Source organism: Schistocerca nitens, chromosome 6 (genome assembly GCF_023898315.1).
Source record: "Schistocerca nitens isolate TAMUIC-IGC-003100 chromosome 6, iqSchNite1.1, whole genome shotgun sequence".
Classification (NCBI taxonomy): domain Eukaryota; kingdom Metazoa; phylum Arthropoda; class Insecta; order Orthoptera; family Acrididae; genus Schistocerca; species Schistocerca nitens.
Window position 1 is genome coordinate 530,099,684 of NC_064619.1, and position 144,179 is coordinate 530,243,862.

Below are 144,179 nucleotides of genomic sequence, written 5' to 3' on the forward strand. Positions count from 1 at the left end.
AATTACTAGTTAAAAGGCCTCATCATCATCATCATCATCATCATCAGTGTTCTGCCAAAAGGCAGGTTTTCACATGGTAGTTCTCCAGGCTGTCCGGTCTTCTGCCATCCTCTTCAGGTCTGCATAATTTCCTCTTCCCTTTATGCCGTCTATCACCTTGTATCTCCTTCTCCCTCTCAGTCTTCTCCCATAAACCAATCCTTCCAAAGCATCTGCTAGCAAGCATTCACTTCTTAATGAATGTCCCAACAAATTCTATTTCCTTTCTCTTACAACCTTCAGCAGACATCTTCTCTCACCAACCCTTTCCAATACTCTTTCATTACTCACTCTTTCCATCCAGCTTATTCTCTCCATTCTCCACCACATCCACATCTCATTCTCTCGTCTCAGAGTCCATGTTTCTGCCCCAAATAGTGCCACACTCCAGACAAAACATTTGGCAAGCTTTTTCCTTAGTCCTTTATCTAATTTTCCACATAAGAGTTTCCTCTTTCTGTTGAACGCCTCCTTCGCTATGGCAATTCGAGTTTTCACCTCCTGGTGACATCTCAAGTCTTCAGTTATTGTGCTTCCGAGATATTTAAATTCACTTACTTGGCTAATGGTAGATTGTCCTATTTTAATACTGATGACCATACTCTTTGGTTTTGCTGTGTTTATTTGCATCCCATATTCCACACAAGCTTCATTCAGATTTTTGAGCATGTTATTCACTGTCCGCTCACTTTCTGCCACTAATACCATGTCATCAGCAAATCTTATACATTCTATTCTCTTTCCACCAATACATATTCCTCTTTTTCCATCTAAACTTTTCGCAATAATCTCTTCAAGGTATACGTTAAACAACAGTGGGGAAAGACAACAACCTTGTCTAACACCTCGTCCAATGCTGCTTCCTTCTGACATTTCATTTCCAATCCTTATCCTTACTTTCTGGTGTAAATATAGATTCTATATCAGTCGTCTCTCTTTCCAATCTACTCCTTTCCTCTTCAAGATATCCATCAGTTTGTTCCACTGAACTCTAAAAGGCCTCAAAGAACTATTTTACAGAAGTTACGAATTCAGTGCATGGAACTGCTGAGTGATCTGAATTCACTTGTTAACGACAGTCAGGATTTGGCAAACAACTTATACGACCGAACTATGACGTACCATACGTTCATGGTTACCTTTCAAACTCGGTATATCAAGTATCGAGGTGTGTGGTATCTCTGACAGGTTCATATCTAAAGTGAACATAGGTATTTAACAAAAAATGGTTCAAATGGCTCTGAGCACTATGGGACTCAACTGCTGAGGTCATTAGTCCCCTAGAACTTAGAACTAGTTAAACCTAACTAACCTAAGGAGATCACAAACATCCATGCCCGTGGCAGGATTCGAACCTGCGACCGTAGCGGTCTTGCGGTTCCAGACTGCAGCGCCTTTAACCGCACGGCCACTTCGGCCGGCGGTATTTAACATATATTAAGGAAGTTCAGATAATGATCTAAAATTGCGGGCCGTTGCTTAGACGCTTATGGATTGGGAAAAGGCTTCTAGGAAGAAATTTTCATTGTAAATGTACATGAAAGAAGACTTTGCCATCAGAGATTACCAAACAGTGTTAATGTCGATTACTGATACTTCCTTTGTTTCGTAAAATTACAAATTTCTTCTCACTAACGGAATTCGATATTCCATATGCAAAATGATTCTTGAGTCGTTAACGAAAAGGATCTGCTATTGAAGAATAGTATTTAATATAAGAACTTTTCAACTGGATGAGGATTGATGTTGGTTCGTCTACTTCCTGGTTAGACTATGATTTTCACCTGCCACTGGGCGATATACGGCCACTACAGCAGTTAACACTATAAATAACAGTCCTTATCCATTGAATAATTCGCCAAGGCATAATGTAATTGAGATCAGGAGACGCGGAACATTGTAACACAAAAGCGCGAATGAAGCGATTAGTAACGCAATTACAGGTTTCTCGTCTATGTACGGTAAAGAAAAATATGATATAATGTACGTAGAAATTGCAGTTGCAGTAGTAGTAGTGGTAATTTATCAACTACTACTTAAACCTAACTAACCTAAGGGCATCAAACACATCCATGCCCGAGGCAGGATTCGAACCTGCGACAGTAGCGGTCGCGCGGATCCAGACTGTAGGGCCCAGAACCGCTCGGCCACTCCGGCCGGCCGGTAATTTACCCATCACAGTAATAGTTTGCAAAGAGTAGCAGAAATCGGGAAATCCGACACTTTCTGCAGTCACTGTCGGTGAGTTGCCCACAGTGCAACGCTACATGTTTTGCTTGGAAAAAACGTGGGCATGTGACAGCAGTCTGTGACCACTGCCGACAGCATACGCTAGTGCTCAGTACCGTATTTCACATTGTGAGCCTATGCCTCAGTTTTACTCAAAGTGATGATCTCGCTGGTTATCAGGAATACGGGCTCGATTTCCAAATGGGTACAGGAGCTTCGATGTCCCTGATTAACGCTGAAACGTACTGGTGAACCAACTCACTGAGTTTGAGGGCAACTAAACGTCATTTGATCGAAAGCCTGTTGCTGATGCTACATATAAAACATATGTAGACGAATATCATTTTAATACCTTTTTATTAAGCACCTTTCTTGTCTGCCTGTGTTTTTGGTACAAATTTTCCAGTTGATATAAAACTGTCTTCTCGCCTAGCCAGAGACCTGAAATTTTAAACGTAGCTCAGAACTGGATGACAATAGAATAGTAACTTTACTGTCTGTCTGATCCACCTAGCTGGCATAGTGACGGGAGTGAAAAAGGTCGAATTCCTGCAAAGGGTAGTATGGGAATACGTTCCAGACAGCCTATGTGGAACCTGATGACAGTCGCTACACGGTACATCTGCTAGAGCCAGCATCGTCTCTTTAGTGCTGGTCTTCCGACCACTGCCGTCTTGCCGGCCTATTCACGCTCAGCTAGCCGCTATTGACGGTCCCTGGCTGGTCTCCCAGTCTCCACCTACTCTTCGAGTGGTTACCAGTCCTTGTTAGATCTTGGTCACAATAGTTTGCAAAAATGAAAGAAGACTAAATAGCGGAAAATAATTATGTGATTGCAAATAAATTTTTAGTGTAATATGTTTTTAAAGCAGACTAAAAAATACAAAATGATTTCTACTAGTCCCATACAGATAGTTCTGAAAATCTGTGATAGTGAATGTTCAACAGCTATGAAAATACTCGTAAGATTTGTAATGAAAAATGTGGGTGCACCACACGAGAGTTTGGGGATCAACTATTCACACATCAGTTACATGCGTCCCACATTTTCGGGAGGCTCCCCCCCCCCCCCTCCACCCCACCTACCCCTCCCGAAGCCGGGCTAAAGCGAGACGCCTCGAATGCTCTGGAAACTTGGCACAGGAATACTTCTGTGAAACCGCAAAGTGAGATGCAGCTTTAATGGGGAGACACCTCTTAGCCTCAGTCGGAGGGATTTGTCCCTGGTACCGAAGAGCTGGAGAAACTAAGCAGTCCCTCGATTAGAATAAGTTTTCTAGCGAACAGAACGATTATAAAATTGTTAAAAGACGGGTTCCGAGTGTGTTTCCGTATGAATTACGAGTGTGGAGCTCATATTAGGAGAAGTGATGTGTCCATTGTCAGAGTCTCTCAGAAAGTTAGGTGTGCTAGTTGAAGACCATCCTGTAGCTGATTCTTCAACCTCAGTGACGCAGTAGGGTTTTTTTTTTTGTTGTTTCACTTTCATAGAAAGTGACTTTGATTGGTATTTAATACTTATATTTTTGACTGTATCAATAACTAGGTAGGACAACGCTTGGTACCTTACTGCATATGTAGTGTTGTGGTAGGTGACAGATAATGGCAGATAGCCATTTGGTCACAGTTGCATATGGATGTTTAATAGTAGTAGAAACCTTTGGGGATCGAGGTACTAAGTGGTATCAGAACTATCCTGACGTTTTGCTTGTGAAGTCCTGTGAGGCAGCATATTTTCTTTGATATCCGACTGGTGTCGCTAGTTCATCAAAGGAAGACGGTTACTTGGAATTATCCTATGATTACTGCTGGGTTTTGCCTTTTTACCTGTTTGATTTTCTGCTGCTTTCACTATTTCGTGTATGAAAGCTGCCCAAGGTCTTTCACTTAATTCCTTTTCTCTATTTCCGTCAATCGATGCCTAATTCTCCATTTAAAGTTCTTAACAAAAATTTGGGAAATGGTACCAGAATAAATTGAATGTACCAGAACAAATTCTGGTTCTTTTGACTTTTCCTAATCCCGTCTCTTTAGTTTCTTACCTTCCTTCATTTTATTTAGTTTTAACGTGCTGTTCATAACCATTAAATTATGGTCGGTATCCATATCTACCCCTGGAGAAGTTTCGCACCGTAGAATCGCTTCAAAATTTTTGTCTTACCAATACATAAGCTGTCTGGAACCTTCCGTCATCTACCGGACTTTCCCATTGTATCCAACATTTGTTCATGATTCTTCAACCAAGAGTCAGCAATTTTTAAATTACAGTCTGTTAAAAGTCTACCGGATGTCTTCCCCTCTCCTTACTTCACCTCAGTTCATATTCTCCTACTATTTATCCTTCTCTTTCTTTTCCTACTGTTGAAATCATTCGACCATCACAAATTTCGTCCCCTTTACTCCCTGTAGAATTATGTCTGATCAAACATTCTTTCAGCTTCTTCATCATAGACATTTTTGCCACTCTGTTGGGTGTTGGTTTCATGTCTATTTTGGTCACTTTGCCTGCTATAATGCAGTCAACATGCTGTTCATAGTAGCTTTTCCCGCATTCTCATTTTCTGATTCATTATTAGACCCAATCCCGCAATTTCCCTATTTGATTTCGTATTTATGTCCCTCAACTCACCTGACTAGAGGTTCTGTTCTTCCCGACCCTAACTCGACTGATTCCAACTGTATCTATTTTCAACTTATCCAGTGCTCATTTTAAATTCTCTTCCATACCTATACGCTTAAGGATTCTATCGCTCACTATGCGATACATAGAATACAGTTTTTTTTTAAATCCTGATAACAAGATTCTCCTGAGTAGTTCCCACTGTTTACCTCCAGAATACTCTGTCCATGAAACCCGTGGTCTATGGGTGCCGGCACGGTAGCTCAGAGAGTTCGGTCAGAGGGTTTAGCTACCCTCTGTAATAAAAAAAAAAACTGAGTAAACGGATCAACGGACAACCTGAACGAGTATCATCAGCCGTCCGCCACGAATAAGTTCAACGAACAATATAGAACAAAATAAGATCAACGAAAAAAAGGGGTTGGGTCTTTGAACGTCTTCGGTCCCGGGTTCGAACCCCGTCACTGCTTAAATTTTGATTAATAATCAGCATTGGCGGCCGAAGACGTCAGGCATAAGAAGTCACCCTCAATCTGCCACGGCCTTCTCAAAGAGGCTGGAGGAGCGGACAGAGGTTCAAGGCACTCTCGTGTCCTAGGGGTGGAAAACTACCACTAAAAGCGAAAGAATCAGCAACGATCAACGGCATGAGGATGCAGAAGGCAATGGAAACCTCTGCATTAAAGACACTTAAAGTGTATCCACAGGACATGTGGCCTGTAATTGAAGTGTCATGTTTATCTTCCCATTGGCAAAAGATTCCGGAATAGTCCCCCATTCGGATCTCTCGGAGGGGATTGCCAAGGGGGAGGTTACCGTGAGAAAAAGAGTGAATAATCAACGAAAGGATACGAGTCGGGGCGTGAAATGTCAGAAGCTTGAACGTGATAGAGCAACTAGAAAATCTGAAAAAAGCTCAATCTACATATAGTAGGGGTCAGTGAAGTGAAGTGGATAGAAGACAAGCATTTCTGGTCAGATGAATATAACGTAATATCAACAGCAGCAAACAATGGTATAACGGGAGAAGGATTCTTTATGAGCAGGAAGGTAGGGCAGAGGGTGCGTTACTGTGAACAGTTCAGTGACAATGTTGTTCTTATCAGAATTGACAGCGAACCAACACCGACATCGATAGTTCAGGTATACAAGCCGACGTCGCAAGCTAAAGATGAAGAGAGAGGGTAAGTGTATGAGGATATTGAAAGGGTAATACAGTATGTAAAGGGGAATGAAAATCTAATAGTAATGGGGGACTGGAATGCAGTTATAGGGGAAGAAGAAAAGTTTACAGGAGAATATGGGCTTGGGACAAGGAATGAGAGAGGGGAAAGACTAATTGAGTTCTGTATCAAGTTTCAGCTAGTATAGCGAATACTCTGGTCAAGAATCACAAGAGGAAGAGGTATACTTGGAAAGATTTCAGTTAGACTACATCTCGGTCAGACAGTTATAAACAGACAGATATAGCAGCAGATATAGACTCAGATCACAATATAGTAGTGATGAAGAGTAGGCTGAAGTTTGAGACATTAGTCAGGAAGAATCAGTACGCAAACAAGTGAGATACCGAAGTACTAAGGAATGACGAGATACGGTTGAAGTTCTCTAAGGCTATAGATACAGCAATAAAGAATAGCTCAGTAGGCAGTACAGTTGAAGAGAAATGAACATCTCTAAAAAGGGCCATCATAGAACTTGGGAAGGAAAACATAGGTACAAAGAAGGTAATTGCGAAGAAACCATGGGTAACGCATGAAATACTTCAATTGATCGATGAAAGTAGGAAGTACAAAAATGTTCCAGGAAACTCAGGAATACAGAAATGCAAGTCGCTGAGAAATGAAATAAATAGAAAGTGCAGGGAAGCTAAGACGAAATGGCTGCTGCAGGAAAAATGTGAAGACGTCGAAAAAGAAATGATTGTTGGAAGGACAGACTCAGCATACAGGAAAGTCAAAACAACCTTTGGTGACATTAAAAGCAAGGGTGATAACATTAAGAGCGCAACGGGAATTCCACTGTTAAATGCAGAGGAGAGAGCGGATAGGTGGAAAGAATACATTGAAAGCCTCTATGAGGGGGAAGAATTGTCTGATGTGGCAGAAAAAGTAACAGGAGTCGATTTAGAAGAGATAGGGGATCCAGCATTAGAATCAGAATTTAAAAGAGCTTTGGAGGACTTAAAATCAAATAAGGCAGTAGGGATATATAACATTCCATCAGAATTTCTAAAATCACTGGGGCAAGTGGCAACAAAACGAATGTTCACGTTGGTGTGTAGAATGTATGAGTCTGGCGACATACCATCTGACTTTCGGAAAATCATCAGCCACCCAAGTCCGAAGACAGCAAGAGCTGACAAGTGCGAGAATTATCGCACAATCAGCTTAACAGGTTATGTATCAAAGTTGCTTACAAGAATAATGTACCGAAGAATGGAAAAGAAAATTGAAGATGCACTAAATGACGATCATTTTCGCTTTAGGAAAGGTAAAGGCACGAGTGAGGCAATTCTGACGTTGCGGTCAATAATGGAAGCAAGACTAAAGAAAAATCAAGACACGTTCATAGGGAAAGCGTTCGGCAACGTAAAATGGTGCAAGATGTTCGAAATTCTGAAAAAAGCAGGGGTAAGCTGTAGGGGGAGACGGATCATTTATGATATGTACAACAGCCAAGAGGGAATAATTAAAGTGGACGACCAAGAACGAAGTACTCGTATTAAAAAGGGTGTAAGACAATAATATAGCCTTTCGGCCCTACTGTTCAATCTGTACATCGAGGAAGCAATGATGGAAATAAAAGGAAGGTTGAGGAGTGGAATTAAAATTCAAGGTGAAAGGATATCAATGACACGATTCGATGATGACATTGCTATCCTGAGTGAAAGTGAAGAATAATTACGTGATCTGCTGAATGGAAGGAACAATCTAATGAGTACAGAATATGGATTGAGAGTAAATCGAAGAAAGACGATAGTAATGAGAAGTGGCAGAAACGAGAACAGCGAGAAACTTAACATCAGGATTGATGGTCACGAAGTAGATGAAGTTAAGGAATTCTGCTACCTAGGCAGTAAAATAACCAATGACAGACGGAGCAATGAGGACATCAAAAGCAGATTAGCAATGGAAAAAAGGGCATTCAGTGGCCAAGAGAAGTTTACTAATATGAAATATCGGCCTTTATTTGAGGGAGAAATTTTTGAGAATGTACATCTGGAGTACAGCATTGTATGGTGGTGAAACATGGACTGTGGGAAAACCAGAACAGAAGAGAATCGAAGCATTTGAAATGTGGTGCTACAGACGAATGTTGAAAATTAGGTGGATTGATAAGGTAATGAGGAAGTTCTGCACAGAATCAGAGAGGAAAGAAACACTGATAAGGAGAAGGGACAGGATGATAGAACATCTGTTAAGACATGAGAGAATGACTTCCATGGTGAGCTGTAGAGAGCAAAAAATTTAGAGGAAGACAGAGATTGGAATAATCCAGAAAATAATTGAGGACGTAGGTTGCATGTACTACTCTGAGATGGAGAAATTATCACAGGAGAGGAGTTCGTGGGGGACCGCATCAAACCAGTCAGAAGACTGACGAAAGAAAAAAAAGAAGTATACTATCAGCATTAAGCTATACAGTACAGCCAACTGTAATACCTATGTAGCATTGCTATGTAGGCTGATGCTAATGTTATAACGTCAGATCAGTGTTGTGTACATAGTTCCGCGTAGTCAGCGCATACACAACTTTCCCACTAGAGCGCGCCCCGCTAAACACAACAGCGCAGGCGCAGTGCTCGTCCGTCTCCGCACTACGAGATGGCGCTGCCTTAGAGACGGACCAAATTCTGCTTCCGCTGATCCGCGTATTAATATGTAACGCAGCCAATGAGACTGCTGCTAATGTAGAACCTTTTCTCCTCGTGGATCACACTCACGCAGTGATACCTGAACGTGTGAGGTATTATAACGAGTGTACAGACCTCCGATCAGTCAGTCTGCATTTGTCTGCACCAGTCTGTAACAGTCTGCATTAGTCTGTACCAGTCTATAGTCAAGTTTCAGTCTGCACCTAAGAAGATTATCATATTCCTGTACATAGCCATGAAGATAAATGTATAGACACTTTGTCAAGTATCAGAGATATGTGAGAATAAGATTAACGTACCCAGACCAAAGGAACTTCAGATTGTCAATTGTAAATAGCATCCAGAATCAAGTTACGTAATGTTTATGCTTGTTATTATTTTAATAAATGTGTGTGAAAACTAATCAAGTTCTGTTTAAAGTTGGTCACCGTCAATGTGCTACTCTAAGCGTGCAAGTGGCATTTCTATCGTCTGACCTAACGGCAGAAGATAAACACGCCACGATAAGACCACGAGACATATTGCTAACACTCGCCTACTTCGTTAGAGCGACAAGTCAAATAATCAGATGGTATGTGTACCGAAGGTCTTACAGTACGCACACCACAATGAGTCAGTCTTCTAAATCGTTGCTCCTACAGTTACTGAACAGGCTGTTGCTCCTTTTCAGGAACCACAGTCTGGTCTCTCCACAGTTATCCTCCATTGTGCTTACACCTGCGATAAGACTACCTGTATCTCAGAAACACGCAAGGTCCATGGGTCATGGCAGGTATGGTCATTGGGGGGTGGGGGGCGGCCTAGTGCTAATAGTACTCCTCGATTGTTCTATCTAAAATCAATTGCTTCTAGTCAGTGAGTGACACGCATTTTAGTGACTAGAAATCCGGATTTTTGATCATTTTAAAGCATTTATCAATGACGTACTGAAGTAGATGTTTATTCAGTTCCTCAGCCAGATGATTACTGAGTTTCATTTTTACATTTAGCTGACACTTGCCTGAAATTGTCCGTGCATGTAGAATTTAAAAGTTTCGTTGTAATCAGTATAACTGATTACCTTCTGGCGTTGCGACTGTTCTGGCAAAATTTTAAAAATACTTTGAACAGATTATACCGTGGGTAGTACAAACTGCGGGCTTTTTAGAGGTCTACTTGAGAGCAACACTTCATCAGTTCAGCTATTTAATCGTGTTTGTTGTTTAAAGTACGAATTCAGTAAGTGTAGCTTTTCCCTTAAGTGTTCAGTCCCTTGGCTTCGTACTGAGCCAAAATGATCTCAGGCCTGCGCACGAACACATCTGTGCAATTGACAATCTCCCTCGCGTACAGAAACTTGGAGCGCCGTTCGTTCTTAAGGAAGATCTGTCATTATGAGAAATTTATACGAATTTTGTGCAGATACCGTTGGCCTCAATCAATCCTAAAAAGGGGCGTCAAATTTCGGAGGTCAACTATTTATCACAATGTTTTCTTGAAGCTGAACTTATTTTTTATGTCTGCTCCCTGCCTGACCACCTTACTGTCCTGACGACAGGTACTTCATAACTGGTGACTGGTGCTGTTCTGTCACGTAAGTTGTTAAACAGCTCAGAACAACTGTTGCGTATCCGTCTAAAACACTGACAATGACAAACGTCCATTACAACTGGAGAAAAGGATGTATTGGCTATTATTTACAATACAAAATAAAAACATTTTTTATACTGGAAAACTCCACCTGATGACAGACACAAAGCCACTATTTTTTTGGGCTCCTAGTGCACCTATCAGATAAGATGACGCAGAGATTACAGGAATGGGTGCAGTTTTTGAGCAGTTACAAATATAAGGTCTACTACTGCTTGAACGCGTTAACGCTGGCATCATGTTTCATCTACTGATGGATCCAGATCATGACTCTATCATTCAAGAGATACTGTGTTTCCAAGATTTATGAAAATATATGGACACGCTAGTCAGATTCCTCGTGATGTACTGAGATTGTATTCACTCTAACATCAGAAACTGACACTACACAGAATAATACTACTGTACATTTTGGTTGCTCGGTGCTCCTGCCTAAAACTACTCGTATGTAAGCAGAACTAAGCGTTCAAGTCTCGATGAGCCAGACAATGTCAACCAGGGAGTACCTCTGCTGGTTACAGAAGAATCCAAATTCCAGCTGATGATCATAACTATGCTCAGGTCTCATATCCTCAAGCTATTACACGAATAGCACTGGTGGATGTCGAGGATGGGGGGGGGGGGGGCATTCGTGTGCCAAACTGACTACGACGTGACCTCGTGCAGTGTCTCTGAAAGGCACAATGTGAGGTGCGGTAACAAATTCCTGCACCACGCCATGTCCGATGTGACAATACAGGCAAAAGACTGTGGGGTGCCTGTGTAGGTGTGATCGCAGCCCCCAGCTATGTAAGCCCTATCTTCGCTGGTAGAGCAAGTCCCGGAGGCTCTCACGCCGCCACCGAGCTCTCGTGCTCCTGACGTCGCTTGTGCCATTTTCATCCCGTGCACTCTCCCTCCACTGGCCGGTAAAAGAGGAGAGGGATCTAGTAACCAGTCGCTGTATCGATATGGTAAGAAGCATAGGCAGTGGCGACAACGGTATATTTGCGAAGGAAAGTACGCTTGCTTCGTCCGCGATCCCAGAGATCGCCAACACATCACATGGGAATGATCGTTTCTTCAACTGGCTCGAATGTTCCTATGTCGCCACTCAAGTCTACGAATACAACTGTAAAACTCGGCTTCATGTCCTGGTCTTCGGTTTTGAACTCAAATGGTATGTTTTGTTGTTTAGGACTAGTCTGCCATTGGTAACTGACAGTGCTCATGCTCCCATTACTTGTAATCGTAAAGTACTCGGTCTACTGTGTTTTCGGCCATCAGCCTATGACATCAAATTAACCTTAAACAATTATTTCTACATCATGCTGCACTTTATTAACTGCATTACTCATTGTGTTAAAGCCTAATAATGTGTTTCCATCATACGAGGGCAGTTCAATAAGTAATGCAACACATTTTTTTTCTCGGCCAATTTTGGTTGAAAAAACCGGAAATTTCTTGCGGAATATTTTCAAACATTCCCGCTTCGTCTCGTATAGTTTCATTGACTTCCGACAGGTGGCAGCCCTGTACGGAGCTGTTAAAATGGCGTCTGTAACGGATGTGCGTTGCAAACAACGGGCAGTGACCGAGTTTCTTTTGGCGGAAAACCAGGGCATCTCAGATATTCATAGGCGCTTGCAGAATGTCTACGGTGATCTGGCAGTGGACAAAAGCACTGTGAGTCGTTGGGCAAAGCGTGTGTCATCATCGCCGCAAGGTCAAGCAAGACTGTCTGATCTCCCGCGTGCGGGCCGGCCGTGCACAGCTGTGACTCCTGCAATGGCGGAGCGTGCGAACACACTCGTTCGAGATGATCGACGGATCACCATCAAACAACTCAGTGCTCAACTTGACATCTCTGTTGGTAGTGCTGTCACAATTGTTCACCAGTTGGGATATTCAAAGGTTTGTTCCCGCTGGGTCCCTCGTTGTCTAACCGAACACCATAAAGAGCAAAGGAGAACCATCTGTGCGGAATTGCTTGCTCGTCATGTGGCTGAGGGTGACAATTTCTTGTCAAAGATTGTTACAGGCGATGAAACATGGGTTCATCACTTCGAACCTGAAACAAAACGGCAATCAATGGAGTGGCGCCACACCCACTCCCCTACCAAGAAAAAGTTTAAAGCCATACCCTCAGCCAGTAAAGTCATGGTTACAGTCTTCTGGGACGCTGAAGGGTTATTCTTTTCGATGTCCTTCCCCATGGTCAAACGATCAACTCTGAAGTGTATTGTGCTACTCTTCAGAAACTGAAGAAACGACTTCAGCGTGTTCGTAGGCACAAAAGTCAGAACGAACTTCTCCTTCTTCATGACAACGCAAGACCTCACACAAGTCTTCGCATCCGAGAGGAGCTCACAAAACTTCAGTGGACTGTTCTTCCTCATGCACCCTACAGCCCCGATCTCGCACCGTCGGATTTCCATATGTTTGGCCCAATGAAGGACGCAATCCGTGGGACGCACTACGCGGATGATGAAGAAGTTATTGATGCAGTACGACGTTGGCTCCGACATCGACCAGTGGAATGGTACCGTGCAGACATACAGGCCCTCATTTCAAGGTGGCGTAAGGCCGTAGCATTGAATGGAGATTACGTTGAAAAATAGTGTTGTGTAGCTAAAAGATTGGGGAATAACCTGGTGTATTTCAATGATGAATAAAACAACCCCTGTTTCAGAAAAAAATGTGTTGCATTACTTATTGAACTGCCCTCGTATTTTAGACGAGAGTGTGTAATTGTACTGGAGCTCCACTTTCCCATTATTTCGGGGAACCTCTCATAACTTCAAATTAAAGGGCATAGAGATTAGCATAGAAACAGAAACATCACAACTGAACTCCTCAAAGTTTAAGTTTTTACTTTGACTGATGACTTACCTCATGAGTTGGTACACATCGTTGGCAGGGCGTCGAAATCAGTGTCACAAAAGAACACGAGACCCATAGACTATGGGTGACTATATCTGTGGCGTTACCGCGGGAAGAGAAGACGCAATGTGTTCCCGAGTCCCGGCAAAGTAATAGAACTGCTGTTCTATCCAACAAGTTTCTCGGACATTGGTGTGTGGGCGTCAGATCGCATCGCTACCGCTGTGACTTCCGGCAGCTGATTCCCGCAGATGGGGTCTGTCCGCCAGGCGGCGCCATCCCTTCCACAGCGTGCGCCGCTACTGATCGCCGTCTACACCAGTAACCGCTTCACAAAAAGAATATTCCATTACACCACACACCGCCTGCAGACTGAGTTGCTTATCTTCACTTCTAGTTCTATCAACATCTTAAGCGTTTCTTACAGACTATGAACAGTGCTATTCCTCTTGGTTACGATTTTGAATACTTGGTCGTCGTCCGCTCTGCTGCCGACTGTTAAGTTCCTCCGCAGAGCTCACTGGTTTCTCGCTTTTGTATGGACGCGTTACCTGTTCGTAATGACCACTTCTGAAGTGATGTGACTTACAATTCCGCCATGTTTAATGTGGTCCGAAGTAAGCCGCAAATGTCATGAGTTTTACTAACTGAAGCTCCAGTATCATAAAAAAATGTTTGTTTTCACACGATTGGTTGCAGCCTTTATGCCATTATTAAGTGATTAATTAAGAATTTTTTGTCTGTTTTTGTTTCGTATTTTTTTTATTTTCCAGAGGGGGCTGTTTGACATTCAGTCTACTTCTTTCCAGTCAATATGCCACTAGGCTGGGAGTGTGGTAGATGGGATCCCAATTGGAAATATTTAGGAGTCGACTTGCAGTTGCGGAATTCGCCTGACCGGTTAGATAAAGTCTCTCGGTACAGTTAATCGGGACACGGTGTTCGAACTATATATTTTAACTTATTTGATCCACCATCTTAGCCAAAAATTAAGAGAGATTGTATGTATGTATGTATGTGCAAGGGTTGGACAGAAATGTGGAAACATCGCGACAAATGCGTCCTTGAACATAAATGTAGATGCCACCAATGTCTGCATATTCCGCTGCCGTATTTGATCGTGAGTTCCACCTGTGAACAATTCTCAGTATATGGTCAGAAGAGTGTTCTTTGTAATTGTGGGTGCATTGTGCCGGAGCTAAGTGGATTCAAACGCGGGCATGTTGTTAGTACTTTTATGATGGGTGCTTCCGCAACCAAGGTTAGCCCAAGTGCTAGGTGTTCCAAGGGGCATCGTATCGAATATTTGTGTTCCATACAGGAAAAGTGGAGGAACATCACCCACTAAGTCACAACGCGAACGAAAGCGTGTGTGGAGGGACAGTCTTTGAAGAGGACGACAGCTGCAAAAGTCGCTGCAGAACTGAACGTCGCACTTCCATACTGTACTAAAATTCTTACTCCTTCGAAATTACCTCTCCAATCTGCAAATGACTCAAATCATTATCAGCAAAGACTCCATGATTATAAAATCCACAAACCCTGAATCCCACTCCCACCTACTGGGCAAACTCTCTGCCATAACGTTTAGTCACCACGTGTCCTAGCTCTCTCTCTCGCACCATCACTTCCCAGAAAACATTAATTCCCTTCCGCCTCTCACTGTCTTGATCGAAGGCGTTCACCCAGAGATCACGACAGAGCAGGTTGACCGAGAACTGAATTCAAACCCCGACACCTCTATCAAAAAGCTCTCCGAATCCATAACATCTCTGGCACTACATTCCTTGTGCGTATTTTCTCGGAAATCCCCTCAACCTTCTGTCACCCATATCTTCCTCATTTTCCACTGCAGTAAAAACAAGAACATTCCCAACATCAAATCTATTCATACTACTGCCAGAATTACCTTATAGATAATCTGCACCTGATCAAAATTTAGAAACCAACCCATATGCCCCACTGAAACAATAACATAAACTATCTCCTTCAAAATGCAGTACCTGTGATCAATCCCATACAACGTATCCTTATAAATAAATATAAATAATATGACACTGTTCCCAGACAACTCTTTATAGCCGAATATTTCATCTGCTTTGTCACCACAGGTGTATAAAACGTCCAAACCTTTGAATATCCCCTAACCTGCAAGAAATCCAAGTGGCTGCCCATTCACTGTTCCACATAAATTCCACTATAACATTTTCTCGAAATCATTCCCAATTCGTTTTCACCAACCTGCATACCATCGTATAATCCCTCTTCCATTTTACCTTGCACGGAATGTCCCAGGCTACTGCAGCCAACCTCCAAGGAGAACAAATGCCATTCACGACAGTCACCAGATATCAATGTCATTGAGCCTTCGTGGTGTACGTTGGAGAGAAGGGAGCGCCAACAACGTTACCTGAACTTGTCAATATTCTTCAGGAATCATGGTTTAAGATTCACTAGAAAACCATACATGGCATGTATTTATTCATTTCGAGACGATTGGAAGTTGTTTTGAAGGGCAACGGGTCTTCTACACCGTATTAGGCATGATAGTATGTCGTATTTTTGATGTCATTATACACTCCTGGAAATTGAAATAAGAACACCGTGAATTCATTGTCCCAGGAAGGGGAAACTTTATTGACACATTCCTGGGGTCAGATACATCACATGATCACACTGACAGAACCACAGGCACATAGACACAGGCAACAGAGCATGCACAATGTCGGCACTAGTACAGTGTATATCCACCTTTCGCAGCAATGCAGGCTGCTATTCTCCCATGGAGACGATCGTAGAGATGCTGGATGTAGTCCTGTGGAACGGCTTGCCATGCCATTTCCACCTGGCGCCTCAGTTGGACCAGCGTTCGTGCTGGACGTGCAGACCGCGTGAGACGACGCTTCATCCAGTCCCAAACATGCTCAATGGGGGACAGATCCGGAGATCTTGCTGGCCAGGGTAGTTGACTTACACCTTCTAGAGCACGTTGGGTGGCGCGGGATACATGCGGACGTGCATTGTCCTGTTGGAACAGCAAGTTCCCTTGCCGGTCTAGGAATGGTAGAACGATGGGTTCGATGACGGTTTGGATGTACCGTGCACTATTCAGTGTCCCCTCGACGATCACCAGTGGTGTACGGCCAGTGTAGGAGATCGCTCCCCACACCATGATTCCGGGTGTTGGCCCTGTGTGCCTCGGTCGTATGCAGTCCTGATTGTGGCGCTCACCTGCACGGCGCCAAACACGCATACGACCATCATTGGCACCAAGGCAGTAGCGACTCTCATCGCTGAAGACGACACGTCTCCATTCGTCCCTCCATTCACGCCTGTCGCGACACCACTGGAGGCGGGCTGCACGATGTTGGGGCGTGAGCGGAAGACGGCCTAACGGTGTGCGGGACCGTAGCCCAGCTTCATGGAGACGGTTGCGAATGGTCCTCGCCGATACCCCAGGAGCAACAGTGTCCCTAATTTGCTGGGAAGTGGCGGTGCGGTCCCCTACGGCACTGCGTAGGATCCTACGGTCTTGGCGTGCATCCGTGCGTCGGTGCGGTCCGGTCCCAGGTCGACGGGCACGTGCACCTTCCGCCGACCACTGGCGACAACATCGATGTACTGTGGAGACCTCACGCCCCACGTGTTGAGCAATTCGGCGGTACGTCCACCCGGCCTCCCGCATGCCCACTATACGCCCTCGCTCAAAGTCCGTCAACTGCACATACGGTTCACGTCCACGCTGTCGCGGCATGCTACCAGTGTTAAAGACTGCGATGGAGCTCCGTATGCCACGGCAAACTGGCTGACACTGACGGCGGCGGTGCACAAATGCTGCGCAGCTAGCGCCATTCGACGGCCAACACCGCGGTTCCTGGTGTGTCCGCTGTGCCGTGCGTGTGATCATTGCTTGTACAGCCCTCTCGCAGTGTCCGGAGCAAGTATGGTGGGTCTGACACACCGGTGTCAATGTGTTCTTTTTTCCATTTCCAGGAGTGTATTTTTATTCGTTACGTAGTTTCGTGTATAGTCACCATCAGATCCAGACTCAGAACTTGCAAAACAAATTTCAGGGCCAGTTTCAATAAAACCTATGCAAACATGGGAGCATTGAGTTGACATGTCGTATTAGATGTAAATTTGTAAACGATATAGAGTAGCTTACAAGAAAAAATGCACAGTGCTCACCGAATTATTGTGCGAATTCATTTCCTTCACTAATAAAAGCTTCTATCACAAGGCTGAGTGTGTCCCATACCACTCCTCCCAACAAGGAAAACTGATTGAAATCACTGGGAGATCGGGAAATCGCTTCCTGGTCTCTCGCATGGCAGCCATCTGCAGTGACTACTCAGCTAGGGAGGCGGACAATCTCTGGTGGTAGGGGAACGTTAAACATCACTCAAAGTCCTTAACTCGTACCAGGGACGAAACGTTACGACTTTGTAACTGAGCACATAGTGGGTTGTAGCAATCGAGATTAGCTCGTAGTGGCCTGCGTAACTATGTAATTTTCCTCTGCAGCAGAAGGGGGACGGCCAAACGTGGTGTGCCACAACAACGTGCCGTTCACAACGTTTATCGGCCATCGTCACGAAGCGTTCAAAGCCGGAAAGAATACCGGATCCGCTTCCGGCCGCGACTGTATCTCTATCCGGTGCGTCTCCCGCTACCACAAAGCACTCTGCGTTCTGCCACCCGAGCTTCAAGTTCGGACGGAGGTCTCTCTTATCGCGAGGCTCATGACGCACGGCGGCCGTATAAATGAAGGAGGCTGGACAGGGGCTGTCAGACCCTGTGGGAGGCGTCAGCTTAGCCGGTGGCCGCAGCTGGAGTGGGCTGCGAGACGCGGGCATGGGGCGCTGGGCAGTCCTCGCTGTGGTGTTGGTCTGGACCTGTCTCGTCTCCGCTCAGGTGGACCAGCCGTACAAGGTACTGACCGCGATATGCCTGCCAAGTGTGCCATTAAGACATCGCGCCTTGCATCTGCGATAATGGGAGATGAAGAACAGTGAAAGGTGGAAACTACCACTTCGTTAATTATTATTAAGAAAGTGTCAAGTGCAATTTGAAAAATCTGTCCCATCATGTAAACGTGCAAGAAATATTCTGCTGGCCATTATAACTGCAACGCCAAGATGCATAATAAATAATAAAACTTTACTCATTGTATGTATAGGCAACGGCCTTGCCGCAATGGGTACACCGGTTCCCGTGAGATCACCGAAGTTAAGCGCTGTTGGGCGCGGCTGGCACTTGGTTGGGTGACCATCCAGCCGCCATGCGCTGTTGCCATTTTTCGGGGTGCACTCAGCCTCGTGATGCCAATTGAGGAGCTACTCGACCGAATAGTAGCGGTTTCGGTCAAGAATACCATCATAACGACCGGGAGACCGGTGTGATGACCCCATGCCCCTCCTATCCACATCCTCCACTGAGGATGACACGGCGGTCGGATGGTCCCGGTAGGCCACTCGTGGCCTGAAGTCGAAGTGCTAATTTCATTGCATATATACAATAGACTGCAAACACATACATCTACACATACATCTACATCATACTCTGTAAGCCCCCTAATGGTGTGTGGCGGAGGGTGCTTTCGGTACCACTATCTGATCCCTCCAAACCTGTTCCACTCGCGAATAGTGCGTGGGAAGAATGATTGTCGGTAAGCTTATGTGTTGCCTCTAATTTCTCGAATTTTCTCCTCGTGGTCAACATTCGAGATGTATATGGGGGGAAGTAATATGATGCCTGACTCCTCATGAAAAGTGCTGTCCCGAAGTTTCAATAGTAAATCTCTCCGTGATGCACAACGCCTCTCTTGTAACGTCTGCCAGTGGAGTTTGTTTAGCCTCTCCGTAACGCTCTGTCGCCAGCTAAACGAGCCCGTGACGACCCTCTTCGTTGGATCTTCTCTATCTCCTCCATCAATCCTACCTGATAGGGATCCCAGATAGTTGAACAATACCCAAGAATCGGGCGAACAAGAGTCTTATAATCCACTTCTTTCGTGGACGAGTTACATTTTTTCCAGATTCTGCTGATGAATCTTAGTCTGGTGTCTGTTTTTCCCACTATCTGTTTTATGTGGTCATTCAACTTAAGGTCGCTCTTGATGGTTACGCCTAGATATTTTACGTCAGACGCTCTCTCCACCTGATTGTCATCAATCGTGTAGCTGTACGTTAGTCGATATCTTTTCCTATGTAAGCGCAATGTGTTACATTTATTTACGTTCGGGGTCAACTGCCACAGCCTGCAGCATTCATCAGTTCTCTACAGATCGTTCTGCAAATTCTTACTATGTTCTGGCGTTGCTACTTTGGTATAGACAATTGCATCATCTAAAAATAGCGTTAAAGATTATCTGACGCTTTCTACTTGATCATTTATATATATTGTAAACTACAACGATCCTATCACACTTCCCTGTGGTATTCCGAATATTACCCTTACATCTATCGATTTAGTTCCATTAAGAGCGACCTGATGAGTACTATCTGCAACAAAGTCTTGAACCCAATCGAAAGTCTGCTCCGTTACTACATAAGCTCGTAATTTTTTCGTTAAACGGCAATGCGGTGTTTTTTTCCAAAATCAAGGAACACGGCATCAACCTGAGCGCCATTGTCCACTGCGATGTGGCTCTCATGTGGAAGAACAGAGCGAGCTGAGTTTCGCAGGATCTGTGTTTGCGGAATCCATGTTGATTTTTATAGAGGAGATGTTCATTTTCTAAAAACGTCAAAATTCTTGATCATAAAACATGTTCCATAATTCTACAACAGATTGACGTCAACGATATAGGTGTATGATTGTGTGGATCTGGCTTAGGGCCTTTCTTAAAAACGGGAATGACCTGCTCGTTTTCCCAGCCTTTAGGTACCTTTCGTTGCTCAAGCGATTTACGATAAGTTACTGCCAGAAGGGGAGCAAGTTCTTTCGCACAATCTTCATAGAATCTTATAGGTATCTCATCTGGTCCTGACGCCTTTTCCACTACTAAGCGATTGTAGCTGCTTTTGAATTCCGCGATCGGTTATCTCAGTATCTGGCATTTCGACGTTTGTACGACTTCTGAAAGGAGGGACAGTGCTACGATCTTCTGCGGTGAAACAACTTCGGAAGACCGAATTCAGTATTTCGGCCTTCTCTCTGCTATCTTCTGTACATATTATTAAAGGCACCCTGGTCTAGCATTTTTGATTCATAATCAAAACGTCTTCGGTCCCGGGTTCGATCCCCGTCACTGCCTAAATTTTGATAAATAATCGGCATTGGCGGCCGAAGACTTCCAGCATAAGAAGTCAGCCTCATTCTGCCAACGGCCTTGTCAAAGAGGGCGGAGGAGCGGATAGAGGTTCAGGGCACTCTCTTGTCCTAGGGGTGGGAAATTGCCCCCAAAGGCGGAAGAATCAGCAGTGATCAACGACATGAGGATGGAGAAGGCAATGGAAACCACTGCATTGAAGACACGTAACGTGTATCCACAGGACATGTGGCCTGTAATTGAAGAAGTGTCATGATGATCTCTCCATTGGCAAAAGATTCCGGAATAGTCCCCCATTCGGATCTCCGGGAGGGGACTGCCAAGGGGGAGATTACCATGAGAAAAAGATTGAATAATCAACGAAAGGATAACGTTCTACGAGTCGGGGCGTGGAATGTCAGAAGCTTGAACGTGGTAGGGAAACTAGAAAATCTGAAAAGGGAAATGCAAAGGCTCAATATAGATATAGCAGGGGTCAGTGAAGTGAAGTGGAAGGAAGACAAGGATTTCTTGTCAGATGAGTATCGGGTAATATCAACAGCAGAAGAAAATGGTATAACAGGTGTAGGATTCGTTATGAATAGGAAGGTAGGGCAGAGGGTGTGTTACTGTGAACAGTTCAGTGACCGGGTTGTTCTAATCAGAATTGACAGCAGACCAACACCGACAACGATAGTTCAGGTATACGTGCCGACGTCGCAAGCTGAAGATTAACAGATAGAGAAAGTGTATGAGGATATTGAAAGGGTAATGCAGTATGTAAAGGGGAACGAAAATCTAATAGTCATGGGCGACTGGAATGCAGTTGTAGGGGAAGGAGTAGAAGAAAAGGTTGCAGGAGAATATAGGCTTGGGACAAGGAACGAAAGAGGAGAAAGACTAATTGAGTTCTGTAACAAGTTTCAGCTAGTAATAGCGAATACCCTGTTCAAGAATCACAAGAGGAGGAGGTATACTTGGAAAAGGCCGGGAGATACGGGAAGATTTCAATTAGATTACATCATGGTGAGACAGAGATTCCGAAATTAGGTACTGGACTGTAAGGCGTACCCAGGAGCAGATATAGACTCAGATCACAATATAGTAGTGATGAAGAGTAGGCTGAAGTTCAAGACATTAGTCAGGAAGAATCAATACGCAAAGAAGTGGGATACGGAAGTACTAAGGAATGACGAGATACGTTTGAAGTTCTCTAACGCTATAGATACAGCAATAAGGAATAGCGCAGTAGGCAGTACAGTTGAAGAGGAATGGACATCTCTAGAAAGGGCCATCACAGAAGTTGGGAAGGAAAACATAGGTACAAAGAAGGTAGCTGCGAAGAAACCATGGGTAACAGAAGAAATAGTTCAGTTGATTGATGAAAGGAGGAAGTACAAACATGATCCGGGAAAATCAGGAATACAGAAATACAAGTCGCTGAGGAATGAAATAAATGGCCCTGAGTACTATGCGACTTAACTTCTGAGGTCACCAGTCACCTAGAACTTAGAACTAATGAAACCTAACTAACCTAGGGACATCACACATCCATGCCCGAGGCAGGATTCGAACCTGCGACCGTAGCGGTCGCTCGGCTCCAGACTGTAGCGCCCAGAACCGCACGGCCACTACGGCCGGCAATGGAATAAATAGGAAGTGCAGGGAAGCTAAGACGAAATGGCTGCAGGAAAAATGTGAAGACATCGAAAAAGAAATGATTGTCGGAAGGACAGACTCAGCATACAGGAAAGTCAAAACAACCTTTGGTGACATTAAAAGCAACGGAGGTAACATTAAGAGTGCAACGGGAATTCCACTGTTAAATGCAGAGGAGAGAGCAGATAGGTGGAAAGAATACATTGAAAGCCTCTATGAGGGTGAAGATTTGTCTGATGTGATAGAAGAAGAAACAGGAGTCGATTTAGAAGAGATAGGGGATCCAGTATTAGAATCGGAATTTAAAAGAGCTTTGGAGGACTTACGGTCAAATAAGGCAGAAGTGATAGATAATATTCCATCAGAATTTCTAAAATCATTGGGGGAAATGGCAACAAAACGACTACTCACGTTGGTGTGTAGAATATATGAGTCTGGCGATATAGCATCTGACTTTCGGAAAAGCATCATCCACATAATTCTGAAGACGGCAAGAGCTGACAAGTGCGAGAATTATCGCACAATCAGCTTAACAGCTCATGCATCGAAGCTGCTTACAAGAATAATTTACAGAAGAATGGAAAAGAAAATTGAGAATGCTCTAGGTGACGATCAGTTTGGCTTTAGGAAAAGTAAAGGGACGAGAGAGGCAATTCTGACGTTACGGCTAATAATGGAAGCAAGGCTAAAGAAAAATCAAGACACTTTCATAAGATTTGTCGACCCGGAAAAAGCGTTCGACAATATAAAATGGTGCAAGCTGTTCGAGATTCTGAAAAAAGTAGGGGTAAGCTATAGGGAGAGACGGGTAGTATACAATATGTACAACAACCAAGAGGGAATAAAAAGAGTGGACGATCAAGAATGAAGTGCTTGTATTAAGAAGGGTGTAAGACAAGGCTGTAGCCTTTCGCCCCTACTCTTCAATCTGTACATAGAGGAAGCAATGATGGAAATAAAAGAAAGGTTGAGGAGTGGAATTAAAATTCAAGGTGAAAGGATATCAATGATACGATTCGCTGATGACATTGCTATCCTGAGTGAAAGTGAAGAAGAATTAAATGATCTGCTGAACGGAATGAACAGTCTAATGAGTACACAGTATGGTTTGAGAGTAAATCGGAGAAAGACGAAGGTAATGAGAAGTAGTAGAAATGAGAACAGCGAGAAACTTAACATCAGGATTGATAGTCACGAAGTCAATGAAGTTAAGGAATTCTGCTACCTAGGTAGTAAAATAACCAATGACGGACGGAGCAAGGAGGACATCAAAAGCAGACTCGCTATGGCAAAAAGGCATTTCTGGCCAAGAGAAGTCTATTAATATCAAATACCGGCCTTAATTTGAGGAAGAAATTTCTGAGGATGTACGTCTGGAGTACAGCATTGTATGGTAGTGAAACATGGACTGTGGGAAAACCGGAACAGAAGAGAATCGAAGCATTTGAGATGTGGTGCTATAGACGAATGTTGAAAATTAGGTGGACTGATAAGGTAAGGAATGAGGAGGTTCTACGCAGAATCGGAGAGGAAAGGAATATGTGGAAAACACTGATAAGGAGAAGGGACAGGATGATAGGACATCTGCTAAGGCGTGAGGGAATGACTTCCATGGCACTAGAGGGAGCTGTAGAGGGCAGAAACTGTAGAGGAAGACAGAGATTGGAATACGTCAAGCAAATAATTGAGGACGTAGGTTGCAAGTGCTACTCTGAGATGAAGAGGTTAGCACAGGAATGGAATTCGTGGCGGGCCGCATCAAACCACTCAGTAGACTGATGACCAAAAAAAAAGAAAGATTAAAGTTTTAGGGGAAGTGGGAGTATATAGGCTGCAAAATTTAGTACACAGAGCTACCATATCTGGCGGCAACAACGGCTCTAAACCTGTTGGCTCTCGAATCGAACTGAGCGTGGATGACAGGTGCGGACACGTCATTCCATGTTGCTTCAAGGCCATGAGACAGTTCATCAATCATAGTACCTGGTGAGTGGTGACGTGCATCTTTCTAGGCGACCCACAACCAGAGGTTTTCGTAATCTGGGCAACGCTTTGCTCAGCGGAAGAGTATAACACTATTTCTCTGTGGTTTGCGAAAGTTAATAGAGATGAACGGTAACAAGAAACCGATAATGTTAGAACACAGTGTTAGATTGCGCTGCTTCACAAAGTCACGTCGAATAAACATATAGGTGTAACGTTGTAAAGCGATATGAAATGAAACGAGCACTTAAGGACGGTGTAGGGAAGACGAATGGTTGAAAATATTAGGAATCTGCATGGGAGATGCCGCGCAGTGCGACCCATTCTTCAGTACTTATCGAGGATTGGGATTCCCAGCCCGCTTCTGAATAACTTCGATGTCTTTCCTTGATTCGACCTGAATTAAAGAAAGACAGCGAAGTAATTCATAGGCGGGCTGCCATATTTGTAACCTCTAGGTTCGATCAACTCACAAGTATTTTGGAGATACTTGATGACCTCAGGTCGGTATCCCTGGAAGGAAGACAATGTTCTCTTCAAAGCATACTATTGAGAAAATTGACAGAAATGGCATTTGAAGCTGAATGCAGAACGATTTTACTGCCACCACTGTACATTTACGTACATTGTAAGAGAAATTAGGGCATCTATAGAGGCGAATAGATAGTCGACTTTCCCTCGCATTCTCTGGGAGTGGAACAGAAGTATAATTGGCAGAGTACGTGTGTAGGTGTAAATGGAGATGTATCGCGGTGGGAAAGACAGTATGGACAGCATGAGGTCTTCCGTTAAGTCGTTAAAATGCAAAGTCAGACAGACCTCAAAAATGGAGCACAGTCACTGGCCTTAACACTTCAGAAACAGAACGGCTGCTCCCAAATTTACCAGCTACGTGGACGCTAGGTGATCGTGTTGTGTATACATCGGCACTTAATTTCATCACCCCAAGATCATATGGTGATGAAGAATGCAAACTGGTTTAAAACTCCGTGGTGTCTGTAACATATAGTGCGCGTGTGTGTATGTGTATGTGTGTGTGTGTGTGTGTGTGTGGTTGCCCAGTTTTGTCTCCACACTAGAATCCTCACGCATACTAATAATTAAGACGACTCTGCCATTGACAATATACACCTAGAGATTTCCATAAAACGAAGTACTGTGTTGTGGTTTTACTTCATTTTAGTACACCAAACCAATGAATCCTATCGAAGTGCTACTAGAATCATAACTTGGATACCGTAAATGATTTATTCTGAAAAAACAAGTAGAGTGCAAGAATAAATAAATATGAAGTAAACAATCTCAGATTCTACACTATATCCAGTTTCGAGATTGGCAGAATGTGTGTTTGACTTTCTATAGACCCCCCCCCCCTTTCCTGTTATTAGACGGATATGAAATGGCTGATATTGATTTGTGGCGAGAAACAGAAGTCCTCGGCCCTGACTGGCTCTTTCAGAAAACGCTCAGTGGACAAGCAGATGGAGCTCAACACATTTACTGCGAGTTTCCCAGTCCGCCAAACAAGAGTGCGCATTTCACCTATTAAGGTATGGACTGCATTTGTACAGCATCAGCGGTCTGCTCTGCGGGGCGCTAGGCGTTGTACAGAAGACGTACGTGTGCCATTCTCTGCCTACACAATGGACGCACAATGCCGTCCGCAAAGCCGGCCGTTGTGCCCGAGTGCTTCTAGGCGCTTCAGTCCGGAACCGCGCTGCTGCTACGGTCGCAGGTTCGAATGCTGCCTCGGGCATGGATGTGTGTGATGTCCTTAGGTTAGTTAGGTTTAAGTAGTTTTAAGTCTATGGGACTGATGACCTCGGATGTTAAGTCCCATAGTGCTTAGAGCCATTTGAACCATTTTGAACCGTCCGCAAACTCACAGGGCCTAAATTTCCTCAGTAGCAGACGGAACATCAGTCAAGATATCTCTTAACACGTTAGCCAGAAAATTTGATTCAAGCATTCGCCCGCAATGAAGCACTTCAGTGTTTGTCAGACTCCACAGAGAGCTAAAGAATCACTACTCGAGTAAGCAGTATAACAACTCTGTTATTGAGAAACGAGTTAGCGCGCCCCGTGTGTCGTAAGCAACATTTCTCGAACTCTGACCGCCAGGTTCTCCACTGTGGCTCTAGTCAGAGAAGGCTCTAGATCGATCCAGCCAGGGAAGTGCTCTCGATCAGTCACTGGACGGGAGAGCCTCTCCATGCTATACCACACTCCCTGCTGGACACGCGGCACCTGCGTTTGCGCTCAGGCGACGAATTCCAGCGCCCTTTACAAAAACATTACCTCCCACTACATGGTCATGAATCCGCTAGCCAACCACCTGAAACTCATACTCCTTCCAGAAGATGCTCTGGAAAATTTAATTCCCCTTCTGCATCCTTAGCACTTTGCCAATCAAAAACGCGTCTCTGCTTTTCGGCGGGAAGCGTGCTCCGGCGCTTCTCTTGAGAAAATTCCTCATAAGCCAGCTCGCGATCACCGTCTGTGACAGCATGCATTCTTTCGCACTAAAAGGATATATTTTCGCCTTTTCCAACCCCGATGTTCTTTTACGAGATACGCTATTCTTAAATTTTCTTCATGCAACCAGAGGGTAACCTCCTGCCTAGTGTGTCCACATTGTGAAGGTTCTGCCGCCAGCCTACAGTATTGTAAACTGCCGTCTTCAAGCTCTGCTCATTCTCTGAGGGCAACAAATCTATTCACTGCCCCTTTTTAGCAAATAGTGGCTTCTGCGGAATGTGTGGCTCACTTTTCCATTGCTTTCAGAGCTCATCTCATCCGATTGTGCATCGTAAACAGTGATCTAACGTAAATGAAAATCTGAAAGAATATTAAATTTATGGTGGCAAACAACATTCATTCTTATCGATGCCTCCACATACTGTACACAGAACGACGACTCACCTGAAAAAAGGACGTGATACCACTCCTGTGTGCGCTGTTATCGTTGAGCGTAGCACTGTCAGCGCATCTTTCTCTGCTGCCTCATAAAAGGGACCCACCACAACGATCGCTGCTCCAACAGTCTGTGCTGCTCCAGACGCCATACCGTCTGTGTGGATCCTTCTCTGGTTCCAAAGAAGGACATTACCTCTCCCAAGGCACGTAACGTCGTTGTCAGATCTCGCTCGGCCTAGCAAATAGTGTCTGTCCTCTCATGCTACTGTAACCATCGATTAGTTGGATCCCGGCCAGCGCAAGCGGCAATGCCTCGGAACAACAGGCCACGTCCCTTCTGCTGGAGAATTCCGAGACGTGTAGGAAGTGTTTCTCCTTACACGATGCACAACACGATCATCTCACAAAATACCAAGATTGAAATGTAATATATGAATGAGAGCCTAGCAGTGAAAATCGATACATACACAGAATGTAGACAGCTTTACTCCATAAACGCTGATCAGTTGCTTATCTAAGCATATAATCACATCGCTCCAGTTTAACGTATGTCGCAAGTCACCTTCATTGTATTGCAATTTCAACAGTCAACAGTGTACATACATAATATCACGGTGGTGAGCGCAGTGAATTGCAGACTTTAGGTTCTTTGTGCGAGCAGTTTTATCTTTTTATTCAATTACTGTTGTATTTTGTTGTGATTCAATGTATAGTTCCCTTTGTTTCCTTAGTTGCTTATCAGGGTGTATACGCGAACAAGGAAAAAAAATTCTCGGATTTTTCCCGAATTTCCCGGTTGAAAATACACTTTCTCCCGGATGAAAATACACTTTTTCCGTGTTAAATGACAGTATACTTTTCCTCGGCACTGTAAAACTTATCAATCCTTAGAATGTTTATGGTTTTCTACACAGGCGTAGAATTTGCCGGCACTTTAGAAAACGAAACACAGGGGGGGAAAAAAACACGTTTTGGAAAGATCTTTGATGTGCAGCAACATGTACGCTGCATTTCTTCATTTTACGGAGGTATAAATTGGAATTCCACCAAACACTGAATGTTACTTTCCGAAGCAATGAAATCGAGATTGCGACGCGCTTTTGTAAGCCAGTCATAGCTCATGTCACGTGATCTCGGCAGCTGATGACAGCACAGTCAACCAATAGCAAGATCACTCTTAAGTAGCGCGAACACACAAAAAGAAAAGTTAATGGTTTAAATTAATATACATAGTTCACAAATAATATTGGTCTCGAAGATTAATAAGCTGCAAGAGAAGCTAAGCTTCCACATATAATGCTGGTCATTTTGCGCGTGTTACACATTAAGATACATCACACAAATGTCCCAGTAAAATTTTTAATAACGGCGTAAATGTCTGATCTTCTGGGCTCGAAATTCTTCTAGATGGTCGTCCTCAAAGAGTTGATTTTTAAATGAGGGTCAAACGCTCTGTGATTTAAGGAATTCATCGTACATTCTCGCACATAGTTCATCTTTGCTTGGAAACAAACAAATCAACATTGTGACCTACTTTGCATATTTTGACTCAATGTTTTGTTAATAATTTCCTTGGGTATGTCAAACTTAGAAAGTTTTGATCGCACAAAAGCGAGCAGTATGCATATATGCGATGTTCACCTGCAGTCAGCTGTTACGCAGCTCTTCAAGGAATTGGGTACTTTAGCTGTACCGTCATAGTAGTGATAATGAAATTGATCATAGATATCCATCACAATTTGAGAATTATATTAATTTCCATGGCTAAAAATCGAAAAAAGTACTTTATTACCTGTTATTAAAGTTGTCACTGACTCTAAAAGATGTTCAGTATGCATCAATAAAAGGTCTTGATACTTTGCCCAACAACATACAACGTCTGTCAGATGGCTTAGTAAATTTTAAATCTAGAATTACCTCTTTAGGACATCTCCTTTTATTCCATAGAGAAATTTTTATTTAAGAAATGATAGCCTGACTACTTTTAAGTATAGTTGCATAAGTACGACTGAATAGTAATATGTTCTTTAAGGTTAAAACTAATCATGATAGAACTATTCTTATATACATATCCTTGCGTAGCCTGTGAATTCACTCGTTCCACATCATTTCGATAAAAAACTCAAATATTCATTGGAACATGTAACTAACTAACCAACTCACAAAGTATAAATAAAAAGTCGCTTCACCCCCATTTCGTTTCCACAGTTAACTCTCATACATGGACTATATGAAGTTTTAGCTTTATTAACGACATACAGTTAAGTGCAATTGTTTAAATTAATAATATGAAGTTAAAAGTTTGATGGAAATTGTTACACTGGTAATTATGTATCGTTAAAAATTAGGAGATGCTATTTGGCTCTTTATTTATTTATATCTACTCGTTTTGATAACGTTCTTCTGCATGTCTGTAATGACACCCAGTGTGAAGCATGCGAACAGGTTCAAGAGGAGTTTCAGCGCATTTCGAGCCATTTACAATTAAAGTTACATTAAAGAATTAAACTTACTCAAGTTTTTAAGTTTTTAAGTTTTTAAGTTTTTGAATGACTTTTAGTGCCTAACGAAGAAAATTAGCTGAACTGTATGGTTTCAGACTCAAATAAAAGAACGCACGGCAGCAGGAACGAACATTCCAGTGTTTCAAAGGAAAAGGTGATTTAGTGTGTTACTCAGGTATTGATAGTCTGAGGCATGAATTTGAACATAAAAAGGAAAAATAGAGACTGTCTATGGAATCTTCGGAGATCAATTTAAAGACTGTTTTATTCGACATATGGTATATGTACACATGAATGAAAGTTACGAAAACCTTGATACAGTTTAAAATAAAAAACTTTTCCGCTCATGGTTGGAGTACATGTCATGATTTGAAAATGTCATGTGGCCTCACTGAATATCCCTGCTTGTGACATGAACTTTATGGCAAGGTAAAGGGATCAGCAATGGTGTAGAATAAACTGGTTATCAAGAAAAATATTGAATCCTACAGAGACTAACGTTTGATGTAAGAACTTTTGGATGCGAAAAAAATGTATCACGACTGCTTATTAATTAGAGCCTAATACACCCACAGCCACATGAAACACAGTTCTGACCACGACTGACAGTTGCAACTATCGAGCACTTTGCACAGGTGCGGTTTATGGCTAAAAACAACAGGGGAATGTGGCTTGTCTAGCATCCGCATTTATGTTCAAGCATGTATTTCTTGTTTTATTTCCATATTTTTGTCGAACCGCTGAAAATCAGCATTGCACACCCTTCTCAACACAACGTACTTATACTCAGGAACTGGTCTGTCGTATATGACGAATAAGTGTGACATAGTCATAATCACAGAGCGATCCATTGTACAAAATTTGTGGAATTTGACCCCAAAATATTTTTCTTTATTTTATGACCGGTTTCGACCTGTGACATTATTAGATGCGTCGAAAAAAATAGAATATCCAAACTTATAAGTAAGAGCACCAGAAAGCTTACAACATAATTCGTAGTAGTCTCGACGTAAATGATCTGAGAAGTAGCTAAAAGGGACGACATGCCGGTCTTTTCAAATAATAAACAAAACATAAACACTTTTAGCCATGCTCGGCAGTGTCTCGCAAGCAGGGTTTGTTGACAGTGACTCTACACAATGCGTCAATTGTGTTTCTTTTACTATTGTCACTACTGTTGTACGCTTTCGTAATTATCTTATTCATAAATTAGCACATTATTTTCCCCCTTTTAAACGCATCCTATTATAATCTCATAGATCAAAACCTATCATAAAAAGAAGAAAAATTATTGCGATGAAAGACTGTTTTCAGCTCCAGATATGATGATGTTCCCATGTACATCGATAGCATGTGTCTGTAGACCCAAAATTCTTAAATATCGCTGTCGTTGAATTCCTAATAACGTTCAGGGTGCTAATTAGACATCTACAGTTAAAGGTAGAAGTTTTCCTGCAGTCATGCTGGTAGTGTAAGTGGCGTACATACAAAGAAATAACAATAACATCGGACACATTAACATACTAACTGTGCAAAATGTTTCAGACATGTATGAGAGACGTTTCCTCATCTAGCAGAAAAGAAATTGGATCTGGTATTCGAAAAATGATGTTACATTACAATTTTGTATAAAAAATGACTGAGTTGGAAGCTTCGCTATCGTTCAAGGAGGTTGTTGCTAAGGTCTTAGCCAACGGAAATATCCAACATAATGCTTGTGACGTAGGCAGTGCGATGAAAAAGATCAAGAAATCAGTACCTTCTTTGATTCCCTGAAGCACAACGTATGCGCTTTCAACTTATCATAGCGACGGAAAAATGATATCACGGCTGCTGGAATACCAATATGATGGCAGACTATTGTTGGTAACTTCGCTATATTAGATGATTTATGAACAAGAGAGAAAGTGAATACAAACAATTAAGACATAATTACTGGTGTTTTCATTTCAATAAAACAATGTTGTTAGCGAAAAATTAAAATACTTTTTGATGCAGTTACGTGTTTTCATTAGTTTTCTAATTTATAAAGAAGTCACGTTTTGATAAAACCATACATTACAGAAAAAACTAGGATTAGAAATGTATTCAGTGTGCAAAGATCTTAAATTAAGCAATTACCTAACAAAAGTAATTAAAAAGTATTTTAGATATCGTACTCGCCTTTGACTGTAGAGCCGGCCGCGGTGGTCTCGCGGTTCTAGGCCCGCAGTCCGGAACCGTGCGACTGCTACGGTCGCAGGTTCGAATCCTGCCTCGGGCATGGATGTATGTGATGTCCTTAGGTTAGTTAGGTTTAAGTAGTTCTAAGTTCTAGGGGACTGATGACCACAGCAGTTGAGTCCCATAGTGCTCAGAGCCATTTGAACCATTTTTTGACTGTAGAAATCGTTTATTTTCAGTATTGCGATTTCAAGCTTAAGGCATTTATCTAGTGGTGCACTGAAGACAGTGCTTTAGCACATGTCAAACTTCAAAGGTCTTTTGCAGTCTACTACTTGATAACGGCCTTAAGGCCGAAATCGGAACAATGAAAGTAAACAATTTCTACAGTCAATGGTGATTATGATATCTTTTTAAAAATATTACAAGGTTGTGAACCCCAATAATGAGTTAATAAAAAAAGAAACATTATTTTGAAAGAGAAATACTGACATCAGCCGCATGAGAGCTTGAAATAATTCAGTGGCAACAGGCGAAAATTTGTGCCGGACTGAGACTCGAACCTGGATTTCCTGCTTTACGCGAGCTGTCGTCTTGACAACTTCGACTAATCAATCACACTTCGGCAAAATTCCCAACTCGTCACGCGGTGTCTTCCTAGTGTCCCCCTGTCCATTTTCCTCATTGTTCACACCATCTCGCTTGATTCCCGTAAGAGGTCGGACTTCTGGTGCTTGAACATTGAAGGTGTCATGAAAAGCCGTCAAGGCATGGATATTACTATTACACAGTGTGTGTGATGTCTCTTCTTTCGGACATGTCCGAAGAACAGACGCCATACATATAATAGTAAAAACAATGCTGCGTTGGCCTGTGAATTTAAGTATTTCCTAAGTAAAGTTGGAGCAGATGACGTTTGACACGCTTGTGTGCAAAACGTTAGGACGAAATTAAGCTTCGCATGCTGCCAAGTAACACATCTCGATGAATTTGGAGCATACGCAGAAAGAACGGCTGCAGTATAGCACAGAAAGCGACTGGAAGAAATGCAAAGTGAGACGAAAGGAAACGTCACATTTATTCAAAGAGAATAGTTAAACTGAAATAGCTAACCTGAAGTCACTGTGATTCATGATAGTCTATGGATATTACAAAGAGCGGGACATGGATCTTAGTAGGGTGTGCGACTACAACGGGCTGTCTTGCATGCTTTGCAACGTGTTACTATGGTGACGCACAAGGCCGGTAAGGAGTTCTTGTGACAGGGCGTGTCATTCCTCCTCAACGGCGACTTCCAACATCTGGATAGTCGTTGGTGCGTGTGGGCGTGTTATAGTACGTCTCCCAACGTTCCATGTGTGTTCGATGTGATTTAAGTTCCAAGCGTCTGTCCATCTGCGCTGTTCGAGGTGGTCGCGCACTATCATTCATAAAAATGATGTCGGGCCCAATACACCACTGAAAGAAGGACATTGGGAAGGAGTACAGTGTCAGTATAACTTTGACAGGTGACTATAGTGTGTTTAAAGATTTGGAGGTCAGAACGTCGATGCAACTTTATGCCTCCTTACACCCTAACACCAGGACCACCAGAACGATCATGTTCCTCAGTGTTCTTGGGTGTATGACGTACCCTACTATAGCGACAGGTCGGGTCACATGTTGCTCGAGTTTTATCGAGCTGTGTTACTTGGCAGTGACACATTATGCAAAAGTTGCTCTTTTCCTTAAGCTATGCACACCAGTGTACACTACTGGCCATTAAAATTGCTACACCACGAAGATGCCATGCTACAGACGCGAAATTTAGCCCACAGGAAGAAGATGCTGTGATATGCAAATGATTAGCTTTCCAGAGCATTGACACAAGGTTGGCGCCGGTGGCGACACCTACAACGTGCTGACATGAGGAAAGTTTCCAACCGATTTCTCATACACAAACAACATTTGACCGGCGTTGCCTGGTGAAACGTTGTTGTGATGCCTCGTGTAAGGAGGAGAAATGCGTACCATCACGTTTCCCACTTTGATAAAGGTCGGATTGTAGCCTATCGCGATTGCGATTTATCGTATCGCGACATTGCTGCTCGCGTTGGTCGAGATCCAATGACTGTTAGCAGAATATGGAATCGGAGGGTTCAGGAGGGTCATACGGTACCCCGTGCTGGATCCCAACGGTCTCGTATCACTAGCAGTCGAGATGACAGGCATCCACATGGTTGTAACGGATCGTGCAGCCATGTCTCGATCCCTGAGGCAACAGATGGGGACGTTTGCAAGACAACAACCATCTGCACGAACAGTTCGACGACGTTTGCAGCAGCATGGACTATCAGCTAGGAGACCATGGCTGCGGCTACCCTTGACGCTGCATCACAGACAGGAGCGCCTGCGCTGGTGTACTCAACGACGAACCTGGGTGCACGAATGGCAAAACGTCATTTTTTCGGATGAATCCAGGTTCTGTTTACAGCATCGTGATGGTCGCATCCGTGTTTGGCGACATCGCGGTGAACGCACATTGGAAGCGGGTATTCGTCATCGCCATACTGGCGTATCACCCAGCGTGATGGTATGGGGTGCCATTGGTTACACGTCTCGTTCACCTCTTGTTCGCATTGACGGCACTTCGAACAGTGGACGTAACATTTCAGATGTGTTACGACCCGTGGATCTACCCTTCATTCGATCTCTGCGAAACCCTATATTTCAGCAGGATAATGCACGATCGCATGTTGCAGGTCCTGTGCCGGCCTTTCTGGATACAGAAAATGTTCGACTGCCGCCCTAGCCAGCACATTCTCCAGGTCTCTCACCAATTCAAAACGTCTGGTCAATCATGGCCGATCAACTGGCTCGTCAAAATACGCCATTCACTACTCTTGATGAACTGTGGCATCGTGTTGAAGCCGCATGGGCAGCTGTACCTGTACACGCCATCCAAGCTCTGTTTGACTCAATGTCCAGGCGTATCAAGCCCGTATTACGGCCAGAGGTGGTTGTTATGGGTACTGATTTCTCAGGATCTATGCACCAAAATTGTGTGAAAATGTAATCACAAGTCAGTTCTAGTATAATATATTAGTCCAATGAATACCCGTTTATCATCTGCATTTCTTCTTGGTGTAGCAATTTTAATGGCCAATAGTGTACAATGTTCGTTTCGTAGCTAGCACGTTGTGTAGAATAGTGTGTGAGATGGTAATGTAAAGGGGTTGGGCCACAATATGGAAATACCGCTAAATGTGCATGCTCGAACATACATATAGATGCTAGCCAATTCTACAGATTTTGCTGGCTTCTGTCCACAAACGGCACCTGTAAAATGTCCTCAACACGTTGCAAATGTTAATCGTGGTCAGAGCAATGTTCTGTGTAGCTGTGATTGCATAATGTCTGAGCTAGTGAATTCGAACGTGAGTCAATTGTTTGTGCTTCCTTAACCAAGTGTCTGGTGTTTCAAGAGTTACCGTATCGAAAATTTATACCGCTTACTGAGAAAGCGGAAAAACATCTGGAATTCCAAGTCTCCCACTAGCGATGCTAGTGCTCTTTACAAGAAAACGTGGTGCTGAAGCCATAAAACCTGGGCTGCGGAGCAATGGAAGAAAGTTATTTAGTCGGATGTGCCTTGTTGTACGCTGTCTCCAACTTCTGGCCGAGTTTACGTCCCAAGATTGAGATATGGCGGTGGTTCGGTGAGGATTCGAGCAACCATATCGTGGAATTCCATAGGACGCATGGTAGCGGTGGGGTAAACCGACCAGTCAAAACTGACACCGGTATTTTAGTTCTGAATAACCGATCTCATTCGGTATTTCGTTCGTCTCCGTTATAAGATTCTTGTTTTGCTGTAAATCCAGTCATGGATCACAAAAATTTGACGAAGCGGTGATTAATTTCGGTCAGCTACGACCATCTTCAGACCTAAAAATAACATACAATGTCTCCAATGAACAGTGTCCCTAATTACATATTGTACAGGATCAGATATCATTATCAACAAAATGACGGCATTTACGTACTTGAGTGAATCTTGTACATTTTATAATTCGTTTCATTGCATATATAAATGGTACAGTCACATAGCCATGCACAAAAACTTGGACACAAAACGCAAAACTTTTTCTGAGTACCACGAACATTATCATACGAGACATGTTGACTCTTTATGGATATGAGGTATACCGCCCTGCAGCGAAGAGTAACCCGATTGCATTCCGGCAAGCTGGATGACGTTGCTGCACATCAGTTCACATGACTTCAAAGAAATACTGTTTTTAAGTAACTGTGCAGAATATTTTCCACTGAATTTAGCGCAAAAAAACGTAGATTATTACCCTTAGATGTTATGTAACAAAATGTAAGAAGGAAAGAGGCATTATTAAAAATACTAACTGCTTTACAAAATTACATGTCACTATACAATACTGTCGATCGTTGAAACAAACTCTGCAGCTTACTAATAAAACAGACCATAAAAACATCTGCCTCCAAGTCCACACATAGCGCTGGCACAATCCATCCGCCAAACTTGATCGTACGAACCGGCTTTCAACCACCATGCTTAGACACCAATAACATGTCACTCACAAGGGAACACGACAAGTTCTCGGGAACTTCGCTCAGTGGAAGAGAAAAGAAGCGTGGATACTCGACCGTTTATGAGGAAATGACGGACCAAGTTTGCGAAGTACTTTATGTCCCTTTTATCACGCCGTATTTTCTGATCGAAGAAACATTCGAAACACAGATATTCCTAACAACACGAGCATCGCACGAATGCAGATTTGCAACAGTGACATATCTTCGTATTAAAACTGCTGAAGATTTCACGCGTTGGCAGTAATTTAGCGGCAAACCACGCATAACGGATCAACTTTTCGGAAAATAGCGCTTGCAATTGGTTATGAATCATGATACACTACAGGAATTTCACTGAGAACAATTTCAAACAATTTTCTCATTTTTTTTCGATTCATTCATCTCACACAATTAGTACACGTATAAGGACAACGTTATATCAATATACACTGGAAAACGTTCGTGATGTAATCTTCTATAGACAAAGCTATATAAATGAAACACAAAAATAAAAATAACAGTCGGGTTTCGAAAATGGGGCGCAAAATTAAAAATCCCCGACTCTGATCACTGTCCCACCATTTCGTCTCATAATACTGCGAATTAAAAGATACATAAAGTACCTGGAAATTTTCCGGAAAACTTTAACCATCGTATTTTCAGAAACGGTCGAGTATCTACGGATAAGCAAAGACATGTGCTCGCTTATTTTGAGCGAAGTTTCTGGGAAATCGTGTTATGGCACTTACCTTGTTTTCTTCGTCAGCGCTATTATCCCACAGCATTTAATCATGAGCCACTGCTAATGCAAATCGTAACAAAGGAGGTTTTATTAAATACAACACTGTGTTACAAAAGATATGCACTACAATTATGCAATGCATTCGAATCATTAAAACAATAAGTGGCAGCTCACCAAATAACAAAAAAAAAAAAGAATTTTTTAATGGACAAACTGCCTTCGCACAATGTATCCACTATTAGCGTGCACATGAGCCGTTCAGTAATGTGGAAATATAAAAACAATAGTAATTGGACATAAACAGCGTATTTGTTACACCTACCATTTATTTCATATGAGCTACGGATAAAGCAAAGTGTTTTATGCAATTTGGACACATTGTAGATCAAGCTACCTTTGTATGTTATCTTTTAGGCCTGAAAAATGTTATAGCTGAACGAAATGAATTATCTAGTAGGTAAAATTTTTGTGATCCATGACTAGACTTGTAACAAAACAAATATTTCCTAAAACGCAGTGAAACCGTATTACGAATACGTCGTAATTCGTGAATCAGTTGTAAGATCTTTTATATCTTTTACTATTAACTTGGTATAAAAAAATAGCCGCTATATCAATTTGCCATAGCAGCGATGCTAAAAGTTTGTTTCCGAACGAAAACAATCTTCACTTTCAGAATGCTTTACTTCCCAGAAATAGTGGTCCTTTCGTTTTTTTGGGAGCAGAGTAAAAGGTGAATGTCAGGTTTTTCATTTATAGCCCAAATTCATTTGTCTTTGGCAGGAACTTCTGTGGCTTGTTGTACACGGGTATCGTCTTTGAGTACCACTTTTTGTGGCTGAAAGAGTCGACGTACAAATCAACACATTATAGAATAGACTGGACAATAAATACCTGCCAGTGGATTAATTAATTATTAAAATTTGAACTTTTGTCATTAATTACTGTCGGAAAATGGAAGGAAGATTTGGTTTAACGTCCCGTCGACATCGAGGTCATTAGAGACAGAGAACAAGCTCGGATTGTGTCAAGGATGGACATGGAAATCGGCGGCGTTCTTTCAAAGGAGCCATCCCGACATTTGCCTGGAGAGATTTAAGGAAATCACGGGAAACCTAAATCTGGATAGTCGGACGCGGGTTTGAACAGTAGTCCTCCCGAAAGCGAGACCAGTGTGCTAACCACTGCGCCACCTCGCTCGATGTACACATTGTCGGATAATGTTACATTTTTACTATTACCTAACTTGTTCATTTGAATTTTTTGAAATAGTGTTTTTAGTTTTGTCACCAAAAGATCAACTGTCTTCAAATTCCCGTTAAAAAATGAATAACTGTGTTTGACTACAAAGCAGGTATTCATTCGAAATGATTGAAGAACAAAAATTAGACAAAAGCTTATTATTTGTCTGCCATTTCTATGAATTAATAAAAGAAAGCTGAAATTATGGCAACAGTAATAAATTAAAAACTTAACGATTCATTCATGGTATATAACAAAAACAGAAAGTAGTTGATCTGCTTCCAGTGCCTACATAATACGCCTTAGACCTTAGAAACGGACAACTTAGCGCGAAAAATAGAGTTCTCCGAGCTTAGTTGTCACCATTTAGCGCTGTCTATTCGTAAGACCAAATAGTGGTATGGTCCGCAATTGAACATGATTTTTTAGCAGATTTAAAAAAAAATTAGAATTAATATGAGAACAAAGGTGACTTTTTCGTAGTACTTTTCGAGAAAAGCAATAAACAGTGGACAGAATAAGTTTGCTTTTATTACTATTTTATTTTATAACTTTATTATGGGGATCTTAATAAAAGTATAATGCAAAAGTCTTACGAAGTCTTAGAATCTTTCAGTCTTTGTTCGATGCTTGGAAATAATAAAAACCGAAAATGGCTCAGTTCAGAAACAGATCATTTTGAAGGGTTCTAACACACAGGTTAAACAGTAGATGACAAAACCGGTATAACAGAAACGCGTTAGCTTCAGCGATAAGCGCTGTTCCTACTCCATTGGTGATCCACGAGGTAGCATCACTGTCTAGGATTATGTGACCATTTTGGCTGATCAGATCCATCCCATGGTGCAATCGTTGTTCCCCAATGGTGATACTTGTTCCAAGGATACAGTGCCCCTGTTCACGCAGCTCGAATCGTTCTTGACTGATTTTGCGTGCACGAATCTGAAATGTCGCATTTCTCCGGGCCACAACAGTCACAACATCTCAATATTATTGAGCTTTTGTGGTCTACTTTGGAGTGAAGAATGTATAATCGCTGACCACCTTCGTCATCGTTACCTGAACTTGCCGCAATGTTGCAGGAAGAGTGATAGGAGATATCCTTGAAAACCACGAAGGGCCTTTATCTTTCCATTCTGAGACGTCTGGAAGCTATTGTGAACGGCATCGGGTTTGCCTACACCTTATTAGACATAGCAATGTGTTGCATTTTTCGTGTTTCCATTTTTTTTTTCGCGATCTGTAGGTCGTAAACGTCACACAATTGTCATATTTGAGTTGTAACTACACTCAGTGGTGGGAGGTTGTCTCCGGAAACGCAGTGCTTCATAGCTCAGTCATAAACCGGCTGAAGGCTAAGCTGTGTTGACGCAGAATGTTTGATGTGTTTTATCGTTTAAAGGACTGAGTTCTAGATGAACGCTTGAGACCGGATACCTGTCTATGATGGACACTACTCACCAGAGGTTGCCTGATTAGAGGACACCTTCAGAGAAGGCGCATGCCTTCAATGTGGCAGGAATGACCTCTTTCCGTTCCAAAACTTACGCTCCTGTAACGAAATTGCGACAGTGTGTCCTACAACCCAGAGTGCTGCTCTAATAGAGCTAACTGTGACGCTTCTTTTGTGGGAGTGGTATGAAACTGAACACGCACAACATATATAGATGTCTGAGCGGCAAAGAAGCGCAGGCGAAAGATAAACGTCTGGGAGTTTTTTACCAATGATTGTAGAGCGAGCTGTTCGAGCCATTGTTGGACTTTTCAGCTAAATGCCAGGTGAAGTGGCAGGGGGCAGAGGCGATTGCAGTTGAGAATATTTGGGAGGGGATTTCCAGTTTCCACAGTTTCCTTACAACCAATGGAAAATCTTGGTCGAAACCGGGGAATTGGAACTATATTAACATTTCTAGAGCAAAATGTCCTAGACTGAAATATGAAGACCTAGTGCACCTCTTAAATGTCTAAGTGTCCATTTATGTGTACACGTATATAAAACGATAAACTGGTAGAAATATGCAGTTCACCTACCGGCCGGTTGCTCGTGTCGACATTCGAATTATAATCTCTCATGCAGCGATCATAGTGACTTCCGAACGACTTAAAATCGGCTGGAAGAAAGAACTTACAACTTTAGTTCCAATTTAGCAATCATGTATAACAAAACGTAGAAATCTTGCGTGTGTTATGGAGTGTGTCCTACAAGAATGTATTTTTAAAAAAAATAACAATGAATGTAATATGCCATTTCACTAACAACAAAGTCCGCTCCCGGTGGCTGAGCGGTCAGCGCGACAGAATGTCAATCCTAAGGCCCCGGGTTCGATTCTCTGCTCAGGGACTAGGTGTTGTGTTGTCCTAATCATCATCATTTCATCCCCATCGACGCGCAAGTCACCGAAGTGGCGTCAAATCGAAAGACCTGCACCAGGCGAACGGTCTACCCGACGACAGGCCCTCGTCACACGACGAACAACAAATACACTCACATCACGGCAGTTCGTGTGTAATGTCCACAATCACCAACGTGGTTTGCCTGGTGTTTTAAAAATGTCTTAGTCGTGATCATTATGCTGGCGATGCCATTCGAAAAAAATTAGATGGAAGAAGCCCTCAAGCTGCACTTTGTCGCGGATATAATTAAAGCACAGTTGTGTAGTTCAGTCTGGAGACGGAAAATTATTTCCATCACCTGTATTTGTCGATAAAAGGACAGATTGCAGTCTGAAGTCCTTCATCGCACTGCAAGCCTCTCTAGCCTCCCCCGTGCCCCATGGAGTGAGGGCATGCGACAACCTCAGTGGTACTTTTGAGGGGAGGACGGTAGGTGTCGGAGAAGGTCCCAGCCCCTCCCTTACCGCTCATTAACATCACTGTTAAAAACCAAACACGACGCTAACTGCATACGGATCCATCTCCTCGCTAGTCGCCCAGGAGACGTCAACTAGAAAGGCCTGTAGCACGTGCTGAGCCGTACATGGAAATAAATAAACAGTTTCTGACAAATTCGTGTAGGTTATCTGAAGCAATAAGAGTATACAAGCCACTCTTACGCTTATTGCTAAAGCTAACCAACGCAAACCAATGAGAAACTGACACATCTGGCGATGTGGAGCATTACCAAGTAGCTCGATGCACGCCTTCCAGTGGAATGATATATGGACTGATATGCATTGTTGCTTGATAAAGAGTTTTTTGGGTTTAATGCAACATTATAGTTGTTTCTCGCATCGTAGCTTCCAGTCTCCTGTCTTTACAGCTTACGGCCTGCAAAATTTCTCCGACGTAGCTCTTCCGACTCTCTCTTCCTGCGTCGTTTATGATATGGTAGGACTGAGCCAAAGTCGGGAATGCACAAGAAATACATTCTTTTTTCATTTGCCAAGGCGCTTCCAACATTAAGCAATTAAGCAAAATATGGTTTTACACACAATCTCAGCAAACTCAGTTCAAAGCAGAGACTCAGAACAAATGTTTAGAAAAACTTTAATTAAAGCAAAATATTACTTGCTTTGAAATCTAAAAATACTAAAAAAAATTTCAGTGTAATAAAACTGAGAAAATTGTGATGCTAGAAAAAGATAGGTGTACACAAGATCGATAAGTTTACTTGGGATTCCCGACACATGGTAGTGTATGGTACATTTACAGTCCCAATCTTACGCTATTCAACTTGTTGCAGAATATGATTCCGATGTTTTTCAGCTACTTGTTCAATGATTAAATGGAAGAAAATTTTCTGACAATGTTAAGCACAATGCATGGTGCGGTGATCACGCATTGGTCTTCTTAACTGGATTAAGCACGGGGCTACGAGTGGAATAACTTCAGCAATATAACACAGACAGATTCAGTTCATCTAAATACATCAAACAGTAGTTAATACATCGTACTCTTACTTCTGCTAATCAACAAACTACTGTGAACCAAATGATGAAGACTTACGCTTAACCTTAACACAAAAAATAGCAAGAGTCCAAAAGGAAATGTTAAAGTTTACTTTAAGCCAATGTTTACTAAAGGGGACAAACTGAATCTCTTTTAAAGGATGATTTTAAATCTTTTCAAAACTTGAAACAGATGTTCATACAAGATAAAAATTATTTTAAACCTCCTTTAAAGGGTGGATTAAAATAGAGGAAAAACGTTATCCTGAGGTGCTTTCAAAGACAAATAAAAAATTTTTTTTGAAAGCCTAAATATTCACAATGGTAAAATTACGCTATACCCTCCTTTCAAGAGAGAATTACAACTTTCAAATTTTAAACAAATATTCACTGTTTGACAGTTAAGACTTTAAACAAAGTTCACAATAGTAAGGTTACACTGAGCCACCATCATACGATGAAGTCACAGTCTTCCAGATCGCCTTCTGTTCATGGGTAGAAGTTCCAGAATTACGGTTTCCAGCTATTAATTAGCAAGCAAGATGTTCCGTGGACCGTGACACGCTGGAGGGGACTAAGAACGCGGGCACGACCAAGCAAAATCAAATAACATCTACGCTGACGTGGTGTAGGAAAACACAGAACACTGTGGGGAGGGGAGCTTTAACACTAATCACTAATGGTGAGAACCGGAGAACACTTTCTAATCCAGTAACTTTCAGGTTAAGCGGTTCGCCAATGACGGTAGTAGCCAGTCGAGCAGCTCACACGGACTCAGTCCTGCAAGCAGTTCCGTGAGAAGCCACATATTGCTCCGATGAAACCCAGTTCCGCCATGCGACCCGCTGCTCCTGCGTAATGTTCCAACAGCATCTGGCCGCTCCCAAGTCACGACTGCGGCCCTTGCAGTCCTTGCCCACGACGCTCCACCGAACCCAACGGCTGCTTCACACACGTGGCTGTACCACTAGCAACCAGTCCTGCCCTCTGTGTGCCGCTCGTGAACACCGGCTGTCCACCAGCTCCCGCTCCAGACTCTCCTCACAACCCCACGATGGCTTCCACTTGAGACCCCACCAAACCATAGGAAGTCCACTGATAGACGTAAACCTGCGAGTTAAACCTATGGCAAATGATATGGGCGCTAAGTACCCGGAACACACGCATCATTTTATGGTTGTTCAAAATGGCTCTGAGCACTATGGGACTCAACTGCTGAGGTCATTAGTCCCCTAGAACTTAGAACTAGTTAAACCTAACTAACCTAAGGACATCACAAACAACCATGCCCGAGGCAGGATTCGAACCTGCGACCGTAGCGGTCTTGCGGTTCCAGACTGCAGCGCCTTTAACCGCACGGCCACTTCGGCCGGCTTTTATGGGTGTCATCATCATCAAAATCATCATCATCTTCTTCATCTTCATCTCCTTCTCCTTCTTCTTCATCTTCTTAGGCCCTCTGTCCTCACCCAAACGACTTACATGCTCACAGTATCACAATCGTTTTGTATCGATTGTATCCATCAGTGGTGTCAGAGTCCATTCTCTTGAACATATGTCTTCAGTTCTGATTTTATCCCGTAGCGTCAACCCTTCCACACTGACAATAAGTTTCTCCTAATTCTTTCGGTTATGTCCCAAGTTCCAGCTACATATGTTGCTGTACTTTCCAAAATCATTTTGAACATCCTAACCTTCGTTTCTGATCTGAGATATCAGTTCCATAAAACTCCATTTAGTTGCTTGGTTGCTTGTATACCTAGGTCAATGCGCTTCTTAGTTTCGCTTTTACTGGATTAGTCTTTGTTAATAACCTCTTCCAAATATTTATAAGAGTCCACAGATCTCACTACCCCAAAATGTAACGTCGTTCCACCAGTAACCAAATACTTCGTTTTCTTTACATTAATGGGTAAACCCAATTCCTGATACTCTCTGTGCAACTTACAAACCATGTAGTTTAGTCATACAATCTAAGCTTTCACGGCCGGTATTGTAGTTTAGTCTATATCATTTTCATCCTCTGCTAAAATGACTAATCATCCACAAAATGCAAAGTGAATAGCTTGTCATCATTTGTAGACACATCCTTTGTACGAAAGAAAGCTTTTGGTAACCTTAAGAAACTTTGTATGCAGCTGAAGAATTAAATTTGTTAAAAATACAGTACTGAAAAATAAGATATCCAATTTACACTGGATTTGTATTAAAAAATCTGTCAGCTCGAGCACAATCATCGGACTTGCATTTTCCATGAACCTGCGTTGCAGAAAATGAACTTCGTTCTCAGACTAAAATACTCGGTGAAGATTTTACGCCCTGTAGCTAACAACAAGTTCACATAGCTGCAACACTCAAGGTGGCTAAAAACCATGTTGTTGTTGTTGTTGTTGTGATCTTCAGCCCAAAGACTGGTTTGATGCAGCTCTCCATGCTACTCTATCCTCTGCAAGCCTCTTCATCTCCGAGTAACTGCTGCAACCTAGTTCCCTCTGAATCTGATTACTGCATTCATCTCTTGGTCTCCCTCTACGATTTTTACCCGTCACGCTTCCCTCCAGTACCAATTTAGTGACCCGGCTTCTGTGGCCGAGAGGTTCTATGCGCTTCAGTCCACCTCGAATCCTGCCTCGGGCATGGATGTGTGTAATGTCCTTAGGTTAGTTAGGTTTAATTAGTGGTAAGTCTTCGGGGCCTCAGATGTTAAGTCCCATAGTGCTTAGAGCCATTTGAACGATTTTTGAACTAATTTAATGATCCTTGATGCCTCAGAATGTGTCCTGCCAATCGATCCCTTTTTCTAGTCAAGCTGTGCAGTAAATTCCTCTTCTCCCCAATTCTATTCCGTACCTCCTCATCAGTTACGTGATCTACCCATCTAATCTTCAACATTCTTCTGTAGGACCACATTTCTAAAGCTTCTATTTTCTTCTTGTCCGTTTATCATCGTTGTTTCACTTCCACAAGTGGCTACATTCCATACAAATACTTTCAGAAAAGACTTCCTTTCAATTAAATCTATACTCGATGTTAACAAATTTCTCTTCTTCAGAAACCCTTTCCTAGCCATTGCCAGTCTACATTTTATATCCTTTCTACTTGACCATCATCAGTTATTTTGCTCCACAAATAGCAAAACTCATTTACTAATCTAATTTCCTCAGCATCACCTGATTTAATTAGACTACATTCCATTGCCCTCGTTTTGTTTTTGTTGATGTTCATCTTATATCCTCATTTCAAGGCACTGTCCATTCCTTTCAGCTGCTCTTCCAGGTCCTTTGCTGTCTCTGACAGAATTACAATGTCATCGGCAAACCTCAAAGTTTTTATATCTTCTCCCTGGATTTTAATTTCTGCTTCAAATTTTTCTATTGTTCCCTTTACTGCTTGCTCAATGTTCAGATTGAATAACATCGGGAATAGGCTACGGCCCTGTCTCACTCCCTTCTCAACCACTGCTTCCCTTTCGTGCACCTCGACTCTTATAACTGCCATCTGTACAACTTGTAAATTACCTCTCGTTCCCTGTAAATTTGAAAATTTGTGGTAAGATCTTATTGGACCAAACTGCTAAGGTCATTGGCCCCTAAGCCTACAAACTACTTAATCTAACTTAAACTAACTTACGCTATGGACAACACACCCACCCACGCCCGAGGGAGAACTCGAACCTCCGACGGGGAGTGAGGGGGGGGGGGAAGGGGGGGGAGCCACAACGACCGTGAAAAGGCGCCTCAGCCTCAGATCGCGCGGCTCTCACTCCCTGTATTTTACTCCTGCCACATTTAGAATTTGAAACAGAGTATTCCAGTCAACATTGTTAAAAGCTTTCTCCCAGTCTACAAATGCTATAAACATAGATTTGCCTTTCCTTAACCTATCTTCTAAGGGAAGTCGTAGGGTGAGTATTGCCTCGCGTGTTCCTACATTTCTCCGGAAGCCAAACTGATCTTCCCCGAGGTTCGGCTTGTTATACGAGTTTTTCCATTCTTCTGTAAAGGATTCGTACTAGTATTTTGCAGCCGTGACTTATTATAATGATATTTCGGTAATTTTCGCACCTGTCAGCACCTGCTTATTTTGGAATTTGAATTATTATATTTTCTTGAAGTCTGAGGGTATTTCGCCTGCCTCAAACATCTTACTTACCAGATGGAAGAGTTTTGTCATGGCTGGCGTTCCCAAGGCTATCAGAAGCTCTAACGGAATGTTGTCTACTCCCGGGGCCTTGTTTCGACTTAAGTATTTCAGTGCTTTGTCAAATTCTTCGCGCAGTGTCATATCTCCCTTCTCATCTTCCCCTACGTCCTCTTCCATTTCCATAATATTGTCCTCAAGTACATCTCGTATAGACCCTCGACATACTCCTTCCACTTTTCTGATTTCCCTTCTTTGCTTAGGACTGGTTTTCCATCTGAGCTCTTGATATTCATACAGGTGGTTTTCTTTTCCCTAAAGGTCTCTCTAATTTTCCTGTAAGCAATATCTATCTTTTCACCAATGATGTATGCTTCTAAATCCTTACATGTGTCCGGTAGCGTTTCCTGCTTAGCCATTTTGCACTTCCTGTCCATTTCCGTTTTTAGACGTTTGTATTCGCTTTCGCCCGCTTCATTTACTGCATTTTTATATTTTCTCCTTTCATTAATTAAACTCAGTATCACCTGTGTTGTCCAAGAACTTCTCTAGACCGTGTCTTTTTACCTATTTCATCACCTGCTGCCTTCACTATATCTTCTCTCAAAGCTATCCATTCTTCTTCTGCAGTATTCCTTCCTCCTCTTCCTGCCAATCGTTCCATTATGCTCACTATGAAACTCTCAGAAACTTTTGGTTCTTCCAATTTATTCATCTCCCTAATTACTGCCTCTTTGCAATTTCTTCAGTTTTAATCCATAATTCATAGCCAAATAAATTGTAGTCAGAATTCCCTGGAAATATGTTACATTTTAAAATCTGGTTCTGAAATCTCTGTCTTACCATTATATAATCAATCTGAAACCTTCTGTTGTCTTCATGTCCCTTCCACGTATACAGCCCTATTCCATCATTCTTAAACTAAGTGTTAGCGATGATTAAATTATGCTCAGTGCAAAGTTCTAATAGACAGGTTCGTCTTTCATTCCTTTCCTGCAGTTCATTATCACCTATTTTTCCTTCTCTTCCTACTATCGTGTTCCATATCCTACCACAGTTAAATTTTCGTCTGCTTTAACAATCTGGATAATTTCCTTTATGTCATCATACATTTCTTGTCTTCATCATCTGCGGAGCTACTTCGGATATAAAGTTGTAATACAGTGGTAGAAACGGCTACAATAATGCGTTCACTATGCTGTACCTATTTTCTTATTCATTATTAAACCTATTCCTGCGTTACCCCTACCAGATATACTGTTCCTCCTGCCAACCGAGACGTGGTACACCCGCTCAAGGATACTTCAACTCAATAAAGATAAGGCAATAATTACCAATCAAACAAAAACTCCGGCTTGTAATTTCCAATAGGTTCTATTTAACAATTGCATTATAATAACAAACTGCTGTTACCCCAGAGTAATATACATACAGTAATTGCCCTACAATTTGAAACATTACTAAACAGACAAAATGTCTACGGGCGTCAAAGTCCACCCCAAACAATAAATAATTTTAAAACCCTCATTACATAAATCTGAATAATCATACAACAATAAATGGTTTAGTGAGAAAAACTTCCACAGAAGCAGGACACATTTTAAGATATAACAGCAGAAAAAACTCACACTTTCAGATTTGAATAAAACATTAAAAACTCAGTACAACGAAAGGCATATTTCGGGTATTGCCAAATTTCAGTGACAAGTGATGGCACATCAAAGGTGCGCGGAAAATACAACTCAGATCGAGCATGAATGAAATTTGAAAGGAACGGTGGAGAAGGAAATACGGACGCCTCGGCGTCACAAGAAACAAATAATAAAATACTCAACGTAAATTCGTCGAAGAACTGGAGTCTACTGATAAACACAGCGACCGTGCTGTCGGTACCAATGCACTGGCTGCCGCCAAGATACAAAAGGACGACGCACACCGCTAATTATACCACTGAAGCAACGACATAAAACCACACAACAACTGGAGAGTATCCAAAGCAACGCAATTCTTAAAACATTAGAAAAATTTCCAAACAGGAATACAATTACTCTTTGTAGCTAACTTAAATCTCTTGCAATCACTATCTACAACAACAGTTCACACTGCCTTTGCACAGGAACCACGATACATAAACATTCACATGCGAACACTCCAGAATTTGTACAAATCACAACACATACTCTGTCTTAAAATCCTAAATAATAATTACGTACAGGACAAACAATGTCACAAATCTCTAAATTTTACAAAGAATACCATTCTAGGTGGATTACACTTAATAGCAAAAGGCAGAAAGAAGTGCCAGAAATTAAAACCTGCGGTTCTTTCGGAGTGCACAGGCACCCACTTAGGTAAACACTCACTGTCAGTATCTCAAGTGATACATCCATGGCCGAGGCAGGATTCGAACCTGCGACCGTAGCAGTCGCGCGGCTCCGGACTGAGCGCCTAGAACCGCTAGACCACAGGCAAACCACTTTTCAGTAAGTTGTGCACCAGTAGTCAACACAAAACAGATAATATGGGCGTCCAAACACTGGGAGAGCCGTTACTGCAAACAGCACGGAATTCAACATACACATATACAGCATGACATTAAGAAACTGAATAATTCCCACCGTTTGATTCTCTAGTGTATCCGGTTGCAGGCTGATACACTCCAAAGGCACTTTCACAGTTTGATATCGTTTAGCAGCACAGACGAGACCATCGCCCTCTCACTAGACGCAGTACATACTCCCGACCGCACGCACGTGTCCTTCCACAGCCCCATCGCCCACGTGAGAAAGAGGCAGAGCATGCGCAAAGAGCGAATGCCGACAACCAGACTGAAAACCGGAGCACCAACCAACCGACCAAAACCAGCCCTTTCCCCAGAGCGGCGTGCCCTTAATTATCCGAAAATCGACCAAAGAGGAAAACAGCGGCCACGCTATGCAGAGTCGATCGCAGAGATCTTACATCGTTACGAGAAGCGACTGGTGCCCTCGGCGCCACATATCTCCAACGAACTTCACTAATTCTCACTATAACTTCCTTTAATCTATCCATCTCCTTTTTTAAATTTTCTAACCTATCTGTCCGATTAAGAGATGTGACATTGCACGCTCCGATCCGTAGAACACCAGTTTTGTTTCTCCTGATAACACGTCTTCCTGAGTAGTCCCCGCTCGGAGATCCGAATGGGGGACTATTTTATCACCGGAATATTTTACCCAAGAGGACGGTTCAAATGGTTCAAATGGCACTGAGCACTATGGGGCTTAACATCTATGGTCATCAATCCCCTAGAACTTAGAACTACTTAAACCTAACTAACCTAAGGACATCACACACATCCATGCCCGAGGCAGGATTCGAACCTGCGACCGTAGCAGTCGCGCGGCTCCGGACTGAGCGCCTAGAACCGCTAGACCACCGCGGCCGGCCCCAAGAGGACGCCATCATCATTTAACCATACAGTAAAGCTGCATGCCCTCGGGAAAAATTGTGGCTGCTGTTTCCCCGTTGATTTCAGCCATTCGCAATACCAGCACAGCACGCCCGAAACCCAGTTTGTGTGCTGAGAATCGTGAACTGGCAGAGTCAACCCGGCGGGTACTAATGTCAGTGCGTCAGACATATAGGTTTTGACCTGATTTATAATGTCCAGTAATGCACGTGGCTGGAGGCCAACCAAGTGAAGAGATTCGCAAATTGACCAAGAATGACAGAGCCATTCGGGAGCCGCATGAAAGTGGGTCCAGTGGCGCCTGGAGCGGATTCCACTCTTTGCTGCAGCGTTGAGGTGGCTCCCACCCCAGACGTTGAAGAGCCACAGGGTTATTTTAGACATCTTGTGTTATGCTGTCCGATGACTGGTTTGATGCACCTCTCCCTGCTAGTATATCCTGTGCAAGCCTTTTCACCTTAGAAAATTACAACCTCGTGAACCAGCTTACTCCACACAAGGCTTGGTCGCGACGTTTATGACAAGATCGTGCGTAAATCGTGTAAGGAGGAGACGCGTCCAGGTGAAAGCATATGCCGTAATTCGACAGCAGCAGGATTGTGACCGTTCCGTGATATTACTGTTATTTTGGTCAGGAACCGACGTCTTTGAGGCTAATATATAATCGACGGGTTCAGAAAGGTCATCGGCTTCACGCCATTGCAGCCTTGAGGTCAGACGGTGGTTTTATAAGTCAGGTAAATTTTCAAGAAATAATGGATCGTTTCTATTGTTTCTTCATGGTTGGTAAGCGTGGTTATTCCAAAGATCGTATAAATACACTACTGGCCATTAAAATTGCTACACCACGAAGATAACATGCTACAGACGCGAAATTTAACCGACAGGAAGAAGATGCTGTGATATGCAAATGATTAGCTTTTCAGAGCATTCACACAAGGCTGGCGCCGGTGGCGACACCTACAACGTGCTGACATGAAAGTTTCCAACCGATTTCTCATACACAAACCGCAGTTGACCGGTGTTGCATGGTGAAACGCTGTTGAGATGCCTCGTGTAAGGAGGAGAAATGCGTACCATCACGTTTCCGACTTTCATAAAGGTCGGATTGTAGCCTATCGCGATTGCGGTTTATCGTATCGCGACACTGCTGCTCGCTTTGGTCGAGATCCAATGACTGTTAGCAGAATATGGAATCGGTGGGTTCAGGAGGGTAATACGGAACGCCGCGCTGGACCGCAACGGCCTCGTATCACTAGCAGTCGAGATGACAGGCATCTTATCCGCATGGCTGTAACGGATCGTGCAGCCACGTCTCGATACCTGAGTCACCAGATGGGGGACGCTTGCAAGACAACAACCATCTGCACAAACAGTTCGACGACGTTTGCAGTAGCATGGACTATCAGCTCGGAGACCATGGCCGAGGTTACCCTTGACGCTGCATGACAGACAGGAGCGCCTGCGGTGGTGTAGTCAACGACGAACCTGGGTGCACGAATGGAACAACGTCATTTTTTCGGATGAATCCAGGTTCAGTCTACACCATCATGATGGTCGCATCCGTGTTTGGTGACACCGCGGTGAACGCAGATTGGAAGCGTGTATTCGTCATCGCCATACTGGCGTATCACCCAGCGTGATGGTACGGGGTGCCACTGGTTACACGTCTCGGTCACCTCTTGTTCGCATTGACGGCTTTGAACAGTGGACGTTACATTTAAGATGTGTTACGACCCGTGGCTCTACCATTCATTCGATCTCTGCGAAACCCTATATTTCAGCAGGATAATGCACGACCGCATGTTGCAGGTCCTGTACGGGCCTTTCTGGATACAGAAAATGTTCGACTGCTTCCCTGGCCAGCACATTCTCCATATCTCTCATCAACTGAAAACGTCTGGTCAATGATGGACGAGCAACTGAATCGTCACAATACGCCAATCACTACTCTTGATGAACTGTTGCATCGTGTTGAAGCTGAATGGGCAGCTGTACCTGTACACGCCATCCAAGCTCTGTTTGACTCAATGCCCAGGCGTATCAAGGCCGTTATTACGGCCAGAGGTGGTTGTTATGGGTACTGATTTCTCAGGATCTATGAATCCAAATTGAGTGAAAATGTAATCACATGTCAAGTTCTAGTATAATATATTAGTCCAATGAATACCCGTTTATCATCTGCATTTCTTCTTGGTGTAGCAATTTTAATGACCAGTAGTGTAATTTCAGCAATGTACAGTGTAGAGTTCGTTGTTGACAGCCTTCTGAACTGGTCAATGTGTCCCCTGCGATTGAATACGGTTAAAACCGAATTTCGTGCAGTTATTAAACATTTTCATTTTAAAGGTTGGACAGCTGGATAAATAAAGACAGAATTGGATGAAGTTCACGCGGACTCTGCGCCATCACTGAAGAGCATTTACTTTTGGACTAATAAATTTCAACTTTGTCGGACAAGCACCGAAGACGAAATGCGCACCAGTCGTTGAATTGAGTTCACCACGAAAGAAACTATTGACAAAATTCATGATTTGTTAATACAAGATCGACGAATAATAGTTCTTTAGATTTCTGAGACTGTAGCCATTTCAACTGAGCGAGTGCGTAATATCTTGCACGGAGAACTGGTTATGAAGAAGCTGCGTGCCAGGTTGGTACCGCGATTGCTCAAAGTCGACAAAAAGGCTTCAGCCACAGCACTTCAACATTATGTTTGGCTGTGTATTGCAATAGACAAGACTTTTTGGGCAGAGTCGTGACTGTTGTAAAACCTGAATCCATCAGATCCAGACTCAAAACGGCAGTCAAAACATTAGACGAAGGCTGGTGAAAGTGCATCGGAGAAGGCAAAGACCATTTGGGCGGCTGGTAAGGTGATGGCTGCTGTTTTTTGGAGTCCCAAGAAGAATCCTCATAGATTACTTGGAAAAAGACAGATAACTGGATCCGATTGAGCTTCAATACTGAATCGCTCGCCACTTGTGTTGGCTGAAAAAAGACCAACGTTGGTACGCTATAAAATGTGCTCTTCCGCCAGAATATTGCACCATCCCACACATCAGCGATAACAATGGTGATAACAATGGCGAAAGTGCGTGAATTGGGCATTGAACTGGTTCCTCGTCCACCATATTCTCCAGACTTAGCTCCAAGTGGCTTCTACATGTTTCCTAACTTGAAACTTTGGCTTGCTGAAAATTATGGTTGCAGTCAACGAGTATTTTGCAGAGTTCGACAGAATCTATTTTTGGGATAGGATGAAAAAGCTAGTGGAGTGCTGAACCGAGTTTATATTCCTGAAAAGAGTAAGGGAGGCCTTTAGGGAACAAAAATTTTTCTTGCTTTTTTTATCACACTTATAAAATCACCCTCGTACTGAACAATACGGCGGTGATTTGATAGGTCTGGTAAAAAAGCAAGATAAATTTTTGTTTCGTAAAGACCGTGCAGGATATTAGAGACACGTCATGTGTGATGAGTTACGAAATGGTCCTGTCTGCAGCAAGACAAGTATCCACAAGTATAGCGGAACGATATCAGAAGCACCACAGAGGGTCAACACGGCGACCATTGTTGCAGCTTTCCTTAGGGAAAGAGAGAGGTATGCTGAAAGTGGGGCGCTCAACAACACCGAATACATGACTGATACCACGTCGTCCTTTTGTAGAATGATGGTCCTGAGTATAGCATCACGATGAATGTAACCGTGTCTGGAGCTTGCCAGGAAAACGAACGTTGCCGGATGGCAGCCGTCACTGTCATGTTGTTGTTATGGTCTTCAGCCCTGAGACTGGTTTGATGCAGCTCTCCATGCTACTCTATCCTGTGCAAGGTTCTTCATCTCCCAGTACTTACAGTAACCTACATCCTTCTGAATCTGCTTAGTGTATTCATTTCTTGGTCTCCCTCTACGATTTCTACCCTCCACGCTGCCCTCCAATGATAAATATGTGATCCCTTGATGCCTCAGATCATGTCCTACCAACCGATCCCTTCTTCTAGTCAAGTTGTGCCACAAACTTCTCTTCTCCCCAATCCTATTCAATACCTCCTCATTAGTTATCTGAACTACCCACCTAATCTTCAACATTCTTCTGTAGCACCACATTTCGAAAGCTTCTATTCTCTTCTTGTCCAAACTATTTATTGTCCACGTTTCACTTCCATACATGGCTACACTCCATACAAATACTTTCAGAAACGACTTCCTGACACTTAAATCTATACTCGATGTTAACAAATTTCTCTTCTTCAGAAACGCTTTCCTTGCCATTGCCAGTCTACATTTTATATCCTCTCTACTTCGACCATCATCAGTTATTTTGCTCCCCAAATAGCAAAACTCCTTTACTACTTTAAGTGCCTCATTTCCTAATCTAATTCCTTCAGCCTCGCCCTACTTAATTCGACTACATTCCATTATCCTTGTTTTGCTTTTGTTGATGTTCATCTTATATCCTCCTTTCAAGACACTGTCCATTCCGTTCAACTGCTCTTCCAAGTCCTTTGCTGTCTCTGACAGAATTACAATGTCGTCGGCGAACCTCCAAGTTTTTATTTCTTCTCCATGGATTTTAATACCTACTCCGAATTTTTCTTTTGTTTCCTTTACTGCTTGCTCAATATACAGATTGAATAACATCGGGGAGAGGCTACAACCCTGTCTCACTCCCTTCCCAACCACTGCTTCCCTTTCATGCCCCTCGACTCTTATAACTGCCATCTGATTTCTGTACAAATTGTAAATAGTCTATCACTCCCTGTATTTTACCCCTGCGTCCTTTAGAATTTGAAAGAGAGTATTCCAGTCAACATTGTCAAAAGCTTTCTCTAAGTCTACAAATGCTAGAAACGTAGGTTTGCCTTTGCTTAATCTTTCTTCTAAGGTAAGTCGTAAGGTTAGTATTGCCTCACGTGTTCCAACATTTCTACGGAATCCAAACTGATCTTTCCCGAGGTCGGCTTCTATCAGTTTTTCCATTCGTCTGTAAAGAATTCGCGTTAGTATTTTGCAGCTGTGACTTATTAACCTGATAGTTCGGTAATTTTCACATCTGTCAACACCTGCTTTCTTTGGGATTGGAATTATTATATTCTTCTTGAAGTCTGAGAGTATTTCTCCTGTCTCATACATCTTGCTCACCAGATGGTAGAGTTTTGTCATGACTGGCTCTCCCAAGGCCATCAGTAGTTCTAATGGAATGTTGTCTACTCCCGGGGCCTTGTTTCGACTCAGGTTTAGTAGTGCTCTGTCGAACTCTTCACGCAGTAGCGTATCTCCCATTTCATCTACATCCTCTTCCATTTCCATAATATTGTCCTCAAGTACATCGCCCTTGTATAGACCCTCTATATACTCCTTCCACCCTTCCGCTTTCCCTTCTTTGCTTAGAACTCGGTTTCCATCTGAGCTCTTGATATTCATACAAGTGGCTCTCTTTTCTCCAAAGGTCTCTTTAAATTTCCTGTAGGCAATATCTATCTTACCCCTAGTGAGATAATCTTACCCCAAGTCACTGTCATACGGATCCCGAAACTGGTGTGTTGACTGCGTAGTGCGACCCTCTCAGCGACCCAAGCGTGGACGATTAACGCAAGCCAGGTAGCACAGCACAGGTGAGTACATACAGAGAGCGGAAGTGGCACACCTGGCATACCATAAGTTATTAGGCGACGCCCAAGGAAGATCTCGCGTTAACTTCAGAGAAGGGTAGGGCAAATTTGAACTACAGCATAAATATTAAATTTTCATTAGCAAAACCTTGCACCAGGTCACTATTCTTTGCACTGACACAGATTTAGGCAAACGCCCGAAATACCTGGGCTTACTATCTTGAAACTTTAGTAACATGAATGAGCTCACAAACACAACAAAATGCAATTAAACTGCTGACTAGAAAGTACAAGCAATCTACAGAAATCTTGCAATATCGTGTTAACTACGGAACAAATTTATATCACAAAGACCTGCGATACTGCGCATATGCTGCGCGTAAAATTCCAGAACTTAAAACAAGGCAAATTAAGCTTCTGTATCTTACAGTTTACCACAGTTAGAGTAGTGAGCAAACGAGTAAATAACAGATCAGGTACACTCAGCAGAACAACCATCCTGTGACGTAACCGTAGTTCAAACTTAACAGTCCATGAGGGCAATATTAGAAAACACCAAGATAGCCACCAACTGAATTACAAATAAATATATGAATTACTCACATGCAAGCTCAAGTATTTAACTCTGTGCATAGCTGGAGTCAAAGCAGTTGAAGGCAGCCCTCAGCCACATGCAGCAGGAAGCAATTACAGTACTTGAATCCAGTGTTGGGGACAGTAATGCCTTCGCTTCAAAATGTCGCCTTTTTTCTCCCTAAATAAGTCTTGGGACATGAGTCTTTTCCTTTTTCTATTGTTTGTCTTGAACAGTTAGTCATCTTTTTGGGGCTGAAAACTTGCATTGCCAATTTTAGATGTCGAGAACTATACCTTCTGCAAAAGATTACGTTTTTCTTTAGTCTTTAGCAAACATATTTAGACACCTATGTGTCATCTTTAGCGGGTCTCGTTTTGTTTCTGTAACATTTAATACAAAGAATTTGGGTAGTTTCCGTTTTTAGGCCTAAAAACAATGTGTATTTATTTTTGTTGTGATTACTCTTCTGAAACTCCTTTAAAAGTAATCGCTCTCAGAACAACGAAACTCCACTGGGGATCGAACCACATAATAACCCTGGATTCGGTATGGGGCGGCGGTGGGGTGAGTAGACTGCTGTGCCTGTTATGGGGTTGTGAACCACTGAGGGCTACGGCGGGATGAAGCCTCTCCATTCTTTCTAGGTCCCCAGTTTAATATATACGTTCAAGATGACACATCGGTATCATAAATATTTGGATACAGAATAAAAAGATAAATATAGATTTTTGAGCATGCTCGACATTAACACCCAAAATTAAAAATTTAGGTCTCGAAATCCATTATATGTTACTTTTTAGACCCCTGGCTCAGATAGCAGGTCCAGAACATAGTTAATTTGATCCAGAATGGGTCCAAACCAAACTTAGTTTATCTGCTCAACAATAATATTAGCAAACTGTTGTGTACATAGTTCCGCATAGTCAGCGCATACACAACTTTCCCACTAGAGCGCGCCCCGCTAAGCACAACAGCGCAGGTGCAGCGCTCGTCCGTCTCCGCACTACGAGATGGCGCTGCCATAGAGATGGACCAAATTCTGCTTCCGCCGATCCGCGTATTAATATGTAACGCAGCCAATGAGGTTGCTGCTAACGTAGAACCTTTTCTCCTTGTGGATCACACTCGCGCAGTGATACCTGAACAGGCGAGGTATTATAACGAGTGTACAGACCTCCGATTAGTCAGTCTGCATTTATCTGCACCAGTCTGCACGAGTCTTCATTAGTCTGTACCAGTCTATAGTCAAGCTTCAGTCTGCGCCTAGTAAGATTATCATATTCCTGTACATAGCCATGAAGATAAATGTATAGACACTTTGTCAAGTATCAGAGATATGTGAGAATAAGATTAACATACCAAGACCAAAGGAACTTCAGATTGTCAGTTGTAAACAGCATCCAGAATCAAGTTACCTAATGTCTATGCTTTTCATTATTTTAATAAATGTGTGTGAAAATTAATCAAGTTCTGTTTAAAGTTGGTCACCGTCAATCTGCTACTCTAAGTGTGCAAGTGGCATTTCTATCGTCTGACCTAACGGCAGAAGATAAACACGCTACGATAAGACCACGAGACATATTGCTGACACTCGCCTACTTCGTTAGAGCGACAAATCAAATAATCTGATGGTGTGTGTACCGAAGGTCTTACAGTACGCACACCACACAAACCTTCCAATTATAGTGTTAAAATGTTCTTGATGAGTTTTCGCGGATGCCAGAGTAGTGATAACAATCCTTTACTTCTAGCTTCATCGATACTAAATTCTGGCAGAGCAGTGTTCAATTTTACGTGAGTATTTCACTGGGAAGGTGGGAGCTTCATCCTGTTAAGTGACAAGATTAGCAGAAGCATAACAAATGTTCGTCTAAGTGGTACTGGCACCCACACCCTTCGTTCATTGGGAAAAGTCAACTTTACCAAATCCACAATGACTTGCAGGTTTAATGTTATAGTGACTGGCTTTTCTGCTCCTCACTGAATAATAGCCTGTCGCTGAACTCATCCTTTGGTAAAAGGTTCTGAATTTTACTGCTGTTGGTTGTGCTTTTTGTCTTGCTTGCTACTCCCAACTGCTGGGAGAAATGTACTTGCACTACTTATAGCGAGGAGGTTTCCTTAATTTGCAAGTAGTCCCCGTTGCCGATTTGCTTGGGCTCTTTACACAAACAGCTCGAATCCTCCGCAGTACCTTCTTTGACGTCTGTGGGCGACCAGGACAGTTTGTAGTCCATAAATAATCCGCAATAGTTGCACTCAACATTATATGCAGTTCAAATGCGGTTCGCACTTGTTAAATTGTCTTCTAATGTGTATTTGCACTATCAACCGTAGTATGTGTACATCTCATAAACTGCTATCAGGCCACCATTTATTAAAAACAGAAACAGAGTTTTTGTGATGAATACGTGAATTACACACCCAAGTATGAAACTTATTGTTGACGAACTCACACGATCATCTAGCGCCGCATGCTATCCTGGATCACGTATGTTATTTCAAAACAGAATAAATCAGATTTACTTTTTATAAACCCTTTTGATATTATTTTTCTATCGTTATGTGTATTTAATCTTTTTTTTTCGTACATAAAATAAGTTAGTTTCACTAACAGTTGTGAAGATATGGTTTTAGAGCCTATCAATTTTCGTTACTTTTATTTTGCAGCTTGTGAGATATTCCGCCACTAACCAGATTTTTCTTCAAATTGCACTTTATTTATACTAATTTTTTTTCCATTTCTTGCAGGATATCAAAATCAATGGCGTGGCGCCATGTGACAACAATGACGAATTGGTTGTGGCAATTCGAGAGCATGCTGTTGAAAGGATAGAGCGGTCGGTACTAGAGGCGAACGTCACAACTGAAGTAACAAAGGAACTTCCCGTTGGCTTGAGCGTGAGTAACACAATATTAACCACTTCCTAAGTTGCTGGAACTACAGAAGACAGTCTCTTACATGAAAGACATGACATACTCCCATTACTCCCATTGATGTAGTTGATATGTAGACTCAGCACGTTGTTTGAACAAAACTCAAAAGTTCTAGATACAGCTTCAATTCATTTTGCATTGAAGATATCTAATTTGTAAAAGAAATAGCTGTACTAGATACCAGAGCCAAATGCATCAGTCTGCTCGCTTTAATCTGTGCTTACTCCTCTCCTCAAGGAAAACTTCACAGGTCATATGTATGTATTTACGAAAATGTCGCGCATCATGCAATATTGACAGTAATATAGCTGCATTAGTAAACGAGGGGAGTAAACAAATTAAGATCAGCGTAATTAACAGGTACAGATCAGTAGCGCCCACAGGGATGGGGGTGGGCGCTGTGGGGTGGGGGTAGGGGGGTTGAGAAGGGGCGGGGGACTGCTCCTACTCAGAATTCGTTTAGGTTACCGATATGAAAAAGGGTGTACTGTAATACAACTGTATCCGAGTTTTTTGGCGACTTACAGTTCTTGGAAAATGATTATAAAAAGATCTGAAAATAACCATAAAATGGTATAAATATGATACAAAATATAAGTAACGTGAGCTGTAAAATAAATGGGAGTTTGGAACTGAAATAACAAAAGGATAATATTTTTCTTTAATAAATATCATTCTTCGATGCTGTGCGAAAATTATTGTGTAATCATTTTGCAGAGCTATCGCAGTGTATGACAGTCGGCATCAGAGGATCTCGAAACTGAGGGAACTTCTGTTTCTCGGACTATCTGCCCTTGTAGTTCGAACATTTACTGCAACTGCTGGAGCGTGCTCTTTGATATTTTCCTTAACTTATAAAAAGTAATCTAAAAAAAATCGACTCACAAATGTCGATCTTTCACGAGTGGACGTACACTCGGTACAATATCGATACTAAATATCGATATTTTTGATTCAGTAACAATCATTGGCACAAGTTAACAGCATTAAATGACGTGACGGTTGCAATAGGCAAATGAACTATCAGTTGTTTTAAAGGACGTCTTATTCGCCTTTGACTGTAGGAATGATTTATGTCACAATTGCAATTTCGCCCTTTCCAAGTGGTACTGCAAAAGATTTTGTTGCAGCACATGTCAGACTTCAAAATCCTCCGACATGGATGAATGTTATCGCCAAAACAGATCTTTTAAAGTCTGACATGTGCTGAAGCAAAATCTTTTGCAGTACCACCTGAAAATGGCCCAAAGGCCGAAATTGCAATTGGGAAATAAATAATTCCTACAGTCAACGGTGAATGTAATGTCCTTCAAAAAATTCTACATGACTGCGAACCCCGGCCATGGGAAGTTAACCATCAGTTTATTTTCGCCACATATAAATACATTCTAGAGCGACATTGTTGCGTTTCTCCTGGAGCAAATGCGTTGTTCATTCTTTCCATCATTAAAAGAGCAAACTATTGTGTCAATAATGGATGATAAACACAACCAAGTAAAATCTTAAAAACGATACCACAAATGAAAATTGAAATACAGTACAGTACCTCCATGAGGAGAAATGCCAAATTAATTTTAAATTTGTTTAGCCAGAATATTCGGGATTGATACACGTCAACAAAGTCTGGCAATTACTGTTAAGCTGTAATAAAATGAAATGATACTGCCAATCAACTGAGTGAAGAAACTACTACATCTGTATGCGGTCCCAACAAGACAACACCTATATCAGATTTCTTTTCTCCTGATCCGATATGGACCGATTACGTGACCCGATGTCGACCAGCGTCTACTTATACATCGGACCTGTATTTTTCCCGATCCGATGTAGAACTATTTCGTGTCCTGTGGTCTTTTCTGTGTTGGTTTCTGCTGGAGACGAGCGTTCGTCTGAATAAGAGACTTAGAAAAAAGTGTGGGATCCCCAGTTTAACTGACGAAGATAGAGAGGCCAACGTAAGTATTCGAACATAAACATGTTTGCTAGTTCTGTCATTATTATAGTTATGCATAGAAAGCAGATAAAAATACAACTGGTACAATTTAATACAGAGTCTTCTATTAAACAAATGCAACTGAAACATATTTCCACTTCCAGGAAGAACTAAAATAGCTTCTTCATCTGGAACGAAGTATTCGAACAGAGGACAGCTAGTATTTAGTTAACATCTCCTTTCTACGAATTACTGCTGTTAGCCTTTTGGACACTGTCTGTAAATGAATTCTGGTGACTGCAGTGTGCATATTTCTCCACTTGGAAGAAGTTCTTTCAGATGGTCCTTACTTCTGATGTGATGGTTCCTAACATGATCTTCGTATTCATTCCAGATGTTCTCTGTGGGATTTAAATTGGCGATTAAGGCAGTGTCTTCAAAGTGTGAGGAGTTTTGTACACGATCCAAAGCTTCATAGTTTCAGCTGAATACTGCCGGAAGTAGAAATCATTTCCTAATCGCAGAGTCTTACACACATCTTAAGATCCTTAATACCAACTCATCCGTGATCCCATCAATAAACGCCGATTCCCCAATGCCTGATGGAACCAAATAGTCCCATATCATTACAATGCCGCCTCCAAGTTTCACTGCAGCTACCATGTTCTTAGGTCTCCATTCTGTATTTGGTAGTCTCCACACAGACATCCACGACGATTGCACTAGCTGAATTTGCTCTCGTCCCACCAGAAAATGTGATCCCAGAATTAGATTGGTTTCACCACCTACTCGTCAGCAAGTTCTAGACGCTTTTTTGGATTCACATGATTGACATATGGTTACCTCGTATGAATGCGAGCATTGCAACAACTTAAATTGGGAAGAACACACAGAATATGTTTTAGGAAAGGTGAACCAAAGTCTCCGATTAACTGGCGGAAGATGACGGAAGATGCAACAAATCTACTAAAGATACTGCCTACACCACGATGGTCCGTCCTCTTTTGGAGTACTGCCATGTGGTGTGGGATCCTTACGAGGTACGATTAATGGAAGACATCGAGAAAGTTCAAAGAAAAGCATAACGTTTTGTCTTATCGAGAAACGAGAAATGAGTGTCACGGCCATGATACAGAATTTGGGGTGGACATAATTAAAACAAAAGTGTTTCTCGTTGCTGTGGGATCTTAACACGGAATTTCAATCATCAACTTTCTGCTCCGAATGCGACAATATTTTGTCCAAGCCGTCCTACGTAGGGAGAAACGTTGATAATAATAAAATATGGTAAATCAGAGCTCGCACGGAAAGATACAGGGGTTCGTTCTTCCCCCTGCGCTGTTCCAGAGTGGAATAAGATAGATTTATTATGAAGGTAGTTCGATGAACCCTCTATCAAGCACTAAAGTGTGATTTGCACAGTATCCATGTAGCTGTAGCTGTAGATATAACCGGAACTATTTAAAACCTGGTCAATTGTTCTTGTGAGAACCCCAGTGCCAGAATATCGTTCAAGGATTCCTCCGATTTCAGATGCCGCCATCCTCGGATTTTACTTCACCATTTTTATTATTTTCCCCCTGTCTCTAGTAGGAAGTTTCGAAGGAGCGCCACGTCTCGGCTTATTCACAACATTATTAGTCTGTTCGAAGCACTGAATGGCAGAGAACACCGTAGTTTTGTTTCTGTTGACTGCACCGGCAACTTCAGAGAGGAATATGTGTTGTTTGTGGAGATTAATTGCAATATTTCTCTCTTCCAGCGTTGTCTCTTCACATTCACGCCCCATTTCACTCGTGAACGCTTACAGGTACACCACGACTGTGAGCGACTGTTGCGAGGCGAAGGATGAATACAACGGCTTTGTGGTGGGGCACAAAGCAGTCGTACCACAGTAACTGACAAATATGTGAACTACTATATTACAAATATAGTTTCTGAGACACATAATGATAACGTTTATATGTTTACAAATTCGTAGATGTGCAGGACAGTTTTTTGAAACCTGCCAGTCTTTACAGAATTACCCAGATAAATTCAAGGACTATTACCATATGACTGTAAAAATATTTGATATTGCTGAAGGCGCAATCAACTATAGGACTGATCAACTTGGCATATTTAAGGCCCAAGCAGAGAGGTGCACAAGTGCAAAATCTGTATATATAGCAACAACAATGCACCACGAAGGCATTATCCGAATGGGATTGGAAATCAGTAGATGTGATGTACATGTACATACAAACAAATGATGACAGTTTCAGAAAAACTGGATGATTTGTTCAAGACAAAAACTTCACAAACTGAGCAAGTCAATAACGTGTTGGTCCACCTTTGGCCCTTATGCAAACAGTTATTCGGCTTGACATTGAGTGATAGAGTTGCTTGGTGCCCTGCTGAGGGATACCGTGCCAAATTCTGTCCAGTTGGTGCGTTATATCGTCAAAATCCAGAGCTGGTTGCACGACCCTGCCTATAATGCCCCAAACATTCTCAACAGGAGAGGGATCCGGCGACCTCATTCGTTAAGGCAGGGTGTAAGGAAGCAGGGTTGCCCACTGCTATTCTGTTTTGGTTTCACACTCCTTCAGTAACTTAGTTAAGCAATGAACTTTTATTTTTTTTACATTTTCACTACTCAGATTCCGACTACAGATTCTGTGACCTTCAGCCTCATAGCACAGAATTCAGAAATAGTTTTCCCCTAGTAAAATCTATTATTTCAGTACATTCTAGTGTCTATTCTGAAAGAAATGAGCTAATTAGTTTTATTGGAAATGCATCCTATTACAAGTTATGAACAATGACGTATATTGTGCAATAGATATTAAATAAAATTCGAGTGAGCTAATAAATCGAATTCATCTATAAGACTGCATCCAAAAGAAAACCTAAATTTTACTGATTCCAGCAAAGTGTTTAAATTAACCTAAAGTCTATTAGTTAAATAGATATTAAGACTTGAAATCTGTAGCCTGTATGACTTGCAGTGCCAATTGTGACCAAACTATTGAATAATTCCGAGATCTGTTTTGATACTTTTGCTACCTATATTTTTCTACATAAAATGACTCCAGTCTCAACTTTGTAAGTGCATTAATTGAGGATTAAGTAAATTTGAATAAGTAAAAGCTATTGTTCAAGAGGGCTGCCATGGTTATAAGTCGGGAATTCCCACTGCGGATGCATAAGTTAGTTCTGCGTATTTAAATTGATACAGCTCACTCATGTTATTTAAGTAATAAAACCCAATAGTTCAAAACCAATTAGAAAGGATCATTTTAACCCTGGGAAATTATAAACTATAATATATTAACAGAAATAGTCAAATATTCAAGCACTCGTCTATATAAGGTCCGAGCTGGTGCAGTTCTCAGTTAGTTCTCGGTCAGATTCTCATGGGGCAAAAGTGCGGGAAGTCGGTGCCGGCATGTGATGTGATAATACTTGAAACAGAACCTTAAATTTTCCGGTAGGTACCAAAAAAGTGTAATTGTATTCGGCTTTGAACATTTAACGTGTGAACATTGTTAAAGACTGGAAGTTTTTGACCTATCTAATGTGACGATTGTTAAGTGTAAGAGGCCTGGTCACGTGAATATTGTGTGTGTGAGTGATAACAAATAAATCGCACTGTGGTTGTGATAAGTGTTCAACAATGAATATGGTCTTGACTTCTGATTTTGGAAAACATAATCTAGGATCCTGGTTTCTTAATTGCAGTGTGATTTGGGTGAGACGGATGCAGCTACCGAGAAGACAATACTGAATAAGCAGCAAGGTAGGTCAGGAACACTGCGCACTATCTACTGGGTGTCCGCCCCCGGTAGCGGAGTGGTGCCGGCACGGTAGCTCAGCGTGTTCGGTCAGAGTGTTAGCTGCCCTCTGTAATAAAAAACTGAGTTAATCGATCAACGACGAACTTCAACGGATGTCTTACGGCGTCCGCCCCGAGCAGATGCAACGAACAAAAGCGAAAAAATGGGATTAAAAAAGAAAAAGTGGTCAATCCCAAGGGCCCGGGTTCGATTCCCGGTTGGATCGGAGATTTTCTCCGCTCAGGCACTGGGTGTTGTGTTGTCCTAATGACGATCATTTCATCCCCATCGACACGCAAGTCGCCGTAGTGGCGTCAAATCGAAAGACTTGCACCCGGCGAATCGTCTACGCGAGGGGAGGCCCTAGTGACACGACTTTTTTTTTATTTACTGGGTGAGGAAATGTTTCACTACATCCGGTTGTGACGTGAACTTTAAGCAGCACTAATACATGGATTCAGCCCGGCAATTTACAAGGGTTTTGCGAGCATGTAGACAACAAGCAAAAGCTGTTGCCGCATGCGGGCGGGCATTATATTACTGAAAAGTAAGCCCAGGATGGCTTGCCATGAAGGGGCAAAAAAAACGGGGCGTAGAATGACGTTGATGTACTGCTGTGCTGTAAGGAAGCCGCGGATGACAACCAAAGACATCCTGCTATGAAAAAAATGGCACCGCAGACCATCAGTCGTGGCTGTCGGGCCATGCGGCGGGTGGAGGCAACGCACCGCAGTCCGCGGCGTTTCCAGACACGTCATTGCTGGTCATCGAAGTCCAGTTCGAAATTGAAGACAACGCTGAAGACAATTCTACTCCAGCAATCAGATTCCAGGCCGAAGACGCATCTGGAGATGCCTCTGTGAGGAGTGGGATACCAACCTGACTGTTGTTGATAATTCTTCCGAGTTATATGGCCGTGGTCCATGGAATTCTTCTATTCCTGGACGAAACGTTACGAATAGAAGAATTCCATGGACCACGGCCATATAACCCGGAAGAATTATCAGCTACAGTACCATCTGGTCGTGAAAGCCTTCATTGTATGACCAACCTGACTGTCGTCAGCCGTAAGGACCGACAGTCAGGAGTGATGGTTCTGGGGGTATATCTGTTTTCATAGCAGGACTCCTTTGGTCGTCTTCCGCGGCACCCTTACAGCACAGAGGTACATCGACGATATACTACGCCGCGTTTTGTTGCTCTTTATGGTAAGCCATCCAGAGTTTACATTTCAGCAAGATAAATGCCTGCCCACACACGTCGAGAGCATTTACTACTTGGCCGGGAAGGTCAGCGGATATATCCCCAATTGAGAATTTTTGGAGCGTTACGAGCAGGGCCCTCCAGCCAGATGTGGAGCAACCCGTTATTAGCTTGCTCAGTTTGTGAAACTTTATCTCTTGAATAACTCATCCATTTGTTTCCCTGTACACGTACATCACATCTACCGATTTCCGTCCTATTCGAATAATTCCATTGCGGTGTATCTGAGAAAACCCGCTAAACCCGCTGGGCAGAACAGTGATTAGGATTGTGGAAAGGGCCAAATAAGGTGTTGATCAGTTTCACATCAAAATACCTTTAAATCAAAACAGCACATAGCCGAACCTTTACAACTACGAGTTTCAAAATCTAATTCTTAAAAATTAACAAGATAAATTTCAAGTCACTGAAGACGTGCAGTTAAAATTGCAAATTATATATATATATATATATATATATATATATATATATATATATATATATATATATATATAAGAGATAGGCGGAAAGCCTCAAGGAAAAAGTGGATAGAACAAAGGTATACAAGGTGCAATAAAAACGCCTGAACGCCACAAATAAATTTCAAAATTTTAAAATATTATATTACATAATCTTTTAAGGCAGAAGGCTTAAGGGGATATTTGAGAATGATGCTTTAAGCAGCTGAAGGCCCATAGTTGATTTCCCAAAAATTAAAAAATACGTTAACCTTTAAGTTTTCAGTGGGGGAAAGTACACTAAATTAAAAAAAAAGAAACAAACAACGCAAGGACAATAACTAAATTTAAGAATAAGGTTTTAAGCGGCTGAAGGCCCACAATTGATTTACATAGATTGATTTACATAAAACACAATAAATTTTTTTTCTTTTAAAGCATTGGCTATAATAGATTACCAACACACCATTGAACACCCATGAAAAGGGCAGTATAGACAACGGCACTCACCCCCACCCCCTCGTCCACCGGTGGGCCTGCCCTCGAAACATTAACGTTCACTTAGGTGAGACAGGTGGTGGGCCCAAATACACTTGATCTATCGGTAACCCAACCAAGAGACAGTCACGGACCGACCGACCAAACGACTTGCTAGCCACCAAACGGTACATAAAAACTCAAAGACCAAACAGTTACAGATGTGATTATCCACAAATGAAATATATATATTAAGGTGTCAAAACTACACACCATATTGGACAGCGACAACTGGTGTGGAAAGGACGCTGCCTGAAATTACGTTAGTGGTCATGGCAGGTAACCGGAACACTAACGGCCACAAGGCAGAAAATTCCGCTGGTACACTTGAATTTGAAGTAAGGTAATACAGTTCACTTCACCAAAAGGAACACTGCCTAAATTTACGTCATTGGCCAGGGCAGGTAACAAGAACACTAATGGCCACAAGGCAGACAATTCCGCTTGTGCACTTGAATTGTAGTGAACCAATACAGTTAATTCCACCGCATGGCGGCTCGATTTCACCACTACAAACACTCGGTGTTGTTCACAGGAAAAGTTCCCCAACAGCGAACCACCGAAACGAACGACACAACATGAACGGACGTGGCTTGGTTACTTAAAACACCACTCAACTTTGACATCCTGGGTCGGTGAGCCACGAAGCTCGTAGAGATCGAACAGCTCCACACACGCTCCAACACTGCGCAGGGACCGCCAGCGGACCCAGCCGACTGCACCGCACGGAGATATCCTCCCTGGTCCGCAGCAACCGACCTACTCCCTCAGAATTCCGATAACATCTAAAATAGTCGTCAGTGGAAATAATGCCAACTACACACACAACCTGACAAACTTGCACGAAGACCTGAACGATACCCAACAGTAACTAAGCACACATTAAGACAAATCAGGAGTCGATGCACACACACACACACACACACACACACACACACACACACACACACACACACACAGCCGACTCATGAATGATTGGTGAGCCAAAACGCGTGGTCCGGTAGGACGACCTACCGGCGATCCACCAAGACCGTGGCCCGGCTCAAGTGGTGTGTGGCGGCAATGGTCGGGCGAGCCATGTCGACGCAGACCTCACAACTCCGACGACTGCACTAGTGCCGCATTGCAACTCCCCGACTGGCAGGTCCGGACTGCTCTTCAGACGCGTCCCAAATGACTGGCAGCTCGAACTCGTGACCCGAACTGCCTTACGACAGGGAGTAGCCGAGCGCTTCTAGGCGCTACAGTCTGGAGCCACGCGGCCGGTACTGTCGTAGGTTCGAATCCTGCCTCGGGCATGGATGTGTGTGATGTCCTTAGGTTAGTTAAGTTTCAGTAGTTCTGAATTCTAGGGGACTGATGACCTCAGCAGTTAAGTCCCATAGTGCTCAGAGCCATTTGAACCATTTGAACCTTCCGACAGACAACGATCGGGAAGTAAAAGCAGTCGAGCAAAGATACGAGAGGGGATATATTGATACACGCTGCTAGCGCCGCTCACAGTCAGGCAAAGCAGAAACTCAGTGACACCAGTAATTTAAAATAACGTAGTGAGGTGAAGTACGTTAAAAACATGGTTGTAACTTGAGCCACGCACGGCTCAGTGTCTTTTCTTGCCTTAGTGTCTAGACTGAAAAATAATTAGTGGCGTGCCCGCATCTCGTGGTCGTGCGGTAGCGTTCTCGCTTCCCACGCCCGGGTTCCCGGGTTCGATTCCCGGCGGGGTCAGGGATTTTCTCTGCCTCGTGATGGCTGGGTGTTGTGTGCTGTCCTTAGGTTAGTTAGGTTTAAGTAGTTCTAAGTTCTAGGGGACTTATGACCACAGCAGTTGAGTCCCATAGTGCTCAGAGCCATTTGAGCCAATTAGTGGCGTAAGACTGACACGAATGAAAGTATACGACAGTAGTCGTAACAGCAAAACTTTTCGAGTAACCATGGCGCCGCTAACAGTTCTGAGCGAGAGCTTTGAGAATGTGTGGCTACAAGCCACCAGTGTGAAATATTTCCTAGTTACTAAAAATCTATTTGAAATGTAATTTTTTCGAGTAACCTTCCATGTAATTGGGCGTACATTTCAGAAGGTCAGTCTTAACAAGAAACAGAATTCTAGTTCAGCACGTTACTTGACACAAATTACTGTACAATTGTACCTGTTAAAAGATTTGCTCCACATGGCGTCCTTTCATATGGGGGCAGTACGGCACTCGTCTCCGTAGAGAGACACTAAATCTTTAAAACACACCCAGATCATCTCGTAAATCTTGACACCACTGTACAGGATAACCACAATGTCCTATTACCCGATATCGCGTGTCTACATATTCGTAGATTGTGGCATCGTTTTAATGGGGGATCATGACAGACGACAACAGGCGTAGTGTAACTATTATTTATTCCAAAGTGCCTGTGTGTAAGCCATAGTTTTCATAACAGAGTATGATTCTCCTCTACGTACTATATGAAATCCACCTCAGCGATGCTGCCGCGATGGGAGCAAACGCACGTCGAGTAGCATCCGTAAGTACATAAAATACCCCACAACTGTTTATGAACTCCCGTAATACACTGTCGCAAGATGAGAGATCAAGACTACGGAGTAGCCATTCCAAAGGTACAGGCAAATGGACAGAACCACGTCCGGTCCATTTATCAGGAAATAGCGTACTGAGATATTCTCTAACGGCAGTAGTACAATGTACTGATGCTCCATCCTGCTGGAACCATACACGACCGAACATTCCCCGATCGTGCAGAGGTGGGATAAACCAATCACGTAACATGGTGAGATATGCAGCGTGATTCACAGCACCGTCAAAGAAAAAAATGGACCTACCGACTGGGTTGCAGACATTGCAGTCCAAGGCATGACGTGTGGTGGATTGTGTTCAAGTTCTTCATAGAAATGTGAGTTTTATTTATTCCAGAAATAAATGTTTCTCACGTTTGCTCTGCGATAAACTGCACTCTCATCTGAGGAAAACACTTTCCATATTGAACGAAAAGCTGTAACCATAACGAGAATTCGCCCACAAGCCTGATGAAGTTACTGTGTGTCATTATCACACAATTCGTTTACAGACGAAGGCATAACAACTTGAACTTTATACTTTTTTGTAATGTAGAACGTAGAAAGGACTATCTGGGGAACAGTCGACAGACGTTGCAGCCTCCACACACATTTCCAGTCGTGCTAAAATGGACGTCCTGAACGGAGATCTTCCATTACAAAAATATTCGTTTCGATGGGAAGGTTTTCGAAACATTACAATGAAATCATGCTGAATATCTCTCCACGATTTCCCTGTATGGGGTCATTTGTGAGCCTATGTGCTCATTACGATCCGTTCCTCCATGGTGTAAGTGGACTCATCAGCCTTGATTTAGATGTATATTAGCACCTGCAAGAATAAGAAACAACAATTCGTTAACATCTGAGTAATACATAGGGGGTAATGGGACTTTGTGATCATTCTGCATCGCGGATGGAGTTCTTAAACCTTGTCAACGGGAGTGCTGTATGCAGCACTTCTGAGGTGAACCCACACAAAAAAATTTAAAGGTCATTTGATCTCCGAGGCCAAGGTTCAGGCTTGGTTTGACCTATCCATCTTGGACCACATCGACGCGTTATATATCTTATATCAGCAACAAAATGTGCCTGTGCCCCATCATGCTTGCGCCACACTTCCCGAAATTGTGCATGGTTGGAGGCGGTGGTGGTGGTGGTGGGGGGGGGGGAGATGTGTGAAACCTGAACCCAATTAAATGGGAACTTAGTAGAAAATTGTGTATTTCAGATACATTTCTACTAACTAGGACGCCAGACGCTGTGTCCGAGCGGTTCTAGACCCTTCAGTCCGGAACCGTGCTGCTGCTACGGTCGCAGGTTCGAATCCTGCCTCGGGCATGGATGTGTGTGATGTCCTTAGGTTAGTTAGGTTTAAGTGGTCCTACGTTATAGGGGACTGATGACCTCAGATGTTAAGTTGTTAAGTCCCATACTGCTCAGAGCCATTTGGACCATACTAACTAGGACACTGTTTGATAGTGAAGTCAGTGGCAGCTCGTAACAACACATTCCCAATTTGCAGTCAGCTTGGACCAGGGCAATGCTGCCGCTGCTGCAATACGGTTTCATGTTGAACTTTTCCTGTTAGTGCATATCATTAAAACGAATGTCGCACTCGACCATTTTGGGTTCACTACATCGAATGGACACGCAAAATTAAGCGTTAAAAACAATTTTTTTTTTACTGGAAAGAAACCGACGATTTCCGTCGACATTAGGCATCGCATGACAGACGTGATAAGCAGTATGATTTTGGGCTGACTCCAGCTACACACTGCCAAAACAAAATTAAAAAAATCTGCCCTAACACCAGGAAAAATGCGCCTGACTACTCTCAGGATGGGCTCTCGGTATGTAAGAAGAATATATTTGTCACTAACAAAGAAATCAAACAGCAATCAGATTTTTATAATTCGTTTTATATTAATGGTACTTGAAGCTCAGAACACAAATATCAAACGCCCACAAAGATACGATTCAACTAACCGAAATTCTCGAGCAAACTAACTTTTAAGTTTTTGGAGCATCTTTAAAACCATAAAGTAAGGCCAACACTTCAACAGTCACCGTGGCTGACGTGATATGTTTGCAGAGGGGGGGGGGGGGGGGGAGGGGGGTGTTCGATGGGCGGGGCTGTTTTGAGTCTCAGCTGATGCAAATTTTTTAAACAAACGTGGTCTACGAGCATTTCCGTAGAGCGTAAAGTACATGAAGATGGGGAAAACGTTCCACAGAGACTGGTAGTCGCTGTTCCTTTTGGTAATAATTTTTTCATTCTTTTCCCTTCCAGTTTGAAAACATACGTCATATAAATATAAAATTCATCAAATATTTGCTAACTAACACGTATCTGTCATTTTTATGACGAGTGCATTTCTCTTTTTTTCTTATTCTACAGCACACACATAATTGCACTGCAAAAATAATTCTTAGTTATCTATCTATTGTAAGAGATAGTTAATAAAGTTTGTTTCAGTTAAAAAAAGAGAAACATTAAAAATTAAATTCTTTTATCTTTACATTTATCAAGCTTCACGTGCACGATCGCCAACCACTTAGCAGACGAGCATTCTACCACAGCGCCATAACGTCCGTCGACGAATTAACCTTGATTTAGATTATTTAAGACGCTAGGAGAGAGCGAAGAAGTGGAAAGAGCACACTGAGGGCCTCTATGAGATGCAAGATTTGTCTGATGTGATAAAAGAAGAAACAGGAGTCGATTTAGAAGAGCTAGGGATCCAGTATTAGAATCAGAATTTAAATGTGCTTTGGAAGATTAAATATGGCAGAAGCGGTAGATGACATTCCATCAGCATTTCTAAAGTCATTAGGGGGGGAGGGGAGGGGAGGGGAGGGGAGGGGAGTGGCAACAAAACGACTATTCACGTTGGTGTGTACAATGTATGAGTCTGGAGATGTACCATCTAACTTTCGGAAAAGTATCATCCACACATTCCGAAGACTGCAAGAATTGACAAGTGCGAGAATTATCGCACAATCAGCTTATCACCTCGTGCATCGAAGTTGCTGACAAGAATAATATAAAGAAAAATGGAAATGAAAATTGAGGATATGTTAGATGACGTTCGGCTTGGCTTTAGGAAAGGTAAATGCGCCAGAGAGGCAGTTCTTACGATGCGGTTGATAAAGTAAGTAAGTCTAAAGAAAAATCAAAACACTTTCATAGAATCTGTCGGCTTAGAGAAAGAGTTTGATAATGTAAAATAGCGCAAGATATTCGAAATTCTGAGGGAAACAGGCGCAGGCTATAGGGAGAGACGGGTAATATTCGGCATAAGAGACAAGAGGGAATAATAAGAGTAGAAGACCAAGAACGAAGCGCTCGGATTAAAAAGGGCGTTAAGTGGGATGTAGTCTTTCGCCCCTTGTGTTCAATCTATACATCGAAGAAACAATGGTGGAAGTAAAAGAAAGGTCCAAGAGTCGAATTATAATTCAAAGTGAAAGGATATCAATGGTAAGATTCACTGATGACACATCTATCCCCAGCTAAAGTTAGAAGAATTACAGGCTCTATTGAATGGAATGCACAGTCTAATGAGTACAGAATATGGATTGAGAGTAAATCGAGTAACACGAAAGTAATGAGATGTAGCAGAAATGAGAACAGCGAGAAGACATCAGGATTGATGGTCACGAAGTAGACGACCATAAGGAATTTTTCTATCTAGGCAGTAAAATAACCCACGACGGACGGAGAAAGGAAGGTATAAAAAGCGAACTAGCGCTGACGGAAAGGGCATTCCTGGCGGAAAGCATACTAGTATCAAACATCTTAATTTGAGGAAAAAATTTCTGAGAATGTTTGTTTGGTTTGGGGCACAGAGATAGTGAAACTAGACTGTGGGAAAACCGAAACAGAAGAGAATCGAAGCATTTGAGATGTTGTGCTACAGACGAATGTACAATATTAGGTGGACTTATAAGGAGTGAGGACATTCTGCGCAGAATCGGAGTGGAGAGAAGTTTATGGAAACCACTGACAAGAAGAAGGAACAGTACGATAGGATATCTGTTAAGACATCAGAAAATAACTTCCATGGTACTAGAGGAAGCTGTAGAGTATGAACACTGTAGAGGAAGACAGAGACCGGAATACTTTTAGCAAATAATTGAGAACGCAGGTTACAAGAGATTGACGAAAAAAATTCAATGTCAATTTTTTTTCTCTAGGGTTGCGTAGAACAACCAGTGACTGATATTTGAGTTCTGAACTTCATGTACCATAAATAATTAAAAATTATTAAAATCCGATTGCTGTGCGTCTCGTTTTAAGAAGCTGTTGAGGTCTCAGGTGTTACCTTACGTGGAAATGAGGTGTTACTTGTCTTAAGTTTTAGCATTGTAATAAGGTTTAGGAATTTATTGCAACGAGCTCCATATACATATTGCTCGTATTAGAGCAGTATGTATGTGAAAATAGCCTGTTGCACTAAGTGCTTTATGTTTTTAAATATTTTAGCGATGACAAACCATTTATAACGTCCAACGTCTTAGGCGTGACGTCAGCGTAAAATGTACATGTTTCAGAACAAAAGATTTTAAGACCTAAAGATGACAGCGCAGTCTGTTGAAACCGGTTGTCTTAAAGGAAAACAAAAATATTTTGTGCGGTCTTGGCTGTTGAATGGTTTTTAGCAATTAAACAGATCGCCATTGAGTTCCCTGAAAATGAGAAAATTCAATTTCGAAAATTACATTCTGTTCCTGTCTGGGCTGTTTATCGTTCACATTTCCCTTCCGTACAGGGGAACATCCCAGACAAATACCTTCAGAAAAAGCTTCATAACATTTAAATTCATTGTTGACAAATTTATCTTTCTCAGAAATTTTTTTTGCTTCCTATCTTCTTTTCGTTAATTTCTCCGAGGTCGCCATCTACCGTTTTTCCACTTTTACGTGAATTATTCATCAGTATTTGACTTATTAAACTTGTAGTTCGGTAATATCCACACTTATTAGCACCCACAGCTTGCTTTTCTGTGCCGAACCCTTCATTCAGAGTAGGCCTTAACAACCTACTACCTCAATTATTTGTGGTGTCTATTCCGGTGTCCGTCTTCCCCTACAGGTTTTACCCTCTACAGCTCCTTCTAGTACCATAACGTTATTACCTGATGTTGTAACACATATCTTATCATCCGGTCCTTTATTGTTGTCACTATTTTCGATATGTTCCTTTCTTTGCCAATTTTGCGGAGAACCTCGCGCATTTCGTTTCAATTCACCTAATTTTCAGCAATCTTCTACCACATCACATCTGAAAAGATTCGATTCTCTTCTTCTTCGATTTCCAACAGTCCAAGATTCACTTCCATAAAATGCTGTGACCAAGACATACATCTTTGAAATTTCTTCCTCAAATTAAGGCCAATGTTTTATAGTACACAGTAGACTTCTCCTTGCAAAAATGCTCTCTTCGCCCGTGCTAGTCCGCCTTTTATGTCTTCCTTGCTTCGTCCGTCATAGGTTATTTTGCTTCTAAGATGTTAGAATTTCTTAATTTTGTCCACTTCATGATCACCAATTTTGATGTCAAGTTTATCGCTAGCCCCATTTCTGCTACTCCTAATTACTTTCGTTTTTCTACGATTTATCCTCAACACAGATCCTGTGCCCACTAGCCTTTTCACTCCACTCAGTGTGTCCCGTAAATCCCTCTTGCGTTTTCTGAGTTTAGTAACGACATCAGCGATTGTTATTGTTGCTATTCTTTCACCCTGAATTTTTATCTCACCCCTGAATCTTTCATTTACGTCGCTTGCTTCTTCGACGTAAAATCTGAACATCAAAAGATAAAGGCTGCATCCCTGTCCTACACACTTTTTTTAATGTCCTCCTCCATATCTCAGTCATCAGTGTGGTGGAACGCCATGTGTGTGTTGCGTGGGAGTATGGGTGGGGAGGGGCGGGGGCGGCTCAATTTCCGGCTGGCTTGGAGATTTTGTCCGCTCGGAGACTGGGTGTTGTCCTCGTCATCATTTCACTCTCATCGACGCACAAGTCGCCGAAGTGGCGTCAGCTAAGCAGGCTTGCACAACGTGGCGGGGCTCCCCTGCCTAGCCACATAAAAAAAAACCCTCTTTTGGACCCTGGCGCCTCATTCTTAGACATCCCTCTTATTGTTCCTTTTTGGTTCTATTACATATAGCTTACACCTCCAGTCCCCAGGATTTCTCATATCCTGCACCATTTTATAATTTCGAACGTTTTCTCTAGGTCGACAAATCCCGTGAAGGTGCCTTGATTTTTCTTAAGCCATGCTTCCGTTATCAAGCGCAACGTAAGAACTGACTCTCTGGTGCCATTACCTTTCTTAATGCCAAAACCAGATTCTCAGTTTTCTTTTACATTCTTCCATATGTTATTCTTGTCAGTAACTTGGGCTGTTAAGCTGAGTGTGCTACAATTCTCGCATTGATCTGCCACTACTATTTTTGGAACTGTGCGGATGATATTTTTCCAAAACTCTGTTAGTATGTCTCCAGTCTCATAGATTAGTATCTTTTCGTGTCCTTAGGCTTTTACAAGTATGTCTCCCCCTCTTGTGATTTTTGAACCAGCTGAAATTTACTGCAGAACTCTTTTAGTCTGGGACCTGTCTCGTTCCTACTGCAGCGTCCATATTTTCTCGTAACACCATCTTCAGTTCCTTCTCCTACAACTACGTTCCAGTCCCCCATGATTATTAGATTGTCATCTTCCTTTATGTGCTGAATTACACGTTAAATGCCCTCATGTAGTCTCCCTCCAAATGCGCTTGCGACGTCAGCATATGTACGTGAATCTTTGTTGCGGAAGTTCGTTTCTGTAGATTCTTATGAGAATAATCCTATCATTGAACTGTTCAAATTACGTCTCTGTCCTAGCTTTCCAGTCATGACGAATCCTTTTTCCGCTATCCCATTTTCTGCTGCTGTCGGTACTACTCAATATTCGTCTGTCCCTCAAATACTTAGCTGGCCGTGGTGGCCGAGCGTTTCTAGGCGCTTCAGTCCGGAACCGCGTGACTGCTACGGTCGCAGGTTCGAATCCTGCCTCGGGCATGGACGTGTGTGATGTCCTTAGGTTAGTTAGGTTTAAGTAGTTCTAAGATCTAGGGGACTGATGATCTCCGATCTTAAGTCCTATAGTGCTCAGAGCCATTTGAACCATTTGAACCTTAAATACTTATCTTCTTTCTATTTCACTTCACTGACCCCCACTGTATCTAGAGTAAACCTTAGCACGGTCTTCTTCAGGTTTATTAGTTTTCCTAGCACATTCATGCTTCTGACATTCCACGCTCCGATAGACTTCGTTGGTTATTCAATCTTTCTCTCAGGGTCACCTCCCTCTTGGCAGTTCCCTTCCGGAGATCCGAATGGGTGACTAATCCAGCACCTTTTGCCAGTGAAAAGATCCTCATGACTTTTTTTATGAATGTGTAATGACCACATTTTATGTGTCCTTAGTGCAGTGGTTTCCATTGTCTTTCCGGACCAGAATCTTACCCCAAGAACAAGATGGCGCCAAATGATTTACCACTAGAGCACTGTGTCCCTCTCTCCTTCCCTTCTGTGGAATAGGAATGGTTACACTCTTCTTCACTCTTCTTCTCCTGTCTCACATATCCTCAAAGTAAGTAGAATAATAGTTCTGATGAGTCTTCCAGGCTGTATGACTTTGATCGAAGAAGCTTCTCGTTTCCTGACGTTTCTCCCAGAGCAATGCTGGACTCTTTGGAGGTGCTCCTGGTGACGACGCTGAGTCTTGCCGGCTCAGTAATGGAATATTAATGGAATAACACTGTTGTGGCTGTATCTCCCTAGGTTCTCAGCATCTGAGCAAATGTCGTCTTCTTCAAGGGCTTTGTTTCAACTTAGATCTTCCTTGCTGTGTCGTATTCTTACCGTAGTATCTTATCTCCGATCTCATCTTCATATACTTCTTCTTCTCTTTCCATAATACTGTCTTCAAGATTGTTTTCCTTTGGGAGACCCTCTGTATATGTCTATTAACTTTCAGTATTACCTTCTTTGCTTAGTACTGGTTTGTCACCTGAGCTCTTAAATTTTCCTATAGGCTGTATCTAACTTCTCTGTAGTCATGCATTCTTCTATAGCTTTGCGTTTCCCCTCCAGCTATTCTTACTTAATTATTTTGGACTTTCTGAAAAATCTCAATTTCTACAGATCTGTACCTCCACTTGTGTGCCTCATTTGTTGTTTTCTTATATATTTTTTTCTTTCTTCAGTTAAATTCAATATCTCTTGAGTTATCCGTACATTTATAATGGACATTGTATTCTTCCCTATCTGCTGAATTACACAGTGTGCTCTGAAATTCCCCATAGAGACTTCCAGGACTTATAGAGGCGACTGAGTAGATAATATTCTGAACCCATGTCCGATGTTCGTAACGGTACCACTTTTACCCAGAACATCGTTTGTTTCAGATTGTCAGTCACTAGTAACCAAACAAACAAAAAGGAAACTTAATCACTTTCCACAGACACTATTGTTTGCAGTTCAACTTAAGCCGTTTTTGTCCTTTTCAAAAAAGGGTAGCGGTCCGGTTCACGACAAGTAATCCTAGATGTGGAGACCATCAAGTTCGGTGCACACATTGTATCTACGTATGATGTGGTGCACGCGCTGTATCATAGCTGGTGTCTCTGCAATCTTTCCTGCAGCGGCCACAACTCGAGCAACCCTATCTTTTTCTGTCTCTACTGGAATCTCACAGAGCAAACTCTTCACTTCATCCCAGAGGAAAAAGTCCAATGGACTCAAATCCGGTGATCGTGGAGGCCGTGGGACTGGACCAGCTCGGTCTATCCATCTATAAATGAATCGTTAGTCCAGGTGTTCCCGAACATGACGTGACAAGTGAGCGGACGCACACCGTCGTGTCGAAACCACATATCTTGACGGACATTCTATGGCACAGCATCCAACAACACACCCACTTGTTGTACGAAGGTCAAGAAGATGGGATCAGTAAACTTGGGTGGAATCGTGTACAGTCCAGTCACACGACCATCCAGAATAAATACCACACATTGATTCCAAATGTGCGTTGGAATCCCTGTACATGCGTAGCATGTGTGATTTCGTCTGCCTAGAGATGGCTGTTCGCGAATTGAGAACGCAATGCCTAGTAAATTTGCATTCATCCGTGAAGAGAATGTTCCGTCGTAGTACTAGGGGCTCGTTGATGCAACGGCACAGAATCCGCGTACAGAACTCAACGTGTGGTGAAAAATCGGCTGACGTTAGTGACTGTGTCCTTTGGAGGTGGTATGAATGTAGTTGTTGCTCTTGAAGAACATACCAGATTGTGCTGGGAGCAACACCCATTCCACTTGGGAATGCTTGTATGCTCGTTGGCGGGTTGTCTTCAGTGTGATGTAATACGACTGCATCCAATTCGAGTGTGCGGCGTCTTCTTAGAGCACCACACTCACGCTTGCTAACGGTGAAGGTACCCCTTTCTTGGAGCAGCTGCATAACTGTGGCGAAAAGGTGTGGTTTTCGCTGTGTTATTCAGTGGTTTGGTATTTAACTAATATGTAAATGAAAATGATAAACTTATTTCAGTACAGTGAGTAATTAAAAAATAATTTTTCCTCCCGGCTAAAGATTTGGTCAAGTTGCTAAAGAAATCCAAGTTAAAGTTGTGTTAAAGTGTTGTCTGCAAGTTGTGTAAGTGTCACTAAATCACAGTAGCTAAAATTCATCTCGTGGATGTTACAAAGGGTATGCGATGGATTCGGGCGTTGTGGATAACGACCTTGATAAAGGCGACGAGCAACTCATCGATTACCGTGAGTTTCGCCATACGGAAGGATCATGGTGTATTCTGAAAACGGGTACTCAACCATGTTGCGGTAAGACTCACAGACACTTGAATGAGACTCGAACCAGGTGAGAGAGGTAGGGAAGACATCAAATGACATCAGCTGATCCGATCAGTGACTACACTGTCGCAAATCTACCTAGGAAATATATCTTCAGATGGATATTTTCAGATGCCTGTAGCATGGAAACGGTACATTTTCGGATACGGGTTCAAGTTCAAAATATTGTATACTCAGTCCCCTCTAAAAGTACTAGAAGTTGGCAAGGAGAATTTTAGAGCACCTTGCATTAGTTCTGAGAGATCCATTTTTAAGTAGCCCCGAGTTTTTCTTAACTTTCAAGGCGTTGTGTTGGTGACTATCGTGTAACCATGATTTTCCGTTTCATCGAAAACGTTGTCAACCAGTAACTTTTTTTTCGTTTTTTCTTCTTTGTTCACAGGTGAAGGTGGAATTCACGAGGTGTGACTCCAAATCGCAGCTGTCTAGCTGCTCTCTCTTCTTCGAGGAAGAGTTTGAGGACTTCTGTGACCGCATCAACGATCCCAACACACCCTGGTCGAACGCCGTCAAGACAACATCTCCACCGGTCGAATGTCCCGTGCAGCCGGTACGTTCCATACAGCAAAGCTAACTGGCACTCAGTGCGTTGAACGAAATGATAATATCAATGTAAACAATGAAATCAATTAAATCAGTTACTGCGGTATCGTCCACGACAACTGTGGCAACTGAAAATACAGGGTGTTTCAAAATTGTGCAGTTTTTAAGACTTTTTAAAATTTATTACATTCAACTTACAATTATAAAAAATACATCAAATGAAAGAACAACTGAAACATTTCTTCTCGCAAGTGTTCAATGTGAGCACCTTTCGTCAAATGTCGAGTCGTTAGGCGAGTTCTTCCCAAACCTTGATCAATAAGATTGGAGTAATTGTTGCAACAACGCTGTTTCTAAAGTCGGGTAGATCCGCTGGTAAAGGAGACACGTACACAATGTTACATTATGATCCCCCTTAGGTAAAAATTGCAAGGCGTCAGGTCGTGTCCGAACGTGGAGGTAATGTAAAACAAGCTATGTCATCCAGCCCCGTGCGGCCAATCCAGCGGTCGGTGCATCGTCTTATAATCCATTGCGTACTGAGTTTATGCAAGTGAGGCTTTGCGCCATTATGCTGCCAAATAAAGTTTTGTAGTTCAGTTTATTGCAGGTGAGGAAGCAGCCATATAGTTGGAGCGCATCATGATATTTCTTATCAGTTACAGTTGCTTCACCGAAAAAGAAGACTCAAACTTTCCGCCGCAATATGACTCAAAAAATATTCGATGAGTCTCGTCGTAACTGTACCATCTCGTGCGGATTTGCTGACCCACAAATGCAAACGTTATGTATGTTCACATTTCCACTCACGTGAAACGTCGATTCATCACTGAGGACGGCTCTATTCAGAAAATCCTCATCGTCATGTAGCAACATTCGTTTGCAAAGTTAGCACGTAAACAATACTCTGTAGGCTTTAGAGCTTGTAACAACTGCACACGGTAAGGACTTAGTTGTAAGCTTCGCCTTAAAAGTCTCGACATAGATGTCAGTGGAATTGCTAATTCACAACTAGCCTTCCGAACTGATTTCTTGGGCCCTGCGCGAAAGACCCTCCCTTGTTCAACACGTTCTTCAGTGCTCTCGGTCGTTCCATACTCTTTGCTTTCCACACACGTACAAAGAAAACTGAGAGAGTTGCTCTTTCATTTAATGTATTAAAATGATTGCAAGTTGAATGTAATAAATGACAAAAAGCCTCAAAAACCGTATATTCCGTTCAGGGGCTGTAGAAGGTAAAAACAGTTGAGGAAAAGATAATTGGAATACATCCAGCAAGTAATTGAGGATGGAGGTGGCATGTGTTACTCTGAGATGAAGAGGTTGGTACAGGAGAAAAATTAGTGGCGGGTCGCATCAAACCGGCCATAAGACTGATGTCTCAAAAAAAAAAAAAAAAAAAATTCATTTTGAAATGTCCTGTATATGCTAGACTACTTCCAACAGAAATTAACCAAACATTACTAGTAGTCGTCCTAACCACTTATGTCATCCAAGCGCGGTTGACTGAAACTGTTAGTCTCACTGTTCTCACTATTTCCGAGAAACTGGATACGAGTTATGACAGAAGAAAATTACCTTGATAACCTCGTTTGTGAAATAAGCTGAACGATGAAACTGAAAGTGTTACAGATGTTACCACCAGAACACAGCTTTGCAGTGCTCAACCATCAGTTCCCCAGTGGTGCTATTTATTCCAACACTCTTCGTGCAAAACCTTTCGGTTGTGCGCAACAAATGCCCTGAAGGGGCGAAACACTGCCCACCACTAGAATGAACAGCTCCTGGCATTTCGGGCACGTGATGCGGCGAGTTAGATATATAATGGAAGGAAAGACGTATAAGAAATGATTCTAGCGACGATACAGTCCGCTATGGGAAATCCTCTGACATACGCACACTTTGATAGAGGGCAGATGGCCATGGCCCAGCGCCTGGAGCCGGGCGTCTCGAAAACGTCGAAGCAGGTCAGTTGTGTTGAGTATGTATGGAAACAGGCTGAAGGCTGATGAACCCACGAAGAGGCGAAAAGATATTAAACATCGATGCTTCATAACAGAACGTGGAGATCCGAGAGTCTTGCCCTATCTGTAAAGCATGATTGGCGGCGGTCTGTGGCAGATCTGACGGCACTGTACAAGGCTTGTGTAGGAAGAAGAGCTTCAGATCAAACCGTTCTTCGCAGCAGGAGACCTTAGGGGTTCCCATGTCGACCCAACAACTCCGTCAGTTAAGATTGCAGTGAACATGAGATCATTCAGTTTTCACTATGAATAAGAGAAAAAGTGTCGTGTGGTCGGAGGAGGAGGAGGATATTAGTGTTTAACGTCCCGTCGACAACGAGGTCATTAGAGACGGAGCGCAAGCTCGGGTGAGGGAAGGATGGGGAAGGAAATCGGCCGTGCCCTTTCAAAGGAACCATCCCGGCATTTGCCTGAAGCGATTTAGGGAAATCACGGAAAACCTAAATCAGGATGGCCGGAGACGGGATTGAACCGTCGTCCTCCCGAATGCGAGTCCAGTGTGCTAACCACTGCGCCACCTCGCTCGGTCGTGTGGTCGGATGAATGGCGTTTCTTGTGGCACCACGTTGAACATTATTGCGGACCACCTCCATCTTTTCATGTTTGATGTCTTGCTCCCCGGTAATGGCATCTTCCATTGGGACAACTGTCTTCCATACATCCATCTTCTATGGAAAACGGACGACGGTTGGTCAGTACATGGGGATTGATGATGGTACCATCATTTCTCACGAATACGTGTCTGATAGTGAAACGACTGGGATGTCTTGTCCACCAAATTAGTCTGATCGGAAATATGTTAAAATTATCTCATTAAAATAGTCTAGAGTGCATGTGATTGTATATATTTCGTTTGGTGATCTGTTTCGGGTTTTATGAGACCAACATCAGACAATTTTTTACTCGGAGTAAAAGATCCCGGACACCAAAAAAAAAAAAAAAAATGCATGCAACTCACATGTTATCCTGACCGTTTCATTGAAATAATTTTAAAATAATTTTATAGGTGGCCATTTCCCTAAGGACGATGTTCTAAAAACTTCTGATGTGAATTGGATGGAACACACATCGGCTACTACCAGACGCCAAACCCGCACGCGTAAACAACTAGTCCCTAAATTAAGGGAATTGCGTGAAACTGTATGTATACAAGCTGCGTTGCAATTGGTAGGAACCATTAAAACCAGTCACAAAGCTGATATGATATTCCGTACGGCTGTATTCTATTCAGTAGGGAGAGTGAGGATCTGTGTCGAACATCATTCAGAACTCAAGAAGTGAATCATCAACCTTGGCGCCAGCATCTCCTACCTTCTCTCGAAATTGTCGAATCCATGTCACGCAGACTCGCTGCTGCTTGCCTTCCAAAGGTGCTCCATAACGGTGTTAAGTGCGTGGTAATAATGGTTTGGCTCGGAAATACGAGGGCGATTTGAGAAGTAATGCCTCAGAATTTTTTATGTGGAAACTCAGAGCTTTTTAAATGAAACAAACTTTATTAACATTCTACAGTTTTATTCTTCATGTTATCATATTTGTTTCAACATATGGTCACCCTGGCGTCGAACACATTTCTCCCTGATACGTGGTACTTACTGGAATTAAGGAAAACGTGGAAGCGAGGACGCACCGATATAACTTTCTTTTCACACAACCTGTTTATTAAACAATATATATAACCACAAAATTTTCTTTAACAAAATTAACAAATTTGGAAAACTGAATATGCTTTTGCAAAAGAAATCTGAAGTGCTGTATTGTAAAACAGCAAACAATATGACAATGATTACAAGACGGCCGGACCTGCAGCCCGCCCGTTATCTGGTGAAACAGCGGTGTTTACTACCGCGCTTGTCACAGTCTGTCTTATTCAAATGGTTCAAATGGCTCTGAGCACTATGGGACTTAACATCTGTGGTCATCAGTCCCCTAGGGCTTAGAACTACTTAAACCTAACTAACCTAAGTACATCACACTCATCCATGCCCGAGGCAGGATTCGAACCTGCGACCGTAGCAGTCGCGCGGTTCCGGACTGAGCGCCTAGAACCGCTAGACCACCGCGGCCGGCTCTGTCTTATTAAAGGCCCTTCTGTAACACATGACGTACATACACCAATGATGAAAAGAGTGATTCAGTTACTCAAAACAGATGGTGTAACTTTCAATTTGAAAGTTGTATGTCGAAAGATTCGGGTTAAGATGCGCACCTGTGATTAAAGGTTAAACAGATTAGGGAACACTATGACAATGATAACGCTTACTTCAAGGCAACCAACCTCTTAATTTCAATCGGCAACCAAGGTGCGACTGGATCCCAAACCGTCTCTTCTGACAATTTTATTTTTGACTAAAGCCCTGGTGAAATTTTGCTCTTAATATTTTCAACGAACACCTTAGTACAACAGGTTGTTCACATTATAACTAATGACTGAGAAATGCAATTACAATCAAAGAATTGAACCCGTTAACATCTAAATCTAACCATAAGGTCTCTCTTTGTTTAACGGCAACCTGTGCCTTAGTACAATTGTTCCGGCTGTCTTTACGACCAGGAACTGATTCATTAGATCATTAACAAACCAGAAAGGAAAGGCAATATAATAGATATAATAGTGGAACAAATTTTCAAGCGACTACTAGTGTCTTAGTACAATACAACGTCCCATATTTACGACCAAAGAGCCGAGTGAGTAAAACTCTGAGGGTCGGGTACAAACCAGAAAATAATAAGGAGGGCAGGGAGACCGTGACACAGATCACCACAAGAGTTGCAGAACATTACCCCCCTTTATCAGAAAGCAATTCCATGGATCCACGGTGCGTCAAAGCGGTTACTGAGTGGTACAGATGAAAGCCAGGGTCCCATAAGATTTCACACACATTTTTGATGAAAGCCAGGTAGAAGAGGACAGCCAGGCCAAGAGCGGTCGTCCGACACGAATGTTACCAACCAACCGACGGGATGTCGGCCTGCTGCTTGTAGTCGACGCTGACCCCGGTGAAGTACTCCGGTATCTTCGCTCTGCGCAGGCCCTCCTCGCGCAGTGGGTTGCCTCGGCTCCTCGGACCTCGTGACCACCTCTTGTCGTGACGCTACCGCCAATCCCCTGACTTCGGGCATCTCTCTAGAGCCAGCGAACCCGTACGGCTAGCAAAGATCTTCTAAGGGCACAACCCACAGATACCAACTCTTCCTCATAGGTATTGGCAATGGGCAGCAAGAGGGATAGTCGATACTACACCTGAGCCAGTGGCGCCGGACAGAACAGTTTACTAACTCAAAGGCGCCACGGCTCGCTTCCTATGAGAGAGCAGGTTTGGCAATTGAGGAAAACTACACTAAATATTCTACAGAAAGGTCCTATTCATTTTTTCCGTAGGACTGGTGGTTTGCATGTAGTGAGCGAGAGAATAAGAAAATCTTGCAAGTGGTATTTGAAGGCACTGCGGATTACGTAGAACCCATCGCTAGGAGCACCTGGATCACCGCATATGGAGATCAGGTTGTTGCTACCGTCACTGCATAATGTTCAACTTCATTCACGAACCAACAACCACGCCTCTGCTTGCACTGCTTCATCACTCTCAGAGTGAGCTCCTCGAAGGTGTTCTTTAACTTTTGGAAACAGATGAAAATTGGATGGGGCCAAGTCGGGGCTGTGCGGAGGATAATCGAAGACTTGTCGGATTGTTGCGGATGTCGCAGTGCTTGTCTGCGGTCTGACATTGTCCGCCGAAGGAGAGGGTGCACCACGTGTGGCCGAACTCTTTGGATTCCTGTTTTCCGTTTTATAAGGGTCTCGCAGTTCATCGACATAGTTACTTTACACGTCTTCATGTTACATACTACACTTTTGGAGCGACAGAGGGTTGCAACTTGCGTCATCGAAACGGGAATGTCGACCGACTAATATGCATCATATGTAATTCTTCAACAGACTTGAGAAGAGAATAAAACAGGAAAAGTTCGAAATATTTTCTTCTTGCATCAACACAGAATTAAGTACTTGACTCTTTGATTGCAGTATCCTGTCATGTACCCTTAATGGGGGTAGGACGTCGAACGAGCCGACTTGGAGCAGGAGAGGCACCACAGGATGTTTTAATTTCGACTGTCTATACTTTTACAAATAAATTCATGAAACTTTGTCAGCATGACCAAGCAGGATTCAGGATTCACACTTATAGCAGTGGGAGTTCAAAAACATAACAAAATAATTTTTTTACATGTGAAATTTCATCATTTTTCCACTTATTATTGGCAGTATTCCTTACTATAGTTACATTTTTCTTCATGAGTAAGAGGGATTCTTCGATGAATTTTCCACAGAATACAAACCATACTTACAGGTGTATGAAACTCTAGCATTTTCCAAATATATTAAAAACTCTGGTAAAAATTGAGATAATAAACTATAAAATTCGAGTTTTGTTTACCCTTAAATTTAACAGCTCATCCATTTTTTCATAAATTAAATAAATTCTAGAGTTTCATACACCTGTAAGTATGGTTTGTATGCTGTGGAAAATTCATCGAACAATCTCTCTTACTTCTGAAGTGTACCTACAGCAACAAATGCAACCAATAGTAAGTGAAAAAAAGTGATGAATTATCACTTGTAGAAAAATTTATTTTGTTATGTTTTTGAACTTCCACTGCTATGAGTGTGAATCCCGAATCCTTCCTCTCATGCTGACAAAGATTTACGAATTTATTTGTAAAAGTGTAGACAGTGGAAATTAAAATGTCCTGTGGTGTCCCTCCTGTGCAGGAGGCCCGTTTGACTTCCTACCCTCCTTAAACGGCACCCAAGGCATTAGAAAAAGTTCGCACGACACACTGATAAAACATTTAATAGGAATAGATTTGGTCTAGACCGAACATGCGGGTCCCTACCGTTCTCTCTGTTATCGTAGTCGTCAAACAATAAAGCTACTGAAACTTGTTGGAGAGTGAACGTTATTTTCTTATCATCTGCGCTCACTTTATACAGAAGCATTATATGATGTTGTTACAAACTTCCGAGGGGATGATGGAGAACGACAAATGTACCAATTTTAGGCAAGGGACCCTGGTCCAGAAACGACCGGGTCGAAAGTTATGAAAGTTGTTTTGATACTTCTGACAGCGGGCCTCTTCTACTGCAAGCTCTTTGGTTTCATATTTTGGGACAAGGTAGTATGGCCCAAAACAAGAAAATAGTCTCCTAGTGAACATGCGATCTAAAGTGGATACCTTAAGGGATATGAACAGTTGTTCCTCTTTGCTACTGTGAAACACATTTGTTCTACAGTATAGGTGCTCTTAGCTCTTAAGCAATGCATTTTAGAGCCCATGTTTACTGTGAAATTTTTCTTGTTTTGGTACATACTACGTGCTCTCAAAATATGGAAAGCAAAGAGGTCCACTGTCGGAGGTATCAGAACGATTTTCGCTTGTATCTTGAGACTGTCGTTTCCAGACCAGGGTCCCTTACCTCAAATTGACACATTTACCCTTCTCCATCTCACGTAAAAGCTTATAACATCACCACGGAATGACCTTGTATGTTTTGACAAGTTAATTCAAGATTAAGAATATCTCCAAAAGTTAATTACTTCCTGCCATATGTTTTCATGACAACATATATCCTATACAATTGACATCTGCGACTTTCGAAAACAGGTCGCTGATAAAAGTCGCATCATTAGAAAATCGTAGCATTTGAAAATCGTTTCTAATGACCTGTTTCTGGTCAACACCTGGTTCAAAGACTTACGGTAGAACTTAACCATATATACTGTAGTTCATGTAAACAGACGGAAAGGCCATATGTTGCTTGATAATACCACCACCGACGTATCATTGGGATTCAAACACAAACCGGTACCCATCCATAGGGAAGGGATGCATTAATCTAGCTGTGGGAAAGGAAGATAAGGGTTTAGCGTGCTTTCGACAAATGGGTCATAAAGAGGTTAAAAGGTATGAGTCCCTGTTCGACTTAAATTACTATATCTGTAAATTGTATGTTACTTCCCCTTTGTTTCCTCTATATTACATTTACCGATATATAAGTTAATTGGTTTGTTACCAGCTAGTTTAATCGTTAAAGGCAGTATACTAAATACAAGGAAGTAAGATTTCACTCAGTGAACAATACACGCATAATGAGAAAAATTTCTCGCGCTTTGTCCAGAGTATGTATTCTGCTGGTTATAAGTTCACTGTCTGCAGAGCCTTCAGATCATGTCTCACCAGGAGCAGAGGCCGCCTTTTTGAGTGGTGGCTCGCCTGCCTCAGCGCTTGGGCTTAGTATTGGGCTGGTTCGCTATACACCGCTCGCCAGCATAATGCCCTCATTGTGGACATTCTCTAAGATCTTCATATATGCCTGTCTTGCAGATCTATGCAAAGTACAACAATTGAAATCCACGCAAGTTTTTTTTTCTGATGAAAATTCCCTTTTTTCCCTGCCCATTGTACCTGACCAACAGAGATTGGACGGTTAACGGTAAACTGCTAAATATTGTTGCATTTATGGAACACGTTTTATGCTCGTGTATTATGTAATTTCGCGAGATCACAAATCACATATTCCGGAATGAAAGTGAATTCTTAAAACAGTAGTCGTGTGAAACCCAGTGCACCCGGTTTTCGAATGCTGAAACATGAAATAGAAATGATAAGAAGACATTTTAAAAAAGTAAAGCACAGGTGACGACCTTAAAATTGCCAGGTATGTGGGTGGCTCGAAGACGTATTAAGTTACAGAACCCAGTATGTTGTGCTCGATGGCACGTGTTCATCAGAGGCGTGGGTATTGTCAGGAGTGCCCAGGGAAGTATGATACGACTGTTGTTATCCACATACATAAATGATCTGCCGGACAGGAAAGCAGCAATCCGCTGCTGTCTGGTGATAATTGTGTGGACCTTAAGAATGTGTCGTCGTTGAGTGACTGTAGGAGGATAAAAAATAGCTTAGACAAAATTTCTAGTTTCTAGTTGGTGTGATCAATGGCAGCTAACTCTTAAAAAAAAAAAAAAAACAAAAAAAAAACATGTAAGTTAATGCAGACGAGTAGGAAAAATATACTCATAATGTTTGAATATTGTTTGAATATAATATTAATAGTATCTTGCTCGACACAGTCTATTAAATATCTATGCATACTGTTGCAAAGTAATATGAGATGAAATGAGCGCTGAAGGACTATAGAAGGGAATGCGAAACTTCGGTTTATTGGAAGAAATTTAGGAAAGTGTGGTTCGTCTGTAAAGGAGACCGAATATAGGACACTAGTGCGACTCATTGTTCAGCATTGTTCGAGTGTTTGGGACCCGCACCAGGTCGCATTAAAGGAAGACACGGAAGGAATTCAGAGGCGGGCTGCTACATTCGTTACCGATAGGTTCCAACAACACGCAAGTGTGTGTGAAATCTTATGGGACTTAACTGCTAAGGTCATCAGTCCCTAAGCTTACACACTACTTAACCCAAATTATGCTAAAGACAAACACACACACCCATGCCCGAGGGAGGACTCGAACCTCCGCCGGGACCAGCCGCACAGTCCATCACTGCAGCGCCTGAGACCGCTCGGCTAATCCCGCGCAGCTAACACGCAAGTATTACGGAGAAGAGGTACTACGAAAATTTAGAGAACCGACTTTTCAGGCTGACTGTAGAACGATTCTACCGCCGCTAACATACATTTCGCGTAAGAACAATGAAGATAACATTAGAGAGATTAGGGCTTGTATGAAATCATATAACACACGTTTCTCCCTTTCCCAGTTTGCAAGTGGAACAGAAAAGGAAATGACTATTAGTGGTGTAGGGTAACCCCGCCACGCATAATATGGTGGTTTTCAGAGTATGTAAATGCGAGATGTAGATTTAAATATAGACAGGAACCTACGCTGGGGGAATAATATTTAAGTGGAGGGAAACATTAAGCGTAGGATGTTGGCATATGGATAGAGGTCCGTTGAGTTGTAAGTGTGGATTTGAGGGTAGGCGTTCGTAAGACGGAAAATGAGTAGCAGACTGAGGACTGAGGTGTGAGTAGGGCAGCAGCATGAAGAGGAAAGTTACAGGGAAAGATCGAGAGGGAAGAGGCAGCCAAGGTGTGGGCTGACATAGGTTACAGTTGATAATAGGGATAAATATCGGGGCATATTTCCTTGTCCTAGAGAGGGAGTCGCTCCAACTTTCGTAGGGAGATGATGTGTTGAAATGTGCCGGTATAAGTGCGGAACAGGATTGGGAATTGGGAGAAAAATGCTATGATTGATGGAGGCGAGTTTGCAAATGGTGTAGAATTTGTTAAAGTATTAGGTGTGACTGAGGAGAGATGGTAATATGATATGACGGTTAAGGAGCCTTGTAGGGGAAGGTAAAACGATGTGGAAATTGAGGCTTATTGCATGGCGATCAATTATTTCGAGGGACTGACACAACTTTGGTGGAGCAGATATCCATGTAACAATGACATATCGGAGGATAAATTGGACAAAAGTATATGGTGGATGATAGTTGACCTAGTTAATAGTTTCAGCCTGTTGTGAGCTTTTTGTAGGATGATTAGTGGGTGAGGCTTCGATGATAATTTATAACAGAGAGATATTCCAAGATGGAGAAATGTTCTACATGCCTCCAGAGCGTCCTGTTTCACGCCACCGGCTCCTGCTGTCACCAAGAAGTAAAGAAAGGTCTGATGATGGTTTGATAAAATACTGCAGCCGGTCACCAAACGAAATATATGCTATTTGCAAAATGTGTGAGAAACGTAACGAGACTGACAACACTGCGAGCGATCTGGCCACGCTGTATTGTTCTACTCGTGTAGACGTGCGTGTTCATCACTTCCAGATGCTCAGTCCCACTTTCAGCTCCGTACAGCCATCAATGAAGTTGTGTTTCGTTGTATGTTATGAAAATGGAAGATCGGAATTTAGACCAACGTTATGCAATCACGTTTTATGTCAAAACGTTGGAGAATCCGCAAGGGTGATCTCTGAAAAGTTGAAACAAAGCTATAAGAACATTCCCTATCAAGAGTACAAATTTTTATCTAGCACAAATCCCTTTTGAAAGGCCGAGAACACGTTGAAGATGAAGCTCGCTCAAGGAGGCCTTCAGCTTCAAAAACCGACGAAAACATCGAACGTGTGGGTGCTCTTGTGAGATCAGACCGACAGTTAACAGTCGAAGAATAGTGTGCGTTGATCTTCTTCAGAAGATTGCCAATAACCACGAATGATTGAGTCGCGTCATCACAGGTGATGAATCCTGGATTTTTGAGTGCGATCAAATGGCTCGGAGCACTATGCGACTTAACTTCTGAGGTCATCAGTCACCTAGAACTTAGAAATAATTAAAGCTAACTAACCTAAGGACATCACAAACATCCATGCCCGAGGCAGGATTCCAACCTGCGACCGTAGCGGTCGCTCGGTTCCAGACTGTAGCGCCTAGAACCGCACGGCCACTCCGGCCGGCTGAGTGCGATCCTGGTAAAAAGTGGAAAACTGAGGAATATCACACTGAGACTTCTCCTCGACCGAAAAAAGCTCGACTGACCAAATAAAAGATGAAAACAATACTAATTTGCTTTTTTGACAATAGAGGTATCGCGTACGAACAATTTCTTCCTCCAGAACACACTGTCAACCAAGTGTTTAACAAAGACATCCCTGAAAGCTCAGTAAAAGTGTGAATCGAGTGAGACGGAACATTGCATAGTGCATGCTGCATCACAACACCGTCCCATGTCACATGATCACTTCCATCACGGAATTTTTGACCTCAAAAGGCATTCATGCAGTTCCAAAACCCCTCTTTTACTGAAAATCAGAAAATGTCCTAAAAGGACATCCTTTTGGGACTATGTCCGCAGCTCGTGGTCTCGCGGTAGCGTTCTCGCGTCCCGAGCACAGGGTGCCGGCTTCGATTCCCGGCGGGGTAAGGGATTCTCACCTGCCTCGAGATGACTGGGTGTTGTTGTGTCGTCTTCATCATCATCATTCATCCCCATTACAGTGGGAGGAAGGCAATGGGAAACCACCTCCACTAGGACCTTACCTAGTACGGCGGAGCGGGTCTCCCCCGCATCGTCCCCTAAGCTCTGTTACGGAGTATGGGACTTCATCATTTGGGACTATGCAGAACATTCAAAAGAATGTGACCTACATGTTAAAGGTCAGCGCTGCCACCAATACTGGGAACAAGGACTCCACAGTGGGCTACTTTGAAGGCGACAACACTGGCCTTCGAAAAAACTTAAAATTTTGGTAGATAAAAAATCAGTTTCATTACTTTTCTCACACAACCACGTACATGTTATTTACACTGTGTTATTGAAATAATTTATATATAATTTTAACGATCGCTGTTTTTTTATGGACAAGGTTCCAAAAAATTCATAGTACACCATGTTTTTGTGTGTTACTTAATCAGATAGGATGGTTGTAAAAGGCGAAGTAAAATTCACTGGAGCGGAAACTGGAATTGGTACGGTACGACTCTAGCCCGGAAGGGCTGATTGTAAGAAAAAAATGTGTGTGAAATCTGGGACTTAACCGCTAAGGTCATCAGTCCCGAAGCTTATACACTACTTAACCTAAATTATCCTTAGGACAAACACACACAACCATGCCCGAGGGAGGACTCGAACCTCCGCCGGTACCAACCGCACAGTCCATGACTGCAGCGCCTTAGACCGCTCGGTTGATTGTAAGAGCTACTGGTTGCACCAGAAGAGAATGTAGTTGAGATGAAGAGGAGGGATCGTTGACATTACTGGTGATTGTGGTACAGGGTTAGGAGGGGAAAGTCTTCACCTACCGTCACAGGTCCCATTGAACACCAGTGAATGTCACTCATAATAGCGACTGTAGCGCGATACGTGTTTCGAGGAGCGGTTCGCCTGGATGACGGCGTATCTGGACACGACAGTCGGCCTGACGACATAAAAAACTTGATTCATTCGACCAGGCGACATGTTTCCACTGATCCACATTCCAGTATGGGTCATCCCCTGCCCACTGCCTTTGTAATTGACAATATTGTTGGGTCAACGTGGAAACATGTAAGAGCATCTGCTACCTAGCCCAACGTTCAACAATGTGCACTCAGTGATGTACTGCGAAACATTTGAGCCTTCACCAGCGCTGTGTGCTTTCATCAGATCTGCCACAGACCACCGCCCATTCTGGTTTACAGAGTGCAAGACTCCGATCTCTGCGTTCTGTGATGGGGTGAGGACGTCCAACACCTCGTCGCATGCTCGGGTTTCATCGTTCTTCATCCTCTTACTACAGAAGCTCGCGAAAGAGGCGGACGGACAGCATCTCAGCTTCGCCTTTCCCAGGCGCCGGGTCATAACAATTTGCCCTTTGCGAAAGCTGCTTACGCCGAAGGGACAAAAGTCAAGGGATACCTCCTAATACAGCGTGGACCTCCTTTTGCCCTGCCTGCTGCAGCAGCTCGACCTGGCATGAACTCAACAAGTTGTTGGAAGTTACTTGCAAAAATATTGAGCCATGCTAACTCTATAGCCGTCCATAACTGCGACAGTGTTGCTGGTGCAGGATTTTATGCACGAACTGACTTCTCGATTATGTCCCATAAATATTCGATGGGATTCACATCGGGCTATCAGGATGACAAAACTATTCGCCTGAATTTTTCAGAATGTTTTTCAGTCCAGTCACGAACAGCTGTGCCCCTGTGATATGCCGCATTGTTTTTTGGGAAACGTGAAGTCCATGAATGGGTGCAAATGATTTCCAAGTAGTCGACATCCAGAGGATCCAGTCAATTCCATGTAAACACAGCCCACACCATTATGGATCCACCATCAGCTTGTACAGTGCCTTTTAGACAACTTTTGTCCCTGGCTTCGTGGGGTTTGCGCCATAATCGAACCCTACCATTAGCTCTTATCAATAGAAATCGGGACTCATCTGATCAGACCTCGGTTTTACAGTCGCCTAGGGTCCAACCGACAAGGTCACGAGCCCAGGAGAGGCACTGCAGGCGATGTCACTCTTTTCAGTTACCTGCTGCCATAGTCCATTAATGCCAAACGTCGTCACACAACCCTAACGGACGCGTCTGTCATACGTCATGCGGTTGTACCACGCTGTGTTGCTTGTTTGCTAGCACTGACAACTCTACTCAAACGCCGCTGTTCTTGGTACACTATTCACACTGTGGATCACAGAGTATTGAATTCCCTAACGATTTCCGGAATGGAATGTCTGATGTGTCTAGTTTCAACCGCCATCCCGCGTTCAAAGTCTGCTAATTCCCGTCTTGTGGCCAGAACTGCGTCGGACACCTTTTCATACGAATCACCTGAGTACAATCGACAGCTCCGCCAAAACACTGCCCTTTCGTACCTCGTGTGCGCGATACTATCACCATTTTTTACATGTGAATGTCGCTATTCAATGACTTTTGTCACATCAGTGTATGTCAGTGGATTTCCCCAAGCCGGCCGTTGTGGCCGAGCGGTTCTAGGCGCTTCAGTCCGGAACCGCGCTGCTGCTACGGTCCTAGGTTCGAATCCCGCCTCGGGAATGGATGTGTGTGATGTCCCTACGTTAGTTAGGTTTAAGTAGGGGACTGATGACCTCAGATGTTAAGTCCCATAGTGCTCAGAGCCAATTGAACCATTTTCGGATTTCCCCACTTACGCCCTATGTCGTCTCTAGAATGGATCTCCATTCGTCTCTGCTCCCCTTCTATACTTTCCAGTTATCTCGTGGTGGGCAGTGATCGTAAGGTTTAGTCTCATCAGCAAATTATTTTTCCTTACTCTGAGGTGAGCAACCAGCTTACAAAGTTGTCGAAATATCTTCGACTGCGATGTTGTTTCCTGAATGCCACTAAATCTTCAGTACTACCGTACACTTAACCGACACTAATAAGAATTTTTTTTTTTTGCTTGTAACATTTCAAAGAAAATTAAATTTACTTCTGCACACATGATGGTTGTGTTTATTATGCGTAGAGAGAAGAGTTATTGATATTGAATATGTGATATAATTTATCTCAAAATGTTATGTGTAACTGTAATTTATCCGCATATCATGACTCCAACTAAATCTCACAGTACCTGAGATGCTTTTATCTCTTTTTGGGTAAGTTACCATGTAATCAGATTTTTGGAGGATTATGTTTGCTTTATGAGTTGCTCATTTTATCGACCAGATAAAAACTACCAAACTAAAGAGCCTAAGAAAGGGAGTGAGACATGCAGGCTATTTCCCAGGTTATTCAATCTGTACCATAAACAAACAATAAGGGGAAATTCAAGGCGGGAGGAAATAAAGAATTTAAGATTTGGTGATGAGATTTTAATTCTGTCAGAGATAACCAAGGAATTGGAAAATCGGTTGAACGGAATGGATAGCGTGTTGAATAGATGCTATAAGATGAACAACGAAACTGAAACAAAGGGAATGTTTAGAAGAAATAAATGAGGCGTTGCTCAGATAATTAGATTAGGAAACGAGTTCTTCCATTTGGGCAGAAAAGTAACAGATTATTGCCACAGCAGAGAAGATTTAAGGTTTATATAAGTATTTCAACATGTAATATAAATTTAAGTGTGAGGTATTGGTTTGGAGTGCAAATTTATACAGAAGTGAAATGTAAACTATAAAGACGAAAGACAAAAGTAGAATACAAGCTAATAAAACGTTTTGCCTCTGATGAATGCAGAAGATTAGACTGATAGATCGGTTGAACTAATGAAGAGGTACTGAATTGCTCTTAAGGAATTTGTTCATAGGACACATCCTGAAGCAATAATGGTTATGGAGATGAGGTGTGGTGGTAAAATTGTAGATGGAGACGAAGGATTGACTGTGAAAAACATATACAAATTACTGTACTTTGCAGTAGGTATGAAGAGACGGAGAGGTTGGCACGGGGTAGAATAGCGTGGAGAAATGGATCAAATCAGTCTTCGTACTGAAAATAACAGGGAAAACAATTCGTATGTGCAATTGGTAATCACTGTACCAGTTCAGGAAGTGACGTTTAAGGAGAACACGGCACATAGCAAAATCCGTATTGTTCTTCGCCATTTCCTCTCATTTACCTGCGTCATCTACGAACTGTCAGTATACATTTGCCTTTGTTTTGTTTTCAGGACACTTTCTTCACTTTAGGCACGCTGATAGACGCTACCACATTGGACAACGCCCCAGAAGGCTACTGGATGGCTAAGCTGCAAGCGGTGCGGGACGGTGAAACTGTATTTTGTCTCCAGGCCGATGCGAAAATCATAGAAGTTGTAATGTAATCGCTAAAGACCCGGCTTATGATTAGCTACTCATAATAATGTTTTTAAACGGATAGAGGCTGTTTATTCTCCAGAATATGAGCACAAAGGGAAGAACCAGGTGGTAACTACGCTTATTTTGTGTACCTTGAATGTAATTGTATTTAACTTGTCGTCTGTAAAGCTGATAATAAAAGATATACAGAAGAGATTGATGTCAAAGTATGAACAGAATGAACTCAATTTACAATAGAGATGGGGATCAAAACTGAAAGAGTTACATCATTTCTACTTCCAGCACTTCAGTTCGTGATAAAATGTAGCATACAGGGTAAGGCATTATCCTTTATGTTACTTGAGGAAATAAAAATTTAAAATAAACATTAAGTAATAGGATTTCAATAAAGAGATCAACATATGATACAGTAAAAACCACAAAACGATATTCAGCTGATCTATAATTATATTCATTTAAAAGTTATGAATCATGTTAGTGGTGTTAAACAAATCGGTTCACTCATTTCGAGAGATATCAATGAAAAGTCTCGCAAACGTATCCCCTCTGTTAGGCATCTAATGCTTAAATTCACTGATGAACAACATTATGACGACTGCCACATCGAGAACGAATGCCTCCTGGTATAATTCAGGCAACAGGTTGCAAATAGAGAAATAAAAAAGGGAATAGAACCAGTCCTGGTGTAAAGATTTATGGTACCCTATCATTCCCGTACCCCCTCTCCCTCCCTTTTGGCCAACTGAGTAATGTGTACGTGGCATACTGCTTAGTGATTGGTTGAGCAGTTCATCTTGAATGTGTATATACTTCCCCCACCCTGTCCTCCCCTCCCCTCTCCCAGTAGACCACTTATTTGTGTTTATTCAACATCTAATTACTTACTCCGTTACGATTATCCTTTTCCTTATCACTATAAGTAATTACTTACAACTCCCACGCCTCCTCCCATCTAGGCCACTTGGCCTGTTATTCCGTGTTTATTCAACAATAATTCTATTAGCGTTTACCGCGGTAGCTGAGCGGTCAGCGTGGCAGATCACTGAGCGAAGGGGTCCTGGTTTGATTCCTGGCCCCGTTGGAGATTTTCTCCACTTGCAGACTGGATGCTGTGTTGTACATACGTTCGTATTATCATAAATGACATTCCACTATTGAGATGGCTGAATGGGCACAGACCAAAAGCCAGTATATTAAAAAAAATGTTCTCTTACCCAGCTAGGAGTACCCTTTTCCTTACATTTATAATTTGTTACCCCTTATCACCGATATATATTACTCAATTAGGAAAATTTACAACCCAAGATATCATTCAGTATACTGTGCTGCCACAACCAAACATCGCTGCTCAATTTGGTGGAAGACCAAAGGATCACCAAGATGGCACACATGTAAAGTTTTGTAAAAAACTGCGGAAATTAAAAAAAAATCCAAGTGAGATACCTTGCATATTGCATGGTATATTTATTTGAGACTGTATCTGGATCCTTCGAGACATGTATCTAGCAGTATTATATTAAAAACACATTACTGGTCGCATGCAAGATGTCATTAGTTCTGTGCTAAAAAGCCTGTTAAACAGTTGAATATTGCATGATGTATCAATTTAAAACATTTCGAAAAGTTTCGGTGCATGTAGCACATCGCAGCTTTTAAAATTATATGTGTAGCCGTCTATTTCAAACAAAGTATTCTGTTACTGTGTGACTGAGAAGGGGTTCATCTTTATAAACAAAGTACACTGGCAGCTCTGGGTTCTACGTTTAAAAATTACAAAAGGCAGTTTTTTTATACAGTTGTCCTGAACCAATAACAGTTCCTGCACCAACGTCCAGTGAGCCTCACACTGACCATGGTGCCCTGCCACCACCTTCCACCGCTGTGTCCAAGGTGCGACAGAAGGAATGCACGCCACGGCACCAGGCTGTCTGATATCCAGACCTCCACCCCACACCCCGCGTCAGAGGGCGCATTTTTTGCCGCCATGTGTGGATGCAGCGGCCCATATGCTATGGTCTAGCATGGAATATTACACAGTTTCTGTTGCACGAGGACCTAGAAATTCAATTTTTCGATTTGTCTTAATGGCTGGGGGCTCGGTACACGTCTGATGCGATTATACGTCACATAGAGGTGCATGTGGAATGCAGGAAATATGCACGAACAGACAGTATTTATGAGCCATCATGTCATCAGTTTGGGAGCTATGAGGCAGTAGACTGGCTGTCGCCAGTTGTGCGCTGTACTCTGCCGCAAGCCGTCTTGTTATAGTGCTAATGTGCATAAAGAGATATTCATTATATTTAAACACAGTATGGTCTGTAGCAGTCACACATTATCAATCTCACCTTCTGTTTCTTATGCACAGACACATGTAGATTTTTTCAGCTGTAGTAATATTACAATTTTTATTATGTTCACCAGCCAATACTACCAGGGAGGGAGCAAATCAGATCCGATGCATAACATGGATGTCTTCCACGCCATTACAGGTACACAGTCCAGTCACAGTAATGTAACCACCTAATGCCTGCCCCTTTAGCTGAGTGGTCAGTGCGTTTGACCGTCATGCAGGAGGCCCGAGTTCGATTACTGGCTAGGTCAGAGATTTTCTCCGTACACAGACTAGCTGTTGTGTTGACCTAATCATCATTTCATCATCATTGACACGCAAGTCGCCCATTATGGCGTCAACAGAAAAGTCTTGCAACTCGGTGGCCGAACTTCCCCAGATGGCGACTCCCACAATCAATACCATACGATCATTTAATTTCAACCTCCTGTCAAAAGCCTGAATAATCACATTCTGCGGCGCCTGTATTTGCGAGACGTGATGTTGATGTGGTTCAGGAAGGTTCCAACAGCGATGTGGAGCCATGCCGATTCCAGTGACGTCACCAGGTGCGCTGGGTTTCTCTGTTGAGGATCCATGGCACAAGCAGCCCGATAGAGGTGATCGCACAGATTCTCAATTGGGATTAAATCCGAAGAGTTTGGTGGCCTGGGAGTATGACAAACACATCCTGGTACTTTTCGAAACACGCATGTTCACTGTGAGCTGTGTGACACAAATTAAATTGTCGTGCTGTAGATGCCATCGTGCTGAGGGAAAAACATTGTGATGTGCCGGCGGCACGAATAATGGCATCCGCACGATTCAGTATGCCTGCAGCAGGGGCTGTGACAGGACGTCCCGAACGTGGCCGATCATGGAGCTCTGTTTCTGCATTTCTTGAGGCTGTAACTTTCTTTACCCATCACCAAATGGTACTCCTATCAACTGCAGCATCGTCACACACTGCACAGAATCGTTTATACGTGTCCACCACGGTTTCTTTTTCTGCACACAAGAATTCAATAACAGCACGCTTCTTGTAACGTGAGTTGTATGTAGACGCCATTTTGACGCTGTATTACGGCTCTGCCATCTGCCAGAACGGTTCGAAACTTCACCGGCGCCAGAACAAACATCACATGTGGAGTATCAACAAGGATGTTTGGCTATGTATATTTATGGCTTTTTTAAAAATATATATGCCATTACTTATTGAACGACCCTCGTATCATTCACTGTCAGTGTTGCCGTCAGTAAGTAATTATCGCACATTGTTGTCGAATATAGTCGGAGGTCACATTAAGCATTGCTTAGTGTATCTGCAACCAGTTTCCAACACACAGCACATTGGGAATGGTGAGCGCACATTTAATGCAAGAAGTCTGAATGGAAAGAATAGCATTCGCATCTCTTTCTGGAAGCAATTTTTTACACAGGCCAGCATTGACGAAATCCCTCACAGTCGCACACTGTTCTAATGCTGCATTTGGGATAACAACTATGATAGAAGTTTAATATTTTATAAAATGATTGTACTTAAAGTTAGACTTTCAAAACACTGTAGAAATATCACCACTGGTCAAAATGAAGTCAAATTGTAACGGAATATTATCGGAGAAGGAGGAAAACATATGGCAGAAGAAAAAACTAGTGTGAAAATTGATCAACAGATGGCGCTGTATGTGTCAAAATACGTAAATGAAAACACCTGTCATGCTCACGACCCACCGAATTTGGTATAAACACGGCGGGCCATGGCATTTTTCCTTTCGCGTCTGCGACGTTCGTCATGAATATCTCAATGTAGGATCGCGCTCTGCTTGTAAAGCTGTATTACAAGAATGATGATTGTGCACACGTCGCCCTGCGGGAGTTTCGGACACTGAAGGGTTTGAAAAGAGGCGTTGGTCCGGTGACTGCCGTGGGTCTGGAGAAAATGATTCGGAAATTCGAAAATAGGGGTTCGTGTAAAACATGGTAGAGGGAGGAAATGAACTGATTCAATGTCAGTGGAAGCAGTAGCCAAACCAAAGCAGGAGGAGACGAGGGGTGGTGTGCAAACGTAAAACCACATTTATTTCCACTCTGTGTTTGAAACTTAAATGTTAATACTCGAGAGTTCTCTAGTGTTAACTAATTTTTGTACGTTATTACATGTTTTGCGATTTTATTACCAACTGTCAAAGTTTTGTGTGCCTTTAATACATAGCGGTCACATTTGGATCACCTTTCTCATAAATAAAGGTATGCCACTTTCTTGTGTTATGATTATTTTTTACATTCTTCATAAAGCTATTACAGAAGTTGACTTTGGCACATATAGTAAACAAACTTTGTCATATGATGATACAATCACTCGTCTTTCTTCCAGCAGTTTGACGGATTTACAAGTGATAGTAAAAAAGTGGGTCATATGTGGGGACCTTACCTTAATGTGTAGCATTTTTGGTATTTCCCTACTTTGTCCATCCCTTGTATACAGTGAGTTGGCAAAAGACGTGGGACAGCGATATGCACCTATACAGATGGCTGTACTATCGTGTACACAAGGAATAAAAGGGTAAAGGAATTGGCGGAGCTGTCATTTGTACTTAGGTGATTTATGTGAAAAGATTTCCGATGTGATCGTGGCCACATCACGGGAATTAACAGGCTCTGAATACGGAATGGTAGTTGGAGCTAGACGCATGGGATTTTCCGTTTTGGAAATCGTTTGGGAATTCAATTTTCAGACATTCATAGTGTCAAAATGCGTCGAGAATACCAAATTTCTGGCATTACCTCTCACCACGGACAACACAGTTGGCGGCGGAGTTCACTTAACGACCAAGTGCAGCGGCGTCTGCATAGAGCTGTCACTGCTAACAGACAAGCCACACTCGATGAAATAACCGCAAAAATGAGAGTGAGATTACAACGAACGTATCCGTTAGGACAGTGCCGCGAAATTTGTCGCTAACGTGCTATGGCAACAATCTACCGACACGAGTGCCTTTGCTAACAACACAACATCGCCTGGAGCGTCTCTCTTGGACTCTAGACGACTGCCGGCCGCGGTGGCCGTGCGGTTCTAGGCGCTTCAGTGCGGAACCGCGGCACTGCTACGGTCGCAGGTTAGAATCCTGCCTCGGGCATGGATGTGTGTGATGTCCTTAGGTTAGTTAGGTTTAAGTAGTTCTAGGTTCTAGGGGACTTATGACCTGAGATGTTGAGTCCCATAGTGCTCAGAGCCATTTGAACCAATCTAGACGACTGGAAAACCGTGGCCTGGGAAGGTGAGTCCTCATTTCAGTTGGTGAGAGCTGATGATCGGTTGTGAGTGTGGTGCAGACCCGACGAAGCCAAGGACGCAAGTTGTCAACAAAGCTCTGTGCAAGTTGGTGGTGGCCCATAAAGGTGTGGGCTGTGTTTACATTGTATATTGGGCTGTGTTGTCTGGCCCAAGTGAACCGATCATTGACTGTAAATGGTGATGTTCGGCTGCTTGGAGACAATTTAGGCCATTCTTGGACTTCATTTTTCAAATAACAAGAGTATTTTCATGGATGACAATGTGCCGTGTCGTTGGGCCACAGTTGTTCACGATTGGTTTGAAAAACATTCTAGATAAATCGAGGGAATATTTGGCCACACAGACCGCTCGAAATGAATCCCATCGAACATTTATGGGGCATAATCGAGATGTCAGTTCGTGCACAAAATCCTGCACCAGCAACACTTCCACAATTACGGACGGCTATAAAGACAGCATAGCTCAAAATTTTTGCAAGGGACTTAACGACGACTTGTTGAGTTCATGCCACGTCGAGCTGCTGCACTACGCCGGGATAAAGGCGGTCCGACACGATATTAGGAGGTATCCCAAGACTTTTGCAGCCTCAGTGGATACTGGAGTTGGTTTTATCGAAGCAAATGTTAGAATCAGAGGGAAATATGGAGAATAATAATTTTGTAGTACTGTCTGTTTAGGCTACATTCATTCTGTCACACTTTGAAACCATTGCTTGTTCATTTGTTTCTTCCACATCCTCCTTCTATTACTCAGTCAGCTGGACACGCTACCTAAGGGAAGCACAGTGACAGTCGAGTAAAAAAATTATTTTATTGGGTTCCTCACTGTCGGATTAGACAAATAGTATCACGACAGTTTTGAATTGTCAGGAAGCCGTCACCAGATGTTCTGTTTAAATGGTTGTATTTAGAGTTCCATTTGATCTGTAACAGAGTTTCGCAAACTTTTACGTTCCCCATTTTCCTGTTTCTAACACTTTGACTGCTGGCAGTGTAGTAGAGGGAGAAGTTGAACCTGTTAAAATGACGACACCGGCAGTCTACCGAAGTCTCCGCGTCCTGTCAGTTAACTGGAATGGCAAGGATGGACCTCAAAATGTTAAAAAGAGCATGTGATCGTCACTTACTAACGAGTCGAAACTGGCAACGATACAACTTGTGTCACCTCTATTCTACAATTCTTGCAATTTTTGCTACTCTTTGTCTTCTGTTCTATGGCACTTCACGTTTGTTTCCATAAAGCATATTCCCTGAATATCTTGAGTAAGCTCTGAACGATACAATGAAGGTCTGATATATATCTCACACTTTCAATACAGCTTTGTACATTCTTATTCACCATCACTGCCACACCATTTCTTCCAAATCTGTTATTACCACTCCAGTACAGCTTTCCTCCTCCTCTCAAATTCTTCTCACCTTTTCCCTTCCACTTCGTTTTGCTTAGTTCCAAAATATTTAATTTCCTCTCTGTTAATACATCTGTCATTTTTTCCATTTTCCCATTGAGGGTTAATACCTTAAGGGAGCCAATATTTAGGTTATTTTTTAGTCCATTTGGTTTCACCTTCTTGTACTGAAGAATGTCATCAGGTCCCCCATCATTCGCACCAGTACCTGAAGAAGCAGTGGGATCAAATCCTGAGTGGTTCGGTCCGAGGCTCGTCTGTGTTTTGAATGCAATATATGAAGACGTTCCTACTGGATTGCTAGGCCTAACCCAAGAAAGGATTTTCTGTTGGGGTTATCTCCCTTAGCCTTTGGAGTTTCTCCTCCACCAAAAGGCATTCTCATTACAGAGGTTTCTTAAGGGAGGTAATTTCTACCAAACAATGAGACACCTGATTTGGAATAAGGAAGTTTCAGAAAAAGTAAAACTGCTTATGTTAAGCGTTATTACTTCCCTATTGTCATCTATGGAGGAGAAACATGAACAATGACAGATAGGTTCAAATGGCTCTGAGCACTATGGGACTCAACTGCTGAGGTCATAAGTCCCATAGAACTTAGAACTGCTTAAACCTAACTAACCGAAGGACAACACACACATCCATGCCCGAGGCAGGATTCGAACCTGCGACCGTAGCGGTCGCGCGGTTCCAGACTGTAGCGCCAGAGCCGCTCGGCCACCAGCGGCCGGCTAACAGATAGGGACTGGAGCAGACTGCAAGCAGGGGAAATAAAATTTCTCAGGGCAGTTAAGGGGAAAACAAGAACTGATAAAGTAAGGAATATAGGTATTAGAAAAGACCTTAAACAAGAAAGTATGAAAGAAGAAATTGAAAAAAAGAGATTAAGATGGTACGGGAATGTTAAGAGGATGTGTGTGCAGAGACTCCCCAGAATTATGGAAGATCTAAAGATGGATGGAAAAAGACCTAGAGGGCGCCCAAGAACGGTGGAAAACGGGAGTGAGAATATATGTTGAAAGGAAAGGTGTGACCTGGCAGCAAGTGGAGGAAGAGTATCATGTCGTTTTTGGAAACCCAGAATCTACTATGTAGGAATCAACATGGATTCCGGAAACAGCGATCGTGTGAGACCCAACTCGCGTTATTTGTTCATGAGACCCAGAAAATATTAGATACAGGCTCCCAGGTAGATGCTATTTTTCTTGACTTCCGGAAGGCGTTCGATACAGTTCCGCACTGTCGCCTGATAAACAAAGTAAGGGCCTACGGAATATCAGACCAGCTGTGTGGCTGGATTGAAGAGTTTTTAGCAAACAGAACACAGCATGTTGTTATCAATGGAGAGACGTCTACAGACGTTAAAGTAACCTCTGGCGTGCCACAGGGGAGTGTTATGGGACCATTGCTTTTCACAGTATATGTAAATGACCTAGTAGATAGTGTCGGAAGTTCCATGCGGCTTTTCGCGGATGATGCTGTAGTATACAGAGAAGTTGCAGCATTAGAAAATTGTAGCGAAATGCAGGAAGATCTGCAGCGGATAGGCACTTGGTGCAGGGAGTGGCAACTGTCCCTTAACATAGACAAATGTAATGTATTGCGAATACATAGAAAGAAGGATCCTTTATTGTAAGATTATATGATAGCGGAACAAACACTGGTAGCAGTTACTTCTGTAAAATATCTGGGAGTATGCGTGCGGAACGATTTGAAGTGGAATGATCATATAAAATTAATTGTTGGTAAGGCGGGTACCAGGTTGAGATTCATTGGGAGAGTGCTTAGAAAATGTAGTCCATCAACAAAGGAGGTGGCTTACAAAACACTCGTTCGACCTATACTTGAGTATTGCTCATCAGTGTGGGATCCGTACCAGATCGGGTTGACGGAGGAGATAGAGAAGATCCAAAGAAGAGCGGCACGTTTCGTCACAGGGTTATTTGGTAACCGTGATAGCGTTACGGAGATGTTTAATAAACTCAAGTGGCAGACTCTGCAAGAGAGGCGCTCTGCATTGCGGTGTAGCTTGCTCGCCAGGTTTCGAGAGGGTGCGTTTCTGGATGAGGTATCGAATATATTGCTTCCCCCTACTTATACCTCCCGAGGAGATCACGAATGTAAAATTAGAGGGATTAGAGCGCGCACGGAGGCTTTCAGACAGTCGTTCTTCCCGCGAACCATACGCGACTGGAACAGGAAAGGGAGGTAATGACAGTGGCACGTAAAGTGCCCTCCGCCACACACCGTTGGGTGGCTTGCGGAGTATAAATGTAGATGTAGATGTAGAAGAAAAGTGGTGGGAGGACCGAGCCAAATGGAGAGGACTCGTCAGCACCCAGACCCGGCAGTAGCTGGAGCGGGATCCGGATATAGATAGATAGATGAATGTAACTTAGGACGGAAAAGATGAGCTAGTAATGAGAAAATTCTCGAGGATCGCAAGCTGAAATCCTCTCAACAATGTGGCGAGCCTCGCTCGAGAGAGCGACCGTCACTGTGCGGATGCTGTTGCATGGCGGAACAGACGGTATCAGAGCAGCCATTCATTCTGTGGCATGTGTAGGCCGGGACACAGCACGGAAAGCGCCCGCGTGTACACAGCCGCGCTGACTGCTCGTGTCATGTGTTTAAGTACCACTGGCTGCATCTGTACCCGCAGGCCAACCAAGAGCAGCTGCATGGTCGGCCGCTTCTACAAGTGTACAGAATTCAACATCAAGGTCGCATTAACTTCAAGATGAAGTTCTCTCTCATTCACTTTTTCGTTTCACGTTGATTTTGGTAGACCTAATCCTACACGCATACTCTCGCTACCGTCTCTCATATTCTTCTAGAGAGTAGCTAGAAAAGTGAAACAAAAAACTTCAAACCTCGACGTGATCTAGATCATTCTAACATTTTTAGGTGGAACAGTCCCATCATTCCCATTGTGAATAGTTTTTCCTCTTCTTTCTTTTAAGTACCTCATACATACAAGTGTATCACATATACAAATAATATCAAAACCCAAAGCCGCAGCTTTAATTATTCCCTGGTAAATCCTCAACTGACTACGATATCCAACCATAACTAACGACCCTTCCTCACAACTTTGCTTCCATCAGTACTCTTTCGGGTACCTTCCAAACTTTACAGTCGCCACGCGGAGTTGCCGCCTAGTTTGAGGCGTCATGTCACGGATTGCCCGGCCCGGAGGTTCGAGTCCTTCCTCGGGCATGGTTGTGTGTGTGACGTTCTTAGGATAAGTAGTTTAAGTCAGATTAAGCAGTGTGTAAGTCTAGGAACCGATGACCTCAGCAGTTTGGCCCCTTCGGAATTCACACATATTTGACGTTTTGACTTTACAGTTGCGGGGTCAGCATTCTTCTAAGAAAGGATATTGCACTGAATTGGCTTAACCACAGCCTGAGGGACTGTTTCCAGAATGAATTTTTACTACGCAGCGGAATGTGCGGTAATTATAAACTTCCTGGCTGATTAAAACCCCTGTCAGGAAGGGTTGTAAATCGTGCTTGGATAGTTCTGTTGGAGGAGCACTTGTCTGCGAAGGGCAAAGGTCCCAGGCTCGAATCTCAGTGTAGTATGCAGTTTGAATTGTCCAGGAAGTTTCAGACCACCACACACTACGCTGCAGAGTGAAAATTCATTCTGGATTTTCACCACTGCTATGCAGACACCCCACTTGCCGTTAAATAATTCTACCAGAGGCTAACCTGAAAATTACTGTTTGGCGAAATGTTTTCTTTCTATAGGCCAGACTTCACGCAGGCAGGAAAAATTGGAAATGAGCGTATAGCATCGTTGGCCGGGAGGTTCAATCCGGGGAAGTTAGGGCGCCAAGTGCAAGTATTATTTCAGTTGACGCCAAATTGGATGACTTGCGCGTTGGTGATGAGGATGAAATGATAATGAGGTCAACACAACACCCAGTCCCCGAGCGGAGAAAATCTCCTACCCGGCCGGGAATCGAACCCGGGCCCACTTTATGGGAGGCGAGTTCGTTACCACCCAGCTAGGCAGGTGGACAAGCACCCAATGATACATGTTCTCTGAAGACGAGACTGATAAAACGTCTATGATCAAAACTGATGTATCATTTACCTAATACTTCTCCTTCGTTTTCAAGTATGATTAACTGTTACCTAGGATGCTTGTAGCATATCTTTAACACATTGACTGCTATGGTATAGTTGGGTTACCGACCCCTTGGGGCCATTTACTTTTTTTCAATATCTTGCTTTAGTTTGCTCCAGGTAAACTTTTTATGGCAAATAAAGTGAAAATATGGCATTTTGGTACCTCTTTTTAAATTTTTTTGTGTGAGTTACATATGATTCGCATGGCCCCAGAGTAAAGGTACCAGGTGTGTCATTTTATATGTTGCTAATAATTTTAGGCTTGTACTCCTCTCAGTTTTTCATTCCACAGCATTGTTTGTGTACAGTTCCATTAGTGCTTTCCTCCATTGTTGCTACAGTCTTTATTCAGTGTTGCTTGCTCCGTAACAAAGTGATATTGTGGCAGAAGAAAATGTCTTGTAGAAGTTATGAAGATGAACAAAGACATGTAAAGCAGCTTTTAGATGAAGTTCTGGACATAACTGATGAAGATTCTGTGTCTTTATTTGCTGATAGCTCAGACAAATTTTTACCAGAGGAGACCGGAAGCGAAACCGGAAGTTCTGATGATGGAATCACGTCAGTGAAGGCAAGAAGAAGAGTTTTATGTCCACATTCAATCAAAGAACCAGACTTCACAGCTGTAAAAACCAAGCAACGAAGCACCTCTAACCGTGTTAGTGCCATAACTACTGCAGTTGATTCAGGTTCAATTGAAGCAAGTGTAATATGTAATACCAGAAAGTTCTGAAGATGAAGATGACACACTTAGAACAAATTGTAATGAGATTGTCTGGGGGCCAGTTACAGGTAAAAATATGAAAAACTTTACATTTATTCATTCCAGTTCTGGTGTAATTGCTTCTGTTGCACTAACTCTCAAATGCAAGACACCATACGATTTCTTCAAATATTTTGTAGTTGATGAAATTTTAGAATATGTGACTCAACAAACTAATTTGTACGCAGAACAAGTCTTAGAAAGTCATTCAGTAAATGTTAATTCACCACTGAAAAAGTGGACTGATGTCAGCAAAACTGAAATTGAACAATTTTTAGGATTTTTTGTAGTGGATGTCACTAAATGTAAAACCGAGGTTTCCAAATTATTGGTCAAGAAATATGCTCTATCACAACAATGTAAAAAAATTTTATGTCACGCAATCGTTTTGAACTGCTTTTACGTATGTGGCATTTTTCTAATAACAACCAGTGCCCACCGGGAAATCGCTTATTCAAAATTCAACCTCTTACTAATAAATTACTACAGAGATTTCAAAATGCAGTTGTGACGGGGTGAGAAGTTTGTGTTGACGAAACAATTGTGCCATTTCGAGGAAGACTAAGTTTCTTTCAGTATATAAAGAATAAGCGCCATAAATTCGGAATTAAATTGTTCAAACTTTGTCTAAAGAGTGGCTACACCTGGAATATGAAAGTTTACTGTGGGAAGAATGCAAATCCTGGTGTGTCTCTTGCCACTTCTGTTGTTAGTTCAAATGGTTCAAATGGCTCTGAGCACTATGTGACTTAACTTCTGAGGTCATCAGACGCCTAGAACTTAGAACTAATTAAACCTAACTAACCTAAGGACATCACACACATCCATGCCCGAGGCAGGATTAGAACCTGCGACCGTAGCGGTCACGCGGTTCCAGACTGAAGCGCCTAGAACCGCACGGCCACACCGGCCGGCTCTTCTGCTGTTATGAGCCTTATGAGTGGATTACTAAATGAGGGCAGAATCTTATATACAGACAACTTTTACACAAGTGTTCATCTAGCACACCAGCTTCTTGAACAATCAACACATTTATTTGGTACTCTAAGATCAAACAGAAGACTGAATCCTCTAGATGGTGGACAGGCAAAACTGAAGAAGGGGGAACACGAAGCAAAGGAAAGTACCACAGTTGTAGTAGTACTGAAATGGAAAGATAAGAGTTATGTTCTAATGCTGAGTACAGTTCATGGAGAAGAAGAATCAGAAGTTCAAACCACGAAGGGCACAAAGAAAAAACCAGCAATGATAATTGACTATAATCAGTCGAAGTCTTTTATAGATCTTTCTGACCAAATGAAGTCGTACACGCGTTGTCTAAGGTGGGGTGTGAAATGATACAGGAAGCTTGCAACTGAATTGTTGACAGGGTCAGCACTGGTAAATGCTTATGTGATTTACCAATACATCAACAACAAGAAGATCTAAATCACAAAATTCAAAGAGGAAGTGACTCTGAGACTACTCCATACAGAAGATACCAATGAGCCTGAGACGTCTCTCACCGAAGCCACCGCGTTACCTGCAGACGTGAGCGTCAGTTACCTTCGAAATTGGACGTGGTGAGGTGTTGGTCAGGAATGCCATTAAGGCGACAAAGACGCTGTTATCAACGTCCCTTTGAGTTTAAACGATGTCTTTTAATAGGTGTACGAGAAGCTGGATGTTATTTCTGCAATGCTGCAGAAAGGTTTGTCAGGAATGTAGCCACTGTACATGAATGCTCCCAGTGGTGGTCACTGGGTCACGGGGATGTACGGTCGCAAGTAGACTGGGCTCTGGACAGCCACGTGGCACTATCGAGGGGGAAGACCATCGTGTTTGTTGTATGTCTCTGGTGTATCGTACTCATCTGCAGCAGCAATGTGAGCAGCAGTTGGCACCACATTGACGCAAAGATTTGTTACGATTTGGGTGCTTCAGTGACAGCGCCAAGCCGAACACACTGTAGCACGCAGTCCACTGACCCCAAACCACTGCTATCTGCGACTTCAGAGGTTTCAAGGAGACGGAGACCTGTTGTGTTTTCTGAGAAATCTGCTTCTGTCTTTGTGCCAGTGAATGCCGTGTATCCGTTAGAAGCAGGCCAGTTGAGGTCCTGCAACTAACCTGTCTGCGAGATAGACACAGTGGACCTACACCTGGAGTTATGGTCTGGGGTGCAGTTAATTCAGATGACAGCAACAGCACTCTCGTGGTTAACCTACGCAACCTGACTGCAAACTTGTACATCAATCTCGTGATTCGACCTGCTGTGCTGCTGTTTATGACCAGCGTTCCAGAAGATGTTTTCAACAGGATAATGCCCGCCCACATACCGCTGTTCTAACCCAACATGCTGCACAGACTGTCGACTTGTTGCCTTTGCCTGCTCGATCACCAGATCTGTCTCCACTCCAGCACATATGGGCCATCATCGAATGACAACTCCAGCTTCATCCACAATCAGCATTAATCGTCCCTGTTTTGACAGACAAAGTGCAACAGGCAAGGAACTCCATCCCATAAATTGACTTCCGACGCCTGCACAATACAATGCGTGCACGTTTGCATGCTTGCATTCAATATTCTGTTGGGTACACCGGTTATTAACGTATCAACGTCTCAGATTTGCAATAGCTTAGCTCGCACATACATTAACCCGTGATCGTGCATCACTTAAATCCGTTACAAACAAAAATTTATTCCCGAAATTTCATTACTCTACACTAATGATTTTTTGGTGTTGCGATTTTTTCCATCGAGTAAAATAAAAAGAAATGACCTTTTTTTGATTTGTCAACATGTTTAACACAACGAATTATATATTTTAAGTAAATTAGAGTGCTATAGCACCGCAGATAATGCTCCAAAATGGGAAACAAAAAGTGTCAATAGTATGATACAAGAATTAAAATATTATTCATTATGGGGAAATAGCTGTTTTGATCTCCCACTTAGATCTGTTTCATCAGTTAAATTGTACCAAACACAGTATTATGTTTTGCTTACTTCACAGACGATTCAGATCTAATAGACAGCATGTAAACGAAATTATATTCTTAAAAACATTAATAAATGGTTTACAGCCAATGAATTGTCATTAAATGATGAAAAGATTAATTATATGCAATTTAGAACTCTCAAGTGTTTTTCTCCCAAAAAAAGAGTGCCACAGTTCAAATCTTAGTACCACAAAATCACTGAAACTTCTTGACAAATCATTATTTCCAATGAAGATGACGTTAGAAGAGGTGATACAAATTTTCACAATTTTTTGTTTAATTTAATTCTGTAATATTTTACATTAGCATATTTTTGGATAATTTGTCAGGCAAAACTAAATTTAATAAAATCCAGCAAGTGTAAATGACAAATTATAAGTGGGGTAAATTCAGGAGTGTCTCTCAGAAACTTATTCAGAAAATTTTAAACACATGTTCTTAGTACATTTTTGCCACAGTGAAATTTATTATCAATTATTTATCCCTTCACTTAACCACCAACAGAATTCACAACTTCAGCACTAAGAACAGTAACAACTTGCAGATTCGTCGGCACCCATAAAGAGTTACATTACCAACGAATTGTAGTTTAATATGGGTCTAAGTCTCACTGGTTGGCATTTTCTCCCACTCCATCGACAAGTCAGTTAGCAGAAACAATCGACATTGTGAGTGTTACATAATGATCAACTTTTGGACATATCAAGTATAGTAACATCCAGGAACAGTGCAATTAAACAAGGACACATTTTACAGTGTTTAATTATAATAGCCTACAATGTACTCTGTATAGTTGATCATTAATAGTACAGAAGAAACTCTCACAATACTATGTGAAGACACACTTTCAGTGGATATGTGAATTACAATTTAAAACATCTGTTCAGATCTTCGACAGCTAACTTCTTTAACGGTCTTAAACATATAGTTTAGAGATAAAGGAAGAAAAGCTCACAAGTGCTATACCTATACCTTGAACTTGTAGTTCTTAACCTCCTGTAATATGACTCGTGCTACATCTGTATTCACTGCACTCCAGATCTCCTTTTCGCTCTGAGATTATAATATTGTTCTAACTCTGCCAATAATCACCAGCAGTTTTTTCCTCTCATTGGTGCGTACATTGTACACATTTGTTCCCCAAGATTTAGTTCCACTCTATGACCCAACTAGTGTACTGTTACCATCATTAGTATGTTTAAGAGCAGTCATTACAAGACTTGCATTTCATTCGTTTACTCTAAAACTGTGTAGAAATATGGGATTAATGTCTGTGTCCACTTCAAAAATCTCAATTTTAATTGCTTTATCTTCTTCTGTTTTTTCGCATATGAAATCAGCCAAACCACGAAGTTCCTGACGAGCTGCCATTACTTATCTATCTACTTTTGTATGCTGCCTTTCAGCTCTGTTGTATGATCTTAGCTGTTTTATCTGGAATTCTTTTATGTAGACAGTATGATGCTCTGTGTCATCGTACATTTACTGGATGCAAACCAAAGGGCAAGTAAGAGAGTTAATGCATGTTCTCTTTAGTTAGTTTCTGTGAGGGATCAGCTTAAATCTTCACAGATCTTCAAGAGACCTGAATTGACAATGTTTAAAGTACCAGTTCTTGCGCCAGTATGTGATAAACCACTTCATGTCAAGAAACTGTATATCTATACATATCAATGACAGCTATTGTTTTAGTCTAAAATCAAAACTGTAGTTCAATTATATTGCGTTGTTACATATCCCTGGGGACCATCTCAATAGGGATATTTCGAATGTACATTATCCAAAGATAAACGATTCTTGTGTGAAATATGAATTCTGTATTATTTTTTATAATTCTGGTACAGTTCAAATTCATGATGCTCTCTTCCCATTGGGTTCAAGAAACAAAATACGCATACAGTCTGAAGCTCATCTGGAACGAAACAACTGACAATTGTTAAGAAGCCATACTTACACCATCAACAAAGAACTTTTATTTCTTCTTATCGAATGTGTGGTGGTCCGTCACTGAGGCACATAACAAAATTAAAGTAGGCCTGCAGTACACTTGCACTGCCTTGTCCTCAGCCAGAACAAGCATTTTCATTATCAAAAGCAGTGAGTGTCTTAATGTGGCTCTTCTTCTGTTCATTTGGTAAGTTGAAAACACATCACCTACTATAACCTTATAAGCATTACATTTTGTTAAAAGAAGGTTGGAAATGGCTGTGGATAGTTAGTAGATTGTCCCATTGAATGAGATTTGCTTCTGTGATAGTAAATTATTACTGACTTGCAAAACAGCATATTACATGGGACATCCTATGGAAGTCCTAAGTGAGAGTGATTATCTTGTACTGGAAGTTCTTGAGAATACATTCTTCGTCTGTGTCTGAGAAATATCGACAACAGTGAAACTGATAATCAGTTCTTAATATGTGTTTTGTTAACTTGAATACGAAGGGGCCGCTATGGAAGAACACCTTGCGATAATAATACCATCAATATTCGAATGAGAACACGAACGAGCAAAACAAAATTTGGTGGTACTGAGGAATAGCTACAAATATAATGAGGGTTTTTAGTTTCAAGTGAGTTTATCGCATTCTTGATCTATCAGCCAGAGAAAGGCTTACCTATGTACATAATATTGCTCTCTGATCATATTCAATTTCAAATAGGGAGCAATATGATGGATATGGGAATTAGTGACCCCAAGGTCTTTGTAGCAGGACTGAATACCATAACATTCATATCCACCAAAAATGAAGGCAAAATGTATCTATTTAGAAAAGTAGATAAAAATTCGCTTGCCTCCTTCCTAAGAGGCTTTCTCCACTCCTTTCAATGTAACTGTGTAAGTGTAGACCAGATGCGGTTTAAATTCAAAGAAATAGTAGCGAGTGCAATTGAGAGAGATATGTACCAAATAAATTAATAAGAGATACTATTGATCCGTCATGGCACACAAAACAGCTGAGAACAATGTTGCAGAGGCAACAGTAGAGTCCTGTCGAATTTAAAAGAACTCAAAATCCCCAAGATTGGCGATGTTTTACAGAATATCGAAATTTAGCGCGAACTTCAATAAGAGATTCTTTTAATGTTAGTTTCTGCAATGAAACTCGTCTCAAAATCTGGCAGAAAATACAAACAGATTGTAGTTGTATGTAAAGAACACCAGTGGCAATATTCAATCAATGCCTTCACTGCGTGATAACAATGGTGATGTTACTGATGCAATTGGCACTAAAGCAGAGTTGCTAAACATGGTCTTCCTAAATTCCTTCTCAAAAGAAGTCAACAGTCTAGAGTCCTAATCAAGAACAAATGCCATCGCGAGTAACTTGGAAGTAGATATCCTAGGTGTAGTGAAGCAGCTTAAAACACTTAAAAAGGGCAAGGCTTCCGGTCCAGTTTGTATAGAAGTCAGATTCATTTCATAGCATGCTGTTACAATAGCTCCATACTTAGCAGTCATATAAAACCGCTTGCTCGTAGGAAGATCCGTACCCAAAGACTGGGAAATTGTGCAAGTCACACCAATACCCAATAAAGGAAAGAGGAGTAATTCGCTGACTTACAGACCCATATCACTAACGGCGATTTGGAGTAGGATTTTGGAACAAGTACTGTATTCGAACATTATGAATTACCTTGAAGAAAACGATATATTGGCAAATAGCCAACACGAATTCAGGAAATATCATTCTTGTGAGAAACAACTAGCTTTTTATCCTCAAAAATTAATTAGTGCTATCGGCAGGGAATGTCAAACTGGTTCCATATTTTCGGATTTCCAGAAGGCTTTTGACACCGTTCGTCACAAGTGGCTTCTAATCAAATTGTGCGCCTACGGGGTATCCTCTCAACTATGCGGCTGGATGCAAGGTTTACTGTTACAATGGCCAGTAGTAACTGACGCAAAGTCTCAAATACAGAAGAAGTAATATCTGGCGTTCTCCAAGGAAGTGTTACGGGCCCTCTGCTGTTCATGATCTCTATAGTCGGTTTAGGGGGCAATCTGAGCAGCCCACTTAGATGATTTGTAGATGGTGCTGCAAAGTCACCAGATGATCAGGTGATATACGTATGGCGTGAGAAGTGGCAATTAATTCTGAACAATGAAAAGTGTGAAGTCATCCAAATGAGTACTAAAAGGTATCCGCTAAATTTCTATTACACGACAGATCACACTAATCTAAAGGCTTTGGAGTCAACCAAATACTTGGTAACGAATAACTTAAATTGGAACGATCATGTAGATAACGTCGTGGGGATAACGAACAAAAGACGGGAATTTATTTAGTAGAGCAATTAGAAAATAAAACAGACCTTCTAAAGAGACTGCGTACATAACGACTGACCATCCTGGAGGACTGCTGCACAGCGTGGGCTCCCCATCAGATACCACTGACGGAGGACATCAAAGAAATTAAAACAAGGGCATCTCGCTTTTTATTGTCGCGAAATGGGGAAGAGAGTGCCACGAACGTGTTATTCGAATTCGGTTGGCACTGATTAAAACAAAGTCTTTTTCGTTGTGGACGGTCTCCTTATGAAAGTTTGATCGTCAACTTTCTCCTCCGAATGGGAAAATATTTTGTTGGCGCCCACCTACATAAGGAGAAATGGTCATCATAAGATAAGAAATTTAAATGTACATTGCAGAGTAATCATGTAGATGAAAATGTAGATGTAGATGCTGGGTACACTGTAGCGTCCTTGTGAGTTTCACTTAAAATGTTTACTCTTCTCAGCCGGCACTTACTTTCTCTTCTTATATAATTAAATAGGTAAATTATTACATTTATTAACTGATCAGCTACTTTGTAATTTGACTATTTCCTGATATAGCTTCAATATCAGAATACTTGATACATAAGATTAACTGTTTTTATTTTTGTTTTTATTGTTCTGTGTTCTGACTGTGTTCTTTAAGGCAGCAACGTATTTCTTATAACATGAAATCAATCCTGTATCTTTATTCTAATTATTTTGTGTGGTTTACTTTTACTTCTACGTATGTGTTCACTCTGTGGTTTTTTTTTTTTTTGTTCCTTTTATAATGCCATACAACACTATTTTCTTGTGAAAATAGCTATGAAAGGTAACCAGGAGTTATTAAAGAAGCATCAAATACAAAGCAAATGTCTGTTATGTCATACACATCATGGCAACAAATTTCTTGCAGCATTTCTTTGGAATTTCACGTTATCTTTTCGTTAGCCGCTATCACTGTTTCTCATAATACCAGTTCATCATGATATAGCAAATAGTTTATTATGACTGTGAGGGCCAGATTTAGATTCATAAATAATTAAATAATATTTCATTGATGATGTCTCGACATACAAGTACAAGACACTCTAAAAGTATTGATGTGCTGCTGTACTGTGCAATTTTAGAGGGAACATTAAAAATAGCCTTTAAACACAACCCTTCTTTTTATTCCTGGTCTTCATACCGTATCATCACTGCGTCGGCATGTCAGTTAGCAGTGCAGAGTGGCCGCGCGGTTTGATGCGCCATGTCACGGATTGCGCGTCTCTCCCACCGGAGGTTCGAGTCCTCCCTCAGGCATGGGTCTCAGTATAAGTTAGTGTAAGTAGTGCGTAAGTCTAGGGACCGATGACCTCAGCAGTTCGGTCCCTTAGGAATTCACACACATTTGAACATGTCAGTTACTAGACTTGGAAATGTTGGTGGCACAGAGCGGCCTGACGCCCTTTCCGTCGCCGCCTTTGAGTTGTAAGTATTTAGTCATATTTAAAATTATTACGTCTCTCTGAATTATTATTCTATTAGAATAACACACATATTAAAGTCAGATGTACGAGGGCGGGGTGAAGTAATGCCTCCGAATGTTGTATGTGAAAACAATTTAAGCTTTTTAAATAAATCAAGCTTTATTAACATTTCACGTCTTTATTCTTCGTGTCGACTTGTTTATTTCTCAACATTGTCACCATGGTGACGAAAACATTCCTCCCAACGAGAGATCAGATTGTTGGTACTGTCAGTGTAGAACGTTTGACTGCATTAACGGAGAAACAACGACACATCTGCTTGCACAGCTTCATCACTATCCAAATAAAGTCTTCAAAGGTGTTCATTAAGTTTTAGATCAAATGGCTCTGAGCACTATGGGACTTAACTTCTGAGGTCATCAGTCCCCTAGAACTTAGAACTACTTAAACCTAACTAACCTAAGGACATCACACACATCCATGCCCGAGGCAGGATTCGAACCTGCGACCGTAGCGGTCGCGCGGCTCCAGGCTGTAGCGCCTAGAACCGCTCGGCCACTCCGGCCGGCTAAGTTTTGGAAAGAGCTGAATATGTGATGGTGTCAAGTCGATGACAGTGCACCCAAAGCGTCGGATTGTTCAAATGGTTCAAATCGCTCTAAGCACAATGGGACTTCTGAGGTCATCAGCCGGCCGGAGTGGCCGAGCGGTTCTAGGCGTTACAGTCAGGAACCGCGCTACCGCAACGGTCGCAGGTTCGAATCCTGCCTCGGGCATGGATGTGTGTGATGTCCTTAGGTTAGTTAGGTTTAAGTAGTTCTAGGTTCTAGGGGACTGATGACCTCAGAAGTTAAGTCCCATAGTGCTCAGAGCCATTTGAACCATTTGAGGTCATCAGTCCCCCAGACTTAGAAACTACTTAAACCTAACTAACCTAAAGACATCACAAAAATCCCTGCCCGAGGCTGGATTCGAACCTGCGACGGAAGCAGCAGCGCGGTTCCGGACTGAAGCGGCAAGAACCGCTCGGCCACAACGGCCGGCTGACGGATTGTTGCAGATTTAACAGCGCCCATGTGTGGTCTCGCATTGTCATGATGTGGCCGAAATTTTCGAATTCGTGATTGCAGAAATTCGATTACAGCACGCTGTTTCTCACACACCGCCACAATTGCGTTACACACCACCATGTTATCTGCTATCGCCGCGCGGGATTAGCCTAGAGGTCTAGGGCGCTGCAGTCATGGATTGTGCGGCTGGTCCCGGCGGAGGTTCGAGTCCTCCCTCGGGCATGGGTGTGAGTGTTTGTCCTTAGGATAATTTAGATTAAGTAGTGTGTAAGCTAAGGGACTGGTGACCTTGGCAGTTAAGTCCCATAAGATTTCACACACATTTAATATTAATTTTTAATTATATGCTATTATTCGGAGCCCTCTAGCGTCAGCGAAGCACGAAAGTCGTACCTCAACTGATGTTGAGAACAGAACAGAAATTTCGTGGACATTAGTTTCCATCACACCCGCGTATTACAATTGTGCTTCTGATTTGGTCAGATAAAAAACTGGAAATTTGGTACTTTGCTGATGAGATCTACACTTAAAAATTTGAAGGACTTGAAAAGAGATCAGGGAAATATTATTCTGAGGCAGAAATATATGTCTAGAAACAAATAGTGTCAGAGGAACAAATGTCTAACATAATGTATTTCGTTTTCCTGCGTCTGTTGGCTGAAGAAGTAACTCAATTCTTCTGCAGTTCTGGTATTTACTACATGTATAAACCGCTCATAAATACAATAGTGTGCATGGTGTACTGACGGAATGAGTCATGAAATATTTATTCTCAATCAAAGTTTAGTTCATTGTAGGTGGAACCATGGTTCGCTGCAGAGCTGTGGCAAGGCTTGGGCTGGTGGGATAGCAGCAGCTACCGCCGGATATCGCCGCTAAGACGCGCCTTCTTCACGTGCAGACCGTTCCAAGAGCGAGTAGTGCCGACTGCGTGTCTCTCCGGCGATGCGTCGCTGCAACAGCCAATCGGAGAGCTGCCTGTGGTCACGTGGGGACTGCAGACCCGGCTGGCAACACCGATGCGGAACCGACCGCTCTCGCTCTTGACAGCCAGCTTCCGACGGGATCACACGTGCCTTCCACATCTGTCTTTCTTGAAATATTTCCCTCAGTTCCTTAGTGACCTCCCATGCGCCACTTCTATTCGTTCAGCAGAAAATTTTCTGAAATAAACTCTAGCCATTTTCTTACATTCAGGACATAGTTCTCATTTAACTAATTTTCATGTGCTCCAGAACGCCCACATCCTGAAATTACTTTGCCCTTTGCCCTCGACCAAGTGTTGTACAGTAGGACACTTCGCTAAAAACTGAAAACATGTACAGCTTGAATTCTAAAACATATGTGCTATTACCTAGCGACATATTATAACGTAAAATGATGCTGGAAGCTTAAGATACGTGCTCAAAAATGACCAGTGGTCGAACCTGGCCAATCGCACAGGTAATATATATATATATATATATGCTTTCATTCACCAATCACGATGAGGCTGTCGAGCCGCACAAAAGAAAAATTTTAAATGTCTCATACACATGGTTCAGTGTTTTGGTAAGAACTAAACTGCAGTACTTATTTTTACAAAACTGAAGATGAGGTGGTTATTTTAACATAAGTAAGAACGCCTACCTTTCTCCAAATTTACACGTCATTAATCCGTAGACCTTCAGTCGTTCTATCCACTAATGCCAACTAATGACGTTTCGAGCACGTGATGCTACAAGGCGAGTATGTAAGTGGAGCAGAAGTGAATGGCGAATCATTCTAGCGGTGATGCGGGCCGTAATTCAGGAAATCCACTGACTTTAACTTGTCAAAGGACAGATTGTTATAGATCAGCGCCTGGGAACAAACATCTCGGAAACGGCAAAGCTGGCCTGCTGTTCAAGTGTTGCTCTCTTGAAAGTGGTTCACGGATGGTGGAACGACGAACAGGTGACAAGATGTTGGTCGTCCAAGCCTCGTCACAGAAGATGGAGGTCGGGCTGGCCAACTCTGTAGACCAGGATAGCACTGCAGTGCAGCTGGCCACAGATTACAAATCTGGTACAGACCCAGTGGAACATGGGGCTGCATAGCTGACTACTTCAGCGTATTCGCAAGTGGACACGCCGACAACGTCAATTACTACTGCGGTGGGAATAAGATAATCGGGACTGGATCAACTGAAATATGACAACGTCCGATTTATTATGTTCCTTCTTGATGGTCGTGTCGCACACATTGTCATCCAATCGAACGGCTGCTTGAAATATACCCGCGCCATGGGTGCAGACTGGTGGGTGTAGTATTCTCCCATGGGGGATATACACCTAGACTTCCACGAGGTCGTAGTCGACGGCTCCACGACAGTTGCAGACTACGTGAACATTACTGCGGACCGTCTCCGTCTCCGTCCCATCATGCTTGTCTTCCATGGTGACTGTGGCATCTTACAGCAGAATAACCGTCGATGTCACAGGGGCGGAACTGCATCGCTCTAGTTTGAGTAGCATGATAGTGAACTCACACTGGTGTCTTGGCCTAAATTGAAACAGGCAGAACACATCTTGGAAACTATCAGCCACCAGCACCGTTTGCACAAGCCACCAGCATGTAGTTTACGGGAATTGCGTGAGCTGTGCGTAGACATGTTGACGTCGTAAGCTGAAGATGAAGAGATAGAAAAAGTGTATGAGGATATTGAAAGGGTAATACAGTATGCAAAGGGAGATGAAAATCTAACAGTCATGAGAGACTGGAATGCAGTTGTAGGGGAAGGAGTAGAAGAAAAGATTACAGGAGAATAAGGGCTTGGGACAAGGAATGAGAGAGGAGAAAGACTAATTGAGTTCTGTAACATGTTACAGCTAGTAATAGCGAATAGTCTGTTCAAGAATGACAAGAGGAGGATGTATACTTGGAAAAGACCAGGATACGAGAAGATTTCAGTTAGAGTACATCACGGCCAGACAGAGGTTTCTAAATCAGATACTGGATTGTAAGGCGTACCCAGAAGCAGATGTAGACTCAGATCACAATATAGTAGCGATGTAGAATAGGCTGAAGTTCAGGACATTAGTCAGGAAGAAACAATACGCAAAGAAGTGGGATATGGAAGTGCTAACGAATGACGAATTACAGCTGAAGTTCTCTAAGGCTTTAGATACAGCAATAAGAAATAGCTCAGTAGGCAGTACAGTTGAAGAGGAACGGACATCTCTAAAGAGGATCATCACAGAAGTTGGAAAGGTAAACATAGGTACAAAGAAGGTAACTGCGAATAAACCATGGGTAATACACGAAATACTTCAATTTATCGATGACAGGAGGAAGTACGAAACTGTTCCGGGAAACTCAGGAATACAGAAATACAAATCGCTGAGGAATGAAATAAATAGGAAGTGCAGGGAAGCTAAGACGAAATGACTGCAGGAAAAATGTGAAGACATCTAAAAAGAAATTATTATCGGAGGGACAGACTCAGCATACAGGAAAGTCAAAAAAACCTTTGATGACATTAAAAGAAAGGGTGATAACATTAAGAGTGTAACGGGAATTCCACTGTTAAATGCAGAGGAGAGAGCGGATAGGTGGAAAGAATAAACTGAAAGCCTCTATGAGGGGGAAGATTTGTCTAATGTGATAGAAGAAGAAACAGGAGTAGATTTCGAAGAGACAGGGGATCCAGTGTTAGAATCAGAATTTAAAAGAGCTTTGGAGGACTTAAGATGAAATAAGGCAGATGGGATATATAACATTCCATCAGAATTTCTAAAATCATTGAGGGAAGTGGCAACAAAACGACTATTCATTGGTATGTAGAATATTTGAGTCTGGCGACATTCCATCTGAATTTCGGAAAAGCATCAGCCACACAATCTCGAAGACGGCAAGAGCTGACAAGTGCGAGAATTTTCGCATAATCAGCTTAAGAAGAATAAATGCTTACAAGAATAATGCAGAGAAGAATGTAAAAGGAAATTGAGGATGTGCTAGATGACGATCAGTTTGGCTTTAGGAAAGGTAAAGGCAAGAGAGAGGCAATTCTGACGTTGCGGTTAATAATAGAAGCAAGACTAAAGAAAAAACAAGACACGTTCAAAGGATTTGTCGACTTGGAAAAAGCGTTAGACCATGTAAAATGGTACAAGGTGTGCGAAATTCTGAAAAAAAGTAGGGGTAAGCTACAGGGAGAGTCGGTTAATATACAATATGTACAACGATGAAACGTCCCCTTTAAACAATTATACGGGACTGTGCTTAAACTGACACACAATATTTTGTTAGCGCAACGCAATCTGACTTTCAATAATCCCTACAAAAGAATGGGCCCTGACTAACATTAAACTATACCTTTCACAAATCACTTACCTCACAAAAATCTTCGCTACTCAAGCTACTGCAATACAGCAAGCGCCACTACTGCCAGCTAAATAAAAGATTCAAAGTACTGAAGGCACTAACTACTGATAGGCATAATTAGCAAATGAAAGATTTTGATAGAGAACAAACAATGTATTTACTTCAATAGTCATAATATATACAGCAGTTCATGACAAATTTCAAAACTCCGCCATCTCTCCCCACATCCACCACTGCTGGCGGCTCACCTCCAACTGCCCAACGCTACGCGCTGTTCACAGCCAGCTGCCTAACACTACAATGGCGAGTATTACAACAATGCAAAGCAGCCACAGACTGCACACAGCACAGCCAGTGATTTTCATACAGAGGTGGCGTTACCAATAAAAAAACCTAAACAGTCTACTTACATAGCCCCCATGCTCCCCAAAAAAAAAAAAATTACAAATTGTTTTGGGCACTGGGCAATACATATTTGTTAAAATTTTTCATAATCGTAATTACAATAACAAAGAAATCAAATGCACACACTTATTGATATAATGTTGGTCAAAAGCTAAAATTTTCTCACAGTCCATAAAGACAGTCCTGATCGCTCATCACAGTAAAATTGCAGTGTTTCTCTCAAAGTCTGAGCAGTAAAAGACAATGCACACAGAAGTAGTGGATATCCATGCAGTCTTGAAGAAGTAGTGTTGTCCTTCCAACGGAAAGACAGTGCTGACCCCACATGCAGACAGGTAATGGGCCACAACAGAGCAAACCCACCGCAGAGTCAGTCGAAGTTTTGAAGAATATTGGTAGGTAGGTAATCACAGAGTAGACCCACTGTAGTCCTGGTAGAGATTACGGTATTGGTGGGCCATCAAAGATGCAGACCCACTATAGTCCTTGTAGAGATAATGGTATTGGTGGGCCATCAAACGTGCAGACCCACTGTAGTCCTTGTAGAAATAATGGTACTGGTGGGCCATCAAAGATGCAGACCCACTATAGTCCTTGAAGAGACGGCCAGCAGCCATCTGTTGCGACTGTGCAGGTGCACAATCACCATCGAAGAGTCTTGCGGAGAATATAGCAAGTCCATAAACCACCACTTGTCCACTCACAAAAAATTTGTTTGAAATGTCCTTAGAACCAGCAATGCTGTTATCCAGTCCCTTGCTGAATTATTAACACACGTGCAAACACTAACAGTCCCTACTTCTCACATACTGTCCATATACTATGACCAACAGAAACGTGTGCAGTGAAATGTAACTTACAAGTTACTTAATTTGATGAACTGGTGTCTATTACAATTTTATAACATAAGAATAAATAACAATGGTAGAAAATATATCATTAAAACATAGTAATACAGATAACATTTGTAGTAATAGGGGCTTTACAAAAGAATAGAAATAAACATATACATCAGTGTTACAGGAATTATGACATAAGTAAATACATAAAAGATGAGAATAATTATTGAAACATCAACTTCACACATGAGCATTAAAACAAAACAGAATAAATAATGTCTAAACATCTTTACAAGGTAAATAACATATTATCAGAAAAATTCTACTACATAACTCTCATCAGATAAACACATGAAGACAGGAAGAACGCAAATATACAAGAGTACACAAACACATAGCGGAATAACAGAAAGGGAAAGGACAGGGTTTGTTTTACTGCAGTATCTTGCAAACAAAACATTCTTTACTTCTTGGAGATCTCCCCTCGTTCTTAATTATTTCAAAAAGTGCTATCTATACCTGCTTTCTGTACTTTATTCGTATAACTTCTCAATGCATTTCTTCCAATTCATCGCAACTCATTCTCTTATATAGTCTACCCCCTCTTAAGCTAACTTAAATCTACTGAGCTCAGATGCTAAACTAAGGGACGAGGCAATGCAGCAGCACAAAACAATTAACACAAACAGCAATGATAAAAAATACAAATGGCAAAGCAAGCAGCATAAATTAGCAAAGCAAATGCAATATTACAACTAATATAAGGCAATGCACAGCAAACAAGAAAAATAAATTCGTAGTAAAACTGGCTTAACAGAGTAATGTAAAGTGAAATTTAGTAGCACTATGCCTGGCAAACAGCAGCAGCAAATGCAATAACTTATGTCTAAACATGACATAGCTCAAGCAGAAAAAATATTACACTAAAGATAACAATGCAGATAAGGGAAATGTATAATCACAACTTAATGTCTATGTAATTAAAGTGGTGCACCACAACGTATTCTACAAAATAAATTACCAAGTACTTGAAAAGAAAATTATGAATGCAGTTCCTGTGAAGGTAAATGTCTGTTTGTGCTCCCTCATTTTTTTGAAAAAAATTATTATTTACTCGATCTGTAGACAGAAAATATTTATATTAGTATATCTATAAAATTTTATTTTAACCAATGCTGCAGTGCAGCTAGAAACTAGATATTAAACAAAATGAGTAAACAAATACATAAAGCAAGCCATATGGCATTTCTCTCAATTAGCAAGACAATAGCCGTGAAATGTTTCTCATCGTTTCATTAGGCATTTTAGTAAATATCATAAATTAAGAGCTTCACAGTGTAATCATATGTTTTCAAGTTCGACCGTGTCGTTTTTGCGATGCTCTCTACAAAGGAACGTCAATAGCGAGGATAATGGCCTCCCTTTTTTGTTTTCTACCTGTGCCGCTGAAAAGGGCTCGCAATAATGGCTTTTTCTCCAGACGTCTGACACAGCTGGGTGCCCGCGACGCATTACGTGCAGGTGGTCACTTAACTTTCGTACGGAAATATTTACGACAGCAGTTTCCGCTACAGTGGCAGTCTCATATAAAAATATTTCACAGGTCAAGAATTAGCGTTGTAAATCTGTAGAAACAAAATCCTATAAATATAAGTGTCAAAAAAAAATATTCGTCAGCATTGTGATACAGTCACGCATTTATACACATTTCATAACTCTTAAAGTACGATTCTTGGTTTCCAACATACTTCTTATTCCTCATATACGGTAGAATCATCTTACTGATCATAAACATATCTCAACAGCATAGTACACATCGTCGTCGTAATAATATCATAACATCTCAGTCAATTCTCAAAATCGTCGTAGCTTCCTCCAATAATTTCAAAACCTAAAAAAAATTCTCTGCTCATTTCAATAGTGTCATCTACCTCAAACGTACTTTAAAAATCATGATCTCATACCAAATATATCATTCAAAGCTCTCATAATATCACAATGGTTCTGAAAAAATATGAACAGTTCACAAAGTACAGACAAAATACAATTTCATAAGTGTGAAGGTATCCAACTGTGTAATTGCGTAAACATCTGTCACTGATATAGTAAAGAAATGTTTGTTTCTCTGTTAAATAATCAGATAGCTGTGTAATTCTGTGTTAGAAAAATATGGTACCAATGTGTAAAGTTGTATAAGCAAATACCATATTAGCTAGGGCTCCTTGTGCTTGCCAAACACATGGTACACAAAGTAGGCGTGTACCCCCCTGAGGATTAATGTAATTATACCCTCAGGTGTTACAGATTATAGCAATGGAATGAAATGTATCACGGAAAACCCTTGTATCATTGCACTTCAAATATCTTAAAAAAATGTTTTAAGTGCGAAATTAATCACTCAAATACGTGTACTGTAGCGCTAAACTGTGCGTCATGTTGTAAGATAATTCTGTGGAAGTGTCGTAGTTATCGTCCTCCGAAAGCTAAGTTCTGCAGAAGTCAATGTACTTACCTCATGATACACAAAAGTGAAATGCTTTGCGTATAGATATCTTAGTTATTACGCTTATTGCCGTGATGAGGAAAGTACTGTGCTGTAACGTATTGTTGTGCTACGGAAAAGGCAGTCTCATTGTAGCTATACCACAAAAGGTACTACTAAAACCTAAGTTACTACTAAAACCTGCTTCACTTTTCAGAAGAATTCAGAAAAACTGTGCAGATGTAAAACAGATACACCGCAAAAGCAACATTGTAAATTGTCACTCATTAGTAGCGTCGTGATAAAATCGTGTAGCTGTCACATAAACTAACCACTATGTCATGTGGTATCTCACTGAAAGTACTTTAAATCCAGAATGTATTTTCAAGTAAACCAAAATGTTGCATTAAAATCTCATTAGCAGTACCAGTATGTGTCCTAAGTATGTAAGCCTGATAGTCGTTACGTAATCGTGCAGCTAACAAGCAAGAATGTACAAATACAACACTGTGTCGTCTGTTCACTATAACAATACATTCGTAATTTCTGTTTAAAAATGTTCCCTAGGTTCTAGACTGGATGTTTAACTTCAAACATTGTTGGATGTTAACAGTTCCTTAAGTCTGACAAAGCATACTAGAAATGTGAAGTGAAAAGTTTTATGGCAAAGACAAAGTTTAAAAGCAGATTATCTTTCAATAAACGGTTTTACATGTGAAATGTGGTGTAAACCTTTACTCTTCCTAGTACGCAGAGTTTCAACTTCAACGCAATTATCATGTGGTATACGTCGGATTCTGTAAGGTCCATTGTAAACTAGAAAGAATTTGTGACTCAAGTGTTTCTTCTTATGTGACAATGAATGAGCTTTAATGAGAACTTTCTGACCAATATATAATTTCTTTGCATTTGCTTTAGCGTGTAGTTTTCTCCTTTTGTCTGCTGCAGATTTTATATTTTTAATAGCCAAATCAATTATGTCTTTGTGTCGAAGTTTACGTGTATTCGGGAAAGGTACAAGCTCTCTGATTCTGTTCGGTGGTTTTTCATTCTTCAGTACAAGAGTAGGTGGTAAAGCAGTGGAGTCATGAGGCATTTCATTCAACACGTTTTGAAATAAGTGTAAATATCTGTCCCAATGCTGATGCTTTCTGTGACAATAAAGTCTGCAAAGCTTATTGATTTCTTTCATAATCCGTTCGGAGGGGTTACAATGTGGTGAGTACAATGAAATAAAAACAGGTTTGATTTTATGGTTGCGAAGCATGCGAGACCAAACAGCAGATCTGAATTGCGGTCCGTTATCTGAAATGACTTTAGCAACGTGGCCTACTTCATGTAAGAAATTTTTAACAAAGGCGTTGGATACAGATCGTCCAGTGGCTTTACGTAACGGAGTGAAAGAAACAAATTTGGAAGTAAGTTCAACAGCGACTAGAACGTACGAAAATCCATTCGATGTTCTGACAAGGGGTCCCAATAGATCAACTGCAGCAAATTCTTTTAATTTAGAAGGAATGATAGGAAACAACGGAGCACGATGTGAGATAGTAGATGGTTTCGCCTTTTGACAAAGTTTACAAATAGACAGGACTCTTCGAATTCTCTTTTCCATATTTTCTGTTTCTCTGATTGTCTCTGTGATAGTCATTACCGCGGAGAGGTGATCTTTCCCTGTAATTATTACTACTCTGCCAACGGTTGTTATACGGGTGGTGTCTGTTTCGGTCACGATTTGTGTTGTGAGAATAGTCTTGTCGCGTCCAGTTATTATTTCTTTCATCGCGGAATTGCGACGGATGTGATCTGTAATTGTTGTGCTCCTGCGTTCCGCGATTGTCAGTGTCAATTTCCAGTTCTTGTAACAGTCCCTGAAAAGCTTCAATGTCGTCTTTGCAACGTCCTGCCAAAATAATATGTCGTAAATGTTCAGGTAATTTGATTAAGCAAATGCGGATGAGTTCTGAGGGGCTGTATGGGTTTGACAGGTACTGATTTTTGTGCAACATGTCTTCAAAATATTTCACAAGACTGGAGAATTCAGATTGTTCGAAATGTTTCATCATTATGATGCCATGTTTTACTCGGTCTTGTGTGGCTTGAGACCAATATGCTGAGAGGAAGGCATGGTAAAATTCTCCTTCACTGTGACAATCGTGAATGACCGATCGCATTCTTACAGCTGGTTCATTCTCTAAGTAGCCACACATAAATTCTAATCTGTGTTCTAATGACCAGTTGGGAGGAAAACAATGAGAGAATTGATGGAGCCATGCTAGTGGATGAATGTCGTTGGCAGAATTCTTAAATGTTTTAAATTTACGTGTAGTAATGAACAGCTTATAGTCAAAATCATCATGTCGGCGAGTCGCATAGCGGTCATTGTTACGTCGTTTCGGCGGTTCCATCTCAAAATTCGGTGTGCCTTGCCAATTTCTTTCATAATTTCCGAAGTGTCTTGTGTTATTATTTTGTGGTTGTTCCGTATTTCTATGTCCCTCTTCCCGTATTGGGGCGCGAGTGTCCTCTGAAATACGTAATTCTTGTATTACCTGTGTCAGCTGATCTTGTACTTCGCGGATTTCTCTTTTGTACTGTGTATTGATTTGATTTTGATTTTGTTTGAATTTTCTAATTTCTTCATACTCTTCAGTGTCAGTGAAGGCTACAGGTGTTGTGTCATTCAGATCATCATCTACCTTTGTAGATAAGTTAGTGAACTGATCTGAAAGTTCGGCTACTTTGTCCGATAGTGTACTTATTTCCTCAGTGTGTTTTTCTGAACCAAGTTTCAGAGTATCTACTGTGTCCTTTAAGTTTTCCTGAGTTTTTGCAAGTTGCGTAACCGAATCGGTAGATGCAACTGAGTCAAATTTAGCTTGTAAGGTCTCATGATTTTCATGAACAATAGTTTGCAGTTCTTTTATGGCTGCTTCGTGATTCTGTAGTGCATTTTAATGACGCGAAAAAATAGGTTGGAAATGCTCACAAATTTGGGTTTTTACGTCGTTACAGACTTTTTGACATTTCGATTCAATGTGATGTAACTCAGTAGTTAAATCCTCACGTGTTTGTTCAAGAGTTTGCTCCAATGAGTCTAACTTTTGAAGCTGTTGCTGTGTTTGTCTCTGATTTAGTTCCATTGTGTCTAACTTTTGCTGTGTTTGTCTCTGATTTTGTTCCATTGTGTCTAACTTTTGAAGATTTTGTTCCATTGTGTCTAACTTTTGAAGATTTTGTTCCATTGTGTCTAACTTTTGAAGCTTTTGCTGTGTTTCTCTGATTTTGTTCCATTGTGTCTAACTTTTGAAGCTTTTGTCCCATTTGTTGCATTAATTGTAATAACAATGCACTGGTGTCTGAAACATGTTCCTCAGTGCTATTCGGCAATGCATTTGAACCGGCAATATTCGCAGTTTGAAAAGCAGAAAATGTGTCTTGACTTATTTGAGAAAAGGGTGAGGACGCAAAACCTGAATCTACAGTATTTGCAATATTGTGTTCTGTCATTCCCGATTCCTGAGGCGAGCTGTTGCCGACCGATCGATCGATAATGCTTCCCTCTTCACTAATTGTTTCACTGTCCATGCCATTGTTTGCCGCCCGCTCCATTTCCCTATGCACAATTACCAAATTACTACTTTGAACATTAGTTAATTCATTACTCTGCGGCGCAAACACACTGCTTTCGTCTTCACTGTCATTTCTCAGTTTACTTTGGAGCCTAGTATTACGTTTTTCACACGCCATTATTGTCACAATATTTCACACGACAACACAGAAAAGCACAATTTGAAGAGCAAAAATAAGAGAACACATTAACATAACACTGAAAATAATATCTAGTTAATTGCAGCAGCGAAATACTTGGTGCAAATCCACATGCGTGCCACACCTGTTTTACTGTACAACAATGAAAGACTGCAACTACAAAGGAGATTCTCTCTACAATTACGCGCTAGCAATAAACAAAATCTACACTAATTACACAAACTACAAGAAAAAAATCAGAAGATTCCAGTGAGGTATCCTCGGCTAAGGGTCGACATATGAAACGTCCCCTTTAAACAATTATACGGGACTGTGCTTAAACTGACACACAATATTTTGTTAGCGCAACGCAATCTGACTTTCAATAATCCCTACAAAAGAATGGGCCCTGACTAACATTAAACTATACCTTTCACAAATCACTTACCTCACAAAAATCTTCGCTACTCAAGCTACTGCAATACAGCAAGCGCCACTACTGCCAGCTAAATAAAAGATTCAAAGTACTGAAGGCACTAACTACTGATAGGCATAATTAGCAAATGAAAGATTTTGATAGAGAACAAACAATGTATTTACCTCAATAGTCATAATATATACAGCAGTTCATGACAAATTTCAAAACTCCGCCATCTCTCTCCCCACATCCACCACTGCTGGCGGCTCACCTCCAACTGTGCAACGCTACGCGCTGTTCACAGCCAGCTGCCTAACACTACAATGGCGAGTATTACAACAATGCAAAGCAGCCACAGACTGCATACAGCACAGCCAGTGATTTTCATACAGAGGTGGCGTTACCAATAAAAAAACCTAAACAGTCTACTTACAACGACCAAGAACGAAGTGCTCATATTAAAAAGGGTGTAAGACAAGGATGTAGCCTTTCGCCGTTGTTCAGTCTGTACATCGAGGAAGCAATGATGGAAATAAAAGAAAGGTTCAGGAGTGAAAGGATATCAATGATGCGATTCGCTTATGACATTGCTATATTGAGTGAAAATGAAGAACAATTACATGGTCTGCTGAACGGAATGAACAGTGTAATGGTTACAGTGTATGGATTGAGAGTAAATCGAAGGAAGACGAAGGTAATGAGACGTATTGGAAACGAGAACAGCGAGAAACTTAACATCAGGTTTGATGGTCATGAAGTAGATGAAGTTAAGGAATTCTGCTACTTAGGCAGTAAAATAACCAATCACGGACGGAGGAAGGAGGACATCAAAAGCGGACTAGCAGTGGCAAAAAGGGCATTCCTGGCCACGAGAAGTCTACTGATATCAAATATCGGTCTTAATTTGAGGAAGAAGTTTCTGAGAATGTACGTCTGGAGTACAGAATTGTATGGTAGTGAGCCGGCCGGTGTGCCCGTGCGGTTCTAGGCGCTTCAATCTGGAACCGCGTGACCGCTAGGGCCGCAGGTTCGAATCCTGCCTCGGGCATGGATGTGTGTGATGTCCTTAGGTTAGTTAGGTTTAAGTAGTTCTAATTTCTAGGGGACTGATGACCGCAGATGTTAAGTCCGATAGTGCTCAGAGCCATTTGAAACATTTGTATGGTAGTGAAACATGGACTGTGGGAAAACCGGAACAGAAGAGAATCGAAGCAATTGAGATGTGATGCTACAGACGAATGTCGAAAATTAGGTGGACTGATAAGGTAAGGAATGAAGAGGTTCTGCGCAGAATCGGAGAGGAAAGGAACATGTGGAAAACGCTGATAAGGAAAAGGGACAGGATGATAGGACATTGTTAAGACATGAGTGAATGACTTCCATGGTAGGCTACTAGAGGGAGCTGTAGAGGGCGAAAACTGTAGAGGAAGACAGAGTCTGGAAAACATCCAGCAAATTAAATAATTGAAACCTGGGTAAAGATTGGTTTCTATTTGCAACTGAGGCTGACGTGTTACATGTTCAACTATCATTTACCGTGGCCTGGGTAAAAAGAAATTGTGGTTAAAACGCATTTATTCACCTGGGAAAGAAAATAATAGGACTTCGTAATTAAATTATATGAAAGATTGCACGTTCTGAAGTTCGCGGGAAAAAGGCATAAATATTGAAACTGTCACTGGCGGACACAAAGGGAAAGAGATGAACATATTCACTTACCTTTACTATTAAGCAGCATCGTTGTGAAGTTCGTCGCCTCCATCTAAATTCTCCATACAAAATTAAAATAATATAATCTTCCAGAGTCACAGGATTTGGTATCCATGATGAGAAAATCGTATTGTTTCAGAAGATGCTTTCATTATTTAGCAGAATTTCACTTGAAATTACAGAGCACTTCGTTTATACGTAGTATCACCAGGACATAAGAACATCGCATGTTAACTATCATTAAAACCAATAAACGGCCGGCTGGTGTGGCCGAGCTGTTCTAGGCGCTTCAATCTGGAATCGCGCGACCGCTACGGTCGCAGGTTCGAATCCTGCCTCGGGTATGGATGTGTGTGATGTCTTTAGGTTAGTTCGGTTTAAGTAGTTCTAAGTTCTAGGGGACTGATGACCTCATTTGTTAAGTCCCATAGTGCCCAGAGCCATTTGAACCACTAATAACCGAAGAGCGTAAATCTTTTGTTGTCCGTCAGTGTTAAATACTTTCCAAATAACTCTTTGGTACGAGAGTCCAATAATTGTCTATACATTTATCAATAAGAAAAACTAGTTTACGTGGAATGGACTGAGGCCTCTGTTACAACTGAACCGGTAGTTGACCATTTGCAGCCATTCAAGCATTTCATGTTCCCGCACAACGATGGAATTTTTATGTATGACAATGCGCAGTGTCAACGAGTCACAGTTGTTGGCTAATGGTTTGAAGAACATTGTGGACAAGTCGTGCGAGTGATCTGGCCACCCTGATCGCCCGACGTAAACCCCTTCGAACATGCAAGGGACATAATCGAGATATCAGTTAGTGCACAAAATCCTTTCCTTTCGAAATTATGGACGGCTGTCGAGGCAGAATAGCCCAGTATTTCTGCAGCGGACTTTCGATTACTTGTTGAGTCCATGCCGCGTCGAGTTGTGGCACCAAGCGCTACGCTGGGCGAAAGGATGTCCGACACTACATTAGAAGGTATCCCGTGACTTCAGTCGTCTCAGTGTATATACATGGCAATAAAGTGATGATTTTACAAACTTTCAGGAAGGATGGAGAAGGATCAGTGTATGAATTTGAAGTAAGGGACGCTAGCCCCGAAACGAAAGAGTCGAAAGTTATAAGACAAAATACTTCTTATACCTCTGACAGTGGAATACACGTACCTGTACTGTTGTTGTTAAGATTGCAACGTAGGCAACTTTCAAGAAAAAAAGTCCAGTGGTCATGGGATCTAAAATGCATATCTGAGGAGCTTTAATCACTGTTGTGAAACACATCTCCTCTACTGAACAAGTGCCCGTACCTCTTAGGGTATGCATTTTAGAACTCAAGTTTACCGGACACTTTTTCTCTTGTTTTGGTCCACACTTCCACCTCTGAAAGTTGTCTGCCCTAAAATTTCAACAAAAACACTACCACTACATGTATTCCACTGTCAGAGGTATCAGAGCGATTTTCACATATAATTTTCGACTCGTTCGTTTCTGGACCAGAGTGCATTACATCAAACCGGTGTCTTACTCTTCTCCATCATCCCTGATAGTTTGCTACGTCATCACGGAACCACCTTGTATGTGCATATATGCTGGATGATAAAAAAAATATGTTTCATGGAACCCTGTACATATTCAAAAATCACGCGCAAGATTTTCATACTCTCTCTCTCTCTCGCTACGTACAGATTATTAGTCCTAGACAAAAAATGAACAGGAGCTTTTTGTAGTAAATTTAATGTAGTTAAATTTTGTACTAGGAAATGTTTTCGCTAGAGGCCTTAGTCTTCGAATTATAGAAGAAAAATATACAAAAGTGACCTTCGAATGCGTTTTTCTCGAATAACTAGTAAACTGTGGCTTCTAGCGAAAACAGTCCTATTAAAAATTTAACATTAAATTTTCTACAAAAAGGTCCTATTCATTTTTTCTGTAGGACTAACAGTAGGTCGGTCCAGCTAAATCAAGATCTATTCAGGCACTGAAGCTTATAACTTTGATTCTCTGTGATCTCGTTGAATTTCGTTCCCGGACGTGGGTTTCTATCCTCATTCTGTTCCCCAAGACACCTTCTACATCCCACTGGGGCTCGTTGGCGTAAGTTTGAAACACCCTGCACGCAATGTGTGGCGTTTTGCTACACAATTTCTGAAAATGCTCATGTTAGTCACTTGATACGTGTCAAAGCAAAGGAAAGACATATGCTGTTCTACTATTTTGAAAAAGATTATATTAAGCAATAAATAATTATTACACTATCTTTGCAGTTACCGTGTCTTCATAAACACAGTTTACATAATACTGTATGAATCTGAACTGTGGAATACATTTTATTTCAGTTAAAATGATCTTCCTAACTTTTCGTTGTAATAATAATTTACGCCAATGACGCAGTCGGCCAATACCCATCTTCTCGCTGTCGACTTTGGGCCAATTCTTTGGGTAGGATGCAGGTTCCTCTGTAGGGTCGTCGCACGGGTGCAGTCTCGCATGGGAACGTGAAACATAAAACAAAGTGCCAGAAATCAGTTGTTACGCTAAACAAGTAGTGCATACAAAACATTTCCTTTACTTACTTTGTGTGGCTGACGTGGGACGGCACAAGTCTCACACTTTACATTTAGTGACACTACTAAAAATAACATGGAACTCCACTGAAAAATAGATGAAAAATAGATTGGAGTTGCTCATTGTATTCACAAAATTTATTTCGCAAGAAAAGCTGTGTTCTTGATTATCACAAACAACACAGCTAGTAATGGAAAACTAATTTTATGATTGTAGACAAGTGAATAATACAGTAACTGTTTCCTAGCTCAGAATTTATTCATAGCGGAATCCTTCCTCTCCGAGGCCCACCAGAAAGACAGGCCACTGTGCGTACGCCGCAAAGGTAGGCTCGCTCATCTCTGCAGACAGAATTCATTTCTAAACCGGTTAACTCGCAACAGAGTGTGTACGTACTAACGAGAATTGCGTCTTCTACTGGGCTCTGCTATTATGAAATCTTACTGGTTACTAGTCGTACAACAAAATTTAAGATCAATTCTCGACCAAAATGGTACAACGGCTTTTTTAAAGCATTTGGCCTCTTACGCGTAACAGCCCTGATTTCATACAAGAGGACGTGCCTTTTGCAAGTGATAATCATTATGACATGATTTTAATGTTATTGTACCGCAGTACAGTCGTAGCAAATTATTAGTAGTCATATGGATTTCCTATCACTGTAGGATTAGTAACAGTAAGACTCCATAATAGTGAATTCCAGCAGAAGATGAAATTCTCGTTTATACACACACACACGCAATTACGAGTTAACAGGCTTAGAAACGCAGTTTGTCCGCAGCTCGTGGACGTGCGGTAGCGTTCTCGCTTCCCGCGCCCGGGTTCCCAGGTTCGATTCCCGGCGGGGTCAGGGATTTTCTCTGCCTCGTGATGACTGGATGTTGTGTGATGTCCTTAGGTTAGTTAGGTTTAAGTAGTTCTAAGTTCTAGGGGACTGATGATCATAGATGTTAAGTCCCATAGTGCGTAGAGCCATTTTAACCAAACGCAGTTTGTCTGCTGAGTTGAGCGATCGAGCGAGCTAGGCCTGTCTTCGTGACGTACGCGCCGCGACATGTCTTTCTCGTAGGCCTCACTACTCTCCAAGTGTCGTCATTTGGATGCGCTAAGGAGGGGCGTGTGGTCTCCCAACCATTATCAGCTTTCCTATCTTGTAGACGCTACTTCTCATTCATCTACTTCCGCAGGTGGCCTGAGTTCATTCTATTCCATTTCGCCATCCAAGGAAAACGCCCCAGCAGTACCGGGCGTTGAACTCAGGTACTTCGCTCTGCGGTCAGACTGGCTAGGCGCTCAGGTAGGGCGGCCGACACAATTTGTTATACATATTTTATTCTGTGTCTGGCCATACAATTTCCCGTTTTACTTTTCCTTTCAGAGTCAATTTAAGTACTATTCAATGCCCAATTAGATGTCTATGTCATCCAGTAAGACTTTTCCATTTACTCCTTTGCTCATATGTTATTTCTAGCACTTCTTCATTATGTGCGTAATGCATCCGTATAATGTGTAATATCTCTCTCCAGCAAAAAATTTCGAATTCTTCCAGTTACGTCTGCTCCGAATTTCCTAAGGGATACTTACTACATCCAAACAAAGCTGTTTTTCAGACAGTTGTATAGAGAAAATTCTTCTTGAATTCCATACCACAGCTTTCTTTCGTTACAGGAGATTTTCTATTCCTGCATCAGTCTATTCCCGATATTTCCCTTCCGTCAGCCATCTTGTGTGGTTTTACTTCATGATTAGATCAATTCTTTCATTACGTATGTTATTGTGCCTTCCGCAGTTAGTTTCCCTTTCTACCCCTCTTCATCATTTTTAGTTTCGTTTTGTCCTAAGTGCTTTTTGCAAACTGTACTCAACGGCCCTGATATGATTCAGTATTGACGACTGCAACCACCAAATGCTGCTATATCAATATTTCATTTACGACTACTTAAATCATAGATCACCACGTAACGACGTAGTATTATAAATATAGCGTGGAAGGATAGTTCGCTGAAATTAGAAATGCAAGTGAGATAAAAGAGCCCACTGCCTTGACCTTTGTGGCTGTACAAATACTTCAGTTCGTACAGCTGATTCGTCATCATCATCGACCTATATTTTAAGCATCATGCCTCTCGATCTCTTGCGAACCACAGATTTAATTCGTTATTATGTATTCCATGTGGCCTTTGACCTGCGCATTTTGCAGAACTCACAATGCTGACACACTTCACAGCTGTGGTCGAATGCTGAACAGGCTACAAGAAGATGGGTCAAACATTTCGAAAACGCTGTAGCCGTGTGTATTAACAGAAATATAATGAAATTATTCAGTTACATCACGAGTTGATACCAAGCTTCAACCCTAGTGAATTTTATGTCACAATTTACAATGATTGTGTCAAATTAATAGGGTGGCTATTAAGGGGTAGTAGATGAAGTGGGACTTTACCAATATTTTTATCTTGCCGAACTTTAAAAAAGCTCATTTATCGTACCAAGTGTCCTGGTTTTTACTCCAAACGCATGTTTCTGTTTTTTACTGGGCGGAACTAACTTGCGGCAGCAATCGTGCATTCTGACCAGGGGAACTGAAGTAGCCTTCCTTCCTTGCAGCTCAACTTCATGGGCGAGGCCACAGGCCGATCATAACTGTATGGTTGCTGTAACAACTGTGACGTCACGTGGCTGATTTTTGTCTGCGGAGGGTGCTTGCGGTGAGGCAGATGGAAATGTTATTTCCAGCTGCTTCCATTTCCAGATTGTAAAGCAGTGATTGTCGTGTGCGTGGAGCACACACAGTGCGTTTAGTGCTTGTAATGTCAACGCCAATATTTTGTGTCACCAGCGTATGCGACAGTGCTCGAGATTTATGAAGTGATGAATATTTTTCCAGAAATGACTTTTAAGCCTATATGTGAAAACTCATAAAGAAAAGACTTATTACTATACTGTAAAATGTAAATAATTTCCAACAACAATATGTTTTATTATTTTTATAAACAGTTTTCTACAAAGAATAACCATACACAAAGATAATACCACTAAAAGAATATATTGGCGTTGTATTGTCCGTGAATTTTTTTTCTTCTACTGTTTTCTATGATGAATGAAGCGGATAAGCTCAAAGATTAAGCTGAGGTCTGTTGTTTTAAATATTGTAAAAAAGTAATCGCATTGTGTGAGGTACAAGTAATCTAAAATATAACGTACGATTTACTGAATGAAATTCTAGTGTACAGACTTTTATTTGTAACTAGATAACCCACTATGAACGTCGTAAGTTTTGAGTCCGCAGCAAACAGGAAAGCGGCCCTTAGCACCTGGAATGGCGATACTGAATTTTTGGTAACTGGTCAATAATATTGATATTGTGAATAGTCAGAACGGTGTAGGATTCTGACATTTAACCCAGCATAAAGCGAAATATTGCTGTTATTGATTTTCTACGAAAAATTACGTTGGTAGGAATACCCAGTTCAGACTGTGTTTCGTCTGCTATCATTACCTGAGCGTGTGGAGCGGCATTTTCAAACTGCGGAAATAATCAGACATTAATTCTTTCGTTCGATATTACAATATTTGAACTCCGGGGACAAAAACCAACAGGAATTTATTATTTTTCTATTCTAACACTGAAAATAATATTCAGTAGAACTATCGAAGACATTACGTAAATGAAATAATTTTTGTGGCTGGTGAGTAAGATTAATTTTTCTCAGAGTAGTTTATCAGTGACTTTAAAAAAAATTACGACACCAGTGTTGTTATGGGAAGAGGTTATGGTGTGATATGTTAATTTATTTGGTACATACATTTTAATATCACTGAATTAATGAAACAGCATTTCAGTATTTATTTGTAGTGATAAGGTATGACAAAAACAATTCGTTATAGTCGGGCTCAGCATCACATAAATAAGAATTATCAGAGAATATTTACTTCTTTTAAATATACTGTTATTCTTGGTGCTACATTTTCATATGTTTTACAATAACACGTACACACCACCACAACAACTTTAAACAAACAGAACAAAACCCATCACAAGCTGAATTTTTAAAGTATGAATATTTCTTATGATATAGTGTTATATAACTAGCAACACCATTTTCACTTTGGAAATTTGAAGATAAGGAGGAAGTTTTAAATTGTGGATGCACTACTGAATCTCTACAGATATGTGACACGAGAGAAGTGAAATATACAGGTAAATGCCACAATATTAGTTTTAAATAATCAAGGTTTGTGGACTTTCTGTGACTGTGCTCCTCTGCAAATCCACAGGAAATTGATTTTTTGGCCATGCAATGTTTGGAATAGAGGAGGTTTTGCTGCGTTGTTAAATGTAATATGTTAATTATTAAAACACTCAGACGAGGCATAACATTTAAAGTGCAACGCTATTTTGAAAAGCCAAGACAGAATTCGAAATACAATTTCAGTTGCCATAAAGGAAAGTGCTAGGCTTTGTGTCATGCATTTCAGTGTAAATGTACTGAACAGACTTTGTCTACAATTAGTGCTTGATGCAGTACTGTATATAAGTAAGTAAGAGTTAGACTCATTAAATCGTGGGAATTTTAAGGAGCTATTGACAATGCTGGTATTGAGGAATCCTATGGAAATACTAAACCAATACTCCAAGATAAAACATGTGTTCTGCTATCAAAGAAAAAGCATGAACTAATCGACTGCATACCAGACTATCTCAGTGTTTTATGAAAACTGAATTGGAAACTGCTAGATTTCTTTCTCTGCAGGTAGACCATACAACAGATGTCACACAGGTGTCTCAGTGTTCTGTAATAGTGATGTTCGTTAACGCTAGATTATCTATAACGCAGACTTTCTCAGGTTTCTGTGGTGTAAGTGCCGAGAGAACATCACTTTTCTTGCTTTATTGGACGACATCTTGGGACCACTATAGTACGCGTACAAATTAGTAGTACGGTGTTATGATGGCGCAAGCCTGCTACCTCGAAATTTAAATGGATCCCAGAAAAATTAAAGACAAAGCTCGGATTGTGTATGTGTACACTGCGACAGCAACTAGATTTAGTCTTGCAACAGAGCTGTCAAAAATACGGAAGTGTCGCATATTTGTTTCTTCTACTACTGAAACTCCCACCTTTTTTCATCGTTCAGCAAAGACAACCTACGCAATTAGTTCTGCATCGAGACAATGCATTCCACTGTAACACCTATCTGCTGAGCTGTAATTCGAAAATTATTGTATGTAATTGTAGATGATTGAGAAAAGCTGAAAGACGATTTCAGAACCATGGTTTCCTCTGAACAATCTGATGATGATTCCACTCTACTTGCCAGACGTTTTCTGAACGACGTGAACAATCCTAAATTTACATTTCTGTCAGCAGTATTTCATGACATATTTTGACAGACATCGCCGATTTGCAGAAGAATTCATTGGACGTTAACTACAGCTATCTGAAGTAAGAACTACTTGTGATATGCTGAGAAACAAGAGCAACGAACAGTATTTTTCTATTATTTTTCAAAAGTACGCAAAAACGAGAGATACGTGCCTCTCACAGACGTACAGGTCCCTCTCTCAGGACGAATGTATCTAGATGTATCGAGCCTTGTATTAAGAAACTTTGGATCACGTTTTGATGGAAATGGATGGGAGATTTTGCTATTATGAAAAAATTAATTTTGTTTGCCTTTCCGATACCACAAAATTTGATAAATACGACACGTTTCTCCTGTAGTGCGTTTAATAAATTGCAAAATTTTTTGGGCCTGCGTTCTCTTAGAAAAAATGCTTAAGAAACGAACTCTCAATTTTGTATGGTGATGAAAAGTACAGAAAGACTTTTAAAAACCTTAATAAGGATAAAGACATTTTTATGGGTATTTATAAACTGTTCTCCCTTATTCGGTCGATATCTTCATCTGCGGGATCTATGGAACGAAGCTTTTCTTGCCTCAAGCGTATAAAATCACATCCGAGGAATGCATTTTCAGAATAGAGACTTCGTTCTTTAGCGAATATTTCAGTGCAGAAAGAATTTCTAGCACAGTTAATAAAAACAAGCCGTTCTATAAAGACATCACCGTTAATTTGCAGCGTTAAAGGACCGAAGGACTGATATGGTGTACAAGAAATAGGTAAGCTGCATTATTAAGATAAGCTTTTATAAATATAGATATTTTTATCTTCACTGCCAGCTCTTCAGCTAACCTCCCAACCACAAGTCTCCACTGTACAATTAACTAACTCTCGACTGTGAATTAACAAGAAAACCGCATTTACTATAAAATGTAAGCCCCACTACAATAAAACTAGAAAATGTTCGGGCTTGTGGGTTAATCCAGCAACTGTATCTACAAAGCCTTGAAGCAACTTATCTTATTCTATGCCAATGTCCAAAGTATTTCCGCTCCACCAGCATTTTGTCACTCCATACAGATACTGGAAAGCTAAGCAGTCTGTTTCACTTTCCGCATTTGCTTACTTCCCCCCCCCCCCCCTCCCCCACCTCTCTCTCTCCACGCTTCCGACTTCAGCTACATTCAACACAGATCTCCTAATACAATAAACATCCCACAATTTTCACAAAAGTCACCAATCTACCCCGTTCTTTCTCTCTGATTTCTAGTCCAATAGATCATCGCACTTACAACAGATATCCTGCTATGTTCTTCTCACACCCTATACCATCCTTCTGGAACTTTTCCTCTCATTCACATTCTCCCTTTTTCTAATAGCTAGATTTCCGGTTCTGTTCCTAATCATTCGAATCCCTTTCCTGCCAAATATTCCTACACATAAAATCCACACTACCTACCCATCTTCATAAAACGGCCAACTATGTACCTCATTCTGATTCTGAAATTGGTAACAGCATAACCATATGCCACTACAGTCATCAACAATTGCGTAACCACAGCAAATTATCAGCTTTTTACCCGTTGTATTCGAAAAGTCAACAACGCAAACATAATTTTTCTGTTTACAAAACTCAGACGAAGTCATCTGTATTTTAATTTATAAGTAAATTATATTGCTACATCTTTTAAATATTTTAAGCACATTTTTATGACATTAACTGGCTTTCACGTCGTTGCTTAACAGAACATGACAACAGGATTAAATTGGAATCACTTTTCTGACGTTTATGAAACTTTATACATTTTTTAAAAATTGTAGCTGACACACATTCTACATTTGTGGAACGAGCAAAATGAAACGAAAGTAAAGAAACAAAAATGTGCTGCAAATGTTTTTTTTTCCAGCGTCTCTTCCTGATTTGTCGTGTGATGTGTTGTTGGAATAGCTGTATTTGTAAAAGGGAGTAAAAAACAAACTCCTTCTTGTAATGAAATCACAGTATCATACAGTACAAGTTTCAGGTTCTCGAATGTTTCCATGTTTAATTATTTTCAAGTACGGCTGTATCAACATAGCGTCTCCTGTTTCACTGCTTTGTATGTCACCTAATTCATCAAGGGCGATTCAACAGCATTCGGATACATAGCATGTCCCATCTGGCAAGATCTACGTTAATTTTGATGTTATAAAAAATGGTTCAGACAAACGTTGCTTGATTCCAAAGTCCCGTCTGCTTTCGATAACGAGGGTCACCTATATGACACATTTAAGAAATACAATAAGGAATAAGTGTGTGAAAATTCAGTGGTATTGCATGACATATTAGCAACACAATGATTTTCAGACTAAAAGTACTCTCAATGTGGAGACACCTGAGCTAGTGCTACAGCATTTGAACAGCGCACCACTCGGAACTAATTTTTGTGGCGAGAGGATTTAACTGTATGTTATCAAATTGACCAAATCGCTAATATATATTCAGAATTGAAATTCACAAAATTCTGAAGTAGGTATGCAATGCTGCACGAGACGTTTAAAAATAGAATCAGACAAGAGACTGGGCAAGAGTAAACTGGCGAATGAAGACTGTAAAAATTAAGTTTATGACAGCAAAAAGGGCCTCTATATAGGATAACTCAAAAAAGTGAAATAACAAGATAATAAATGGACGTTGTAGGTATGGAAATGAAATGAGCGTATGGCATCGTTGGCCGAGAGGCCCCATCAGGGGAAGTTCGGCCGCCAAGTGCACGTCTTATTTCAGTCGACGCCACATTGGGCGACTTGCGCGCCGATGTTAAGGATGAAATGATGACGAGGACAATACAACATCCAGTCCCCGAGAGCAGAAAATCTCCAACCCGGCCGGGATTCGAACCCGGGCCAGCTTGCATAGGAGGCGAGCACGTTACTACCAAGCTAAGCAGACGGACGTTGTACTATGAAACGTATGAATGCATAATGGTCCCAAAATTAAATTTAGAGATAAATAACCTGGAAAAAGAGAGGGAATCAGGTCTAAGAAGAAATGTAAGCATTTGACGGTGGTCGCACGAGCTTAAGACTCATTTCACCGTAAGGAGGAAGCAGAAGTATAATTAGTTTCAGTAAATGTTTTGTAGATGTTAGTCAATATTGTTCACTATGTGAATATTGTTACGAGCTATAACAGATAGCATCAACTACGTATATCAGTAGGTACCTTTTACTTCCCATACTCCACAGAAGCACTGCTTCGTACAGTGGAACTTGTTTACATGGACTAGGTAGAGTCGTAGGTCATCTGCGTGATCGAAATTATCGATAATCCAAAAAGTCAGTGAAATAGAGTGACCTGTGATAAACACAATAAAACACTCCTTACTTTTATTTTTATGTAAAGAGACAAATTTTACTGTATTTCCAAATTAATGTTGATCGGACACTGAAAAAAAGGCCGAGTTATATACATTGAAGTAATGAGTTTCTTTTGAACCGGATTCGTATATCGTTTATGTACAATAACACCAACAATAGTTCGGTGAAATTTGTTTTCTACCTGACGTTCCAAATAAAACATTATTTTGTCCAATGGCAGTTGGCTCTGTGTATGTCATAACGTCATCACACTGAGCGCCCATTTTGCCACTTAATCCATCATTACTATCGTCATTGCCTGCAGACGAACAATCAGTGACAAATGTGTTATCAGAAATCACGCAGTATCCAGCGACATTGTCATTTCGCAACCAGTCGTTTGTGTCATTAATTCCTATGTCTGAGCACACTTGAATTCTTGTGAATGCATCAGCACCAAGTTTAGCAGTAATATTTTTAACTATTTTCCAGTGTCCCTGCATCTAAATTTTTATCAATAAGAACTATACCACTTTTTTTTCTGTTTGATGACATTTAACACTCGTAACAAATAGGAGCAGTTAAGTACCGTTCAGTGTTAATTTGTTAGCTGTCATCTTATCAGAATGTGCATATGGCGATTGGCCGACTTTAAATTTAATTATTCTCGTCGGCGACTGTTGCCGCTGTTACGTCCGGGATATTAAATATTGTGTAGTTACTGTACTGGAAAGATAATTATTTAAATAAAAAATTAACTTTTGCTATACCATATACCACATTTTAAATGAGAGTAAAATGTAAAAATAATTTTTTAAGCCCAATACAGATTCATAGCCCCATACAGACATTCGTGAAAATCTATGTGATTTTAAATTTTTAACAGCTATGGAAATATTTGTAAGATTTAAAACGACAAACGTGGAGCACTTGTAATTGACAATAGTGGGTAGTGTACTAGTATGGAGGTGAAATATTTGTCCATCACTTATGTACTGC

At 41.8% G+C, this 144,179-nt stretch overlaps 1 protein-coding gene across 1 annotated transcript; it reads left to right on the top strand.

The window, feature by feature from the left end:
- Nucleotides 1–18,005: 18,005 nt before the first annotated feature.
- On the top strand, nt 18,006–96,453 carry LOC126262765 (uncharacterized). The gene is made up of 4 exons (XM_049959578.1): nt 18,006–18,188; nt 58,724–58,873; nt 79,774–79,941; nt 96,111–96,453. Exons 1-4 carry the CDS (start codon nt 18,021–18,023, stop codon nt 96,261–96,263), a joined length of 639 nt encoding a protein of 212 aa, XP_049815535.1. The 5' UTR covers nt 18,006–18,020; the 3' UTR covers nt 96,264–96,453.
- Nucleotides 96,454–144,179: the final 47,726 nt, after the last annotated feature.

Excerpts from the sequence above, each read along its gene's own strand:
- LOC126262765 (XM_049959578.1), top strand. The coding sequence starts at position 18,021 with ATGAAGGAGGCTGGACAGGGGCTGTCAGACCCTGTGGGAGGCGTCAGC. Across the intron at positions 58,874-79,773 it reads AACTTCCCGTTGGCTTGAGC|GTGAAGGTGGAATTCACGAG; the intron begins GTGAGTAACACA and ends CTTTGTTCACAG. Across the intron at positions 79,942-96,110 it reads TCGAATGTCCCGTGCAGCCG|GACACTTTCTTCACTTTAGG; the intron begins GTACGTTCCATA and ends TTTTGTTTTCAG.